Below are 122,383 nucleotides of genomic sequence, written 5' to 3' on the forward strand. Positions count from 1 at the left end.
AAATTACTAATCCTTCTCTCTTTCTCTTTATACAGGTATTCCACTAAGACGCCCGCATTCATCAGGATACACCTTGTAATTAAGTTGTTCAATTACCCCGTAACGTGGGTAGATCACCTTTTCGTGGTACGTTACGGGATGTAAGATCTACCACCGATTCCTAGTCCTAACTTCTTCAAACTAGGGGAACAGGATTTTTCAGTAATCAAAGGAACACATCTTAGTCCTTGTTACTTTTTATGCCTTGTTGATAGTGATAAGTCCTCGGGTTGCCTGGACCGAGGATGATCTTGAAACAAGGAAAAAATGAGTTAGTTAGTCTTCACCTATGTGATTCCTAATCTTCTAATCGTTGTTCCCTAGTTTGAAGTGGTTAAGACTAGGGTTCTGATGCATGGTCATTATCGGTGTCATAGCTTGTTTTTGTTGTTAAGGAATCCAATTTTGACTGACAAAGGGGCGCGCCTTTGGAGGGTGTTCCAACTCCGAAGGGTATAAATAGCGGAACCTTTCAGTTAGAATCGATTCCTTGCGATGAAGGCAAGAATGACAACTGTATCAAAACCGAATACTTCATCATTTCTCAATAGTGATGGAGTAATACGACATGCACTAAACTAAGGACACGGGATATACTACAATAGATCAAATTACTGGTCGCAGTGGTGTTATGTCCCGAACAGAGGAAAAAAAAAAAAAAAAGTTGTTCAAAACTAGCCAAGTCAGTCATACTTATTAATTAATTTCCTGATTTTCCAGGTGTTTCCAGGTAGTCGACACCCTGCGTATGTAATATTTTTAACACACAGAAGGGACAAAATTTCCCATCTATTTTGTTGATTCGAATAAAAACATCATTTTTTTTAGATAAAAGTAAGATTTATTTATTTTCCGTCAGCGTTCAAGTTGAAGTTTGACCGGACAATCGTAGAATATGCTGGTTACAGTTTAAATCTACTTTCCTCGCAAAAAAAAACAATAAGGTGACTAACCAATATGTTTTGCACTTCAATTTTCAAAACAGAAAAACTACCCCCATTTGGTTATAATTTCCATAATCTACACATTTTTTTTTAAATTTTAGTCATACAAATCCAAATCGGTTAGCAAAAGTATCACAGACAATTACAAACATGTGTGCATGCCTCAACGGTGCAGCAATAAAGTTAATATTACTTCTTTTTTTTTTTTGTAAAATGTTTGTTCACACGCACAATGTTGTTCTATTTTTTTTTGTATTACCTCTTTGAACTACTACTGCACTTTAACAATGAGGAGGTAAGGGGTGCTTAATAATCGAATTGATTGTATGTCTATTTTTAGTATATGTGTATGGGTGTGTTAATGAGATCCCAATAGACACTCGATCGTTTCACACGATGCATTCACTTTAGTTGGTTCTCCTACACAGAATATTATCCTAGTGGTTGTTGTTGGCAGGATAAGGGATCGGTAAATTTCAAACCATGATTTTGTAATTTTCTAAAAATTAGAAATGTTACACTTTAGTGGAAAATGTTTTAAAAAAATAAACTCTTTTCAAATAACTTAAGGAAAACATATTGCACAAAACAACAGAACTGATTTTTTGACGGGAATGAGCAAAAGTCGGTTTTTTTTCTTAACTAAACACATTCTTGGTAACGAAATGCAACATTTTACAACGCCCTGCTTATTGACTTTTTGAATCCGACTGTGGTTGTCCGATTTTCCACGTAACCTTGGCGTTTTCTCTCCTGCGAGCTTGACTGTAGTTATTGTTATTGTTGACCCTTTTGCGATTATTATTATTATTATTTTGGTGATGATGATGATGATGATGCACGGTGATAAAGTCGTCCTTATCAGCCTTTTCGTCTTCGTCGTCGCCGTTTGTCGGTGTGGTTGTACCGGTTTCAACAGTACCCATTTCTGTTGCAGTGACATTGCTGTTGTTAGCGGGAGCAGCCGAGTTGCCTCCCATCATCTGTTCCCGGGTAATGAAGCTCGTGTCGGCCGTTGAATATTTTCCGAAATTGTACATCCCTCGACGGTTGTTTTTCTGCGGGGTGGATGGAGTCGACGAATCGGGGTCTTGAATTGTGACCGACTTTCTCTTGGGACTATGAGTGGCTTTCATTTTCTGAGCTCCCTCGTAGTATCGGATCAGTTCGTAGTTTTCGTTGCCCTCCTCGTCGAAATAGACGGGTTTTCTGAACCGATAGTTCACTTCGTCGTTGTAGTACGAATGGAATATAGGCTCGTGGGAGTAGTCTGCTAAGGCATGATATGCATGCGACAGAAGGTTGGGGAATCGGTTGATCCAGTATTGTGTAAATTTGTGCGGAATGGCCCCGAGAGCTTGCTGCACTTCAGGGGTTAGTTCGTGGTAATGATGTTTCTTGTTCCGCAGCGCTCGCATAAGATCCCGCACGCTAAAGCCTTGATAGCCACGGTACTTTCGCAGGTCATTGGTGATTTCCTGATCCAAATGTAAGCTCCAATCGTCTCGTACAACGAATCGGGCGTTACGCTCCAACGTTCGTAAGGGATCCGAAAAGACATCCGACTTCTCAACCCGATCGCTTACGTCCTGCAAGAAGGATAGAATCCATTCGTTACTCCAGAACAGTGGATGATTCCGGACCGCCACTGCCGGCGGTCGTTTCGATTGATCAGCAGCGATCATATCGCTAATTAGTTCTTCAGCCAGCGACGACAAGTTGTTCGGTTTTCCTTCTTTGTGGAGAGTACGTAGATCGTACTCGCCGGATAGGATATTCGCTTGCCGTTTCAAATTGTCCCCGAACGGGTGGTAACCCTTGGAGATGACATAGTGGAATACACAACCAAGCGAGAAAATATCCACTGAAGTTGTGGTCCGATGACCACGTTGCATTTCCGGTGCAATCCAACCGTCGGTCCCCGTGACTCCGGATCTTCGTGAAAAGCTTGCCTTGCCGTAGTTCAGTTTCTTGCACAGCCCAAAGTCAGATAGCATCGCTCGCACCCGTTTCTTGTTATCCGGTAGTGAGAGTAGAATATTCTGCGGCTTAATATCTCTATGCACAATATTCAACGAGTGCAAATGTATCAGCCCATTCGTTGCCTGCTGGAGCACTTCCAATACAGATATCTGCTTCTGAAGCGTTTCGACAGATTTTACATCTACATAGTCCTGCAAAGTAGCGGCACACAACTCCACGGCAATGTACCGAAACTGTCGATCTTGCTCGGTACAAAAATACCTCACCACATTCTCGTGGGCATCACTTTCTCTGAGCAATGCCACCTCCCTGTCTGCCAGCGTAAAACACCCCGGCAAAATCCTCTTCACTGCCACCTCCCTCTTTTCGAACGTCCCCCTAAACACAAACGTTCCCTCGCACCCCTTCCCCAACACATTTTGCGTGTTAAAATTAATCTTCCCCACCCGTATTTCCCCATCACCGAAATCAATCGGTTCCACATAATTGCTACCACTGCTTCGGTTCGAATTGGTCTGTGACCCGTTCTGACTTTGCTCTTGCAGTGCCTTCATTTGTAGGTGGAAATACCAGAACCCAAACACGACCACCCCAAACAACGCAACGAACATCATTGTCGGTAACTTGTTCGGCTGTGCCTCCAACCACGCCTTCACATCTAGATAGAACCTCCCGATCAAGCCCTTCAAGCTAGTATCATCCCTTCTGATCGTCTCGTTCATCCGTGTTTCGTTATCATCCGTTTGAACTCCGATCGTTTTCATTTTGTCTTCCACCTTTGGCAATCCATTGAACTCCAGCAGCACCGTCGACAGCTGGCCATCCTTGTAAAACCGACCCGGCGAACCGGGAGAAATGTCCAATTTAAGACTTTCATCCGTCTTCGGTGGCTGGTAGTGGCCTAAAATGATGATGTTATTGTTCTGAATGCGTCCTGTGTCCGACGCTATCAGCTCATGTCCCGGTGGTTCGCCGTCAGCTTCGCTTTTTCTAGGACCACCCAGTAGATTAACCGTCGGTTCCGATGGCAGTGTGACTGTGTTCTTATCCACCAACGAAGGAATCGCGTAAATACTGTTGGATGTCTCGCCCACGTATACGGTGGAGCTGCAAAATGAAGTCGAAATGTTAGACATGCTGCAACCAAGCTACTGGATTTGCATCGCTTACCGTAGATTTAGATCGGCTAGACTGCCCTCTACCGCTGCTCGATCGTTGGCTTCCCGCAGCACTTCGTCCGAAACCGTCTGGAATGGTACGCTTAGGAGACCCTCGGGACCGAGGAGGAACACCGCGACCACCGGAGTGGAGAGGTCCTTCTGCCACAGCGGAGTGCCCTTCTTCTGTTCGAAGGTAGCCGTCAGTCCGGATGAACTGCTGGTGAGGTGCAGGAATTCTGTAAAATGTTGGAAAGAGTCGATTTAGTCAAATGAGCTATCGCTTTCTACTTTATTATGAACACCCAGTCCGGTATAAACCCATTCCTTATAATAACACCCTAATTGCGCGACTATTGTATTCTTTCGCTTTATTCATACAAATGGGGGATATAACGTCTTCGTCACTTTATATTCCTATAAAAGTCGTGCACAAGTTCTTTATTTCCCCCACTATGACGATAATAGAAGCAGAGAGTGACGAAGACGTAAACCACCCAAGGAAGGTATGTGCCACTTTCGGTTGAGTGAAATATTCAGAGATCGATATGACGATGAAACTTTAATCGTGGGGATGATAACAGTTGTTCCGTTTGCGTTGGTTGGCAAAACGTTTTCATTTCTCATCATCATAAAGCTTTAAAAATAAACGCAACTCGCATAGCAAATGACCATGAGGAGAGCTTTAGAAGCTCTTCAATCCGGTAATTATTTTTTTAATTAATTCGATAAATTTAGGCCATATATACAAACGTCTTTTGTTCTAATGCACTAAATTAATTTTTGTATCTCAAAATAATGGAAAACCTTCTGGGCGGGAAAGGATTAAAACCATCATTGTGGCCACATTGGCCCTATTAATGTTAATAAACAAATAATAATAACTTTAAATTTGAGAACAGGCCACTTCAAAATGGTGGAAAAGAAATCTCTTATCCGATGCTGAATTGTAATCCGACGGGTAACATACAATTCCGCAGATGGAACTTCAACAAAAATAAAACTATCGACTGTCATTTGACCTAGTCCCTGATCATGGCGAAAAGAAGCAAATACCCAGGATGGAAATGTTTCACTTTGGCCCTATACTACTCGAGTCTAGAGTGAATGGATGAGTGTTGCTGCAGCTAGCAATGCCCCATCCGGTAAAAACTAGATGCAATTGATATCAACGCTGAGATGAGTCTTAATTGTGTCATGAGAGAACAAAGTTAAAGTATCATATGTATCATACCGTAAAGAGTTCTAATTCTGCTCAGTTTATAAAAATTCCAAAAAACTATAAATTGAAGATAATTTTAAGTGATTGGAAAATGTAGATAGGTATAATTCACTAGCGGACTACACTCGAGAGTAGTACTGTGACGATATCGATAAGTCCGATATTATCGATAAATATCGGGTATAAATTATCGATATGATAACCGATATTTAAGAATGCGATATCAACGATAATCGAAATTCGATATCGGCTAGATGTTAATAATCATCAACATGGTTCTATCTCTAGTCGAAGGATCTGGTAACGAAGAATTTGTTCGTGGCGAGCCGTTGAGAAAGATCTCTACCGCTTATTTGACATAGAGTTATCACTAGGGAATGGTTCAACGCAATAATAACCGAAGTGGACAGCTCACTTCGTACATAAACGTAGTTACGCAAGGAGTGGTATCGAACTAATTACATATGTTATTTTACGGTACTCATCTTACGTAGGACAAGTAAGAAGAGTATATTTCCATATTTGTTCCTGGTGGCTCTGAAACTTCTGTCAAATATTACAACCTCGGTCCCTTGAGAGCGTTTGGTTTCGAAAACACGGCGAATACTGAGCGATGTAGGCTCGAAGAGTGGATAGAATATTTTTGTTTGTGTAATGTCGATGTTTTTGATATTCCAAATGCATTATGAAGTTGTAAGAGGATGAAATATGTTTAATGTATTTTCCATTGAATATTGGATATCGGATCCGATATCGATACTCAAAATCCGATATCGAAATTATATCGATATTTTCAGAGACCGATATCGATATTATCGATAAATACGACCTCATCACAGCACTACTCGAGAGCGCTCTCAAGTGTACCTTCAGTGAAAACACATAGTGTGGCTTTACGGTGCGAATATTTAGAATTTTGATAGGGAGAATAACAGCACTAAACTAAATGTTTTAAGATGGGAAAACTAAAAATTCAATTTGATTTAACGTAGGCATTCTATATTAAAAAGCGACGAAAAAGTCCCAACAGAGTGATCCATCCCTGCTTGCGGGAGAAATAAGAATTTAGAAAAAAATCACAATACACATTAGGTGCTGCGCAGTATTATGGTACTTCATGGTAATCAAATTTCAGTATTTAAGCTGTAGTAGAAGCACTGCAACTGTTGGACAGTGCTCCACGTGTAGTAAGCATAAAGCTGCTCCCGCTGCCGAAGCACCTATGCAAATAAAATCATTTGCACTGACTAAGGTTAAGACAGCGGTTCTCAAACTTTTTTCAATTGCGACCCACCGAGAGCAATTATGTAAGCTCCCGACCCACCAATATTGCATGTACACGGTCGATCAAACCGCCTCAATTTCGTCAAAAGACAAATTCTACCAGGATGTATCCACGTGTTTGCCTGATTTGCTGACAGTTTTGGGTACTGTAACTGGAACAAAATGAAAATAACCCTCAAATATTATTGCAGATTTGAAAAGTGTGATAAATTTTCAAATACAATTGACCAAGAGTTTATGATTTGAGCAGCAAAAAAAATATGTGGTCAGCGACTATGTTGCGTGACGATACAACGTTTTGCACTTCTCAACAACTACTCACTGAGCTACTCAACTCAGAGATATTGATCAATTTTTTTAGGAAAGTTAACGCACTTTCCAAATCTGCAATATTATTTGAGAGTTATTTAGTATTTTTCAGTTACAGCACTAAAACTGTCAAAAACAGGCAAACACCATTCACAGCAAAAAAATAATTTTAATATCACATCAAAGTGGATACACTTCAATCGTGCCGAAAATATGGCGTAATATCGCTTGCCAAAAAGGACAAAATTATCATTAATACAGTGCATGAACGGACATTACGTTGCTTTTACTACATTTGTTTATTAGTGTGGCCATAAAAAATACATGAGATCTTCGACATGATTGAAGTGCATCGTCTTGGATGTGATATTAAAATTTATTTTTTGCTGTGTTGTAACGTCTCGAAGAATGTGTCGAAAGTGGATTTACTCAAAAGTGAGTTTAATTTTTCGGGTTTTTTCAGGAAAAACTTCTCGAATATCATTTCACTTAGTCTATAAGTATACTGCCGGTGGAAGCATAACTGTCCCATGTGACATTTTGACTTTTTTGAGGTTATGATGCTTAACGTTATAAATCAATACACTTTTGTTTTTAAATATTATCTTGAAACATGCTGTTTATTCTAGAAAAATAAAAAAAATAATGTGAGGTCGTTTTGTCCCATTGCAAAAATGGACATATATCTGCCCCAGTACTCCAATTTTTAATATGTACAAGAAATTCTTTAAAAGTTATAGTCTGTTATCCAAATAATACATTGTAAACATATTTCAAGATCCAAACGATTACCCTAATGGTAAAATTAATCTTTGAATTATTTGGATGATAGGGGAAATGACGGCTTCGGCATGACAGACTATTTTCGGCAACCAAAATTGAAACACTATTTTCACTGGATTTTCTTACGAAAACACTTCGCTGAATGCATGTTTTTACCACTGAGAAAAAGCAATCTAGCAAGGTTTTCTTGAAATGCAACACACGCACTGCAAATTGTAGCTGATTTCGAGTTGCCGATAATAGAACAGCAGATTTACATGCAATTCAAATGGAACGGTTGCCGAAGAAAAACTGGTTGCCGACAATACTCGCTCTCACTAGAGAAGATTGGAGCTTTGTAAAAGCGTTTCAAAACAGTTTTTAACAATTCTTTCGACTGAAATTGTAGAGCAGCTGGCAGCAAAAGATTGTAAACAAACCAATACTGCATATGTGTGCGTTCCTTAGAGAAAAAGGCTATAGAAAGAAGGTTGCTGCTTAGGTTGCCGAGAATACGTAAATTCCCCTACCTCAATAACGTCGTAAACATATTAACACTTTTTTTTTGAAAATTTAAGCTATCATTCTCAGTTTTGTTGCTATTTACAAACAAAAAAATTATATAATGTACTAATGAACTTGCAGCGCCTTGCCCTTTTGTACCTTTTCGTGACACATATGATAATTTGGTACTGAAAAACTATAGAGTAAAATGATGATTTTTTTTAAATAAAAGAAATGCATACAACGGTTAACCTTAAATAACTATCATTCCGATGCATGTTGCTTGGACGGAAGACCAACTAAAAATGATGACCGGAGAACTTCGAGATTTGGGCGTTATTGCTATTGTAAACAAATATGTCAATCGCTGATTTCTTGCGAATAAAAGCTCAATCTAGCGAACAAACTATTCCAAATGACAGAGGAATCATTCATCTACATGAGTGTGTTGTTAGTTTTCTAGGCTGAGTTTTTATTCGCGAGAAATCGGTGATTGAAGTGTTTGTTTACAAAAGCAATTACGCCCAAATCTCAAATCACTCCGGATGTTTCGTCTTCTCCAATAACAGGTACGACAACTGCCAACAGAGAGGCCTTCCTATAGCTTCCTATCTACTTCAATTCAACGAGGAGACATTTACCAGAGTACGTTAGCTTCAGTAGAGAACGTATCGTTGGCGATCAGCTGGAGTTGTTTCTTGGAAAACAGTTTGCAATATTTAAGGTCCTCACTGTTGATGTTGCTTGCGTATCCTAGCTCATATCGTCCTTTTTGAGAAAAACAATTTTCTCATGATGTCCACGTACGGGCGAGGCTTGAATAAGTTCAACGTGTACTGTACGTGTAACGTGTACATGCAGACTCTGGAAATGATCGTGCGTATGCGCCAACAGGAGCAATTGTCTCGTTAAAAACTAATAGCTATCACTACCATTGGAACCACCGTACTGCTTTAAATTTTCTATGGCAGACGTTTCCGGCCTACATTCAAATCAGTGTCAACATTTCAAAGGGGCGTATTTGCTTTTGTAAACATTGGCTGCTGTAGCCGTCGATATCTCGCAAGTAAATGCTCACCCATCCAAATTAGCAATGCTAGCTGGTAGATGAAACATTCCTCTGCCTGTGTCTCTGTGGTGTCATTAACTTTCATGAGTAAGCTTTTTTCCATGAGAAATCGACGACTATATCCATTGTTTACAAATGTAATTACGCCCCTTTGAAATGTTGGCACTAAAATCAACAATTTTAAAGAAAAAACTCCAACCGTCACTCACGAAGTGTCAAACATAACAACAGTAGCAACTGAAAAGTTGTTCACAGTGGGACGTACATTTTTCAACTCGTCAGAGAAATTCGCAGCATAAGTGTCACAGAAGATTTTGTAATGGAAAAATTTCTCTTCTTTCCTTTATTTAACGTCGGTCTCTGTTCCGCAATCTAGTGCCAATCACCGACGGACATCGATTGCCATCCATTGACGACAATCGAATGTGCAGGAAGGCAGCTTCCACACCTGCGTAGGATATCGCACCCATTCACAACACATATGGGCCCGGACCAACGGCTTTACTTCCCTTCCGAAGGAAGACGAAGTACCAGAGATTTTTATGTCTCAGAAAAATCCCACCGACCTCGGCTGGGATTGAACCCAGACCTATTGGGGTGTTAGGAAGCAGTTACGCTTACCACTACACCACCGGCGCCGGCCTGGAAAAATTTTGACAAAATTTCTATAGTTGTATTACGTCAGTTTTTCGAAGCACAACCAAATTTGTCCGTGAAATTTTGCGATAGCAGCTAAAAGTCTGCTCAATCTTTAACTGCAGTTTTTCTCATTTTTGTGTTTTGTAACATGGGACAGTTATGCTTCCACCGGCAGTATACTCCTAGACTGAGAAAAATTTTCATAGATTTTCTCATATTCGAGAAGTTTTTCCTGGTTTTCCACGGCTTTTGCCAGGAAAATTCAATTCACTTTTGCGTGAATCCACTTTTGACGAAACTGTGATGAATTGGTGAGTCATTTGGTTTCCAATTGCACTAGTGCGTCATTTGGTTTAATTGTTAATTGTAACTTGATAGCTCGACTAGGTTGCTATCATTGGCAAAGTTGTTCAGATTGTTTAGATGGGCAAGTGGATAGTGGACAGTTCAATACATAATTTGCTCACTCATTTGCGCGGCTAGAGTGCCATTTGATTTCTAATTTGTTGATTTAATTTGACAGGTCTGTATCCACAATGATCCGGATACATAAAAACTTAAGTAAAACACAAATTTCGCATATATTTCAATTGTAGTTGATTGTTTCAGATTCATGGGATATGATTTAAAAATACAGGAAGTAAAAACATAGTTATTCGGTATACCGTGGTGGCCGTCTTTGATTCCTGGTTTTTTTTTCCAGAAAGCTTTCGCTTAATCAGAGCCCAGCATCTCTCGATTGGATGTAACTCTGGACAATTTGGGGGATTTACAGTTTTTTTTTTATTGGGTATCAAGCTGGAGCTGCGTAACAGCTTAGTTTTCAAGACTTGACCCATTTGAATAAATTTCGCTTCTATCTTTGACTATACAGCAGAAGGACTAGCCTTTGTTGGCCGCTTGAACACTGGATTCCGTGTGTATTATTTCAAGATAGTTATAGAAAAAATGCTGTGACGTGTGCGTGTAGATACATCCGCCACCAAAATAAATGTGATAGCCTATGTTGGCAAGTTGATTAATTTTGGTTTCCTCCCTAAATATTCTATTTTACTGTTGAGATTTGTTTCAATTTAGTTATTTTACCGCACGTATCATTTCAAGATTTCGCGACCGTACCGAACAAATTCTATACTACAGAAGCTCAAAAAAACTTTTGGTGAGCTCTACCGCATTGCGAATCACTTCTGCGTAAGCTCCGTAGACGTAGGCGCGTTGATTCCGACAGCCGCGAAAAGTTAAACATGCATCAATACCACATAAGAAAAGATCGATTTTAGGTAGGGTTTAGTTCATAGATTAACATTGACTGTTGTTTAAAAATGTAAGTACTTGAACACTAAGAAATAAGTTAACTCAAATGCTTTAACCGCATATATAAGAGATTTCGCGTATTGAGAGAATAATATAGTAATCGAGTACAACAAACTCAGGGGAATACAATACCTCCAAAAGTTTAAAAGTTATTAATTGTCACATACCTCTAGTTTCACTTATTTCCTAAACTATTTCTCTCCTTGTTAATCTGGTTAATACTATTGGTCTGCTTGCGTTTTCTTATTAAAGTTTCATTTTCATTTTCAAGCACAGAAGGGGGTCATAGGGCCAGGTCTCCAGTGAAAAACCACTGTCCATACAGCACAAGGGTAGAGGTAAAGATTTGGCACCACAGAATAATAATCACAGGGATCAAGTGAATCCTGCTTAAAATACCGGATAGGGAAGATTAGTGTTTCAAGTAGGGGATAGTCGGAGTAACAGGTAGTAATCGTTGTAGTAAAAGTTGAAAAGTAAACGTACAGAGGACCATGTTTTGCAATACCTTCTTAATCATGATCTTTTTGAAATGTTTGAGAATCAGTGTCAGTCAGTGCCATTGTCTTTGTCGATGTCTTTACGTTTGTCAGTTGCCATTGTCATTATAGGTGTTGTCTCAACGTATATGTTCTTGTCAATGACAGTGACAATGACAGTATCCGTGGAAGTATTTTTCACTGTGTGTGTTTATGTGTGTTTTCACCAAATGATAATATTTCTTCCTCATCTTCTAGTTTTAAGTGCGTTCAAGAATAATTAACTAAAAAAAACAAAAATGTAGCAAAAGTTCATACTATAACATCTCTAACTTACTATCTACTTTTGTTGACTAATACCTAAAAGTAATTTTAATCTTTAAATTTGTGGGACCTCTTAACGGAATTCCTTTATGAAGCGCTTTGAGTGTGTAATTTTTAATTTTATGGCTATGAGTTGCTCAATTCAAAGTCTTTTGTGTATTCGTAGAAGCAAAGTTGGGCTAAAAGCTAAATAGTTACCTAAAAATTCTACCTAAATCGTTTACAACCAGAGCCGAATCACTGATGAAAACCAAAACTACAACCCTGACAAATGTATCGAAATTTTCGAAGGCGAACACTCCGCAACCTATTCTTGCTACTGATTCTGTCCAATTGTTAGGTATCCAAATTATATTCATCCGTTAATATATTATTGAATATATGGATGAATTATCTATTATTGAATAACTATTATTTACGATAATTACATGAAAGAAATAAAATATAAACTACAAACAAAACGTGACTACTAAATTCTTAAAAAGATATTCTCACAAATGTAGTTCACGCAATCAGGCCTGCCTCCACTCACTCGCCACCCTGCACATGATAGACACAAGGAGAGGCCAAAAGGCAAGCGTCTGACACACAAAACCCGCCAAATCCACCTGCAGATAGTCACAATCAACGATTCTACGAATCGCGAGCGCTAACTCTGAGTGAACGCTCACGAATCATAAAAACGCTGACTGTGACACTCCGAAAGCGAAACTAACAGGTTCTATTCGTCAAATACCCGCCATCCAATCTCCTCCCGTATCCAACAAGTACAAATCTCCACTGCAACATCTAACGAATCCAAAACCCCGAAAATCACTCCTCTATAGCAAGTGAGTGGAAGCAACCCTGCACGCAACCTTTCTTCATGATACACTTTTTCTACCTATCTTTCTAGTAGGCCTGTGGACATGCGTTAGCTTCGAAACTTCTAACCAAACTGGGAAATCTATCAGATCACAAGAAAAAACACAAAAACTTAAAACGTTTCAAAACGAGCAAGTAATATTAAATCACTTGTATCGTATGCTAATACTAATTGGCTGTAACAAAAACAATATGCTAAAATAAAATAAAATTTTAATAAAATGATATGCAAAATTTACTAGAAGGTCATTACTTTATTGGTGAGAAGTTTCTAATAAGCCCTCCCAGTTCCTCTGTATGCAGAACAAATCTGATACTATAATCAGAATTGCTCAGTCTGCATGAAGCAGCCGATTTCATCAAGGAAGTTCTATTAACAACCAAGAATTAATCGTTTAAGGCATACTGAAGCATTATGAAGGTGATATGTGTCACTATGGAAAATCATCATCGTTGTTATTGTTATTGTTATTGCTCAGTTCACACCCTGGCAGGCTACTGCCTACCGATCTGCACTTAAGCCAGGCATGAACCTACGGAAATTTAGTCGTGGCCTATGCTAGACCGTATAGCATAACGACTTTCCTTTCGCTAGCAGGCTTTTTGGTCCCACTAGCGTCCGATTAGGGGATAGTAAGAGATTAAAAGAATAAAGAAGAGAGATAGAGGATGTTGTTGTTTTGCTGAAAAAAAACACGTTGGCTTGTTGTGCAACATCAAGTTTGTTAGCTTTCATTCCGTTCCAAGGGGCAACGTCCATCGTCGTCGTACTCAAATACCTGGGAACATCCAGAGGTGCACAGGCCCAACGTGAAAGACTTCCATTCTGGGCAGCTGCTTGACCTGGGCCCAAGTCGAATTCTTATCGGCTTGCTTAATTTACTTGTTGTCGCTCCGTCGCCTTAGTATTTGCCTTTGCTGCGATGTTCTGGCGAATTTAATTCATAATCAAATGCTTGCCTGCAGACTTCGTTTCTATTGCTATCGGCTTCTGATGACATTTACATCTGAGATCCATTTGTGAGGCCACCAGCCACAAGTTATATACCGCAGACAGCGGTTGATGAGACCTGCAACTTTTGAGTGTTCTCCACTGGTGCTGCACATTTGCTGATTTGATCTCCGCTTTTGTGTAAATGTCATATTATCACCGACCTTATTACCATCACCTTAGTGTGTGACATCAGGTGTACGCTCCTCTGTGTTTTCGTTACCAATGCAGTTAATTTGACACGTTTGTTGCATTCCCGTATGTCTCAATATTATTCTTGCTGAACCACCGTCAAACCCACTATCCAGAGGCAGCGAGCCACCTTAACACCTGAAATTATACAAAAACAAATCAAACATTAGCACCAACCCAACCACCCCACACCCCTTCATCGATTGCAATAGCTCCAAGCCATGCAACAGGATCATTTCGTGCCCCATGACAACTTGATCCAGTTGCTTAAAGGTTCATTGTTTTGGCACCAGCCGGGAGAGACTTGGTCCTGTACCAAAGGAAAGCTTGTCTCCATTCCGCTCAGCTACTCGCAATTGATTGTGATATAGTGGGCGGAATATTACAATGTGAGACAATTCAATGCAGACGTCTTCCAAATTTGGCCGATCGTCAGGTAATCAGTGGGTTACCACCTGGCACCTCTTAGCAAGCACTATGCTACGAAGCGGACCGGAAATTTCAATGAACAACCTCCCCCGTCACTATGGAAAATCATCATCGTTGCAAATATAAAGAGATTAAACATAACCCTTTGGGAGGGAATTTGGTGGATTTGCGGTTTTTGGTATAATATTCACTTGATTTGCTTCGTAGAACTCCATCACAGTTTTAGCATAATGGCATGATGCCAATTCGGCTCAGAACAACGGGTTTTCTTTGTGGCTTTTGATTAAGGGTAGCAATGTCAGACTCAACCACGAGTATAAGCGGTTAAGTCGTCTCTGTTTTTAACACTATCAAAGGAGGATTCAACGGCGACTAAAATCAAACCCGAAATCCTTCTGGAACTTCGTAAATGAGCAACGCAGGGAAGTCGGCTCACCCTCTTCCATGATTTTTAATGGTAAAACTGCTGGCAATCAACAAGACATTTGCAACCTGTTTTCAGCCAAATTTGCTAGTGTGTTCGAAGACGAGCAACTCTCCGCTTATCTCATTATTTCCGCGGCCAGTAATATTCCTTCGGTCAACCAAATGCTCAGCGTTGTCGACGCCACTACAGATACTATTTCTAGAGCGGCATCTAAACTTACGATTTCAGCTAAGGTTAGACCCGATGGTGTTCCGTCGATTATTCTTAAAAAGAACATCACTTGTCTTTTAGATCCACTGCACCGCATATTCTAGCTCTCTATGTCCAGCGGCATCTTTCCGTCTTGCTGGAAAACTGCGGATATGTTTCCTGTTCATAAAAAGGGAAGCAAGCGCGACGTAAACAACTACCGGGGAATCACGTCGCTGAGTGCTGAATCAAAACGTTTTGAATTGGTTGTCATAGAGTGCGCATTGCAAGCAATATCTAAGTATAGATCAACACGGAATCATAACTGGGCGTTCCACAACTACGAACCTGCTGTGTCTAACGTCTTACATCAAAGACAGTTTGATTGCTCGGAACCAAACGGACGTTAGCCTTCGATAAGCTGAACCACGAAATTGCGATCGCCAAGCTTGATAGGCTTGATCTTTTGAGATGGTTTTGTTCATACCTTACGGAGCGCCAACTGACAGTAACTTTGGGTACTTGTCGCTCAGCAAGCTTCTGCGCAAATTCCGGTATACCTCAGGGTAGCCATCTGGGACCATTGGTATTTCTCCTTTACTTCGACGACGTTCACCATGTTATCACAGCGCCACGATTATCGTTTGCAGACGATCGGAAAATTTTTTCCTGCGCATCCGCTCACTCGCCGACTACCGTTCTCTCCAAAATCAGATTGACATCTTTGCTGACTGGTGTAGTCTAAACCGACTGGTGGTCAACCCACCTAAGTGTACAATAATTACTTTCTCATAAAAGCATTTAATTTTGAACAATTTTACCTAGTGTTTCACTTTCCAAGGTGCTTCCAAAAATTTGATATTTTGTAATCGTAAAATTGAACATATTTGTAGTTCTGTGGCGAACGTTTCAGCTCAATTGATCACAAGTTAACAAATCGGTATGCGCTGCTATTATATTGAACACAACTGTAGGTGTTATCTTAGACTCAAAGCTTACTTTCACCGATCATTATAACACAATTATTAACAGAGCTAACAACATGCTTGGTTTCATAAAACATTTCTACTTTAAGTTTCACGATCCGTTTACGATAAAAACATTGTACATTGCTTATGTAAGGTCAATATTTGAATATTGCAGCATAGTTTGGTCTCCTTTTTCAATCAGACACGAAGAAAGAATATAGTCCATTCAAAAGCAGTAACGTGGATAAATCACCTTTTCGTGGTACGTTACGGGATGTAAGATCTACAACCGATTCCTAGTTTTGACTACTTCAAACTAGGGGAACAGGATTTTTCAATAATCAAAGGAACACATCTTAGGTCTTGTTACTTTTTATGCCTTGTTGATAGTGATAAGTCCTCGGGTTGCCTGGACCGAGGATGATCTTGAAACAAGGAAAAAATGAGTTAGTTAGTCTTCACCTATTTGATTCCTAATCTTCTATTCGTTGTGCCCTAGTTTGAAGTGGTTAAGACTAGGGTTCTGATGCATGGTAATTATCGGTGTCATTGCTTGTTTTTGTTGCTAAGGAATCCAATTTTGACTGACAAAGGGGCGTGCCTTTGGAGGGTCCTTCAACACTCCGAAGGGCATAAATAGCGGGACCTTTCAATTAGAATCGATTCCTTGCGATGAAGGCAAGAATGACAACTGTATCAAAACCGAATACTTCATCATTTCTTAATAGTGATGGAGTAATACGACATTCACTAAACTAAGGACACGGGATATACTACAATAGATCAAATTATTGGTCGCAGTGGTGTTATGTCCCGAACAAAGGTAAAAAGTTTCTATTGTATGCACTCCGCAAGTTAGGTTTAACTGTATTTCCTTTACCATCTTACACAGTTCTATGTATGCTCATAAATATTCGAACATTAAAAGAGCGTCGTGAATTTTCTACGATTTCATTAGTAAACGATATCATATCACATCGCATTCATTCAATAGAACTATCATCATCCTTAAATTTCTATACACCACCTAGGTATTTAAAAAATAGAAATATATTTGCTACAAAACGCCATCGTACGAATTATGCCAAATTGGAACTCTTGGACCAAATGATGAACGATAACATTGACTTTACAATGATAAAAACCAAATTAAACCAATATTTTAAAACCTCGCGTAACGTCAGCTAGTAGATTTTTTTTTCAATAATTTTTATAAAATTATTTAAAAAAATAGCACTTAAGGCAGCTATTGTAAAACGGTCTCCATTTATTAACGACAAATAAATAAATTAAAAAAATTAAATTCCATCCCTAGACATCAGAAATTATTTTCATTATATTAAGGTGAATTGCTGTGACATCCTTATTCTCGGAACCACTTCGAAACTTTAAGTGCACAAATATCAGCATTTACGACACGTGCAACATTCAAATTGTTACTACACGTTTGCTGCACTGCAGCATAGGGGAACTAGGGACAAGAAGGTCACCCTAACGATAGCTCGTTTTTATATGATTCCGTGAATATTTATAGGAGTTTGTTAATCGAATTGTAAGTTTATAACCTTGTCTCCATGTGTCATCATTGAAATTAAAATTAAACCCCATCAAAAAATGTTAATGATTTTTTCAAAATGTCATGTCAAACCTGCTCTAAAAAATGCTACGGGGCAAGAGGGCCACTCTTATGGGGCAAAAAGACCATATGTCTAAAATGAAGTGAAACTGATAAATGTTCATTTCTAAACAACAAATTACTATTCTTAGGTATAACAGCAACTGCTTTTATTGTTTATTCCACTAAAATATTGATTCAACGATATATTTTTTTTTATATCTAAAACATATAAACCATGTGCATCAAAGATTCAAATGGAAACTATTTTTGATACTATTTTATACAGTTTGTTTTCCAAAATTTCACGAAAACAATGTATATTGGAAACATAAATGCCCAATTGTGTTTTTTTTTTTTTTTTTTTTTTTTTTTTTAATTATAGTCACTTTAACGCTCTTGGGTTATTCGTGACTTATCCGGGGTTGAGATTAGAACTCGTGACTTTGGCGTGAGAGGTATGGATGCTAACCACTACGCCGGGGTCGCCCCCACCCAATTGTGTTAATTTCTCAACATTTTTGTACAATTCAATACATAAATGTAGGGGTGGCACTCTTGCCCCGTATAAAGTTTATTTTTAGGAATATAATTTTTGATTAATTACAAAATTAAACAGAATATTTAATAATTTATTGTTATTAATGTATCAAACAACCATCAATAGTGATGTCTCAATGAAGAAATTGTGAAAAAAAAAATTGGAAATTCCGAAAACCTTATTTTATGATGCCTTATTCTTATAAAAAAAACTAGCTTTTCAATGCATCAACACAAAATGATTTTTTGCATTTTTTTTACGACTTCGATTCGGACAGAACTTTTTAGAATGCTTTATAGGAATACCGTGCAAAGGTTCATCATGAGATAAAATTGAAATGATTTCACTTTCAAAATATATTGAGGGTGGCACTCTTGCCCCGGGTGACCTTCTTGCCCCTAGTTCCCCTACATGAAGTAGCAATTTCAGATGAAATGGGGCACTGATTTCCGAGATTTGTGTAATTGAAAATTCAAAGTGGAAGTGCATGTATACGTGGCGGCCATATGTGGACTCTATAAAGAATCACCTTAAGTACAACTAACTAACTCAGTTCATTAAACAATGAATCGCGGAATTTTTTTTTTGATCGTATCTAATCGATACATTAAAAATTATCTCCAAAACGCCTTAATGTACCTCCTTAGTGATCAATCGATAAATATCAAAATAGCTCAAAAAAGTATGCGTCAATCTATCATCTATGGTTACACACAGTGGCGTCCCATAACCTCACCTTTTACCTGTGCACCAACTTTCAAAACCAGATTTTATGGTGGTAAGCTCCAACTCGGATTAACTTTTAATACCGTCCCTGTTTGGATGATCTGCAAAATATTTGCTTAAAGTCGCGTTGATTCACTCTGATGTCGACATCAAAGCAGCCGGACATTCTTGATCGGGATTTAATCCGAGGATAATATCAGTTGGAGCTTACCACCATTAATGCCATAGTCATAGGGTAGAGCGCTAATTCGTCGTAATCGCCCATTTCCGTTCTATATTTCAGAGAAGATCTATAATTTCAATATCAATGATTTCACCGTGCACAAATCAATAATAGGTTTGTTCCGATGCGTTAGTTCATTAGCTACAACATAAATCCTAATTAGGATTAATAGATTTTTAGGATTTAGAATTAATTTTATTAGAAGATTTAGAATTAATAGAGCGCATTGTATGAGCATTCTGTGCCGACACGGATGAAGCAGCGACGACAACGACGACCGTGAGTAAAAAACACATGCGAATCTCCACACATACAAACACATGAGCTCGAAGAAAATTAGTAAGTTAGGCTAGCAATCGCTAGAAACAGATCAGGATACTGCACACACGTTTAGGGAAAGCTAGCAAACAAACGAACAAAAATGGGAAAGGAACAAGAGTCATGAATAAACCTAGGTTAGGAACACGAATAAATCCTAAATGATTTCCGGTATTTAGCCATGAAATAAATGTTATTTTCGTAAAGTAAAAGCTTTCCCCGTAATGTTAATTTTTGTTGGTTAGATTCTTCACGTTTTGGTCGTTCTATTTTGCGTTATCTTCTTGTAGTATTTTTGGTTGTAGTTGAATTTACTCCAGGTTGGACTGCCTGGGAAAACAGTCTCCGCACTCACGTGTCAGGATCGGGGGAGGAAATCTGAACGGGAAAGTTCCTCCAGTGATGATAAATGTGTGTGGGGTTTTTGTGTTACGGTAGAACGACGGTTAACTTCAACTTTCGCTTAAGACCGTTGGAAGCGGCCTCTGTTTGTGAGGATCTCAATCCCTCATGGAATTTCAGTCTGCTGAATCGCTCTTAAACTAAATTTCGGTCTCTTCCATTCATAAACCCGCCCTGAGGTTGGGTTTCTTGCCGGGCAAATTAAACTTGACGAGTGGTCCTCTTCGGAGGTGGCGCTTAAGCCACTCGTTTTAGAGACAGGAAGCGTATTCGGTGGTCGAGATCTCGCAGGCCGCGAGGCGTGCGTTACATTTGGCTTATTGTAGGAGAAGCTGGATTGTAGGAGAAGCTTATTGGCTGGATTGTAGGAGAAGTTTGTTTTGATAGTAACACTGCTCATTCGCAGCCGGTTTCTGTTTGTTTTAGTCCATTCAAAGTCACTTCACTGAAGTTATTCGTGTACCTCTGTAAACTCTAGTTTTGTGAATTTACGTGGAAAGTGGAAATCAGTTGATTCGTGTTGACTTTATTTAGTTTTACCGTATATTTGGTGTTGTGAAATTGCCAATTTTCTGTTTGTTGTGCTAGTGGTGTTGCAAAAACCACCTTTCGATCGTTCGTCTAACATTCGACGCGCCACCTACATCTGGATTTAGTAATCTGCTTATTGGGCATTTTACGCGTATAGGGCATTAATTCCGTTCAACGAAATGACCAGTACAAGTGCGTGCGACCGCTGTGCCAAAACAGTGAAACCGGACGAAGACCACATCGAATGTATGGGGTTCTGCGACCAAGTGTATCATGTGAGATGCATTAATTTGAACTTGCCGTTCGTCAGGATTCTTCGCGAGAAAATCAATTTGTTCTGGATGTGTGATGAATGTAGCAAGTTGATGAAGTACGCCCGATTCAGAAACACTGTTTCATCCCTCGGTAACGTTATTTCGACGGTGATAGGTAGTCAGCTGACCGGCTTATCCGAGCTGAAAACCGAAATGGCCAAAAACAACAATCAGGTCGCTCAACTCACTCACATAGTTAATGCTGCTACCCCAGGTACATCTGCTAGACCGAATCATGATCGCCCCTCAAAACGCCGTCGAGGTGATACGGAAACACCGACTAAACCGACTACTGGAACAAGAGTCATTGGAACTAGCGATACGCTCGCTGTCAATGCTCCATCAAGCCTGTTTTGGGTTTACCTTTCCCGGTTTCACCCCAGTGTTAAGAGAGATGTGGTTGAGAAACTTGTTCGTGATGGACTGCGAACGACTGAACCAGTTAAAGTCGTCTCTTTAGTGAAAAAAGGCACCGACCCACTATCGATGAACTTCATCTCCTACAAGGTCGGCATTCCAATGAAACTAAAAGAGAACGCTTTGAACCCTGAAACTTGGCCACAGGGGATTGTATACAGAGAATTCGAGGATACTCAGGCGAAAAACAATGTGTGGCTACCTCCTGATATCCAAGTACTCCCTGCTGTTCCAGAGACTATTCCGGGTGGCTCTCCAACGGGCACACCGTTTGGGACACCAGCACCTCTCGATATGCCAGCCCCTTTAGGTACACCCAGTATAACAGTCACCCCTTAATCCCCTCATCTGACGAATCAACAATGCCCCCGAGACGCACCGTAGAAAGTCTGATGGAAGCCCCCGATCGCCCCAACACAGTCCCGCCTACCGCCGCCTTCGTTCAACATAGTCGTCTCGGCCCTGTAGTTGGTGGTGGAAAGGGGGTCTTCCACCATGCTTGCATAGGCAAGTACCTCTGTGATTTAAGTTTATCGTTGCGTGATGAGTTCTCCCATACTCAGGTTATTCTGACCCCGGTCCAAAGCGAATTTTCGGTGATGCCCTCTGAAAATCTATTGAGGCAAATTACTTCTCAACCAGGACGCAACGTAGAAAGCATTTTGGGAGTCCCCAGTTCCTCTAAATCAGTCGCGCCTATTGCAGCCAGCGTTCATCCAAGTCGTCCTGGCCCTGAGTTTAGATGTGGATTGAGGGTCTCCCAGCTTGGTATATTAGGCAAGTACACACTTACTAGCGAACTTTCACTGCCTGATGATGATCATAATTCCAGTGCCTTCAACTCACCTCAAACATCTGCTAGTCGGCAACATGGAGCCACCACAGTCAACTGCACTCCGGGACGCATTCTTGCCGTCCGCCCTGAGGAAGCCCCTATTCCACTCATCGCAGTCGAGCCCCTCCTGCCAGCAACCAGCAGTCGTCCCGGCCCTGCGTTTGAGATGGGAGAAGGGGTCTTCCACATTCCTGTTATTGGCAAGTATGATCAACCGACGAATATATTATCGCCTGAAAATATCTTGGTTTCCAGCGACCCTACTCGAACATCCTTCCTCCGTCAAGTGACATCTACCAGCTCCCAAATGCAACTACACGCTGAACCTTCCGTTGTTCCCGAACAGCGGAGGTCGGACATAACGATTTACTATCAGAACGTTGGTGGTATGAACGGCCTCGTGGAAGATTATCATCTGGCCGTCATGGATCACTGCTACGACATTTTAGTTTTGACCGAAACATGGCTCAATTATCGAACCATTTCAAACTATGTCTTTGGTGCTGGCTACGAAATATTTCGCTGCGATCGAAACACGAATAATAGTAGGAAAACTACTGGGGGAGGCGTCCTTATCGCAGTTAATTCCAAGCTGAAAGCAGAAGTTATCGAGGACGATTCCTGGAACAGGGTTGAACAAATGTGGGTGGCTATTCAACTTGGTGATCGTCAATTGCTTCTCTGTGCAGTGTACATTCCTCCAGATCGAACCCGTGACTTGGAGCTTATTGACGCACATTGTCGATCCGTCTTGGCCGCTTCAGACAAAGCAGGCCCTTCCGACGAAGTTATTGTTCTTGGCGATTTTAACCTACCGGACATTGCATGGACTCCAACCCATAGTGGTTTCTTTTGTCCTGATCACGAGCGTTCATCTTTCCACGTAGGAACCATCCAGCTCCTGGACAGTTATAGTACCGCAATTCTGTCACAAATCAATGGCCTGTTGAATGAAAACAACCGCACCCTGGATCTCTGCTTTGTGAGTGCTCGTGATACAGCTCCTTTCCTCTCCACGGCACCCGAACCTTTAGTCAAGGTAGTGCATCATCACCCTGCTTTAGTTATCGTGATCGAAAATAATATTGTCCATGATTTCACCAGCACTCCAAACGCTGTGTCATATGACTTCCGTAGAGCTGACCATTGCAGTATCGTCCATGTGCTGTCTAATCTAGATTGGGAGCATATTCTAGATCCTGTAGACGTCAACATTGCTGCACAAACCTTTTCTCACGTCTTGGCATATGTCATTGACAGACACGTTTCCAAAAAGATCATCCATATCGACTCTCGCGTCCCGTGGATGACGAAAGATCTTCGCTCGTTGAAAAGAACTAAGAAGGCTGCTCTCAGAAGATTTACTAAACTCCGCACACTGCCACTGAAATGCTACTATGTCAGACTCAACCACGAGTATAAGCGGTTAAGTCGTCTCTGTTTTCAACGCTATCAAAGGAGGATTCAACGGCGGCTAAAATCACACCCGAAATCCTTCTGGAACTTCGTAAATGAGCAACGCAGGGAAGTCGGCTTACCCTCTTCCATGATTTTTAATGGTGAAACTGCTGGAAATCAACAAGACATTTGCAACCTGTTCTCAGCCAAATTTGCTAGTGTGTTTGTAGCCGAGCAACTCTCCGCTAATATCATTACTTCCGCGGCCAGTAATGTTCCTTTGATCAACCAAACGCTCAGCATGGTCGAAGCCACTACAGATACGATTTCTAGAGCAGCATCTAAACTTAAGACTTCAACTAAGGCTGGACCCGATGGTGTTCCGTCGATTATTCTTAAAAAGAACATCACTTGTCTTTTAGATCCACTGCGCCGCATATTCCAGCTCTCTCTTTCCAGCGGCATCTTTCCGTCTTGCTGGAAGACTGCGGATATGTTTCCTGTTCATAAAAAGGGAAGCAAACGCGACGTAAACAACTACCGAGGAATCACATCGCTGAGTGCTGTATCAAAACTTTTTGAATTGGTTGTCTGTAATTGAATTGAACTGTATCAAAACTTTTTGAATTGGTTGTCATAGAGTCCCTAAATGCGCATTGCAGGCAATATCTAAGTACAGATCAACACGGATTCATAACTGGGCGTTCCACAACTACGAACCTGCTGTGCCTAACGTCTTACATCACAGACAGTTTGATTGCTCGGACCCAAACGGACGTTATCTACACAGATCTTACGGCAGCCTTCGATAAGCTGAACCACGAAATTGCGATCGCTAAGCTTGATAGACTAGGGATCGGTGGAAATCTTTTGAGATGGTTTCGTTCATACCTTACGGAGCGCCAATTGACAGTAACTTTGGGTACTTGTCGCTCAGCAAGCTTCTGCGCAAAGTCCGGTATACCTCAGGGCAGCCATCTGGGACCATTGGTATTTCTCCTCTACTTCGACGACGTTCACCATGTTATCACAGAGCCACGATTATCGTTTGCAGACGATCTGAAAGTTTTTCTGCGCATCAGCTCACTCGCCGACTGCCGTTCTCTCCAAAATCAGATTGACATCTTTGCTGACTGGTGTAGTCTAAACCGACTGGTGGTCAACCCAGCTAAGTGTACAGTTATTACTTTCTCACGCAAGAAACAACCGATTATTTTCAACTACAAACTACTAGGCACGACTATCGAACGGGTGCACTGCGTGAAAGACTTAGGCGTTTTTCTAGACTCAAAGCTGACATACTCACACCATATATCGTATGTCGTCGACAAAGCGTCCAGAACGCTTGGCTTTGTCTTCAAGATTACTAAGAACTTCACGGACATTTACTGCTTGAAATCGCTCTATTGCTCTCTCGTACGATCTACGTTGGAATACTGCTCTGCTGTCTGGAGCCCGAACTACAATAATGGGGCCGAGCGAATTGAATCTGTTCAACGACGTTTTCTTCGCTTCGCGCTCCGTAAGCTGCCTTGGAGATACCCACTTCGTCTTCCAAGCTACGAGAATCGCTGCCAATTGATCAATATCGAGCCCTTACGTATCCGAAGAGATGTTTTCAGAGCCTTAACCGTCGCCGATACTCTGCAAGGAAGAATTGACTACGAAGCAATTCTGCAACAAGTGAACATTAATGTTCAACCTCGATCACTACGCAACAGTCTTATGCTGAGACTTCCACTTCTTCGAACTAATTATAGCATAGGGAGCGCTATTTACGGCTTGCAGCTAGTGTTAAACCGAGTAGCGTCGATGTTCGATTTCCACTTGACACGGAATATGCTTCGCCGAAGATTCTCTGCCTTTTTTGCTGACCGAAGGCGCTTGATACCCAACAGCTAAGTGTAAAATTTAAGACTTATAAATTTTTAGTAACTTGACAATGCTTTCCAAGTTATTTTCGTTTGTAACTGTAGTAACTGTAGTATATGTATGTCGTCTGTATAATCTGTATTTTTTACAACACATCATTGGGACTATTTCTAGTCTGTTGATGCAACCATAACAAATAAACAAATAAACAAGAGCAAAAAAGGCGATTATTTCCCATTTAATTCCACTTAAGGGGGTATTCCCAATCTTTTGCCTTTTTTCGGCCTGTTTTTCAATTAATTATTTTAAAGGAAAATGAATAGTAATGCGCCTAACTCTTTGGGATTCTTGTTTATTGAACATTAAAGTTTACAAATAAATTTTTTCCGACATAAAAAAAGACATTATTGACGTCACAAAATGGCGGCAAACAGACCCCTGTTCGCCGCAAACGCCTGGACGGGCGAAGACTTTTCTCTGGAACGGCTTCATCTGAAACAGATTTCGTGATGAAATTAATAATCTGCATAAGATTCTCTGGAGCTTCTCCCGTTGGCAGCAAAAAATCTTGCAAATTAACAAAATGGCGGCCATATGAAAAAACAGGCGATTTTTAGCCCGCTTTTTTGCAGCTTTAAGGTGCTTCAAACAATGTTAAATGTTAATATTTTTGGCTGAAAATGGGAGAAGCTCCAAAGAATTTAATAAGAAAGAAAATGCGCAAAGATTCAAGTCAATATCTCTTATAGTTTCTGAGAAAAATCTTCGCCCGATAAAAAAAATGTGGTTTCGAGAAAAACGCGTTTAAAGTTTTGACTTCAGTTAAAACCATTTGGGGGTTCTTACCATTAGTCAGCTATGCCTGGACACCGAATTCGCTGATCGGAAAACGGCTTGGGGGGATGAAAGTATATAGTCTAAAGTACAAAAAAACGTGAAAAAAAAAATTTGATATTTTGAAAAAAAAAAGATCGGGAATACCCCCTTAAGTATTTTGTATCCATGACAAATACGCATTTCGCTTCAATCAGTGTTTTTCCCCAGTGGTAATTGTAGCCGAAATACGTATCTATCATGGATACAAAATACTAAGTGGAAAATAATCACCTTTTTTGCTCATGTGAACATTCCACTAACAACCCAATTCATAACATTCATTTGATTACACAGCCAATCGTAGGAGGTGAGCTTATATGAGCCAACCATTCCTAACAGATTAAATTTGCCGGTGCCTGGATTTTTTATATCATACGCATTTATCGCCCGTAGTTATACGATTTATTCATATTTTGATTTTGCCTATTATTCGTTTATAATTTTTAATATTCGGATATTTGAACTAATTGAATGATTAACCGACATCCCTACTACGTCCGATCGCGTTCCTACGTCAACCTTCCTTTCGTGCCCCTAGGTCACAGACACTTCTAATGGTTTTGTTTGTGGTGATCGAGCTGCTATCGAAAGTATCTCAACTCGCTTTTGCAGGCCTTCGAACATCACCTTCTCAAGTTCGCTGAACGTTCTGGATTTCCCTCTTAAAATTGTCAAAATTGTACATGCTTGTATGAGAAAAATATTAAACTATCACTGAAAATGAATGTAATCCGTCACCAACAAAAGAAGCCGTTATGTCTACTAACATGATTGTGTTTCCGAACGAAACGTTTTCTTGGTCACTCTCACGAACTATTTGCAAAATATACCAAGGGTAAGACGCACATTAAACGGGCCTGTTTCTAATAGCCTATTTCAGTCGTCACAACTACCTTCACGACTGCACTCATAGCCATAACTCCGATAAACCGGATTACCAAGACTAATGCGACCTCACACAATTATTTAATCGAATTCTAGGCGCTGATAACCGAGAGCAAACAGAACATTATGTTAAAGAAATAAGGGGAAACCTCAACTGCACCAGTATTCATGATCTGACACTGGAAAAAGTGCACCACTTCAACGCCCCAAGCGGCAAGCGAGCACATGGAACCAGCGAGTTGCTAAAACATTTACAACACCCTACTGGTACGACGGAGAAGATGGCGTACATACAATCAATACGCCCTCTTATCGACTGTTTCCTAGAAATTTTTCAGCGTTCCGAAAAGGTTGGTTACCACTCACGTAAACGAAAAAACAGCAATTCTTATCTAGCATGCGTGCTACTCATGGAAAACATACCGTACTCCTGCGTCAGTTCCGGAGCCATGGTGTGCGAAGTGTAGTCGAAAAACGTCACATTCCACGGCTTTGAATTTCGATCGGAGGTCATGCTGTCGTACATCATGACGGTGTACTGGGTTCGCCCAAGGTAGACGGACCGCGAAGTGGCCCACCCAATAGATTCGGCTTTCTCCCGGTCTACAGGGGTTCCGAATCCAAGAACTTTTTCACGCCTTCCCGTTTTGGGATCGATCAGGAACCAGTCGTCGCTTTTCTTGCCCGAATAGAGAATACCATCGCTGGACCGACACGGTGCATTCGCCACCAACTGTGGAATGGTGTAGGGTAGCTTTTTTAGGCCTCCCTCGGGATTCCGATACGTGTAGAGACTGCCATCGCGTGGATCCGGCAAGTAATGTGGATTCATCTCCGACAGAGATGGCACCCGGATGGCCGGTTCATCTGCAATTGACCATCGAATCTCACCGGTGATAGGATCAATGGCAGTCAGCCCACCACCAAGGGTGGAGAAAACCAGCAAGGTTTCTTCGTCTTTTGCAACAGCAGTGCAATCCTGAAAATAAACAGTATTGAGAAGGTCAAAACAAAAATGTAGAAATACTTCGTATAGCATATTGGGTTTCCCAATCAATATTTGGATTTAAAAAGACTCAAATCTAAACAACGCAAAACTAGAAAAAAAAATCCCAAAAAAAAACCGGTCCATAAAGAAGACAGAGATGACGCACATTTTTACACCTATTCTCTTTCACGACTATTTCATCATCTTCTTGCCAACTAAAATTCTGCGCACAAGTAGGGTGGGTGATCCAGCAGTGAAAATTCATTTATTAAAAAATAAATAAACTATATGAATATAATTTGTATTCGTCAATCTATGTCTATTTTTCTTGAAAAATATTACATTGTATTTAAATTGCACTTTTATTTTCGAAAACTCGTCCTCCATTAATAGGAACACTGTTCCAATAGCTGTGGTACATGATTGCTAACTTCAGTTCCTATAATAGTGGAACGCAATGATTTCTAATGGATTCCACTATTAAAGGAACACTATTGCAACTATTATTGGTACAAAGGAGCCAAAACCTTAAGGAAATTAATTGTTTTCCTTTATTTTAAGGCTAAATTCAAGTTTTAAGTATGCAAACCTAATTTTATTTTAGAAGAGTTTCCTATGAAAAATAAATTTATCTGGTTTTCCGCCATTATTATGGCATAAACCCCATGCCGCATCTATAAGTACAGCACGATTACTGGAACACTTACCCTAAATAGCTTTTCCCTTGCTTATCTCCTCCAGTTCACAGTCTGCCAACAGAGCAATAATTACAATCATTCTTCATCAACATTCAAAAAGGGCAAAACGCTTTTGTAAACAATGGCTTTAGCCGTCGATTTCTCGCGAATAATAGCTCGCACATGCAAACAAACAACACCGTCAAATAGAGGAATGTTTCCTTTACCAGCTGGTATGGTTAATTAGCAGGAGTGAGCTTTTATTTGCGAGAAATCGGCGGTTGAAGTCAATGCTTACACAATCAGTTTAGCCCTAATGAAATGTTGGGAACGTCATGTAGTAGAGCATTCTGTGCAGCGTGGAAAAAAATCTTGATCTTCCAACTCACCTCATTTCGCTTTGACGCATTTTCACTGTGCGCCCCAAGGAGCAATAGCAGCATAAGCAACAAAGGTAACATTTTGTTAATCCTTTTCCACCGTAGAATCATTTTGTCCACTTTTAGCCTTAATTTCACAAACAACTACTAAAACCACCCACTACACATACAACACGCTGCAAACACAACAACAGCACTGGCTTAAACTTGAGGAACTTTTTCTTCCCCCTTTTTTTATTCCCACATGGATCTTTGATGACGATGATGGAAATGCAATAATTTTCCACAAATAATAACCGAAAACAACAACCTTTGTTGGTTTGCTCGAATACGATTCATTACACCGCACAACGACAGATTCCTTTTAGAAGTACCAAAATTGCAGATTAATGCTGCAGTTGATCACAAAACACTGTTTTTTTTCTATTGAATGTTTTTTTTTTCCTACTTCAAATGGAAAAATAAACACGCGAAACTCGATTTTAGGTCTGATTTGATTGAATGGCTGGAAAGAACTAAAATATGAATGGAAAAGTGTTCCCATCGATAATCTTTTAGCTGTCTAAGCACCGAAACGTCATTTGACGTTCGTACGTATTAAGGCTAAAGCCCTATAGTGCACTTTTGAGTAATGGATGCATTTGTCAAATTCAGAGTAACTTCTACTCAGTTCCGGTTTTCGGGAAATTAGCAAAACTGAGTGAATGTTACTCAATTCTTGTAAAATATATCGGTATTTAAAATGAGTAATTTGAATTGACATTTAGAGAATGTGAGAAAAGTAAACAACACATTTATTAAAAGATAAAATAATAACATTAAGGTTACATATCGTTACATTGCAAAGATACCATTAATTTTGAAGACTTCTCATATGGAGAACATTGGTACATCAGTCCTCTGAAAGTTGATTCGAACTTTCTACATATCATCGGTCACAAAATCAGTTTAAAGAAATCTACCTTCTGGCTTGTTGATATAAAGTCGAGTATGAAGTGCAAAGTAATGCTGGCGATTGAATTGCTCCAGACATTGAGATCATTCGAACGTCTCTCGATCCTACACAATAGTTGATTGGCATCTTGCCTAATGTTCCTCTTTCGCCAGGTCCAAAATTTCCTTCTGCTGCAAAATCCACACATCCTCTTTGTTCTGCAATGGTTCCTGTTTGGTTTCGAAATAGTTGGTTTCTGAAGATGCTGCAATGCTCGTCGATGTTGATTCTACAATTTTAAATTATTATATCTATAAGAATTTCATGATTGAAGAAAAAACGGGGACTACGAACATTTTGTAACTCTTTGACAAATGCACGATGAGTAATTTTTTGGATGGTTACTCTAAAGTGAGTAATCATTGATTTAAGATAAACAGAGTTAATGTTACTCAGTTTGCTAAATCAATGTTACTCAGTTTTTGACATTTTGAATAAAAATACCAAACTGAGTAGAAGTTACTCACTTTAGAGTAAAAATAAACGAGCGTGTACACACACGTGACTGTTTTCGCTCTTTATGCACTCACACTATTCTAAAACTACTCATAAATGAGTAAAAGTCCACCCAATGAAGAAGTGATTTTGACAGCTCAACAATTTTCGATCTGAAAATTTGCACTTTTAGAACTACAAGACAAAAACATAACATTTACTTTTAAATTGAAAACTACCTAGTTGTATTAAATGTTGTCATTGCTAGAATAACGAATTAGTGGATACTTTTAAATTGAAAGGTCAGTATTTTTAATGATACAATTTTTGTTTTTTGTGTGTAATAACACAAATTTGCACCGGTTCCCCTGAACTGGAACCCCCGGACACCCACCCCGACGGGTCCTCGCATCCCGGACCAGGACCCCAATTGGCGTTAACGGCACCGTCGAAAAATTTGCTCTTTCAGCAAATATAGACAGTTTCTTATGGGAATTTTCGGTGGAGTGAAAGGATAGTACAAAGTCCGCCATGTTTCACGCACAGTCTGACGTTTGCTTATGGATTTTCTCATAGGAGTAAAGAGCTACAGAGTCGCCGTCAACGCCAATACCCACAGGTCACCCTTAATCGCACCCGAAAAGAGCAGGAATTAAGATGCCCTGCCCGAAGGCCCGAAGATCTTTTTTTTTCATTTCTTTCCGTTTTATTTTGCTTTACCCTGCACTCAACTACTCAAATAATTCCAAAATATGTATGTTTATTTTAAACATGAGAAGCATGTTTAAAATAAACATATTTATTATTGTTCGCATAGCTACCCTAATAAAAAATAACCATAAACGAACGATAACCCAAATCATTGAACTATTTCACAAATGGTTTGGATGATACCCAGAACACGTCGTTAAGCAAATTACCCATACAATTTTTATTAGGGTATCAAACCAAACAAAAATAAATACGTTTATTTTCAACACGAATATTTTTGAAATAAACGTAACATTATTTTTATTTTAAACATTGATTTCACATGACTTCAAACATGGAATACGTTTGAAATCAACCTAATTTATGTTTGTGGCCAGAACAAACTGAGTTTACATTTAAATTTACCTCAAATATTTTTGTTACGACGATAGTTTTTTCTGCGTGATGACTTCGGTTTTGTTGCGGGCCGTTTTCAGTTGATTGGCAAAGCTGGGGCAATATTTTTCCGAATGTAAACAAGAAGGAAAAAAGGCAGGGCACGCTAAAAATCGTTTACCCAAATTCTATCTTGTTGAAATAAACATGCTTTTGACTTTAATTCAAACATATATATTTTTGTTGCAAACATGTTCTTAATTTATTTTGAATTATTCATATGTTTATAGAATGATTTAAATGAACAAAATTCGGTTCCGTGTTGAACGTCGATTTCTCTTGAATGACCACCATCCCACGGAATCTGACTACACCAGCTCATACACAGCAAAAAAAAATGTAATATCGATCAACGTAATTCAAGCTGATGTATGAAATAATGATGTAATAGCAAAAAGCAGATACAATATTACATCAATGGATGTAATTTTGTTCGCAAAATCGATGTACATCGTATAATGTGATATTACGCAGCAGTTTCGATGTAATATTCAACAACTTTTTTTGCTGTGTAGAACAAACATTAATTTCTCTGTCAGATGATTTAGTTAGTTTCAGTCGAGGTTTCAGTGGATGTGTTGTCATTCGTAAGAAACCGACGATCCAAGTCATTGTTTACGTTTCGAGTTAGACCCTTCTGACATGTCTCCCCTGATTTGATTACATTTGGCTAGTTTCGCCCTAATCATAATTTACTCCACAAATGTCATTTGACGGCATGCATACGAGATCGTTTTTGTTTTGTTTTGCTTTGGTTTGGTTGAGGTTGAACTGGTTGAATGGTTGTTCGTCAATCGGTTTTGTTTCCGATTAGGTATAACTAAATTTACTACATTTTTTTTTTTCATAATAAAACTGCGTGCATGATAGATTAAAAAATGTTCATTAGACGCTTGCATAGTTCTGCTCAGTCACTAGCAAAAGTGGTTCCCAGCAATTTAAAAGGTAAATCGAAAAGTTCTCAGCAATGGATCACCCGCCAGTTGAACGATCCCTTTGTGGAGAGAGCGAAGATGTTGAACTACCGGTAAGCGTTGATGCTGCTGGGTTTGGAGGAGCTGTCCGTACAGTAGTTATTACTGAAAACTACTATTTTTCAGATGTCGAAGTGCCTTTAAATTGTTGGAAATTGATCAGAAGTATAACATTATAAAACCTGGCTTCACGGTCATCGATTGTGGTGCTGCACCAGGTTCATGGTCTCAACTGGCAGTACGGCAATCTAATGCCGATGGTTCCAAACCAGATAAACCTAAGGGTGTGGTGGTAGGGATTGATCTGCTGCAGATATATCCCATTGCGGTAAATATTACAAATAAGCTTGTTTCAAAGCTCCTAATACCACTCTGTCTTTTAGCATGCCATAATGCTGGGTAACACGGATTTCACAAAGCAGGAAGCGCAAGACAAAATCCGTTCATTGCTGGGCGAAAGACAGGTGGACTGCGTTCTTTCCGATATGGCTCCTAATGCTACCGGTGTACGCTCCCTCGATCAGGAGAACATTATCACTCTCTGCTATTCGGTGCTACGGTTTGCGATTCTGATGTCCTCGCCGGATGCATCACTGCTAGTCAAAATCTGGGACAATGGAGAGGTTCCGACTTTGGAGAAAAATATGCAAAAGTACTACCAACAGGTCAAACGAATCAAACCCAGAGCGAGCAGAAGCGATTCAGCGGAGAATTTTATACTGGCACGAGGTTTTGTTGGTATGGAACGGTAGCGAGTACCTTATGCTTCTTTAGCAACAAGGCAAGTTATTGCTATAGTGAAGTAAATTAATCGAGGCTACCACAGCGAGATTAGAATTTGTCCGAAGCAGCCCTGCATCTGGTCTTTTCCTTTAGTTCACCTTTGAAATGTTCAACTTTTTTTAACGAGATTTTTAGCCAAAGGCTAGTTTAGCTCCATGAAATGAGTAATTGCTTTCAAATGTATGTTGTGAACCCTGCTGATGAATTTCGAGAAAGAAGATTGCTAATTGCGAGACATTAGGAGAGTAGCTTTCAGGATACGTTAGAAGTCTGGAACTAGGCTCAGGTAGGGATTGAAAAGGCTCAGCAATGCAAGTCGGTCTTCGGAGGTGATCCATCATCGATCTGGTCATTCCCGACAATCACGACACTCATATGTGCTCGTTTTGAAGCAGTTGCTGCTATGCTTGCTGATGTGAGTGAGTTGGTGAGTGAGCTCAACAGCTTGCGTTTATGGGGTGTTTACATCTGTACTCGCCAACTAGCACAAATTTCAGTTGCTTCTGAAATTTCATGCTGGTAGATGCTGATGCCCTGTTTACATTATGCTGGTGAGCGTTTTTGCTAGCAGCGAGCTCATTAGCGCTAGTGAACTAGCCTAAGTGTAAACACCACATTAATTTTGCCATCTTTCTTTGTAACTCACACAGTTGCACGTGATTTCTTTTGTCGTTTCTGCTTTTTCTCATCATCGTACTGCAGAAGTCTTCACTGTTTTTGTTGTGCTTTTTAACATCAGCAGTGAGTGTTACGTTTAGCCTGTGAGCAGCGACCATTACTGGTGATTGTTGTTTGCCATGGCTCTACCTCTCACTGCGTAACAAAATGTTCTGTTAGCGATAGTCGATTGATGCGTTGACGAGTGTCGAGTGAGTGTCATGATAATTTCCATCACTGCTCAATATGTTTGGAACCTTTGAATGGGATAGGAACAGTATTTTAAATTTTGAAAATTTAATCTTCAATTAACGACTTTGAATGTCGGCTTATTTCAAAACTTTTAATATTGTTTTGAACTTGGGAACAACCAACAGGTCTATGTACCTACCGTCCTTCCCGTTGCACTTGTCAACTTCTGGGATACTCTACACTCACATGGGTGGTCGCATCCGGGTCCTCCCCCTTTTTTTTATACAGGGGGGAATCTGCTCCCAGACACCTGAGAAGATAACTCAGGGTGTGGGGATGGGATAAGTAGCTCTCCCGACCCACTAAACCTTACCCTGTGCTCTAGGCCCTTGCCCTCCCCGGAACCGCCCGAAAGCATTGCGTCATGGGAGGGGGCCGGTTGCGCTATGGCGCATCACTAGGTGTTGTGTCCGACGTGACACTCGCTACTGCACAGTGAGCAGCTGTGCAGGGCCTTCCTCTAGTTGTTCGCTGTTCGTTGTTCGCCTGAGTTCTAGAGCAGACGTGATAGCCAGCCAACTGTCCTGGACCCATACAGGACAGATGTGACCGCTTACCAGCTGCGTGTGCTAAGCACTCTAAGAACCCGGCGTCACTCCTGCCTTTGCACAACGAGGGTTTGTGCTGGGCTTCTCAACCTCCTGGGACGAGCTGGATGGGGTTCCAGCGTCCCTACTCTGCGGTAGTTCGTTTAGCCGCAATATCTCTCACTTGGGTTCGATAATTAACGTTTCCAGGGCACACCACGAGGAGGCGAACTACTTCATGCCCCCCGGGTCCTCCCCTGAATAGGCTCAAGTGTCCGTCCATACATGGTTGAAGCTTGTAAGATAAGGCTTACCCTATAGGCTGCCTCGAGCAAGGGTACTTTCCACAAAGTCGTTTGGATCAGGGTGAAGCAACAAAACGACAAGAAGGAATCAATTTTAGACTATTAGCTACTTAGATATGTCCTCCTCCTCGGTGTTGCTGCTAGTGTTCGGTAGGCTGTTACAAACCACGGACTGTGCTGAACTGTTTTCTTCTTCGGCTGCTTAGCAGCTGTCCGTGACACTTAGCGGGGCTCGTCTGTCAGACCCCTCCGGCGACGTTGGTTACGAATCACCGGATTGCCTACTCGCCGTAGGCAACCCCGGCAGACACCGCGGTGTTTCTGCCCAGGAGAACTTACCTCTGGCTCTGCCTGCATCGTCCTTCCTTGGAGATTAGCTGAAGTGGCGAGACTGGCTCTATTGGTTAAGCCACTGCAGCGATAACGGCGCGTTTCAGATGGATCCTTAACGGTTAGCCGGGGAACCGAAAGTCTCCTGGACACTTAGCTTTTTTCAATGGCGGCGATCCACACCCTTAATACAATAATATGAGTTGCAGTTGTTTAAATAAAATATATTGTTTGATTCAAATTCAAATATCACAAATATATCTCTGAAGCATTTTGAGGATTTATAGTCTATGTGATGTACATTTTGAATAACACATGACAATTTTTGCTCACTTGCATATTTTTTAGAAAATTCATTCAGAAAATAATTTGTTTTTTTTTTTTTTTACGTAGGACTACGTCTGTGATTTCTATATGGGTGTACACTTTGTGCAAACCGAAAATGGAAAATGTAACAAAATATTGAAAGATTTTGAACATTAATAACTCAGCTGCCCCTGGTCCAATTTCAATAATTTTATCCCAATCAATCAGAAATATTTGAACGCATCAATAGCAATGCTTCCGACCAGTGATGGCATAATCCTCACTCAATTGATTTTGTTTCGCTCTCAAGGGCTCCCAATATCACGCATGATATTGGAATAAAATATCAAGCATGATATTATTTTTACAAGCTCCTTTGATATTGCGAGACTATTCAGAACATGTAAAATTGCAGCCACGAGTTGACTTACCACAAAAATGATTCCTTTGCACATCGTTTTCTTAGAAAGAGAAAGCATAGTTTGCTATCTTTCTTTATGCTTCACAGATGGCAGACACGAAGTTACTGCTGCCAGCAGTGATGGAAAGCTTCGTTTCGTGTTCGGATGTACAGCAAAAATCTTGAAGCTCAAACTCAACACAGTTTGGTGAGAATTGTAGCCGGGGAGTTTTGTTAGCATGATATTATAGCAACCGTATCACAGCTTGTAATATCATCGACTGTTGTTTGCGTGTTCAGTTTTTGGTTTACGATACTCAAATGAGATTATGCACATTGGTGAGATAAGATCTTTTGATATTTTCACAAAACTGCTTCCGACTGATAATTTTCAACAAGAATTTATTGAAAAAGTGATAATGTCGCATTGTCCAATGTACAAATAAAAAGTGATAATTTAATCACTGTTTTCATGAAATAAATGTTCTTGCCAAACCCACACTGATAAAATTTCAAAGATTATTTGTATGTGTCTCACACATGAATTTTTGCAATGTGATCAACAAATGATGTGTCGGACACATACTTATTATGTGTACACATAAAAGCCATGTGTAACCACACATACAATTCATTTGACTCATAAATTTCATGTGTGCTTCTGGGTGGATTCTGTTTATGTGTGGTCACATGAAATTCATATGGAATTTCACATGGAAATTAGTCAATAAAAAATGTGTGGAATATTATTAGTGCAGTCGTCATAATCGAGCACCACTTGGTTGCACATCATTCTGTTTTAACCTAAAAAGATATAAAAAGAGCGCTGCTGTCTAGGCTCAACACAACGATCTGCAGCAAGCCCACTACAACATTCTGTGTCCGGACACTCCCACCCGGTTGAGTCGATTCGGAGCTCATGCCACCATCGACATCTTCATCAACAACATTGGCGATAACATCTCCCAACCTATCGCCTATCAGGAACTGAGCTCGGACCACTATCCGGTGGTGGCCGAAGTAGGTTCCTCGGCCAATAGGTTTCAAGTTTCCCGGCGAAATTACCATCGTGTCAACTGGCAGCAGTATCAGCGCTGTGTGGACACAGCAATCAACTACGATGTCCTACCGGAGTCGTACGAAGAAGTCGATCAGTGTCTGCAAGCCATCGAAAAGGCGATATCTCGTGCCAGGGAGCAACACGTACCAGCATCCAGACAGGTGAGTCATACTCTGAACCTTGACAGCCCAACCAAAGATCTTATCAGGCTCCGTAACACAGCGTTCCAGTTCCAGCGTTCTGGGCTGCCCCACTTGAAGATCAATGTCAATAGGCTAACCAAAATTATCCAGGCCAGGATGCTCAGAAATAACGACTTTACCAATAAGATTCGCTCTCTCCCAGATTGTGCAAAACCATTTTGGAAGATGACCAAAATTTTGAAAAATAAGTCGAGACCGATCCCTCCGCTTTCCTTTGTTGACCAGAACTTAGACCCATCCCTACTCATAACCTAAATGCTCTTGGCCAACATTTTGTGATTTCACATAATCTTGGTTAAACCATGGTGAGCCCCCATGGGCCTGCAATGACTAGAGTCGCTGACACCCCCGCAGTAGTGCATGATCATAGTAGAATATCGGCTGATGAGGTGATAGCAGCTATTAGAAGTACTAAAAACATGAAGGCTGCGGGTATGGATGGTGTAGTCAACCTCGAGTTGAAAAACTTGAGTATTGACTTCTTCAACCATCTTACATCATCAACCATCAACCATCAACAAATGTTTGGAGCTTGGCTACTGCATGCTGGAAGTTAGCCAAAGTGATTCCAATACACAAGCCTGGCAAAGATCCTACCAGTGCCAAAAGCTATCGCCCCATCAGCCTCTTGTCCTCCATCTCGAAGCTATTCGAAAAGTTGATACTCAGCCGTCTGCTGGTGTTTTCAAATGATAATAACATCTTTCTCAAATAGCAATTCGGGTTTAGGAAAGGCCACTCTACCATCCACCAGCTCGCACGGGTTACTAACATCATCAAGCGGAACAAGTCCGTTTCCAATTGAGGTGTAGCACTTAGCACAACCACAAACGAAGTGACAGAGCGGCTCGAAAACTTTGGTGACTAACCTGCTATTTCAATTTTTCAGTGTTACCACATGGCAACACCACTACTACTAGATTGTACCACATGCCAACACTACTACTGGATTGTACTAGCATTTTCACCAAATGTATTAGAATGTTTTGGTTCTATCTCTTTCACTCTACTCAAAACTGAAATGCATAAAAAAATGACAAAATGATACACTCTTTGCACACTGTCAAAGATCATATTGCACACAAAACCAACTATGTTCAAATCAAAACAAAAATACTATCCCATCTGGTGGATGATGGCAAAAGCTTCTAAGAAAATTCTATTACAGCGAACCACATTATTTTAATTGATTTCTTCGCCAGATAGTCGTCTGTCACTTCGTTTGTGGCAATAGCATCAGTAGGAAGGTGGTGGCAGGTTAGGTAGTCCACTCTTCTACCTAACAAGCAACAATGACTGGTCGTGGTAAAGAAGGAAAAGGCGTTGGTAAAGAAGGCGTCAACCGTCATCACAAGGTTCTTCGTGATAACCGCCCTCCGTCGTCTGGTTCGCCGTGGCGGTGTCAATCGTATCTCCGGTCTGATCTACGAGGTGTGCTGAAGGTGTTCCTGGAAAATGAGATCAGTGATGCTGTCACCTACAATGAACACGCCAAGCGTAAGCGGCCATGGATGTGATCTACGCTTTGAAGCGACAGACGCACTCTGTACGGCTTCGGAGATTAAATCATCACCAACTTTGGCAACGAAACAGCCCTTTTCAGGGCCAACAAGCTTATTACAGTTAAGAGTTGGAATATAATTTATCTGTTTTTCCATATTCAGAACCACAAACGAGCAAACAAAATGCTGTCCAGAGTTGTAATCTTGTAACCAAACTTGGAAGCAGAGATGCAAGTGATTTTGATCGATTCTCTTCATCAATTTTTTCTTTGAAAAAAATTACTACAAATTTGGTACGCCAACAATTCAAAAACGGAAAGAGTTAAGATAATAGATGATCGATCAATTAAAAGAACTAACTGCTCTTCACATTTGTTCCGTCTACTAGTGGTTCTACGTCAAGCTTCCGTTCGCGCCCCTAGGCACAGACTCTTATACTTTTTCAAATTTCCTAATTGTGTTGATCTGGGAAAGATTGAATTCATTAGTGCCGATCAAGGAAATATCAGCCGGCGCCGGTGCTGTAGTGGTAAGCGTGACTGCTTTCTCACCCCAATGGGTCTGGGTTCAATCCCAGCCGAGGTCGGTGGGATTTTTCTGAGGCATAAAAATCTCTGGTCACGTCTTCCTTCGGAAGGAAAGTAAAGTCGTTGGTCCCGGCCCATATGTGTTTGAATGGGTGCGATATTCTACACAGGTGTGGAAGCTGCCTTCCTGCACATTCGTATGTCGTCTATGGATGGCAATCAATGTCCGTCGGTGATTGGCACTAGATTGCGGAACAGAGACCGACGTTAAATAAAGGAAGGAAGGAAGAAGAAGAAGAAGGAGAGGAAATATCATATTTTTTTATTAATGTTTAAAATTTCGTGCAAATTTTATAAAACTTCGTATATCTCAGTTTTTAGAAAATGTACAACTTTTATGTTTTTGGCAACTTTCTATAAAATATTACGTTCTACAACTTTGCAGAAGACTGCAGACCTCTATTTTGCGAAATAGAAAGGGCAGTTCGTTAACAACGTAGACAATTTAGGGGGGTTGGCAATTATTTACGGACCATACAAATTAATAAAAATAATAGTGTATGGACAATTGTCTACGCAGGGGGAGGGGTTCAAGAATCCCAAAAATCTGTCTGCGTATATTTGGCCGCAAAGATGGCGCAGCGATACAATTTTGGGGTTGTTTATTAATAGAGTTCTCCACCACCGTTAGTATTAGTGAGCAGTTTCACGAATACATGCGTTTTACTGGTTGATCAAACACTTCGACAGCTTTTTTTTTAATCTAGAGATTTTTAGTCGAACTTTGACAGCTGATTTCGTGGTTGAAAATAATAAACAAATCGATTTTACACGGCTACACTAGCTAGGTTGTATTAGTAAGATCTTGCGTCGAGAAGTCAATGAACAGCCCCAAAATTGTATCACTCGCCAGCTTTGCGTCCGAAACATGAATTATTTTTATTCACCAAATTGTAGTCCTAAATAATTTAAGAAACTTCACTGCAGATGTCCACTCAATTGGATGCAATCCCAGAGCGTTAGTATTTGTTTCCTGCTAGATTTCATTCCTGACCCACTGTGCACTGGAGGCACTTTATACCCCGTTCACACTACAGTATCTTGATAACAAACGAAATGTATAGTATGGATTCTGGCATCAAGATAGGCTATAATATGATATTATCACGTAATATAGGCTGTAGTGTTTATGAGGTACTACGTATGCATTGTATGTATTAAAGTGTTCGCACAGCATTATGTTCATGACAGCAAATACAAAATATCGTAACACTCGGTAACGTACACATTTCCAAAACAAATTCCAACACACTCAAACTGGAGGAGACGGGGGACACCGGCAACTGAGAGTGAGCCGAGCGTCCTACGGTACACATGAACGATCCATCATAGTACTGTTACTATATGGTGTTGTTGTGGTATGCATTCGTCGTACAACAGTAAATATAGGTACCAACCAGCCAGTGGAATCAAGCATAGGCACAGGAATTTCATTTACCAAGCAGACGTTTCCGTGGAAGAATCAGTGCCAGTTTTCTTGTCAGAATCACACCCTAATCTTCATTCATTCGTTCCCATTGCGTCTAACAGGTAGTTCCACAATAAACCAGTTTTCCAAGGGCTTTACCATTAGACCTTGACTGTTCTTGTGCTCCAAGTTCAATTATTGAGATTTTGTTTGCCCACACGAAAACCACGTGCACGTACCATAATAGTCATATTACGTTGTGCCGTATTTGTGCTGACAAAGGGATTAATTCTTGGCTCTTCTTCCAGAACCATGGACCAGACCAAGCTGAAAGAACTCGGCCTGCGCCTTTTCGAAATCAATGCTTTCAAATTCGGCGATTTCAAAATGAAAGTCGGCATCAATTCGCCGGTCTATTTCGATCTTCGGGTGATCGTGAGCTATCCAGATGTGATGGTAAGTGCGAATGGAATGATATCAAACAAGCTCACTGCATAGTTTCATATTTTAAGGAAACGGTGTCGGATCTGCTAACCGAATTCATCCAGCAAACCAAAGTCGACATGGGAGCACATCTGTGTGGGGTTCCTTATACGGCACTTCCGATTGCCACGTTGATTTCAATCAAGGCACAGAAACCGATGCTGATTCGGCGCAAGGAGGCTAAAAACTATGGCACCAAGAAGCTGGTCGAAGGAAAGTTCAATGCCGGAGACAAGTGTCTCATCATCGAAGATGTGGTGACATCTGGATCCAGCATTCTGGATACGGTGACTGATCTACAATCGGAAGGTAAGTGGGTTTTTCTGTGAAATAAATTATTTCTTTTCTACGTACGACCACGCTCCCACACCCCATACACAAAACGAGAGATAATTGAATTGTCCAATGTGTGGCTACCGGCCACTACAGATGGTTATCGTCAATTAGAGTAGTCTGTACGAATGTGTAGTGTTATTATCTTCTATTAATATGAATACGGGTCGTTGGTTCTGATAAAGGGTGCGCTCTAGCACCAACATGTGGCGCAACGTGTTGAGACTGGTGATAGTATAACGTAACGTACGTACGGTGAAGGCGATTTTGTGTATATTTAGACTATACCTAGTCTATGCTTTTTGATTCTGTTTCTGATAAGATGCAAGCTTAGGAATATGCATTTGACTGTTTGATACAGTGCTGCAGCGCACGAGGCGTAACATTTATTAACCTACAGTAAGTGTTGTGTTCAGCGGAAGACATCTCGAATCACACTAGAAAGCAGGGTTGGCATGCTCAATGTTTCACACAAATTGCTCATTTGTTAATAACTCTGCAGTCAATTGACAAAATATGGCTTGTTCTTGAAGCGATTGATAGACATAAGTTTGAGAGGTTGCTAATGGTACATAGGTAAAACACAGTAGATTTGTATTCAGGCGAAAAGTTGTTTCAATTCCGTCCAAACACATTGAAACGTCATATGGATTCACTTCGGCATGATGAAGGCAATTGATTTGCTTGGAGCGCTTCTTTTGCTGAGAAGAATGGATGTAAATATTCATATATTGCGTTCTTATAGATTTTGTTTTGTAGCTTTTGAACTAAACTGCCAAACGTATGATTGATTCGGTCACGTCGAAATCATTGATATAGTTGAGGTTTCTTCTTCTCGATATGACGGAAATGGGTGCTTATGCCAAAGTTGTAGTTTGCTACCATTGGAAAAGCATAACGAAAAAGATGCAAAACTAAATAAAGTCACCCAGGGCGTTTTGGCAAAACAGCCTTTGAAAACCAATATCCCTGAAGAGTCTCAATATACGCACATAGATATATAAATAAAGTAAAGTAAATAGTAGAAAGGAAATTTATTAAGTAATAAATAAACAATAGGATGCGGCTTTTTTTTTAATGTTCATGAAACCTAAAATTTGTTCGTTTTTCTAGTTCAAATTGACTTGGAAAGAGATGTCCTCGGGCATGAAGCAAACTAGTAATCCTGCAGAGGTTCGCGGAAATATTATCAGACTGTTTAACAACGTGATTTGTTTTGTTTACAAAAGCTGCCCAACTGCCGGGGAGCAAAATGTTCCAGCTTTGTGTATGACTTTATCGTTGTCGTTTCCGAAAAACGCTGAACTTCGAAGTTCGCTCTAACCGTATTTTCCATATAAAACAACAACAAAATTGTATGGAAAATACGGTTCGAACGAAGACAAGCATAAGGGTGAAAACCGTCCCTGATTGGAGGATCTGACAAATATTTGTTAAGGATAGTATTGATTACCATCGACGTCAACAGCAAAACAGCCTGTCAATCGTGGTCGGGAGTTAATCCGAAGATTATTCCGGTTGGAGCTGAATAATGAACATTCATGGTTGTAAGCTCCAACAGGTATTCTCCTCGGATTAAATACTTATCAAGAATATACAGCTGCATTGACGTCAACATCAGAGTTAATTAACATGACCCTAAGCAAACATTTCTCGATGAACATTTCAAATGGTCCTATCTGCTTTGATCGATTCTCTTCATCGACTTTCTCTTTTCATAACCACTCCCGCATAAACGCGAATCATAAATTGACCTTACCTAAAATGGTTAAAAATTGTTTATAATCCCTGCTAAACTTTAACTGAAATGGTTATAGAACTTTACATGAACGTTTAATGATAAAGTTTCAACCTTATGTATTATGGTTTTTTGGAACTGGACCTTACAAATAATGGGTTGTTAAGAACCATTACCATTCCAAATTCTTGTTTTCTCCATACATTTTCAGAAAGAGAACTATATAAGAACGTTTTTACTTATGATTTGAGAACATTAATGGTAATGGTTATGGTAGTCAGTAAGGTCCATTAATGGTTTTGTATTATCGCTCAACTTTACGTGGAATATATCGTGAATTGGTAATCAGTAAATTACAGGCAACCAATTCGCGATATATTCCACATAAAGTTGATCGATGTTACAAAACCATTCGTGGACCTTACTGACTACCATAACCATTACCATTAAAGTTCTCAAACCATAAGTTAAAAGGTTCTAATATAGTTCTCTTTCCGAAAATGTATGGAAAAAACAAGAATTTGGAACGGTAATGGTTCTTAACAACCCATTATTTGTAAGGTCCAGTTCCAAAAAACCATAATACATAAGGTTAAAACTTTATCATTAAACGTTCATGTAAAGTTCCATAACCATTTCAGTTAAAGTTTAGCAGGGATTATAAACAATTTTTAACCATTTTAGGTAAGGTCAATTTATGGTTCGCGTTTATGCGGGCTGCTATGCAAACAGATTTCGCGCTAATTCTACCACATAGTTTGATAAAGGAGGTTCTTATCTAGCGTCCAAAACGTCAAATACAACAGGGAAAGGTTTTGCAGCTGAGTTATTAACGAAAGAGAAAGTCGATGAAGAGAATCGATCAAAGCAGATAGGACCATTTGAAATGTTCATCGAGATTTGGCAAATCATCCAAACAGGGTCGGAATTAAAAGTTAATCCGAGGTGGAGCTTACCGCCATTAGTGTTCATGATTAGTAAACACTGCGGGCATGTGCCACTTTTTCTCGAGGGAGAAGGGAGTGAACTCAAATCTAGAGAGGGTTTAGTATAAGAGAGGAGCAGATTCAAAACAAACTGCCTTGGCAACCTATGCATAGGTGGTTTCTAGCAACACTACCAATGCAATCAAGATAGGCGCTGCTCGATTGGCTCTGACTTTGACAGTTAGTTTGGCTCAAAATCAGCCAGTTCGCTCTTCTCTTATACAAGACCCTCTCTACTTAAATCCATCCGTGCACCCGTCTATGCTCGTTTGGCTCACATTTTGACAGTTCTCGCTGCTCGACTGGCTCAAGATGGCCGCTTCCGCGAATCTCTGTAAGTATATAAGATTACCAAACCAAACGTACTTAGATTTAGAGGTGGCGCAAAGTTCGTTTTGACTCTTGAGAAATGATTTTTAGTAATATCACCGTAACTTCATCATTTTTCTACATATTTTGGATCTCTTAGACCTATTCTCTTTATAACTAAATTCCTGAAATGTATGTAGAATACAATATCTGTCTTATTCTGCACCTAGTAAGTTTGACGTGGCGTGACGTTGATTTGCGCGATGAAAAAAGAAGAGCTGCAGTATTTCTTGGTTACTCGGAAGTTTTCCACCGGTAAACCTGGTAATGGGCTGACCAATCAACCGCTTCTCCGTATCACTTCTCAACTCCATGGCACTATTGTATCCAGAGATGACAGCACAATATGTTTATAAACATTGAGGTAAAAAAATCTGGCAAAGCATACTATGAACTATGCCCTATCAGCATACTTGCTTTTCTGCTCAAATTAAGGTTTACCTGCAATCTGAGTTCCGAAAGCCAATTTCTGTTTTCTGAAGCATCAAATCGACTTGCAGTCTTCAACAAAGTTGTTCATTATAGTTTTAAGTATAAAATATTTTAATTTCATGCAAATCAGTTTATTAGGAAAAAAGTTTGAATGATTTTAGTTGGTCATCATTTTCTCCCATACTAATTTGACGAAAATCCCGAACAAAATTGAAATTGTTGGCGCGACCTCTTAACCACAAACGAAGTGACAGACGGAGCGGCTCGAAAACTTTGGTGACTAACCTGCTATTGCAATTTTTCAGTGTACCACATGGCAACACCACTACCACTGGATTGTACCACATGGCAACACTACTGCTGGATTGAACTAGCATTTTCACCAAATGTACTAGAATGTTTTCTCTTTCACTCTACTCAAAACTGGAATGCATAATAAAATGACAAAATTGTTGAGATGGCAACCACTGCACCTTTGGTGCCCCTCTTTTTCCTACACCACTGTACCCAACTAACAATTTTCACAATGTAAACGCTTTACTCATTTCATTTATACAGCCTCAAGCTGTATTCAAACGTTATACGATATGAGGAAACCTTTACTCAACCTCTATACAAGCAAATCTGGCGAACTTAGTCATCTACTTATGGCTGTTGGAACGGTCGGGGGAGAAGCTCTTATTGCATATCCATTAACGCTTCTATACAGCTGTTATCCTGCTGTTTTTAGTTGTGTGTGAACTTGAAAGGCGCTTATTCAAACTTTTCCCGGTTATCCAATAATCACTACACAGCTTTCTCTTGTAGCCGGGTTAAAAACTGTTTACGCTTTTTTATGAAGGAATTTATTGAGTTTATTTTGCTGTGAATCAAATTAATCGAAATTAGTTACAAATCATCACCAAATTATTTACCCTGCACCGGAACCTAGAATCGAACTCCAGACGACCTCATTGGCAAATGTTGACACTACCAACTGTGCTACGCCAACACTTTGAACTTATGTAAACAAATCAACATTCCCTTCTACAACAAAATCGCTGAGTAGAGGCCGAGGTAGAGGCTTTATAATAGTGCACACGAATCACTTTTCTCGACTAGTTATAAAAGAGCAGAGTAAAAGCTGTAAAACTGCACACGTCTAAAAATAAACCTAGTTGACTGTGAAAATGCTTCCGAAGTTGCTCTAACACAGTTTATAAGCTGAGTACAGGTTGTTTAGTTGTTGAAAAAGCACTTTTGATGTTTATGTTATTCAGCAAGAGTGGTTGGTTGTTTAGAAGCCATCAAATGAGTAATATATTCATTTTGTTAGCTTTGTTTTGCAGCTACAAGTTGAAAGTTGATTAGTGTGTGTATAGAAGTGACATTAGCGTTTATTGGCTGATGTAAAGAGCCTAAATTTATAAAGAGGCGACATGTCAAAATTGGAACAATCGATTGTCTGTCAAAGTCATATGAAAAGTCATTCCAATCGAGCAGAAGACCTGTCAAATGGATAAGATGTCGTCTCTTTATAAATTCAGGCTCTTTAGGCTGATGTTTTTCAGTGCGACTGACAAATTGAATAATGGTTGTGAGAAAGTTGAGTAAACGCTCTCCAAAACTATTTTGCTAGCTTTTGCTTGTAGCTGTATCTGCAGCTTCTTTTCAGCTACTTTACAGCACAACGCTGGAAAAATTGGCTTACAAAGCTGAAAATGTTAGTTGGGTAGTTTCTTTTGCTGGTGTTCATTATTCATTTTTCATCACTTGTAAACAAAACACGAGAGAATACACATTAACCTTTTTATCGCTTCTTGTAAATCGCGTTGTTAATCGTTTTATTCCTCCTGGTCCATCCGAAACCCTCTTTAGGTTGTGGGCCCAGGTCGCTTCGGAAGTGTCGGGAACCGAGTAAAGTGTAACGGTGTTACGATGGTGGAGGAAATACAGAACGATCGGTATCATCTGGCGTTGTTCGACGGAAGCAATTATTCGGCGTGGAAATTCCGCGTGACGGTGCTGCTTGAGGAGTACGACTTGCTCAACTGCGTCGAGCGGGAGTTGGCTGATATTGCTGAAATCAAAGAAGAAGCCGGTGATAATGCAGAAGTGAAGAAGCAGAAGGCGGCCGCCCGTGAGAAACGGGCCAAGCAGGAGAAGAAGTGTAAATCTCTCCTGATATCGAGGATCCACGACTCCCAGCTGGAGTATGTCCAGGACAAGCGTACCACCAAGGAGGTTTGGGACGCGCTTAAGAGAGTGTTCGAGCGGAAGAGCATTGCCAGCCGGATGCACATCAAACGGAAGATACTTGGTATGCGTTTCGAAGGTGGGCAACTCCAAGAGCATTTCTTGCGGTTCGATAGACTGGTTCGGGAGTACCGCGGCACAGGTGCTGTGATGGATGATTTGGACGTAGTGTGCCACTTGTTACTGACGCTTGGACCGAATTTCGCTACTGTTGTGACTGCTCTTGAGACGATGCCGGAGGACAATCTGACGATGGAGTTCGTCAAGTGCCGGCTGTTGGACGAAGAGACCAAGCAGAAGGGAGCAGATATGGAATTGTTTACCGCGAAAAGTGATACTGCGGCGTTTTCCGGTACGAAGTCGGGAGTGAAGCAACCGAAGAAACTGAAGTGCTTCTATTGTAAGAAGGAAGGCCACAAGATGGCCGAGTGTCCGGAAAAGAAGAAGAAGAGTTCCGGTCCGAGTGGTCACCAGAAAACGAAGGCGAACGTTGCGGAAAGCTCCGACCGAAATGGTGTCAGTTTTGTTGGCGTGAGTGGCGGGATGGAACCGCAGAAGACAAGGTGGTTCATTGATTCCGGTGCGTCTGACCACCTAGTGCGCGACCGGGAGTTATTTTCCGAGCTACGTCCGTTGAAGAAGCCGGTAGAGATCGCTGTGGCCAAGGACGGCGAATCGATCGTCGCGAAACAGTCCGGTACGGTGAAAGTGGTATCGGTGGTGGACGGGAAGTCGATCGATTGCACTGTCAACGATGTGCTGTACGTTCCGCAGCTACGGTGCAATTTGTTCTCGGTGTTGAAGGTGGAAAAAGCTGGCATGCGGGTAGTGTTCGAAGACGGCAAAGCTAAAATCTTCAACAACTCCGAACTGGTAGCTTGTGGTGCGCGCCGGGACAAGCTTTATGAACTGGATTTTTACTCGTTGGACCAAAGTGCGTGTGAGACATCGTTGCTTTCGTGCGGTCGAATCAGCAAAGACTTCAAGTTGTGGCACCGCCGGTTCGGCCACATCAGTGAGAAGAATCTCAAAGTTCTTGCTCGGAACGGATCGGTAGTGGGTTTAAAACTGAACCCGGATAAGTGACATGATCGTGTGTGGACCCTGTGTCGAAGGGAAGCAAACCCGGCAACCGTTTTCGTCGCGCGGTGAAAAGCGTTCGTCGCGAGTGCTCGAGCTGGTCCACTCGGACGTATGTGGACCGGTTACGCCAGCAGGGCTGTATGGATCGAAATACTTCGTGACCTTCATCGACGACTGGAGCCACTTTACCGCCGTGTACTTGATGGAGTCAAAGAATGAGGTGCTGGAGTGTTTCGTGGCGTATGAAGCCATGGTGACGGCCAAGTTCGAGAGGAGGATTTCCCGCTTGAGAAGCGACAACGGCGGTGAGTACTGCGGAAAGCGTTTCAAACAGTTCTGTAGGTCAAAAGGGATCCAGCAAGAGTTCACTGTGCCGTACACCCCGGAGCAAAATGGGGTTAGCGAGCGCATGAACAGGACCCTTGTCGAGAAAGCGAGAGCGATGCTGCAGGATTCGGGAATAAGCAAGGTTTTCTGGGGTCAGGCGGTCCAGACGGCTGCGTACCTGATCAACAGGAGCCCGACCAGTGCGCTTGATTCGAACCGAACTCCGTTCGAATTGTGGGAGTCGCGAAAGCCGGATATTTCGAAACTTCGAGTATTCGGATGTCGAGTGTTTACTCACATTCCGAAAGAGCTGCGGAGGAAATTGGATCCGAAATCGTGGCAAGGCATCTTCGTTGGCTACTCTCCGAATGGCTATCGGGTATGGGACCCGAAGAAGGAAGCAATCGTTGTGGCTCGAGACGTGGTGTTTGTGGAGACCGAAGCACCATCGAAGGTTGATGGCCGGACCGAGGGCCGGGCAAACCCCGAGGGCGAATTCTTGTTTTTGCCTCGCAGCCGGAACGAAGAACTGGATGAGGATCTGGAAAGTCGGAACGCTGAAACGGATGAAGAAGAATCGGATGAAGAAGGATCGGATGATGAATTCGGAAGCTTTTCGGAAGATCCAGCTGAGGAAGATGCGAATTCGAATGCAGAAGCAGAGCCGGTGGAGGAGTCTACGCCAGTTGATGGAAATCGGCCGGTACGTAACCGGCAACCACCGAAATGGCACGACGATTTCGATGTCGAGTACGCGGGATTCGCATTGAGTGCTTTGAACTATATCGATAATATTCCGAGCACGATTGCTGATCTGCGGAAGCGCGAAGACTGGGGTCGCTGGAAGGAGGCGATTGAAGATGAGATGGATTCGTTGAAGCGCAACAACACCTGGACGCTGACGCGACTTCCTGAAGGCCGAACTGCGATTACCTGCAAATGGGTCTTTCGAGTGAAGCATGGAAGCGGCGAAGCGGGCGACCGGTACAAGGCCAGACTCGTGGCTAGGGGCTTTAGCCAGAAGAGAGGGTTCGACTATTCCGAGACGTATTCTCCAGTGGCGAAGCTGGATACCCTTCGAGCTGTTTTGGTCTTGGCGAATAAGGAACGCATGCATCTACACCAAATGGATGTCAAGACTGCGTTCTTCAACGGAGAACTCAACGAGGAGATTTACATGGCTCAGCCAGATGGGTTTGAGCAGGGGAAAGGCCTCGTTTGCCGTCTTAATCGTTCCTTGTATGGCTTGAAGCAAGCGTCCCGCGCGTGGAATGAACGGTTCCACACATTCATAGTGAAGATGGGTTTCGTCCGCAGCGAGAACGACCAGTGTCTTTACGTACGAGGCGAAGGGAAAAACAAAGTCATTGTTGTGCTCTACGTGGACGACATTTTGATGGCCAGCTCGTCTCTGAAAGTCTTGGAAACTGTGAAGCGTGGATTTTCGGCGGAATTTGAGATGACGGATGCAGGAGAAGTAAAGCAGTTCTTGGGAATTTCCGTGGAACGAGATGCGCCGAACGGGATCATGCGGATTCATCAGCGCAACTATTTCGAAAACTTGCTGCAACGTTTCGAGATGAATGACAGCAAGCCGATATCCACGCCTTTGGAGAATCGGTTGAAGCTGACGCGAGGAATCGAAGAACAGAGGACGTCGAAGCCGTACCGCGAGCTCGTTGGCTGCTTAATGTACGCTTCGCTAACGACGAGACCGGATCTTTCAACAGCCGTGAACTACTTTAGTCAGTTCCAGTCTTGTCCGAACGAGAATCATTGGGTTCACCTCAAACGGATGTTAAGATACGTCAAGGAGACTCTGGATGTTGGACTGATCTTCCGGGATGATGAGTGTTCGCCAGTGTTGGAAGTATATTCGGATTCAGATTGGGCTAACGATTTGGTTGATCGTCGTTCCGTAACCGGTTGGATCTTCAAGTTGTTCGGTTGCACTATAAGCTGGATAACACGGAAGCAGCACACCGTGTCATTATCATCGACCGAGGCCGAGTTGTCGGCGTTGTGCACAGCAGCTTGTCACACGCTGTGGCTGATACGCTTGCTACGGGATCTGGGCCAGAAGATCGATGAGCCGATAGTGGTTCATGAAGACAATCAGTCTACCATTCGGATCGCCGAGGACTGTCGTGATCATGGCAGACTAAAACACGTTGACACCAAATATCATTTTTTGAAGGACTTGATACACCAGGGCGTACTGAAGATTAAATTCGTCGGAACATCGGAGCAACAGGCTGATATTATGACGAAGGGACTTGCGCCCTCACCATTCAAGCATCTACGATCGTTGCTAGGACTAGGACGATGCTGTGGTTGAGCAGGGGTGTTGAGATGGCAACCACTGCACCTTTGGTGCCCCTCTTTTTCCTACACCACTGTAGTTTCTTTTGCTGGTGTTCATTATTCATTTTTCATCACTTGTAAACAAAACACGAGAGAATACACATTAACCTTTTTATCGCTTCTTGTAAATCGCGTTGTTAATCGTTTTATTCCTCCTGGTCCATCCGAAACCCTCTTTAAAAATGATATACACTCTTTGCACACTGTCAAAGAATCATTGTACACAAAATCAACTTTGTGCAAAACCAAAACAAAAATACTGTCCCATCTAGTGGATGATGGCACAAGCGAGGGGCGATTCACTTGTGTATTTTCGGTTCAGGCCAACGTATTGATGAACGTATTGAAGTATTTTTTATCGAATAAACGTGTATTTTGTGTAATAATGCATTATTTTGCACTTTTTGAATATAAGTAATTTTCTGTGTATTAGAAAAATAAAAGTGTATTTTTATGCATTAATGTATTGAAAATCAGTTATAAGCGTATTCTGTCATTTCAGTGTTTATGTTTGCCACTCGAACCGAGGATCAAACTCACAATGTTGACGTTTTGTTTGACAAAAATGCAGAACACACGGTTACTTTAGAATACCCACTAATGACTAGAATCTAACCCATTTTAAAGAATAGAGACTTATCTTATAAACTCATTCTCGCTCATTACGCATTAATAAGCATCTGTTACCAAGGCTGTTACGCATTAATGAATAATCGTTACTTATTTGTGGGTCACAACTACTCATTTATGTTTTTTATTTAATAAATGATTTAAGCCACCTTTCTTAGAAATGGGTGAAATTCTACTCATTAATGCATTGTTTTGTGATTCGAGCTCGGATTAAAATACAAAATAATAGATTTACGCATTTTGTTCGAATTCAGCATTTTCATTGAACATATTTTCGAATTTTTCGTGCAAATGACGAATTATCGTGTATTTTTATTATTCGTCGAATAATTGTGTATTTTTTCCGAATTTTGTATTTTTTTGCATTTTTTTGAGTAATGACGAGTAATGATGAATTTTTGTGTATTTTTTTCATTTACGCATTTTCGATTCATTCTCGAGAGCAGTGAATTGCCCCTCGGGCACAAGCTTCTAAGAAAATTCTATTACAGCGAACCACATTATTTTAATTGATTTCTTCGCCAGTTAGTCGTCTGTCACTTCGTTTGTGTCTTAACGTTGACCAATTTATCTGATTTTTTGCACAGATGTTTGTTTTTGTTTTATGAACTGAACTATCAAAAATATCAATCTTTTTCCAGAATGAAATACCCTAATGCACACCTTCGCTGTGTATTTTTGCGATTGGTATTGATGAAATGGTTAATTCCGTCGAACCTTCATTTTGAGGACTTCGAATGTCTGGGCTTGACCTGCATTAGCTCAACTCTAGTTGGATTAATGTCAGTAAGAAGTCCCCCTCGCATATAGCTCTAACGAAAGTGAGCAATGGTCCTTTTTCCGTGAGTCTTTCTATAGATGTGCCACAGATTGAGGGGAAGTTTACCGGCCCGATAGTAAAAAAAAAAGATACACATTACCATTTATTACATAAGACCACGTAGTCCTACGTCACCATTGCGTACAGTCCCATAGGGCTGTCCCTTGTAGTTTTTAGATTAGGATTCACTGTGGTTAGTGATGCGATGGATTAAAGCAGAATTTGTTTTTTTTTTATTTAAATCTAGTGGGGATAGAATAAGGCAAAGTGAAAAATTGCAAGGAAGGAGACAGGCCTGGGATTGAACTCCCTACCTTCTGCTCAGTAAGCAGAAACGGTAACCACTGAACTACTAAACCTCGTCGCAATGCTACATCGACATGTTTCGTCTAGGAATGATTCTCTGATGACTGTGTTGGGGAAGCAGCATATGCATGTACGTAATTGGTGGATTTGTTAGTTAATTCGACGCTTTTGGACATTTACCACTTTTTCAATAGTTTCTTGTTGAAAATCAACATTCGGAAGCATTGTCGATGCGTAGCCATATTTCTGATCGATTGGTGATAAAATTATTGAAATTGGTCCAGGGGCAGCTGAGTTATTAACGTTCAAAATCTTTCTTAATTTGTTACATGTTCCATTTTCGGTTTTCACAAAGTGTACCCCCATATAGAAATCAAAGACGTAGTCCTACGTCAAAAAATATTTTCTGTACGTTTTTATTTTTCTAAAAATATTAGGAAAAATTATCAAAAATCCAAGGAAATCAGTTTCTTCCTAAGATTTTTGTCAAAAATTAAATGTAAACATATTGTTTTATATCTCATCATGAAAAACAATTGGACTCTCAGGAAAGCCGAAAAGTCGATATTTTGGGGTTTTTTGAGTCCAATTTTACGCCATAATCTATCTAAATAAGTATCTTCTATCTTCTGCTTCTATATATATAAAAAATAATTTCTGTCTGTCTGTCTGTCTGACCCTTATAGACTCGGAAACTACTGAACCGATCGGCGTGAAAATTTGTATGAAGGGGTTTTTAGGGCAGGGAAAGTTTCTTATGATGGTTCGAGACCTCTCCCACCTCTGTAAAAGAGGGCTCCCTTACAAATGAAACATAAATTAAAAGGCTCAAAAAATGACAGATAACTTAACACACATAGACATTTGAGGAGTAACTTGTTCAGTAGTGTTATCGCAAATCTGTCAGATATTGAAATTGCACAGTAAATAGTTTTTGAAAAAGGGTTTTTTGTGTATTAAACTTCATACGCTATGACATAATGGGTTAAGGTCCAATTTTAACTTAAAGATAATTATGTTTACTAAAAACGTTTAGAGCAAATGCGCCTTCGAAACAACATTTTGTCATTGTTATGTTTGACACATAGTATTTTGTATATGGAATTTTGATAAAAAAAAATCACGTTTGAGGCTGTAACTTAGTCATGTTTTGACCATGTATTTTTTTTAAACATAACCATGGTTATGTTTAAAAAAGTACATGTCGTGACATTTTTTTCCACCTAATATTTTGATGACATTTGCCTAAGATGAAGAGGAGACAACTGGTTTCTTTTTGTCTATAACGGGTTCTTCTCTCTTTATAACAGTACTAAACAATTTTAATTTGGTCCGAATGACAAAGTTCAGCCGAGGGAGACGACTCTATCTACGATGCAAAAAAGATTGTGTTTTGCTGTGGCTAGCTGCACGCACGCTGAGTAGATAGAAAGAAGATTGATGACTATTCTGAAGATTTCCTGCAAAAAGATGATGCACGATGCAAGTAGATGCGACAAATGAAAGAAGATTTTTCGTAGATTGATTCGCTTGACCAATTCCACGCCAAATCGGTCAGTCACCAAACTTGACTATCTTCGATCTGGATGATACTTGGCACATATTTTCAGTATGATAAACCAAGTATTTTTGGCAGGAGAAGAGACCCTTTTGACTCAAGGGTAATTTTTGAAAAGGGCCTATGTGTTTTTGCACACATACTTTAAAAAAAATCTAGTTCGAAAACAGTTGGTTTTTTGTAAACAAAAAAAAATACTAAGAAGGAGTTGTAGGAAACTAATAAAACTTTATAAAACAAATAAAAACGGAATTTTTTTTTTCATTTTTTTACAAAATAAATTTAAAATAAACAAATTCAAATAACAAAAAAAAAAAAAATTTGATTTTTTTTTTTTATATTTTTTTAATAAAAACTTGAATAGAAAGCAGAAGTTTTGAAAACAACTTCAGGATGGACAAACTTTTAATAAAAAAGTTTTTCTAAGAGCAACCCGAAAAAAAAAATTACAGTGAAATTTTCAGTGGAAACAATGCTCTAACATTAATATTTATTGTCGACAATAAAAATGATTGTTATAATGTTGTACCCTTCCGAAAACGGCAAAACTGTTACCTAGCTGTACAATGAATGTACATATTGAAATGTTGTTACAATGATTTTTATTGTATTTTTCATTTATTTTATTGTTAACATGATTCGATCACGAACAATAATGAACAATTCTATTACAATAAAAAATGTTGTTACATTAAATATTGGTGTGTTTTCATTGTGGGTTACTTCACGAACAATAAAAATAAATCTGATTGAAGCATGCAGACTATGAGAGGGTCAGCAACACTGCCAATGTAATCAAGATAGGTGCTGCTCGTATGGCTCTTGCTTTGACAGTTCGTTTGGCTGTATTCGTTGCCAAGTCAATTGAACGCCTACGACCAGATCGGTTTGAGTTGAACTCAACTCTCCTGCCTCATCTAAATCCCGCTTAATGCAGACCTTTTCCGTGCAGTCACTAATCATACAATAATAATAAAAAAATCCACCACTTGAAGATGTCAGGAAATCACTCTCAGGTGGAAGCATATTTTCATGGGCGATTCTCTCCAGTTGAATGCATTAACTTATCAACGACGTTCAACCACCAAGGAGACGTGACCTAGAGAGATCGAGTGCAGGGGAGTTGGCTTCCATTTCTCACAAGTTCCGGATCGAATCTCAATCCATAACCAGTAAAAAAAGGACTCACCCGTAACAGACATTACCACCCCCTTCCCTCCCCGGGGCGATGTTTTATTTTTTCGATTTATTTTTAAAGTCGATAAAGTAGATCTGTCAAGCCAACACATACACTCTAAAGTACACTGTTATTTTTTTTAATCAATAAATTCGCCAACCAACAGTAAAATAACAATAATATATAATGTTATTGAAAAAAAATTATATGGGGAAATCACGAAAATTTCATTGTTAAGATACTTAACAACCCCCCTTTTTTATTGTAAATTTTCCATTTACCATGAAATTTACTGTTTTGTACAACATAAATCAAGGTAAATTTATTGTAGACGTAACAATATAAATCATTGTTAAGACAATAATTTTCGTCTTATTGTTACATTGTTTTTTATTGTATTTTTGTTGTTATTTTTTTTCGGGAACTTTTAAGGCATTTTTGAAACTTTCATTATTTTCGGCAAAATGTTCAGTTTGATGTCAGTATATGATTATAAAAATCATTTCAAACGATAGTGCTCATATAGATAAACTTCCTAAATGTAACCGTTTTCGAGATATTTCAAATTTACTTTCATCAAAATCAATTTTTTGTAGAAAATATGCCCTTTTCGTAAGTTATACGTGATTGTCCATCAAATATGATAAGTTTTGCAAGATATGCATGTACTTACCTTCAGCTTACCCTTGCACGAATAGACTATTGAAAAATTGGGTTTGAACTTATAAGATAAATAAGATAAATAAATTAAATACCCATGCGTTTTTATTTGCATCTTGCATTTATTACTTTTGATCGTCTTTAATAATAATAATTTGTACATAAACCTTTTCGTTGGATATATTTTTATTTGATGAACTTTTGTTTGGCATGTTTTTATATGTTATGAATGGTGCGTTCTTCGTCATTCGAAAATAGTTTCGCTGATATTTTATTTTCGGAAATAGGAACAATACAGTGATATTTTCTTGTACCTGGGATCGTTTTGGCATTTTCAAAAATGCTTTTCCATTCTGCAGCCCCCTGTTCGTATTCCTTTTGTGACACAAAACAAAATGACATTTTTGTTAAATAATCATTACTCTTCTGGTTAGCCCATGCATATAACTCTGCTGCACTTGTGATTGGATGTTCGTGTTCTACAGCCACACTTGCGTTCCTTGCCATTCGTTTGAATGTGCCACCAATCGCGTCACATGGTCCCTTGCCATGCGAAGTTGCAAAAAAGTGCCATTCAACATCAATATTGTACTTCGTTTTAAATGTACAAAGACTTTCAAATTTTTTGCAATTTTTATATTGCGATGCAGCTCCATCAGACATAAGCATCGCTTTTTTTACTTGTATTTTTGTTTGCAAAAAGATCAGTAATTTTGAAATAAATACTTGCACCGCAATTGTATCGTGTTTTAAAACTTCAAATATTACGATCAAACTTAAATTTTTAATCATACCTGATTCTGAATAATAAATGCAAAAAGGATGAATAGTGTTTATTCCAGTAACTACTTTGGGCAGCATCTTGAAGAACAAATGAATAATTTTCGGAAAAACCATAAATTATGACAACTTCTCCATTTTTAAGAGTATTTTTTGTATTTCTCAAGAAACTAGACTGCTGAGTTTTAATATAATCATGGGTTACCAGTTTTTCCAACTTTTCGCAAAAATACAAAAATACATCTACTGGTTTTACAAGTTTCTCTAAACTACATCGATCAGTTGAAACCCATTGTTCAAAACATATTTCAGACATACCCTGTTCCTCGAATTTTTCTGAAAAACTTCTTTCAAAATCTGAGAGACCTGGATAACGTTCGCATTCGCGGAGATAACAATGTTTAGTTCTGGATGATGAGCTGCATAATATTTCTTCAAAATAATGGTTGAAATCTTTTTCGAATGAATATTTTCTAAGACAATGAAGCATTAAATTAATATTTTCATGGATGGTACAAACACAAATATTGTGAGAACCTGAGCTACCAAGTAATTTGCAATGCTTTGGTTTTGGTGCTGCAAATGAACTAAATCCAATGCTATTTTTTACTAACTTCTTGAAATTTAATAAAAGCTTCTCGCAATGTACAAACTAAAAGTCGCTTTTAATATGAATCTTCTTACCTTCCTTCTTCACTGAAACGTAACCGTTTAGTCCTGGCGTGGCTCTGCTTAACTGGTCGCTTTCGAAGAACTGCAATACCTCGTTTTTAATTTCGGGATCCAAGCCGTGTCCTAACCTTTCGTATAAATACATTGTATTGCAAGCATCGAGCTTGCAATACAATGTATTTATATGTTTCAAACGAGGTTTCAAACTCGTCCATTACCGTTTGCGTTGACCAAGATTTCGGCAAAATCGTCAGAATCCTTATTTGATCGTCTCTCGATGAACCTGGATCAGCAAATCTCTCCTTCAGTTGTCCGATCATCTCATTGTGTTCCGCAGCTTTCAATTTTAGTTGCACCAGGTCATCTTCTTCCGTTTGAAAACCGAAGATGCGTTTCTTAATGCCATTGGTAATGTCCATATACTCTCTCCGGGGATAGTTAACATTCTGGAATTTTTTTGTCGATATTGGCGATACGTTGATACCAGCTATGCCCTTGATGAATAGCTCAATATTATGCGTCCTGGAAGATTGTTGCTCTCCGCTATCCTGAGATGATGCTGTTGTTATTGACGTAGTTGATGGTATTTCTTCGAGGCTATGTCGAGATTTAGATGGCTGCGGCTCCGCGATGTCCATGACTGACGGTTGCACTTCTAGTTCCAGATTTTCAGCACATGGTTCGATTCTATTTAAATTCATTCGGATTAAATTCGGATAATTTACGAAGCTTTGACGAACACCGTTTATTAGGAAACGGCTTGCAACACTCGACCTTCTTGAATTCCATATTCAAATTATACTTGTTCACTCAAAAAGATTTTTTTAGTGATGTCTGTTTTCAAAAAGATGGTCATGCTTATATACAAACGTAGGTACCATTTGGATATTCAGGTATAAATATTGTTTTGATATTGAAGCTATTTTAACAGAGAAGCTCTTTTTTTCATGAAAATGACCACGGAAGACATTATAATGTACCTAAAATAATAAGATGGATAGGTACATCAATATTAACAACTTAAATAGGATGAAACTACGCTTGATAATGAAAATAAGTGCAACTTAACTTGTGTTGGTTTCTATATTTAAAATAATAGTGTTTTCATTTCCCCTCTAAATTCTAAACGGGTTGTCTGATCGTTAAATCGTCAAAAGACAAATTGAAGGTATGTGTGTATCTTGCTAAACTTATCAATGCTGATGGAGAATCACGATTAACTTATGAAAATGGCTTATTTTCTACAAAAATAAATGATTTTGATGAAAGTAAATTTGAAATATCTCGAAAACGGTAATATTTAGGAAGTTTATCGATATGAGCACTATCGTTTGAAATGATTTTTATAATCATATACTAACATCAAACTGAACATTTTGCCGTAAATAATGAAATTTTCAAAAATGCCTCAAAAGTTGCTCTTCGAAAAACTTTTTTATTGAAAGTTTGTCCATCCTAGAGTTGTTTTCAAAACTTCTGCTTTCTATTCAAGTTCTTATAAAAAAAAATATAAAAAAAAAAATTAAAAAAATGTTTTTTTTTTGTTATTTGAGTTTTGAGGTTTATTTTTAATTTTTTTTTTGTAAAAAAACGAAAAAAAAAATTCCGTGTATATTTTTTTTTATAAAGCCTTATTAGTTTCCTATAATTTTTTCTTAGGAAATTTTTTTCTACAACCAACTGTTTTCGAACTACATTTTTTTTTAAGTATGTGTGCAAAAACACATAGGCCCTTTTCAAAAATTACCCTTGAGTCAAAAGGGTTTCCTCTCCTGCGGAAAATACTTGGTCTATCATACTGAAAATATGGGCAAAGTATCATCCAAATCGAAGATGGTCGAGCACGATTTCAGGTTTTTCAGCTCATTCTGGATGGAATCCCTCTAGTGTGAGATTTGTTGAGCATCTAAATCTCAATTTTAAATGGTCGAAAAATCTTACACTAGCGAATCAATCTACGAAAAATCTTTTTTCATCTCTTGCATCTAAACCCATCTACTCGCATCGCTCTGCACCTTTTTGCAGGAAATCTTCAAAATCATCTATCTATCTATTAAGCGCAAGTGCATCTCACAACAGCAAAGCAAAAAAATTCCTGCATCTTACATAGAGTCGGTCCCCTCGATAAAACATGCTTTGTGAATTATTAGATAACGGCGCCGGTGGTGTAGTGGTAAGCGTGATTACCTCTCACCCCAGCAGGATTGGGTTCAATCCCAGTCGGCGCCGCCGGGATGTTCTGAGGCATAACATCTCTGATCACGCCTTCCTTCGGATGGGAAGTAAAGCCGTTGGTCCCCGGTTCATGAGTTGATGGGTCGATAGGTAGGGTCCAGGTGCGGGAGCTGTCTTCCTGGCACGTCGGTAGCATTGGTGCTCAGCACGGAAAACAAGATCGACGGAAAAAAACAAACCAAAGGGACCAAAGGGAATTATTAGATAGACATGAACAAAAATCTTGGTTTTCCCATAGTAATTCCCATACAAACTTTAAATGGTTTGTGCCATCTTAGTTTCTTACCAAATGGGTTCAAATTTTTAGAGGTTAGTCAAGATCCGATTTGGAATCGTTTAAGTATTGTGGAGCGAAAATTTCAGATTTTGCATCACTCTAATGACCATACCAAGTACCATAAAATTTCTGATCAAAGCACAAAACTGACATCTGCCGCCGTGTTCGCGAAAAATGTGTAACCTAGCCACCAACACGCATGAGTTGGTTCGTGTCTAATCTATTCCGGGCAAATTATGTTTATCTAGATAACAAGTTTTGATGGTTTTGACAAATTCCATCTGCACATTTGAATCCGCCGTTATGGATTCTCGATCAAGAGTTAAGTTTAAGTTTCATGTCGGTTTGTCGGTGTAGTTTCCATCAGCTATTCGTTTTTTTGTTGTTATCCAACAATATTATTGCAAGTTGAGTTTTCGTAATTTACATCATCCTCAAGGAATCAAAAATATCTCCAAATGACAAAATGACAAGCGATCAACGAACCGAATGATAACGCTATGTCAGAAGTGGAAAGCAATAATGATATAATCTTCTTCTTTCTTTTTGATGACAAGCAGCATGTGCGAAACAACTCACTCCTTAGGATTTCTTTAAGAATTTCTTTTTAAATTTCCTCCATTTTTTAAACTACGTCTCAGAATACGATTCCTCTGGTATTTTTCTCGGAATCCCATTGAATCTGTTTCCTTCTGTTCCCATCTAGTTATCTTGAATGCTCATAAGAATTCTCTTAGGCTTCTTATTAAAATTAACCTTCTGTTCTCCTCAAGATCCCCATACAATTCTCAGATTTTCCTTGAATTTCTCCTCACAACCCCCGTTGAATTATTCTTAGAATAACATAGAAATTCAATTCAGAACTTAACCTTTCTCCCTCCCTTGAATCCATTGAAATTAGTCCCATAATTTCTTAGGACTTCATATCAGAATTTTGTTGGAATTCTTGTCAGAACTCTTTACAATTTTTCTAAATGTGTATGTAGGAATCCTCCTTAGCATTTTTTAGAAAACAACACAACAGAATTCTATTGAATATTATTTAAATTATTTGAATCCCAAAAATTCCTCCAAGTCCCATAGTCTTTATATTGTCTATGGCCATTAATATAATGATTTTTGTATTTTTAAAATTTATGAGCATGGATTTTTTAAATCCCTCATTTTGAGTATGTTTCTCAATCCCAAATTGTTGAAAAAAGTACCATTACGTTTTTTTTTGTTTTTAAAAATGCAGGATCACGAAAATGTTTATAAGTCACAAATCTCGAAAACAAAATCAATTAACAAATGTCAATTCCTCAGAATCATAGAAAGTTTCTTGAAACCTTGCTTGAAACCCATTTTTTGATTTAGATGTGTTAGCACAAACCGACTCTCTCACCCCAGGCCTTCAATCCCAGTCGGCGTCACCGGGATGTTTTGAGGCATAACGTCTATGATCACGCCTTCCTTCGGAAGGGAAGTAAAGCCGTTGGTCCCCAGTTCATGAGTTGATGGGTCGATAGGTAGGGTCCAGGTGTGGGAGCTGCCTCCCTGGCGTCGGTACCATTGGTGCTCAGCACGGAAAACAAATTAGGGAGCATCCATAAATGACGTAGCATATTTTTGATCAATTTTAGACCCCTCCTCCCCCCCTCGTAGCGTATTTGGCTATATCCAATACATGGCCGGTCACAAATTCTGAAACCCCCACCTCTCCCCTCAAATGCTACGTCATTTATGCATGTTCCCTTAACGAAAAAAAAAACCGACAAACCGACATGGCACTTAATTCTGACTTCTGCCCGAAAATCGTAAACGGCCGATTTAAATGTGCAGTGATCCGAACTGTCAAAACCATAAAATTATTTTATCTAAATAAAAATCATTTGTCCAGAATAGATCAGAAACGAACTAGTTCATAAATTTTGCATGCGGGTTTATGGCTTAGCTAAACATTTCCCGCAAACACGGAGCCAGATGTGGCCAGATGTCCGTAGTGTGCTTTGGACAGAGATTTTATTGTTTTTGCTATGGTCATTCATGTCGATTTGTCGGCGGTGTTAGTACAGACTACGGAGTGCTTAAAAGTTTTCTTTAATTTTCCCTAGATCTCATTTATTTCATTTATTTCATCTCATCATCAAGATTTCATAAACAATTTCTTAATTTAATCTCTCACTCTTAATAATTCTACCTACTACATACGTAAAACCGTGTGAAAAAACCTACGAGATTTTGATTTTTCACATGCTTAAATATTTTTTAAAAAATCGGATTTTGATGCCATTTGTAATTATAGCATACTATGGTCCATATAGACATATTTTTAAAATTTCTGTATTTAAACCAAAAATTGTGATTTTTTTTTAAAGTATGCCATTCGATTACCTATAGCTTAAAGCGGTTTATGTGATAGGAATCAAGTCGATAGGTTGTATCGTTGTCGAGAAATCGTTAAAAACGTACCGTGTTAATCGCAAAAAACCGTGTAAAAAGACTTCAGTGTAATTTCCAATATCAAAATCATAGCTAAATAGACCATAAAATTATTGGGCTATGATATAAACTTTCTTAATTTTGTTTTTTTTTTATGTTCTGCAAGGTACCGAACCTGGTAAATGAGAGTTGACTGTCACTTCCAGTTGACTTCCATGCTTAACAGACTGATTTATAATTTATTATTATTAGCTGACTAATAATTGTGGGATGACTGTACAACGCGTATAATTAATCAAAACATTATCATAAAGACTTATGGATCGGTTTTGAATAAATCAAGCGACGCATTTAGTTAAATTAAAATTTCTGCTTTAAAGAAAATGATTCCAATAGTTTTGCTACGAAACATAATTTTCCCACAAACACCTTCGACTATTTGTATTTGCGTGATTTTAACAGGAAAACCGGGAATTTCTAAATAAATTTTAACTGGTTATTCTGCGTATACAAAATATTGTATGTCAAACATAACAATGCTAAAATGTTGTTTTAGAGGCATACTTTGTTATACATAGAAGTTTTCAGTACACATAATTTTTAATTAAGAAAAATAGAAAGTACACATAATTTATTTTTCTATTTTTTTTAATTAAGAAAAATAGAAATAATTCCACGTCAAACTCATACTTGGCGCTGTAGACCGATATTGTATTCTACAAAGAGGCCTCGCTAAGCTCAGTCAGTATAGACGCAGCTACAAAGCAAGACCATGCTGGAGGTAACTGGGTTCGATTCCCGGTCCGGTCTAGCCATTTTTCAGGTTGAAAAATTTCCCGACTTCCCTGGGCTCAGAGTATGGTTGTACTTGCCACACAATTGTACTAATGCAAAAATGGTACAGGCATCGAAAACTCTCAGTTTTAAGACTATAGTTTTAAGATATATTGTATAGTGACCAAGAATCCACGGCTCTGTAAAATTAATTCGATTGAGCCTTATCAAATCAATAAATAAACAACAAGTGCGACCAAGGACCAAGGAAGAAACGTAAGCCATCAGGTTGGTCATTGTCGAACGTTTCTTCGCAAATCCAGGCTGGCATTCGGGACCAAAATTCGTACTTCCAAGAAATGTATCGAAATCCGTACACCAAATACAAAATGCATGCTTCGGGCCTCCGTTTGTACAATTTCGGAATTTATCTTCACGTGACCGCATACTAAGGCAGCGCTTTTATTTCTATTGTTACTCTGGAGCACCATGCTTTTTTGGCATTGTGTTATATGACTTTCTGAAACTGCAACCTATGTTTGTAAAACTATTGCAAACTAGTCTGTACTAGCTCTTCTATTATCGGAAAGGAAATTCTAGGCCAATATCTCAAAACACTCCACAGATACTGGTTTTTAAAATGTATAATGCCAGAACACTGGGCGGGGAAGAGTTAAATTTGACGGTGTAGTATGAATGTTTTCAGATATGTATAACCGTAGGATATGTTATAGTTAATGTAGATGGCTGTGATATTGTCCCCTATTCTGCGAGTCGTGTAACTCTCTATCAGTAGATAGATGACAAAATTCACGTCGTGTGAGGTAACTTTCCATGGCATGACGTTACTTAGTGACACAGAGTCACACGACTCACAAAATAGCGGGGACAGGCAGGTTATACCGTAGATTCTTAGATGGCACACTTATCCTAACTATGTTCTATTCCAGGTCTCGTCGTCACGGACGCAATCGTGGTGGTTGATCGTGAACAGGGCGGTTCTCAGAACACAGAAGAAAACGGCGTCCGAATGCACTCGCTGTTCACGTTGTCATATCTGTTGAACGTGCTGCTCGAGGCTGGTCGCATTGAGGAGAAGACAGTGAAAGCTGTGGCAAAGTACATTGAGGGTGCTCAAATCAAAAGCGACGGTTCGTTCATTAAGAATGGCACCACGGTAATCAACGAGCTGAGCCGTACGGGAATGACATTCGAAGCACGTGCAGACTTGGCCAAGTGCCCGGTCGGCAAAGAGCTGATGAAACTGATGGCCAGTAAGAAAAGTACCCTTTGCTTAGCCGCAGACCTGACCAAGTCTGAGGAGATATTGAATCTGGTGGAGAAAACTGGACCATACATCTGTTTGTTGAAAACGCATGTAGACATTGTCGAGGACTACAACGAAAACTTTGTGAAATCGTTGCAATCACTGGCCAAGAAGCACAATTTCATGATTATGGAAGATCGTAAGTTCGCTGATATTGGAAATACTGTTGCTCTGCAGTATGACAGCGGTTTATTCAAAATATCCAACTGGGCTGATTTGGTAACTGTTCATTCACTTCCTGGCCAGGGTGTGCTGAAAGGGCTGAAATCGGTACTGCATGATCCCACCCAACAGAGGGGAGTGTTTCTACTGGCCGAAATGAGTTCCCAAGGCAATCTAGCCACTCCTCAGTACAGTGCCGCAACGATGAAAATAGCCACGGAGATGGACACGGACTTCGTCGCCGGCATCGTGTGTCAGAGCTCGGATTTAGTCGCTTCCCCTGGACTGCTTCAGTTGACTCCCGGCGTAAAGCTCGAGGAGGGTGCCGACGGGTTGGGCCAGAAATATGATAGTCCCGAGCACGTCGTCAAGGAGAAGGGTGCCGACATTTGCGTTGTTGGAAGAGGTATCTTGAATGCTAAGAATCAGGAAGATGCGGCCAAAACTTACCGGAAACGGCTTTGGGCGGCATACTGTGAACGTGTCGGAATGAGCGAATAAATCATTAATCAAGTGCATCTGTTGCAGCAATCACACCCAATTCCACAACGAGTATTACCTTGAGACACCTAATTAGAAAAGTAACAGCTACCTGATTGAACACCGTTAACCACTATTTAGTCATTCCCGAATCATTCCCTATTATAGTCCCAATATTGTCTAAATTGTGTTACCCAAGTGTGTAATAAAATATTTTAAAATAGAAATCCATTGCAAATGTTGTCATTTTATTTTTTTGGTCAAGCCTTCTTCCTGCCCGATTTTCCTATAAAGAATTTCCGAACCAAGTATATGATGTGATGTCGTTAAGATTTATTGGGTACATATTTCGAAATAATCAAAACTCACAAAGAAATGTTTAGAAACAAATATTTATTACAAACAAATGATTCAAAATGTATCGATGAAATTTAACAAAAATAAAACTGAAAATCAGCCAAAAACTATCGTTCTATGTAAACAAATTTTATATTTTTTCAAAAACTTAACTAATTCAATTTGAAAATCTCAGTTGCACACACTTTCGATTAGAAATATTATTTTTTTCTTGAAGCAACTGTTCTCAATTACTATATTTTAAGTTTACAAGCAATTCGTTCAAGGGTTTTGAAATATTTCCCAATATAGTTTGCAGAGGATTGCAGATTTTCAGTATGATCGCCGTACGGTTATCTGTTAAGCAGATGGGCCCTCATCTCCAAATCGCCGTTTCTTTGAAACAAACGGCGTAGTATTACAATAAAAATCTGCGATCTGCGAAAATTTATTGGTATTGGTTAGAGAAAATGTGGGCCAACCAACCTCAGAAATGACTGGATTCATGATACACACCGATGTGTTTAGTCCGTCTCCCAACAATTTAATTGTGTATGTAATGTCAGGTAGTAATTCGATTTTTGGAAAAAAGCAATGTGCTTTCCCATTATGTTCAAGCTCGTCAACATTGAACTCTTTATTGCAAAGAACTGCCGGAGATGAACTTTCGATGTAAACTTGAATAATACCTTTGCTTTTAGCAAACACTCTGATGCCATACAGGAATATGCTTTTGTATTCATTATTATATGAGGTGTATGACACCCTCAAACTTTGGTGACAAGAAGATGTGCTTCGGACTCCATAAACTCGTAATTCATGGCAATGATAACGGTCTGTATTGCGTGCAATACAAGCTTTCAATAAATCAACTTTTTCCGATGGATTAGCTTCCTGCCAATTTTTCAAAACTTTCAATAATTGAGCGCCGGTACAATTCAAATATGTTGATTCCATGATGGCTTGAAGCGATTTCGAATCAATTCCAACAAAGTCATCAGTACCGAAATAATGCAAAGGGTTGTCCCGGATAGGCTCGATGCTTTTATCGCCGACTGCTTGAAATTCATAGAATTGGTTTCGAGTTAGCATCTCCAACGCAGTTTCCGGTGTGACATTTTGCACCAAAAAATCGCATATTTCATTCAGTAGTTCCCACAGCATGTACATCTTCGAGTGAATGAAAATTTCGTGAACATTGTCCATGTTCAGATTGGTTTTTCCGCAATACATGTGACGTAAAATCTCCTTCAGGATGGGCCATTCAATATCTCCCAATGTTATTTCGTCAGCCTTTGCCTCTTTGAATTCTCCTTCGAACATGATGTAAAAATAGTCCGATGCAGTAACGAGCAGCTGTTTGTGTGCGTATATTTTCTGCTTGGTTTTGCCTACTAGGAATACCACATCCGACATAAGCTCGTTGTTCACCAGAAACTCTCGGCGACTGATGATCGTGGCGCGATGATCCGGCATAAGGCCTCCGCTAGATTTGGACTCCATTCCGACTTCTGCAGATTTGCTGTAATGAAAACCACAAACACACAACAAAACAAATTACGGTACACGAAAAACGTTTAAAATATAATTTATTCACCCAGGTATCAACGTTACCTGGTGATTGCAATGTTTGAAATAAGAAATACTCCCGCATTTTAAATAAAGAAGTAAATAAAACCGCATTCGATTGGTTAATACTAGGGTAAGTCAGTTCGACCCCGGTAATCCTCTAATCTTGAGAGTGCTGTTTGCAGGGTGCTTCATGAAAAAACAGACATAACACTTCATATTGTCGATCGTTCATTCATTTAACGGTTGATTTAAATTATTGTTAATTGGTAGTGTAGCCACTGGAGGCGCGTCAAGTCATCTGCCTGACGCCTGAACACTACCGCCATCTGTCGAGCGTAGTGCCCTTTACAGTGTGATCAACAGATGGCGATAGTGTTTTATGGACGATGCTTTATGCCTTGTTCAGACTGGAGAGTTATAACATGTTATAACGGTTGTCAAATAACACTAGTTTACAGCATTTTTGAACTCGGTAAGGTGATGATCATTTCCAATGCAAAATCCTACGCTGAATTCAATGCCGTGGTCAGAAAAAATTAAAGTAGACACATTTTTGAGATATACAAAAATTTTGATTTTTTGAATTTTGGACAAAAGTACGATTACTAAAATGTCAATATCTTTGGAACTAGTGCACCAATTTTAAATCTTTTTTTATGAAAATGAAGCTAAGCTGCACAAAGATCAGACGTTGAGGCACAGAGAACAGACGTTGAGGCTCGAACAAAATTTCTTTGAAAACTACCGAGGGGGTGGGGTACGTGCTGTCAAAGCAGCCTACTGATCATTCTGGTATGAAATTGGTTCCAAACGTAAACAAATACCTGTAGGTTTCTTATGGTTTGGAACGAGTTATGCGAGGTAGGCGACGATTGTTCGTATTTCAAGCTGAACATTGCATTAGGTCCTAAGTACAGGGCTGTTACAAGATTTTCTAAATTTGACCCACGAAATCCGCGATTTCTCAAAAGAAATCCGCGACTTCAATTACTAATTCGCGACAAAAAAAAAACTGTTTTCATCGACTAAAAATAGCATTTGTATACTACTACATGGCATTTCAAGCTTATTGCTTATAGCTTATTAGATTTTTGCCTGCTCTCAACTTAGTGTTCTTTGAAGTACTTTCACAATTTAATTGATATTCCTTTGGTTCTGCCCAATGGTGAGACATGTTCATGTTTTTTTTTTTTTTCTAATATGTACCTAGCACTATTGGTTGTCAAATCATAACCGAATCGTATATATGTGACTTTGTGGATCATACACGTCTTATTACTATGTATACCGGAAATTATAGGTTTTCCAAATCGTTCGGACATCAGTTGACTTGTTCTACTTGATCAACCAAGACTGCAATAATGTCTGTAGTATCGAAAAATGTCCAATCAGATTCAAAGTGCCTCTGTGATGATCTATTTCCGAGTAATCCAGATGTTCAAGGTTCTTCAAATCGTCCTGGAGTTCATATAATTTGATCTACTAGATCAGCCGAGATTGGGACAATGTCTTTAATATCGAAATATTTCCAGACAGATGCACAGAGTCTATGTGGATCATGCATGAACGCATGAACTATTGTCATGTATACAAGATGTTTTAGGTTCTCCAAATCGTTCTGGTTCAGATGATTTATGCTACTAGATCAACCATGACTGGGATAAAGTCTGTAGTATAGAAATGTGTCCAAACAGATTCATAGTATCTATATGGATAATGTTTAATTATTTCCACGTATACCAGATGATCTAGGTTCTCCAAATCGTCCTGCAGTTCAGATGATTTGTTTTACTAGATCAACAAAGACTTGGATAATATCTGTAGTAATGAAATATCGGTTTGGAAATCCTAGAACATTTGCCATACACGAAAATAGGTTGGCATGATCCACATAGACATTGCCTGGGGCATATTTCGATACCACAGATATTGCATTAGTTTTGGGTGATCTAGTAGAAAAATAATCTGATCTCCAGAATGATTTCAGAACCTATAACATCTTGTATACGTAGCAAAAGGTCGGGTGCAATCCACATAGACACTTTGAATCTGTTTGGACATATTTCGATATTACATACATTATTGGAGTCTTGGTTGGTATAGTAGAACAAATCAACTGAACTCCAGGGCGATTTGGAGAACCTAGAATATCCGGTATACATGGCAATTACTCGCATATATACGATTCGTTTATGATTTAACAACGAAAAATGCTATGTTCATATTGCAAAAAGGAAAATTTCTCACATTGGACAGACCTCAGGGAATTTCCATGTAAATCCGGTGTGACTTATGGGATTGAGATCATTTCTCGATTATTTGCAGGGTGTTTGGTTTGAACCGGTAAAAAATCAAGAGCCAAATGAACAATAAAATTGATGACAGCAAAATTATCCTTGACGGAAAGGTTACAATGAATTCCACAATTTTTGTGACAGCACATCAGTTCCTTCGCGATTTTCGCGACACCATTTAATGTTTCCGCGATTTTCGCGACTGAAAGTTCAAATCCGCGAAACTCGCGAAAACCGCGCCTCTTGTAACAGCCCTGTAAGTAACATTGATCGATTCTCTTCGTCGACTTTCGCTTTCGTTAATAACTTGATCACAGAACCGTTTCTTGATGTGTTTGTCGTATTAGATGCTAGATAAAAACTTCTTTTATCGATATGTGTACTGAAAATTCCTGGAAATGTATTTACATGGCCGTGGGGATGCAAAGAGAAAGTCGACAAAGAGAATCTGTCAATGTTACTTAGGACCTAATGCAATGTTCAGCTTGATTTGACAATCACCTCCCCCCCCCCCCCTTTTCCGACATTGTATGGAGAAAAAAAGAATTTAGAATGGCATTGGTTCTTTACAAACCATTATTTGTAAGGTTCACTTCCAAAAAAAACCATAGCACATAAGGTTAAAACCTGGTTAAAACTATTTGATTTACATGGAGAGTCACCTCACACGAGGTGACAATTGTCACCTCACCGGTGACAGAGAGTCACGTGACTCGCAGAATAAGGTATATCACACAAACGTTCATTTTCGATACCCGATTTTTTTCCGCATTTCCCGAATGGGTGGCCACTCATAACGTATTTATCAAGATTGAACACCATACAGTCGGGTATCCTTATTCCCGGATGGTTTTATACCCGTATTCCAATAGATGCTTCAGATTTGAGTTTAGTCAACTCATAAATCACTTTTCATCTTTTGGTACTACTCCTAGACTGAGTCAAGTTTTCGTCAATGTTCCGGCAGGTTTTTGAGGTTTTCCACATAAAACTATGAGGTAAATTTACTCATCTTTGAGCTCCTGCACTTAAAATTGGGTCGTTCTTATTCGCCATGTATGGATACTTTAACGGAAATGCTATCCTTTCCAGCGAACTAACGTTATCCAAGTATCCGCGAAAAATAATACGGACGAAAAAACCATCCGGGAATAAGGATTCCTTGCCCTATTTCCTATATTTCGTATCAGACATTCTTGACTTACCTTAATTTGGATGTTATGGTCGTTGGTTGGCTTAGCTAGCTGGAATATTAAAATTTTTCGTATCACCTTTGTGCAATAACACCGATACCGAAGCACAACTTTTCCGGTTGATAGCAAATTCAGAAATGACGATCGAGCGGGCGACGTCCAAGGTTCCGACCCGATGCGAAGTGTTCACTGATGGTTTCTGCACGTCGCAAAAAAACAGCAAGAGGAAATGGCGACCATGTATGGCTGCGTTCTGATTTCTTAGATCCCGTTCACCTCTTCCGCACCACGTGGCAGTTTCAAATAAAAAATCTACACTGGTGCAAAATATCACTGCTACCTCAAAATCAAAGAATATAATTTTGAATTATACCACCTACCTTAATGTAATCAGAACGAAATTGTGATAAAGTATTGACATAAGGAGAGGTACGGATCTCCGACCTATACTACGTGAAACAACCACGCCACGCTAAATCAAGTAAATGCTGTTGCAGTATGTGACCAGTGCTACATAGTGGGGGTCGATCCTAAACACATTGGTTGACAAACTGCAATGCAATCAGTTTTTGAAACAATGTTGTTGCGAACGCAGCATCACATAAAAATCAGAGTCAATGTTAAGGGAAAGCTAACGCTCCGAAATAAAAACGTTTTGATTATTCCTCGGATTATCCAGAAATATGAGAAAAGGACCCTAATAAAAAATAACCATAAACGAACGATAACCCAAATCATTGAACTATTCCACAAATGGTTTGGATGATACCCAGAACACGTCGTTAAGCAAATTAACCATACAATTTTATTAGGGGATATAAAAAACTTTAAAAATCCGGTTTTTGTTTACTTTAAGAAAATTTATTTACCTGTAAAACATTTTTTTTTTATTTCATCATGGTACAAAGTTGGACTAAAAAACTAAATTTACCCTTTGGATTTGTTTAGGGTCTAACTTTTTTTCATGATGAGATAGAAGATTTATTAAACCTATATTAAAATGCAATTTTGTTCAGGAATCTATAGAAAATACTGGTTTTCTTGGATTTTTTATATCTCTTCCTAATATTAAAAAAAAAATCAGACCTTGCAGGATTTGTTTTGGGTGGTGAGTTTTGCCTTAATAAAATCAGTTTGACAATCAAACCGTATCTAGGCATTGGCGTATCTAGGGTTATGTAGGGGGTTGAGCGAGGGGCTGTCAACTTGAGTATTTTCGATTCATCTACCCGACTTGAAATGGTGTATTTTGTATTTTTTCGTATTTATGTATTTTTAGGTTTTGTGTATTTTTGTATTAATGTGTATTAAATTCATTATGAAATGTATTTTTCGTATGCAAAGTATTTTCGAGGTATTTTTGAGTATTTTTATTAGGGTATATCTGAGTACTGCGAACTAACTCAAAATGCTTGTCATCTGGGAGCCGAGTCAAACTGTCAAACGGGAGCCAAACATTCAAAAGAGCTCAGAAGTCACGTAAATAGTTACTGTTTGAACCACAAGTAAAGGTGTTGCCACCTACTGAAAACAAATTAAGAATTCTAATTATGAAACTGTCGAAACATCAACCTTAGTAGGCGGATAATGTAAATCATCGAGCGTGATGCTCGAAAAAGTGTTTTTATTTGATATTAACAATGTCAAAACTGGGTTAGCTAAAACAAAAATTTAATCAAACTTTATAAGAGTCATGTGAGCTTTGTGGGCAGGTGCACTCCCATTACCATGTATACGTTATTTCTGGAGCAGAGGAGGAGGAGCCAAGAGTTCATTTGACAGCATGTATATACAATTTCGTGAACTGTTTCAGCAAAACAATTTGAAACTTCGGAAGATTTTCATGATGTTTTCTAGCTTACTTGAAAAATAAAATCGGCTGAGTTCGCAGTACTCAGGGGTATATTATTTTCAGCATGTACGCCTTTACGTATTTGTTGTGTATTTTCCGAAGTGTGTATTTACAATTCAGCTGATTTATGAAGTTGATCGCCCCTCGGTTCAATCCCAGTCGGTGCCGCCGGGATGTTCTGAGGCATAACATCTCTGATCAAGTAAAGCCGTTGGTCCCCGGTTCATGAATTGATGGGTCGATAGGTAGGGTCCAGGTGTGGGTAGCATCGGTGCTCAGCACGGAAAACAAGATCGGCGGAAAACAAATCCAAGGAAAAATAACGAAGAGCATTTTGTGTGGTCGTTGAGGGCGGTGGTTCTGAATTGGCATCAAAATAGTCCGCAATTGCATCCTCCCTATTCGTACACGCCCGAAGATCGGAGGCAAATGTCACTTCGACTTAAAAACTATTGGGCTATGATATAAACTTTCTTAATTTTGTTTTTTTTTTATGTTCTGCAAGGTACCGAACCCTGTACCGAACCTGGTAAATGAGAGTTGACTGTCACTTCCAGTTGACTTCCATGCTTAACAGACTGATTTATAATTATTATTAGCTGACTAATAATTGTGGGATGACTGTACAACGCGTATAATTAATCAAAACATTATCATAAAGACTTATGGATCGGTTTTGAATAAATCAAGCGACGCATTTAGTTGAATTAAAATTTCTGCTTTAAAGAAAATGATTCCAATAGTTTTGCTACGAAACATAATTTTCCCACAAACACCTTCGACTATTTGTATTTGCGTGATTTTAACAGGAAAACCGGGAATTTCTAAATAAATTTTAACTGGTTATTCTGCGTATACAAAATATTGTATGTCAAACATAACAATGCTAAAATGTTGTTTTAGAGGCATACTTTGTTATACATAGAAGTTTTCAGTACACATAATTTTTAATTAAGAAAAATAGAAAGTACACATAATTTTTTTTTCTATTTTTTTTTTAATTAAGAAAAATAGAAAGAATTCCACGTCAAACTCATACTTGGCGCTGTAGACCGATATTGTATTCTACAAAGAGGCCTCGCTAAGCTCAGTCAGTATAGACGCAGCTACAAAGCAAGACCATGCTGGAGGTAACTGGGTTCGATTCCCGGTCCGGTCTAGGCATTTTTCAGGTTGAAAAATTTCCCGACTTCCCTGGGCTCAGAGTATGGTTGTACTTGCCACACAATTGTACTAATGCAAAAATGGTACAGGCATCGAAAGCTCTCAGTTTTAAGACTATAGTTTTAAGATATATTGACCAAGAATCAACGGCTCTGTAAAATTAATTCGATTGAGCCTTATCAAATCAATAAATAAACAACAAGTGCGACCAAGGACCAAGGAAGAAACGTAAGCCATCAGGTTGGTCATTGTCGAACGTTTCTTCGCAAATCCAGGCTGGCATTCGGGACCAAAATTCGTACTTCCAAGAAATGTATCGAAATCCGTACACCAAATACAAAATGCATGCTTCGGGGCTCCGTTTGTACAATTTTGGAATTTATCTTCACGTGACCGCATACTAAGGCAGCGCTTTTATTTCTATTGTTAATCTGGAGCACCATGCTTTTTTGACATTGTGTTATAGGGGAATTTACGTATTCTCGTCAATCTAAGCAGCGTCCGATCTTCTATTAGCGATTTCTCAGCGTCACACACATACATGACAGGTTTGTTTGTTGACATTTATCTGCTGCTTGCTGTTCTACCAATTCCAATCGATAGAACTGATCAAAACGGGTTGAACATGTTTTTACAACGCTCCAAACTTCTCAGGTGAGTGTGACTATTGTCGGCAGTCTCTTTTTCTTCGGCACCCTTTCCATTTGAACTGCGTGTTAACCAGCTGTTCTATTATCGGCAACTCGAAATCAGCCGTATTTTGTAGTGTGTATATTTAATTTAAAGTAAAATATGGCATAACAGGATTGCACAGTCGTAAAAATGTAATCAGATTGAAGCTGAAAAGGTAAGGAATCGGCTTAATACATTCAGCGAAGAGTTTTGATGGGAAAATACAGTGAAATTCACGTTTCAATTTCGGTTGCCGAAAACAGTCAATGGGTGCCGAAGCCATAATTTACCCTATGACTTTCTGAAACTACAACCTATGTTTGTAAAACTATTGCAACCTAGTCTGTACTAGCTCTTCTATTATCGGAAAGGAAATTCTAGGCCAATATCTCAAAACACTCCACAGATACTGGTTTTTAAAATGTATAATGCCAGAACACTGGGCGGGGAAGAGTTAAATTTGACGGTGTAGTATGAATGTTTTCAGATATGTATAACCGTAGGATATGTTATAGTAGTTAATGTAGATGGCTGTGATACTGTCCCCTATTCTGCGAGTCGTGTAACTCTCTATCAGTAGATAGATGACAAAATTCACGTCGTGTGAGGTAACTTTCCATGGCATGACGTTACTTAGTGACACAGAGTCACACGACTCACAAAATAGCGGGGACAGGCAGGTTATACCGTAGATTCTTAGATGGCACACTTATCCTAACTATGTTCTATTCCAGGTCTCGTCGTCACGGACGCAATCGTGGTGGTTGATCGTGAACAGGGCGGTTCTCAGAACACAGAAGAAAACGGCGTCCGAATGCACTCGCTGTTCACGTTGTCATGCTGTGCTGCTCGAGGCTGGTCGCATTGAGGAGAAGACAGTGAAAGCTGTGGCAAAGTACATTGAGGGTGCTCAAATCAAAAGCGACGGTTCGTTCATTAAGAATGGCACCACGGTAATCAACGAGCTGAGCCGTACGGGAATGACATTCGAAGCACGTGCAGACTTGGCCAAGTGCGCGGTCGGCAAAGAGCTGATGAAACTGATGGCCAGTAAGAAAAGTACCCTTTGCTTAGCCGCAGACCTGACCAAGTCTGAGGAGATATTGAATCTGGTGGAGAAAACAGGACCATACATCTGTTTGTTGAAAACGCATGTGGACATTGTCGAGGACTACAACGAAAACTTTATGAAATCGTTACAATCACTGGCCAAGAAGCACAATTTCATGATTATGGAAGATCGTAAGTTCGCTGATATTGGAAATACTGTTGCTCTGCAGTATGACAGCGGTTTATTCAAAATATCCAACTGGGCTGATTTGGTAACTGTTCATTCACTTCCTGGCCAGGGTGTGCTGAAAGGGCTGAAATCGGTACTGCATGATCCCACCCAACAGAGGGGAGTGTTTCTACTGGCCGAAATGAGTTCCCAAGGCAATCTAGCCACTCCTCAGTACAGTGCCGCAACGATGAAAATAGCCACGGAGATGGACACGGACTTCGTCGCCGGCATCGTGTGTCAGAGCTCGGATTTAGTCGCTTCCCCTGGACTGCTTCAGTTGACCCCCGGCGTAAAGCTCGAGGAGGATGCCAACGGGTTGGGCCAGAAATATGATAGTCCCGAGCACGTCGTCAAGGAGAAGGGTGCCGACATTTGCGTTGTTGGAAGAGGTATCTTGAATGCTAAGAATCAGGAAGATGCGGCCAAAACGTACCGGAAACGGCTTTGGGCGGCATACTGTGAACGTGTCGGAATGAGCGAATAAATCACTAATCAAGTGCATCTGTTGCAGCAATCACACCCAATTCCACAACGAGTATTACCTTGAGACACCTAATTAGAAAAGTAACAGCTACCTGTTTGAACACCGTTAACCACTATTTAGCCATTCCCGAATCATTCCCTATTATAGTTCCAATATTGTCTAAATTGTGTTACCCAAGTGTGTAATAAAATATTTTAAACCAATAAAAAAAATACAAGAAATCTATTGCAAATGTCATTTTATTTTTTGGTCAAGTCTTCTTCCTGCCCGATTTTCCTATAAAGAATTTCCGAACCAAGTATATGATGTGATGTCGTTAAGATTTATTGGGTACATATTTCGAAGTAATCAAAATTCACAAAGAAATGTTTAGAAACAAATATTTATTACAAAAAAAAATGATTCAAAATGTATCGATGAACCCTAACAAATATAAAATTAAAAATCAGCCAAAAACTATCGTTCTATGCAAACAATTTATATCTCTTCTAAAAAAACTTAACTTATTCAATTTGAAAATCTCAGTTGCACACACTTTCGATTAGAAATATTAATTTTTTTCTTGAAGCAACTGTTCTCAATTACTTTATTTTATGTTAACAAGCAATTCGTTCAAGATTTTTGAAATATTTCCCAATATAGTTTGCAGAGGATTGCAGATTTTCAGTATGATCGCCGTACGGTTATCTGTTAAGCGGATGGGCCCTCATCTCCAAATCGCCGTTTCTTTGAAACAAACGGTGTAGTATTACAATAAAAATCTGTGATCTGCGAAAATGTCTCGTTGTTGTTGGAATTGGTTAGAGAAAATGTGGGCCAGCCATCCTCAGAAATGACTGGACTCTTGATACCAACCGATGTGTTTAGTCCGTCTCCCAACAATTTAATTGTGTATTTAATGTCAGGTAGTAATTCGATTTTTGGAAAAAAACAATGTGCTTTCCCATTATGTTCAAGCTCGTCACCATTGAACTCTTTATTGCAAAGAACTGCTGGAGATGAACTTTCGATGTAAACTTGAATAATACCTTTGCTTTTAGAAAACACTCTGATGCCATACAGGAATATGCTTTTGTATTCATTATTATATGAGGTGTATGACACGCTCAAACTTCGGTAACAATAAGATGAGTGTCGGACTCCATAAACTCGTAATTCATGGCAATGATAACGGTCTGTATTGCGTGCAATACAAGCTTTCAATAAATCAACTTTTTCCGATGGATTAGCTTCCTGCCAATTTTTCAAAACTTTCAATAATTGAGCGCCGGTACAATTCAAATATGTTGATTCCATGATGGCTTGAAGCGATTTCGAATCAATTCCAACAAAGTCATCAGTACCGAAATAATGCAAAGGGTTGTCCCGGATAGGCTCGATGCTTTTATCGCCGACTGCTTGAAATTCATAGAATTGGTTTCGAGTTAGCATCTCCAACGCAGTTTCCGGTGTGACATTTTGCACCAAAAAATCGCATATTTCATTCAGTAGTTCCCACAGCATGTACATCTTCGAGTGAATGAAAATTTCGTGAACATTGTCCATGTTCAGATTGGTTTTTCCGCAATACATGTGACGTAAAATCTCCTTCAGGATGGGCCATTCAATATCTCCCAATGTTATTTCGTCAGTCTTTGCCTCTTTGAATTCTCCTTCGAACATGATGTAAAAATAGTCCGATGCAGTAACGAGCAGCTGTTTGTGTGCGTATATTTTCTGCTTGGTTTTACCTACTAGGAATACCACATCCGACATAAGCTCGTTGTTCACCAGAAACTCTCGGCGACTGATGACCGTGGCGCGATGATCCGGCATAAGGCCTCCGCTAGATTTGGACTCCATTCCGACTTCTGCAGATTTGCTGTAATGAAAACCACAAACACACAACAAAACAAATTACGGTACACGAAAAACGTTTAAAATATAATTTATTCACCCAGGTATCAATGTTCGGCAACCTGGTGATTGCAATGTTTGAAATAAGAAATACTCCCGCATTTTAAATAAAGAAGTAAATAAAACCGCATTCGATTGGTTAATACTAGGGTAAGTCAGTTCGACCCCGGTAATCCTCTAATCTTGAGAGTGCTGTTTGCAGGGTGCTTCATGAAAAAACAGACATAACACTTCATATTGTCGATCGTTCATTCATTTAACGGTTGATTTAAATTATTGTTAATTGGTAGTGTAGCCACTGGAGGCGCGTCAAGTCATCTGCCTGACGCCTGAACACTACCGCCATCTGTCGAGCGTAGTGCCCTTTACAGTGTGATCAACAGATGGCGATAGTGTTTTATGGACGATGCTTTATGCCTTGTTCAGACTGGAGAGTTATAACAACAATCAATACGAAACTAATGATGTTAAATTGGCTCACTACTTGACTAGCTTATTGGTCCCAAGCAAAAGATTAACGTATCCCATTCTAGTCGAAATTCTAGTACTACACTATGTTTGTTTTGATTCGCTATGAAAGTTTGACAGGTAAAATGAGGGGTTATTGGTTTTTCCTATGTTTCGAGGGGTGAATCGATTAGCTTGGGACCGAAGAGAGTACCAGAGCGGAGCCAAAAAGTTGAGCACATTTCTTCGGGACCTTCTAGTCTTAAACGCTGGCCAGACTGAGCAGTTATAACATGTTATAACGGTTGTCAAATTATTGCAACGCAGAAACCGCCATCAAGAAAGCGCTATAACATGTCAAACGCTGCTGTTGATATAGGCCTTGTCACTGGCTTGTTTACAACCAATAATATTCACAGTGTTATGATTTGAATTTTGTATGGAGATGTCGGTGAATTAGGGGAAATGACGGCTTCGGCATGACAGACTATTTTCGGCAACTCAAATTGAAACACTATTTTCACTGGATTTTCTTACGAAAACACTTCGCTGAATGCATGCAAACGATTCTTTATGCTTTCAGCTTCAATTAAGACTATATTTTTACCACTGAGAAAAAGCAATCTAGCAGGGTTTTCTTGAAATGAAACACACGCACTACAAGTTGTAGCTGATTTCGAGTTGCCGATAATAGAACAGCAGATTTACATGCAGTTCAAATGGAACGGTCATAGAGGTAACTCTAAGACCACTGGGTCCCGAAGAAAATCATTATTATTTTTGGCTCACTCAGTACCAGAACAACGGTCCCAAGCAGTCCCAAGCTATTTCACTCACCCCTGCATGTTCTGCATGGATCCACACACCCCTGATGTTATCTGTCAAACTTTCATAGCGAATCAAAACAAACATAGTGTAGTAATAGAATTTCAACTAGAATAGGGTACGTTAATCGTTTGCTTGGGACCAATAGGCTACTAAAGTGGTGAGCCAATTAAAAATCGTTAGTTTCGTATTGATTGTTGGAACGGTTGCCGACAATACCCGCTCTCACTAGAGAAGATTGGAGCTTTGTAAAAGCGTTTCAAAACAGTTTTTGACAATTCTTTCGACTGAAATTGTAGAGCAGCTGGCAGCAAAAGATTGTAAACAAACCAATACTGCATATGTGTGCGTTCCATAGAAAAAAAAGGTTATAGAAAGAAGGTCGTTGCTTAGGTTGCCGATAATACGTAAATTCCCCTAGTAAGGGTTGCTCTAAATTTGGTTGTAATTGTCCAAACGTTTAAAAAAAATGTGGTTGTCATGACAATAATCAACAACCCTGAGTTGTTGTGATAAAATTGGCGTTGTTGTCTTGTCATTTGTCCATCTACCAATTTTTGCACACGTTCATATTTTGGGGTTATTTGTATTTGTATTTGTATTTGTATTTAAAATAATTCATCTGACAATTTAGTCTTAATGAATATATTAGAGCTAATTTAACACAGACCTAATCCGATTTGCAAAACGTTCGGTTGGTTCATTGAACTCGAAAAACTCTTCGACAGCCGTAAACGCACGAATACACGCTGAGATTGGTTCGTTGTTCCCAAACATGGTTCGGTGAAAATTTGGTTGCAGTAGCGTTGTATTCCGAAGAGATCTGCTCGGCACACGAAAGTTCAACATCACAAGCAGGTCGGGGGCATCAGTTTCACCATTCAACAGCTTAGCAATAAGCAACGATTGCTGTACTTTCCGTCGTTGTTCCAGTGTGTCTAAGCCCAACAGTCGGCATCTATCAGGATACGGCGGCAAATTGTCAGGATCACTCCACGGCAAGTTTCTCAGTGCCAGACGAATGAACCGTTTCTGAACCCGTTCGATCTTTAGGCACCACGTGACATGATGAGGATGCCAAAAGACGGACACATTTTCCAAAATTGGACGGACAAGTGCACAGTACAATGACTTCCAACAATGTGGATCCGAAAAATCCTTCGCAACTTTGGAAATAAAGCCCAACTGTCGCGTTGCTTTCGATATGAGCGCTGAACGGTGTAAATCAAAAGTCATTTTTGTGTCTAGTTGAACCCCTAGATCAGTCACACTGGTAACTCTGGTAAGAGTATCGCCATCAATATGATAGTCAAACAAAATTGGATGTACCATGCGGTGAAACGTGATTATCTGACATTTTTCCACACTACTAGTCAGTTTGTTTCTCTGGCACCAATCGGCAAACAAAGTCAGCGAGTTTTGCAGAAGCCAACAATCTTCTTGTGTGCGCACCACAATGTACAGCTTTAAATCATCTGCATAGACCAGTTTGAATCCTTCGCCCAAACCCAAAGCAGCATCGTTGAAGAACAGGATAAACAGCAACGGTCCGAGATTACTACCTTGTGGAACTCCAGACTTGTTTGAAAACGGCAAAGATACAAAACCCTCAACCTTCACTCGAAGTACACGCTCTGTAAGGTAGGATTCCAACCAAAAAACCAATTGCATAGAAACTCCAAGACGAGATAACTTGTGTAGCAGTATGTTATGATCAATTTTATCGAACGCCGCCTTCAGGTCGGTATAAATTACATCGACTTGCGCTTTTTCCTCCATACTTTTTATGCACTTCGACGTAAAATTCAACAAATTGGTGGTAACCGATCGTCCGGGCATGAATCCGTGTTGATCAGTGGATATGTAGCTTTTTGTGGCATCGAGAATAACTCCACCCACTATAATCTCAAACAATTTTGAGACAGCTGAGAGACTCGTGATTCCCCGATAGTTAACAACATTGTAACGATCACCACGATTGAAAATGGGTGTCATAAACGATTGCTTCCAAATGCGAGGGAATTTTGCTTGCTGAAGTGAGCGATTGAAGATATCACACAACGGTTGTGCTAAAGCGGCAATACAACGGCATATTATAACTGCAGGCAAACCATCAGGACCAGGGACAAACGAACGTTTCAGTTTATTTGCAGCCAATGAAACTATTTCTGGATTTACAGCAAATAGTCCAAACTCAACAAAATCAGCGGAACATCACTGGTGGCTTCATCGATTTCCAAGTTTGAGGCGCGATTCGTCGCGAATACGGATGCAAAATGCTTGGCGAACAACTGGCATGACTCTGTAGCTGACGCTGCAGTCGTTTCGTTCAGGTAGACATTCGTTGGGATCACTGCACTTTTCCGTTTGGAGTTAACAAAGCGCCAAAAACCACGTGGATTCATTCTCAGACCAATTTGCACACGCAGTACGTAAGATTTGTAGAGAGTGGCATTCAAAAACCGGTACGCATTGCTGGCTTGTTGAAAACTTCGTTTGTTGCCAGGCGTTCGTTGACGACGTAGTTTCCGTTGACAAGCATTGCGAGTGCGTTTTAAATCCCGTAAACGGAGAGTACTCCAGGCAGGCGAAACTGACGGCCGAATTCGTGGAACATTCGAAACAAGCCAATCGTTCAAAATGGAACAAAACATTTCCGCCATTTCATCGACATCTATGATAGTAGATATCGCATTCCAGTCAACGTTTAGCAAAAAGTTCGAAAGGGCCGCAAAATCAATCATTCGAAAGTTTAGAGGTCGCTCCTCATGTCTTTCAATAGGTTCGTCACACACCACAAGCGCTGGTAGAGAGATCTCAAGCGGGGGGTGGTGAGAGTCAACGGGTAGTAACGGAGCTGAGCAGCTATTCACATTAGCCTCACAATCAGGCAAACAAAAAACCAGATCGAGAATGTGATCGAGCGGATTGCGCACAAGATTCCTTTGGCCAAGGCACAAATAATCCATACCATCCAAAAGAGTGCTACTGGACAGCGGTAGTGGTGAAGCATCACATTGGATGACGTTGTCAATTGAACACCAGCGCATGCGTGGTTGATTATAATCACCACAAACCAGGAGAGCGTCACCAGTCGAATACTTTCCACAAAGCTCATTAAGGGAGGAAACGTGGTAATTGATTAGAATTACATCTTGGCTATTGTCCGGTGGAATATAGATTGCACACAGTAAAACCTTTCTGCCTTTGATCGTCGACAAAACACATATTTGTTCCAAACTTTTGCCACTCACGGTTTGTACAACACGGCTGTCATATCGCTGCGCAATAGCGATCAAAACACCACCGAATCGGGATTTCCTACTATTAGCAGGGCTCCGATCACAACGAAAAACATTAAAGCCTGAACCAAATAGTTGTAGCGTCGTGATGCAGTTGTCCAATCCAGTCTCGGTCATGATGATCACATCGAAGTTGCAATCGGTTGCCGCTAGAATTAGGTCATCTATTTTCGTTCTCCAGTAATATATCCAGATATCATCATTATCGCGACGGTCATTGCGCTGCAACGTACAATCAATGAGTGTAGGAAGTTCAAACTTGTCAAAATACTCGCCTCTGGCAGGATCCTGCGGGCTCCCACCGTCCACATAACACCGCATTACATTTGCATCGTCGTTGCTGGACTGTCCTGGGGGGTACGAAAGGGAACTCCCTGGATGTGGTGTACATTCGACGTGTCAGGTTTTTTGGAATATCCATAAACTCCCTAAACATCAAACCGTTGGGCCAATTTTCTGCATTGAGGGCTTGCGCTTTTAGAGTTGGGTCGAGACCAATTTTAAATGACCCGAAAGTCATGTTCGAAACATCTTTCCCTTTCGGCACGAGTCGAATGACATTCATTGATTCGTTTGAATCCAAACAACGGGAAACAATTTGTTTAACATCTTCATCGGTGATCTTAGGTTGAAATCCAGACAGATAAAGCCAGAATACTGGTGTCGGAGCGGCAGGTGTGATGAAAGGAACGGAAAGGTCCTCAAAATTCATCGCCTTTGTGCCTTTGTTCGCAGTTGGTCGAATGGTCAGTCCGCATCGTGCTCTCTTGCCGTGCGGATCTATTTGCTTTTTGCTGAAGGAAGTGTTACTACTACCTAAAGCTACAACAAATTTAAACAGCACTTTTCAGTGCTCAACCTGTAAAATTTCTACCTTGTTCAACTTTATTCCTCTTCGATCCTTGTTTGGACCCTACCCGAGGTAATCCTTCTTGGGTATCGATTTGGAAAATTCCTCTACGATCCTTCAGATTCTTATAGTAATCTGCTTGGAAGTCGATTTGGATAAAAATTTACTGCCGCCATGGCGCCTAAACGCAAAAGAAAGGGGCAAACTCTTGACCTCCCTTCTGAAGAAATTAATTTGAGTAATCAATTTGATTTGCTCACGGATGATGAGAATGATCCATCATCCAAGAAAAATTCTAGTAAACTTTCCCGGCTTAATGCCAAGAAGGAAAAGATTCCCCTTCTTCGCATGGAACTTTTGAACTTCGTGAAAGTTAAGTTTTCTCTACAAATTGGACGTCGCCGTGTATTGGCTGAAACCTTGGACGGATTTAAATGTCTTCTCAAGTATCTTACTGAGAAGAAGCACAATTTTTTTACTTACGACACCAAAACTGAACGTGTGTTCAAGGTTGTCATGAAAGGACTGCCCAGTGGTGAATCCCTGGATCAGATCAAAGATGAACTGGCAAAATTACTTGGAGTTGTGCCACTCCAAGTAATCAAAATGAAAATAAAATCCCGTCCTGGCGATTCGCGCAACGGGATTTCTAATGATTTAATTTAGTTCACTTCAAGTCTAGTGAACTAAACAACCTTAAGGCCTTAGAAAAAGCTAGCCTTATGCTCCATGTCCGAGTGAAGTGGGAACACTTCAGGAAGACTGGAGGAAATTTCCAAAACCTCACTCAGTGCCGGAAGTGCCAGGGATGGGGTCACGGAACTAAAAATTGCTACATGCCAGCTAAATGCATGAATTGTGGTGATTCCTCTCACGCAAAGGACGACTGTCCTGTGAAGGAAGATCCTAAGAAATTTAAATGTTCAAATTGTGGTGAAAACCACAAATCCAATTTTTGGGAATGTAAGACTCGCAAAGCGATCCTACAATCTCGTTCTAACCGACAGGTAAGAAACGCTCCACGTTTCCGACCAGGTACAAATTCCTCTGCTGTTAACAACGGTCAGTGAGGAACAAATTCTACATTCGTACCCGTAGGTACAAATATCACCCCTGCTTCAAATTTTTCATCTGTACCTACTCCCCTCGCTGCTAACAATGTTCAGCGAGTTAATGGAGCTACCTATGCTGCTATTGCAGCGGGTAGAAATCAAAATACTAACCAAAGTAATTCTAACGGAAATTTTGACAATTTTGACTTAGGAAGCATTACTGCCCCTAAAATGGAATTTTTACAGAAATCATTAATTGACATGATTTCTGATATGCTCTAACTCCATGTTTGATGCTATTCAAACTGGAGTAAAATTTGCAAATAATATTGTCATGACTTTAAAATTCAGTAATGGATTTTAAAGCATTAAATATTGTAAATTGGAATGCTCGATCTCTTAAAGATAATGAAGACGAGCTATTTAACTTTTTGCGAGTTCATAACGTGCATATTGCCGTTATAACTGAAACGTTCCTTAAACCTGACCATAAGGTTAAGAAGGACGCAAATTACTTGATTTATAGAAATGATCGTCTTGATGGACCCTGTGGTGGCGTTGCCATCATTATTCATAGACGAATCAAACATAAAATTCTTTCTTCATTTGAAACCAAAGTTTTTGAAACTTTGGGAGTTTCTGTTGAAACAAAATTTGGACAACTTACGTTTATAGCTGCCTATTTGCCATTCCAATGTGTAGGCCAGAAAAAGAATTTTCTCAAGGGTGACCTCTAGAAACTTACCCGTCATAGGTCTAAATTCTTCATTATTTGTGATTTTAATGCAAAACCCCGCTCATGGAATAATGCTCAAAGCAATTCCAATGGTAATATTCTGCTTGATGATTGTTCTGCAGGTTATTACACTATTCAATATCCAAACAGCCCAACATGCTTTTCTTCTGCAAGAAATCCCTCAACTATTGATTTGGTCTTAACTGATTCATGTCAACTTTGTAGCCAACTGGTTACCCATGCTGACTTCGGTTCTGATCACCTTCCAGTAACTTTTGAAATATCCCAAGAAATAATTTGTAATCCCAACAGCTCTACTTTCAATTACCATAGAGCTGATTGGGAGGAATATCGAACATTTAATGGAATATAACTTCGATCCAAACATTCCTTTGCAAACCAAAGATGAAATTAATTATGCTCTTGAATCTCTGACTACTTCTATAGTTGAAGCAAGAGCTGCCGCAGTACCAAAATGCGAGATTAAATTCGATTCAATTATAATAGACGATGATCTTCAGCTCTTGATCCGTCTTAAAAATGTCCGTAGTAGACAATATCAAAGAACACGCGATCCTGCCATGAAGGTTATCTGGCGGGATTTGCAAAAACAAATTAAAAAGCGATTCTCTGCCCTGAGGAACAAAACTTTTGAAAATAATATTTCTAAATTAGACCCGAGTTCCAAACCCTTTTGGAAACTCACAAAATTTTTGAAAAAAACTCAAAAGCCTATTCCAGCGCTTAAAGAAGGTGGTAAAATTTTGATCACAAATTTGGAAAAAGCTCAGAAACTTGCTAAGCAATTCGAGAGTTCCCATAATTTCAGTTTGGGTCTTACTAGTCCTATTTAGAAATCAGGTTGCTCGGGATTTTCTGAATATTTTCTCTCGGGAAAATATTTTTGATGATTCCTGGGGGACTGATTTGGACGAAGTAAGGTCTATAACTAAAAAGTTTCAAAATATGAAAGCTCCAGGTGATGATGGAATTTTCTATATCCTCATCAAAAAACTCCCAGAGAGTACATTGTCTTTCTTGGTAAAATTATTTAACAGATGTTTCCATTTGGCATACTTTCCTGATAAATGGAAAAATGCAAAAGTTGTTCCAATTTTGAAGCCGGATAAAAATCCAGCTGAAGCTTCTAGCTACCGCCCAATAAGTTTGCTTTCTTCAATAAGTAAACTTTTTGAAAAGATAATTTTGAATAGAATGATGCTTCACATCAATACGAACTCAATTTTTGCAGATGAGCAGTTTGGATTTCGCCATGGGCATTCAACTACTCATCAACTCTTAAGAGTTACCAATTTAATTCGTTCAAACAAATCGGAAGGCCACTCAACTGGAGTTGCTCTTCTAGACATAGAAAAAGCATTCGACAGTGTTTGGCATGAAGGTTTGATTGCTAAATTGAAAAAGTTTAATTTTCCACTTTATATTATGAAATTAGTTCAAAATTATTTAACTGACAGAACTCTGCAGGTAAATTATCAAAATTCCAAATCTAATCGACTACCTGTTAGTGCAGGAGTTCCTCAGGGTAGCATTCTTGGGCCTATATTGTATAACATTTTCACTTCGGACCTCCCTGATTTGCCTCAGGGTTGCCACAAATCTTTGTTCGCTGATGACACAGGCATTTCCGCTAAAGGAAGAAGTCTTCGTGTTATTTGCAGCAGACTGCAGAAAAGTTTAGATATTTTCTCTTCTTATTTACAAAAATGGAAGATTTCTCCCAACGCTTCCAAAACTCAACTTATAATATTTCCACACAAGCCTAGAGCTTCGTTTTTGAAACCTAATAGTAGTCACATAGTCACTATGAACGAAGTTCCAATTTCCTGGTCAAACCAAGTGAAATATCTTGGATTAATACTTGATCAAAAATTAACTTTTAAAGATCACATTGAGGGCATTCAAGCTAAATGTAACAAATATATTAAATGTTTGTATCCTCTTATAAACAGGAAATCCAAACTTTGCCTGACGAATAAACTTCTAATATTTAAACAAGTTTTTAGACCGGTCATGCTTTACGCTGTGCCAATATGGTCTAGTTGTTGCACTACCAGGAAAAAAGCACTTCAAAGGATTCAGAACAAAATTCTGAAGATGATTTTGAAGTTGCCTCCCTGGTACAGTACTACCGAAGTACATAGAATTTCGAATGTTGAGACTTTAGCACAAATGTCCAACAAAATAATTAATAATTTCCGGCAAAAATCGTTGCAATCCTCAATTGCAACGATTAATTCCCTTTATACTTAGATAAGATTTAGTTTTAGTTTTTAGTTTTAAGATATCAATTTTTATACTGACATGCAGGTTAAACAACCTGCTTAAAATACTTAATTGCCAAGACATGAACAATGTAAAAATACTTAGATATATATCATAACGTTACTGCAGTAACTGGAGCACCTAGGTTAAAAATGAAATGTAATTTATTTTGAATTTGGAACAAATAAAGAGTTAAAAAAAAAAAAAAAAAAGTTGGTCGAATGGTTTGATCACAGACAAACAGACATAACACTCGCAAGTTGTTCATCGAACAAGCATTTAACGGTCAATTTAAAAGTATCGTAGTTGGTAGCACCGCCACCTGTGGCGCGCATAGTCAATTCCCTTGCGTTTGACGTTTACACACTACCGCCATCTGTTCAGCGTACTACCCACCACAGTGTATTCAACAGATGGCGGTAATGATTTAGCGACGGTGTTTTACAGTGAGAAATACTCAATGTGTTATGTCTGTTTGTCTGTGGTTTGATCATAATCATCGCGACGACGCTTTGCACTTTTCTCGGCCAAACTGGTGTCCTGTTCTCATTTGATACAGTGAACATAGGCGAGGCAGCAGGACAATTGTTTTGTGTCGGTGCAGATGAAATGTTGTCAACTTTCTTGCTCAACACCTCTACCATGCCGGATAATTGCTGCAATTGTGAAGCTAGGCTGTTGGTGTTTGTCGATTTGGAAGAGTCCAGATCAGCTACATAGGCGCGGATACTTCTTCCGCTCAGTATCAGCGCTGCCATTTATACAGATTTATCTGTATTATACAGATTTTTTAATCTTAATACAGACCCGATACAGAATACAGATTTATCACAGATTTTTAAATTACAATACAGATTTATACAGATTTTTATAAAATGCTTGAGAAAAAAAAAATCAAGATTTATAAAAACAAAATAACTTGCTCGATTTTATCAGCGTACCCCCTTCTCTCCAAAATTAATTGTTGTGCTAAAAATCATATTTTTTGCAGTGGGATCTGCTCGAGGCGTTGCTGTTTCTTTTATGCTTCTCTCACTCCCTCCAACGGAAAACCAACCCGGGAGCTATTTGACAGCTCCAGTGTTATGTCAATGTACCCCGAAAATTCTGGTACTCTGGTTCTGTCAAATCGAATAATGGTGGAGTAAATTTACAATTGGTCTTATTTTTGATCAACTCTTTTTTAAACGTTCTTGAGTTTTTTTTTGTAAAAATATTGATATTTTTTCTAATAGTCTTCCTATCGACTCATCTTGACGGTATCTGGAAATGTCTGTCAGTGTATGTGTGTGTGAGAGCACGTAACACATTTTTCTTAAACGTATTTCTCGACAACCACTCTACCGAATTGAATGCAACAGCCATTCTATTAAAGGCTTAATAAACGGGTACCATACACTAACGACATCATAGATGGTACTACCATACCACATAAAGTAGCAGTGTTGGCAAAATCAGAAATCAATTGATATTTTTCCGCTCTCATGGGCTCGCAATATCACGCGTGATATTGGAACAAAATATCATGCTTGATATTGATTTTACAAGCTCCTTTGATATAGCGAGACTATTCACAACGTGCAAACATCAAGCTGAGAGTTTCCTCGACACAAAAATGATTCCATTGCACATCGTTTTCTTAGAAAGAGAAAGCATAGTTTGCTATATCTTTTTAATCTTCACCGATGGCAGACGCGAAGGGACTGCTGCAAGCCGTTATGGAAGTTTCGGTTGCGTTCGGGTGTAAAGCAACAATTATTAAACTCAATCTCACCACAGTTTGGTGAGATTTGCAGTTGGTGAGTTTTGTTAGCTTGATATTCCGAGCTGTGATATCACAGCTTGCAAAATCAACTGCAGTTGTTTGCTTGTTGATTTTTGTGTACGGAAATCAAGCGTGATCTTGGGCGTTGGTGAGATTTGATATTTTGATATTTTCCCAACACTATAAAGTAGGTATGATAACCCGAATTTATGGTTAGGCGCTTCGTATGGTTATTGTTTATGGTGGCGTTAATTAATTGATTTTCAATCGATCAACTGGTACCGGAGATATGGACGGAACAAGACCCAAAAATCGCGGAATTCGGGAACTAAGTGTTGTTTTTCAGCAACCACATAACCGAATAAACGGAACAACCAGCAAATAAAAGGTATTATGGTCACATTGAATGCTGTTGATCAAATTTAGAATCGGTCAACTATTTCCGGAGATATGGGCATCCGATAAACATGGATTTTTGGAACTAAGTCGTATTTATCGGTAATAACTAATGTGAATTGCACGCAACAACCACCAAATGAAAAGTATCATGCTCCCATAGCCTCGCCCATAGAACATTATTGAACAGATTCAGCAACGGTCAACTGGTGCAGGAATTGTGTCAAGAACATATTTCGGGGCCATGATACTAAATTTGACCGGTAAAGAGTAAAACCTATCATGTGACAAAACAAATTACTTCAAAATATGACAACCAAATCAATGTTGGCCATTTAGAGCGCCGCGGACCACATTGGTCGGTTCCGGGCATGTCCCAGATGCCTTCGGGGAATTAACCAGACCAGACTTGAATTAAAACCCATCATGCCAAATAATGAATTTTGATTTCATAAAATCGATTAAATTCCGAAAACAATGCAACATCAGTTATACGTCTCACTCAAAATTTATTCTTGGCTTGCTTTCGACGTCCACATGAAGTGAAACAAAAACATGTTTTCTGATGTGAAAAAAGTTGTGCCACCAACGATGGCTGACCCCATTGTTTACGTACGGTGGAGACATCTACAATTTGTAGGTGGGTACGTGAAACTAAGGTTTTCTGTCTAGATACTCGGGGGGTGCGGAAAACGCAGTCACGCCCGTCACGGTAGTTTCGTTGTATGAATCGGCTCGCGTATGGAAGCAGTTCGACGTGCTACAATTAGCTTTTCCGTTTCGTTTCCCGCGTTTCATTCAAATTTCTGTTGGGTCGCTCGAAAGTGCAAGTGCTGTGTAAATTAAATCGAAAGCTGTATTTTTTAGAATGCCGAGGAAAAAAATGCCAAACGTGGCCTTCAGTTCCAGTTCCAAGCCAATTTCTTCCTTTTTCGTACGGAAGACGGCAGCGCCGGAACAAGGTTAGTTTGTTGTACCTATTATAGCTGTCAAAAGTTAAATCAATCTGTTACCCCAATTTTCAACTACAACTACAGACTGTAAATTTCAATTGGTTCAAATAGATTTTCTTATTTTGCAGAATGCTCTCTTGATGTGATTAGCAGTGCTAATACGCCAAAACATGATCCGGTTGTTGCTAGCAATTCGGAGACGATGTCAGCAGATCAAGGTTAGCTTTATTTATATTATTGTGACTTTTTCTTAAACTTCCTAGCGTTTGCTTAGTACGTTCCATATGCAGTCTGAATATCAGATAGTATTAAAGCTCACAATTATTTTTCAGAAATTTCCAAATCGAAACAATGTGATCCGGATATTGCCACTTGCTCGATGACGTCGGAGGAAGGTTAGTTATATTAAATATTTCTTGAAAATAGGGCCGTTGATCAATACGTGATAAAGTCTGCGTTATCATCTGAAAAATGGTGACTGAAGACGCTATCGCATTGATTAATCACCCTGCTCATAAACTATTAGCGTTCACGGCATTAGATAAGCCTGGTCTCTGTACTCCACACTTCATTACATGAAACCTCAAACAAAATGATCATTGTCTTCAACTCAAATTCAATGTTAACATAATTTGTTGCGTTATTTATTTTATTTGAATCCATTGGCTTCGATTGACATGGCTTTTAACTTTAATTTTTTTCAGAAATTTCTCCCGATGCTGAATCAGGGTCAACATCAGAAGCAAGTGGCTCTGATTCTGATGATCGTTGTGAACCAAGTAAGTTTTTGACATTTATTTATACATAAAAAATATTTCAAAAGGATATTATCACCAGAGTATTCAGTAAGTGGCGAAGATAGCATTTTCCAGCAAAAAAAATCTGAGATTCGGAAAAATTAACAATTTTCATAAAGTGCCAAATCATTTTCATCTTCCAATTACCATAATCATGTTTATACAGTTCTTCACTAGGCTTTAAGAGAAATCTTGAGACTTCTTTACGAAATTTCTTTAACGACTAGGTTAAATTAAGATCCCAAATCTTTCAGTAAGATCCTGGAATTTCAATGTAGTATATTGAACTCCTTTAGTATTTATAATTAGCTACGAAATTCCCTGGAATTTAACAAAGCTTACTGAGCTTCTACAGTTTTGGCAGACTTCCAGAAAATTCTTGAAGTAAAAAAAAATCCAGCACTGTTTTTTTTAACTGTTGCACAATTTACATGACTGTTACATAATTTCATGAAGTTTTATGTAGTTTACATAATTTTTACGGACTTTTAATAAATCCAGTAAACTCTACCAAAACTCACGAAGCTGGAAGAACTTTTATTAATTTTCTTAAAACAAACATCCAGTCTTACATACTGTTTTGAATTGTATGAAGTTTTCCTGTTAATAAATTGTTTTTAAAATAAAATAGGTACCATGAATTTATGCAAAACCCTCTACAGCAACTCCATTTGTTGATTTTGTTCAAACCTTGTATATTTGTTCCTTATCGAAATTTTTTAGACAGGTATTTTTTTTATTTCGCTCTTAGGGTCACCTTCCTGAGTTAGAGTGGTCCAAAAATCGACTTGAGTTATCAGGAATAATGAAAACAACATAATTCTTGTTTTCATTTTGTTCTCACCCTCTGCTCGGGAACCTATCAAATTTCCATCGACAATTAATCATGTTATGGTGTTTTTGACAGCATTCACAACCAGAGGACCAACCGCTTTCGGATGCATATGGAGCTGGTAGTAAACGATTTGAGGTTGTATGGGAATTTACAGTATTAATTGAATATTTCCAATATAAGCATGTATGTGAAATACAAGAAAAGTGCCCGAGCACATTAAAATGGTACAAATACAAGTACTCGTAAACATTTTACTTGCATTGAAAATGTATTTCGTAAGAAATTGCGGATTTTCTGATATTCTCCATACTGCAAAAATGATTTTACCAGCACTGGCGGGGCGACATCTCTCGACTTTTCGGTGTAACTACCACACAAATGATGTAATTAATTGTATTCATCTATATTAAAAATATCAAATAGTAATGAACTCGTGCACTTTTTTGCATTTAAAACTGCTTATCAGGAAGATAATGAATCCAGCTTTCCATGCTCGGTAATGGCGGCCTGTTTTTATGAATAAATGTATCCTTCACTGTGCTTTTTGACACTATCTGGATGTTCGAATTTCAACCCCTTCCCTTTCCCTCTCCCAGGAACAGAAGAAAATTGAACAACATACGCCCTCCAGTTAGTGTCAAAAAGCACAGTGAAGGATACATTTATTCATACAACAGGCCGCCATTACCGAGCATGGAAAGCTGGATAAAAACTAAAATCTCCATACATTTTCAAACGGCTTCATATCACTCTTATAAATAAGTACGGACGATATCACAAATGGCGCAATTATATCCCGTATGGTAAGTACGATAGCCCGAATAGGTGGTTAAGCACTTTTTATGGTTATTTTGTATGCACTGTATTTGTAAAACAACAAAACATGATTAATTAAGAAAAAAATCGTCAATACAGAAAATACAGATTTTTTAATAGAGAGGATACAGATTTTTTATAAAACCACCTGGCAGCTCTGCTCAGTATGCTCCTGCATGGCAGACAGATGAATAACACCTTTCCTTGCACAAAGATGTCTTTACAAGCGCGCAAATTGATACCACAACATTGCTGGCTAATGTGGAAGAAAGCTTCACAGAAACCACAACGTACTGGCTCCAGATCATTGATATCCAATTCGCAGGTGCCGCATTGTTTTTTCTCCATTTCTGCTTTTGATTTCCTTCGTAGCTGCCGACACGATAAACTCTGAACTAAACAAACAATTGCACTTGGATGGTGCTAACGGTCACGATGGCGTCCACAAGTATAGCGCAGACTCCAGAATAAAACCGCAAAAATATCCGATTCAGATGCGAAAAACTAGTTGTTCTCCATTTTTCAAATGATACACGGTAAATAGACAAAGTTTTTATCGCCGAACCAAAAAGATCAGTGGGTTGTAACGCAACTTAAATACACTGGAGTCGCTTTTTACGCGGTTTTTTTTTACACGTTTTTTTTTTACGCGGTTTTTTTTTACGCGGATTTTGGAATTTACGCGGTTTTTTTTTACGCGGATTCCGGAATTTACGCGGTTTTTTTACGCGGATTTTGGTTTTTTTTTACGCGGATTTCAGAATTTACGCGGTATATCGCTTTTTACGCGGTTTTTTCTTACACGGTCTTTTTTTACGCGGTTTTTTTTACGCGGATTCCGGAATTTACGCGGTTTTTTTTTACGCGGTTTTTTTTTACGCGGGACGTATCACCCGCGTAAAAAGCGACTCCAGTGTACAGAAAGACTAAGTATCACGAACCAAAACAAACGTACACAACAGAGTATTGAAGGGACCATGAATCGAACTAAAGAGTGGCCTATTCGAAATTCATATTTTTTTTCAAATTGAGCACCCTGGTGAAAAATCGATCGACCGTTCGAATTTTGATCAGTCTCAGGCCCAGCGTGCGATAGTTTTAAAGAATTAGTTTTATTTTTGTTTTGTTCTCGAGTCAGTTTTTTGGTTCTGCTATAGTCGTAGACGCCACATTTTCACTACATAAAGCGCACCTCAATGATTTACCATTCATAACACAACCAACCATATAGCAATAAGTAAACAAAATAGCAACGCAGCTGCACAAAGATCAGACGTTGAGGCACAGAGAACAAACGTTGAGGCTCGAACAAAATTTCTCTGAAAACTACTGGGGGGGACGTGCTGTCAAAGCAGCCTACTGATCATTCTGATATGAAATTGGTTCCAAACGTAAACAAATACCTGTAGGTTTCTTATGGAACGAGTTATGCGAGGTAGGCGACGATTGTTCGTATTTCAAGCTGAACATTGCATTAGGTCCTAAGTACAGGGCTGTTATAAGATTTTCTAAATTTGACCCACGAAATCCGCGATTTCTCAAAAGAAATCCGCGACTTCAATTACTAATTCGCGACAAAAAAAAAACTGTTTTCATCGACTAAAAATAGCATTTGTATACTACTACATGGCATTTCAAGCTTATTGCTTATAGCTTATTAGATTTTTGCCTGCTCTCAACTTAGTGTTCTTTAAAGTACTTTCACAATTTAATTGATATTCCTTTGGTTCTGTCCAATGGTGAGACATGTCATTATTTTTTTTTTCTAATATGTACCTAGCACTATTCGTTGTCAAATCATAACCGAATCGTATATATGTGACTTTGTGGATCATACACGTCTTATTACTATGTATACCGGAAATTATAGGTTTTCCAAATCGTTCAGGACATCAGTTGACTTGTTCTACTTGATCAACCAAGACTGCAATAATGTCTGTAGTATCGAAAAATATCCAATCAGATTCAAAGTGCCTCTGTGATGATCTATTTCCGAGTAATCCAGATGTTCAAGGTTCTTCAAATCGTCCTGGAGTTCATATAATTTGATCTACTAGATCAGCCGAGATTGGGACAATGTCTTTAGTATCGAAATATTTCCAGACAGATGCACAGTGTCTATGTGGATCATGCATGAACTATTGTCATGTATACAAGATGTTTTAGGTTCTCCAAATCGTTCTGGTTCAGATGATTTATGCTACTAGATCAACCATGACTGGGATAAAGTCTGTAGTATAGAAATGTGTCCAAACAGATTCATAGTATCTATATGGATAATGTTTAATTATTTCCACGTATACCAGATGATCTAGGTTCTCCAAATCGTCCTGCAGTTCAGATGATTTGTTTTACTAGATCAACAAAGACTTGGATAATATCTGTAGTAATGAAATATCGGTTTGGAAATCCTAGAACATTTGCCATACACGAAAATAGGTTGGCATGATCCACATAGACATTGCCTGGGGCATATTTCGATACTACAGATATTGCATTAGTCTTGGGTGATCTACTAGAAAAATAATCTGATCTCCAGAATGATTTCAGAACCTATAACATCTTGTATACGTAGCAAAAGGTCGGGTGCAATCCACATAGACACTTTGAATCTGTTTGGACATATTTCGATATTAAATACATTATTGGAGTCTTGGTTGATATAGTAGAACAAATCAACTGAACTCCAGGGCGATTTGGAGAACCTAGAATATCCGGTATACATGGCAATTACTCGCATATATACGATTCGTTTATGATTTAACAACGAAAAATGCTATGTTCATATTGCAAAAAGGAAAATTTCTCACATTGGACAGACCTCAGGGAATTTCCATGTAAATCCGGTGTGACTTATGGGATTGAGATCATTTCTCGATTATTTGCAGGGTGTTTGGTTTGAACCGGTAAAAAATCAAGAGCCAAATGAACAATAAAATTGATGACAGCAAAATTATCCTTGACGGAAAGGTTACAATGAATTCCACAATTTTTGTGACAGCACATCAGTTCCTTCGCGATTTTCGCGACACCATTTAATGTTTCCGCGATTTTCGCGACTGAAAGTTCAAATCCGCGAAAATCGCGAAAACCGCGCCTCTTGTAACAGCCCTGTAAGTAACATTGATCGATTCTCTTCGTCGACTTTCGCTTTCGTTAATAATTTGATCACAGAACCGTTTCTTGATGTGTTTGTCGTATTAGATGCTAGATAAAAGCTTCTTTTATCGATATGTGTACTGAAAATTCCTGGAAATGTATTTACATGGCCGTGCGGATGCAAAGAGAAAGTCGACAAAGAGAATCTGTCAATGTTACTTAGGACCTAATGCAATGTTCAGCTTGATTTGACAATCACCTCCCCCCCCCCCTTTTCCGACATTGTATGGAGAAAAAAAAATTAGAATGGCATTGGTTCTTTACAAACCATTATTTGTAAGGTTCACTTCCAAAAAAAAAACCATAGCACATAAGGTTAAAACCTGGTTAAAACTATCCCCCCTATTCTGCGAGTCACGTGACTCTCTGTCACCGGTGAGGTGGCAATAGTCACCTCGTGTGAGATGACTCTCCATTTGATTTACATGGAGAGTCACCTCACACGAGGTGACAATTGTCACCTCACCGGTGACAGAGTCACGTGACTCGCAGAATAAGGTATATCACACAAACGTTCATTTTCGATACCCGATTTTTTTCCGCATTTCCCGAATGGGTGGCCACTCATAACGTATTTATCAAGATTGAACACCATACAGTCGGGTATCCTTATTCCCGGATGGTTTTATACCCGTATTCCAATAGATGCTTCAGATTTGAGTTTAGTCAACTCATAAATCACTTTTCATCTTTTGGTACTACTCCTAGACTGAGTCAAGTTTTCGTCAATTTTCCGGCAGGTTTTTGAGGTTTTCCACATAAAACTATGAGGTAAATTTACTCATCTTTGAGCTCCTGCACTTAAAATTGGGTCGTTCTTATTCGCCATGTATGGATACTTTAACGGAAATGCTATCCTTTCCAGCGAACTAACGTTATCCAAGTATCCGCGAAAAATAATACGGACGAAAAAACCATCCGGGAATAAGGATTCCTTGCCCTATTTCCTATATTTCGTATCAGACATTCTTGACTTACCTTAATTTGGATGTTATGGTCGTTGGTTGGCTTAGCTAGCTGGAATATTAAAATTTTTCGTATCACCTTTGTGCAATAACACCGATACCGAAGCACAACTTTTCCGGTTGATAGCAAATTCAGAAATGACGATCGAGCGGGCGACGTCCAAGATTCCGACCCGATGCGAAGTGTTCACTGATGGTTTCTGCACGTCGCAAAAAAACAGCAAGAGGAAATAGCGACCATGTATGGCTGCGTTCTGATTTCTTAGATCCCGTTCACCTCTTCCGCACCACGTGGCAGTTTCAAATAAAAAATCTACACTGGTGCAAAATATCACTGCTATTGGTTACCTCAAAATCAAAGAATATAATTTTGAATTATACCACCTACCCTAATGTAATCAGAACGAAATTGTGATAAAGTATTGACATAAGGAGAGGTACGGATCTCCGACCTATACTACTTGAAACAACCACGCCACGCTAAATCAAGTAAATGCTGTTGCTGATAATTATTAATTTACAGGCAACCAATTCGCGATATATTCCACATAAAGTTGATCGATGTTACAAAACCATTCATGGGCCTTACTGACTACCATAACCATAACCATTAATGTTCTCAAACCATAAGTAAAAACGTTCTAATATAGTTCTCTTTCCGAAAATGTATGGAGAAAACAAGAATTTGGAATGGTAGTGGTTTTTAACGACCCATTATTTGTAAGGTCCGCTTCCTAAAAACCATAATACATAAGGTTAAAACTTTACCACACAAACGTTCATGTAAGGTTCCAAAACCATTTCAGTTAAAGTTAAGGAGGGATTATAAACAATTTATAACCATTATCGGTAAGGTCAATTTATGGTTCGCGTTTATGCGGGGAGCCAAGAGTTCATTTGACAGCATGTATATACAATTTCGTGAACTGTTTCAGCAAAACAATTTGAAACTTCGGAAGATTTTCAAGATGTTTTCTAGCTCACTTGAAAAATAAAATCGGCTGAGTTCGCAGTACTCAGGGGTATATTATTTTCAGCATGTACGCCTTTACGTATTTTTGTGTATTTTCCGAAGTGTGTATTTACAATTCAGCTGATTTATGAAGTTGATCGCCCCTCGGTTCAATCCCAGTCGGTGCCGCCGGGATGTTCTGAGGCATAACATCTCTGATCAAGTAAAGCCGTTGGTCCCCGGTTCATGAATTGATGGGTCGATAGGTAGGGTCCAGGTGTGGGTAGCATCGGTGCTCAGCACGGAAAACAAGATCGGCGGAAAACAAATCCAAGGAAAAATAACGAAGAGCATTTTGTGTGGTCGTTGAGGGCGGTGGTTCTGAATTGGCATCAAAATAGTCCGCAATTGCATCCTCCCTATTCGTACACGCCCGAAGATCGGAGGCGAATGTCACTTCGACTTGTTTTATCTAGGAACCATTCTCTGATAACTGTGTTGGGGAAGCAGCATATGCATGTACGTTATTGGTGGATTTGTTAGTTATTTCGAAGCTTTTGGACAATGCTTGAAATTTACCACTTTTTCAATAGTTTCAATTTGAAAATCAACGGTCAAAAGCATTTTTACCGATGCGTAGAAATGTTTCTGATGGATTGGTGATTAAATTTTTGAAATTGGTCCAGAGGCAGCTAAGTTATTAACGTTCAAAATCTTTCGTAATTTAATTTTTCGGTTTTCTTAAAGTGTACCCCCATCTTCCTGAAAGACGTAGTCCAATACGACAAAAATACCCACATCAGGAAAGGGATTTGTGGCCTAAGTAATATTCAGCCAGGCAAAAAAAAGTTTTCTTGAATGGAAAATACGGTTCGAACGAAAACAAGAATATGGGTGATTAACTAAAAAGAATGTCGATGAAGAAAATATAGTAAGTATTTAAGTTGATCAGTATGTTGACCGAATTCTGCGAAATGTTTCCAATACAGTTATAAAAGTTTCAATTGGTGAGCAAATGAAGCAGCAAACGCACCGAGAATTGTTAATCCAGCCGAGCTATTTTGTAACAAATGAGAAATCCGATGAAGAAAATCGATCATTCCACCTAAGCTCTAGATTTGAAAAAGTTCACGTGATATCTAAGGGAAGTAATTAATTAAGTAAACCACATGAAATTTAGAGAAAATCACCCCCCCCCCCTCCTTCCTTTCATCACGTTTTTCCTATACTTTTTGCATTCCTTGACACACATTTTTAAACCCACCCTCCCCTTTAGAGCGTGACTTAATGACTAAGGCATGGTCCCGTATAAGGATCTGTGATTGGAATGCGATGCTATTTAAACGCTCGTCTATTCGCCAGCAAAGATTCAAAATTTAAAATAAATGTTGCTCAAATGTATAAAAGACCTTTATTGAAGCTTTAGTCCTACACGGTAAAGAATCGACTCAATTTCGTCAAAAGTGAGTTAAATTTTCCGAGAAAAAACAGTGGAAAACAGGAAAAACTTCTCGAATATGATAAAAAAAATTAGTCACTCTTAGTTGTACACTAACAGACTGAGTGAAACCTCTATCGATGTTCCTCACATTCAAGACGTTTTTCGTGAAAAGTCTGGAAAATTCAACTAATTTTTAATCCACTTTTGACGAAATTGACTCGACTCGACTCAATTTTGAGTTGGTCTGATCGATTGTGTACATCAAGATTTTGTACAAAATAAAGCATTCGACGTGAAACTTACTCTAAATACCTAAATTTAAGGCATAACCGACTAATGATCTAGACTACTTGCTCGCCGCATCCTTATCCATCTGTAGCTGCTTCAACTGTGCCTTGTTGATGACATTCAACACCTCCATCTGTGTCGAGTAGAATAGGTAATCGTCTTTGACGGCCGCGATTTGCGAGGCCACAAACTGTCCAAAGCTTTTCGACCGGTCTGGTTCGACGGTGATCTCGAACACTTCGGCCCTCTTTGCAGTACCACCCGGTGAAAAAGACGACGTTGATTGATCATGTATGCTATCTTTGCGCTGTTGCTTTGCACTCGGTTCTTCCGCACTGATCACCTCGATCTTTCGCTTGGGAACAATTGTGTTGGAATTGGTAATTTCGTAGATAATTTCCTCCTTGCCGGAACCATTGATCGGGGTCGAGTTGCCAAGATCTCGTTGTCTATAGATTTTTGCTTCCTCTTTGGACCCTGTGGAGTATTGAAAGCGTGGAATGAAATTTCAGTTGGAATCACTTCATATGCATCACTTCTCTTGCTTACCTTTTCCCGATGGAGAGCTCTGAATTTCATACACTATTTCAGAGCTTTCAAGTTCGTACGCTTCCTCAGTAGTGTAGTTCTCGTACTCCACATCGGTGTTCTGTGACATTGACATGTAATCATCGTCGGGTTCCTGAAGCTCATCCATTTCCTCTTTTATGGCTCTGGGTTTGATGTGCTTTCGAAGGAAGGACAAGTGCTGATACCACCATATCGTAGGAACGTATTCAGTACCCTTGGCTTGGGCTTTTCGTACCTTTCCGTATTCCTGGCCGAACTGAGTTCTCATTGTTTGAATTTTCTTCAGGATATCCCCCGTGGTAGTCCCAGGACGGTGATCTTCCAACAGATCGATAATGGTACTTAATGCTTTCTGGCGTTCCGCTTTGGCATAATATTTTGGGTGGCGCATATCGTACAGTATCGGATGTTCGTGGTACAGCTTCAGGAGAATCTCGAGCGCTGGTCGTTTCCAATCGATTGAAGTCATGCTTCCAGGCTTATCCTGCTGCTCGCAAGGCTCTATATCAAGTTGCAACAGAGAAACCATAAAACACTTGCACACGACTATTTATTGTGGACAAATTTTCCCAAACTGTTTACAACACGACTAATTTATGTTCAACCTGCACTAGCTTGCAAACAAAATGGAGCGAAACTCGTAGCTTGCATAAGGTACAGTGACTAGTGTTGACGATGAGATTACCTTAAATTATAAATCATACTAAATTAAAATAGAGCATTATACAGAGTATCATACTGCTTTCAATAAAAGAAGATTTGGAAATATAGTTTTGTTTCCATCTGTCATGGAAATACATTTTTTTTTCATTTTCATTTACCTAACAGCATTTTCACAATATGTTAGTTACCTTTCCTTCATTGACAGAACTATAGTTACTTATGCGTTACGAAGCGCTTTCACTATGATCCCACACCAACCCGAAGGAGAGATGAGAAACTGATGGCCAAGTTTACGATTACGACTACCAACTATACTTGTATGCAATGAGGTAGAGCGAGACTGTGAGACGGAGGCATTGTGAAGACTGTGGTATTAGTAAATTGCATTAAATATCGTGTCCACGATGTGTGTGATCAAAATAATTTTAATTTCACACACAATCGCATCATCGATTTCCAGCATCATCATTGAATTTTTTGTCAGCCATCATCATTCCAGTCCGAGATGGTTTTATCACAGGTTGGCAGGAGCTCACGGTCTCCTATAGTATTGGTGAGTTCTTTGTCGTTAATGTTCACGAAAAGTTCTCTATTTTGCCATACAGAAATTCAAAACAAAACAAAAACAAAAAACAGTTTTTGACCTGTTTCATACGACCGGAAGGTGTATGCTGGTCACAAATGCCGTGCCAAACTGATTTCCTACGCAATTAATCAACCTTTGATGTGAATTTCGCTAATAACACGAGGAGCATTTCTTGCCATAACAAAATTAGAAATACTCAGAGGGAGAGATGGGCGGAGAAAACAAAATGCAATTCGGCAGCAAGGATTTGTATCAAAATTATCTTGCAACCCTTGCTAAAACTTAGCATTTCACATGACTTTTACTTTTGATTCGATTTATGTGTAAATTAATAATTGATTGCATCGCAATATTTTGGTCACTTTTTGGTGCCATTAAATAATCAACTAAGATCAATTAATCAATAAAGCTAGAATATTGCTTTTGATTCCAAAAACTAGTTGAATTTGAGAAGCACACGAAACATAAAGTTGATTGAATTTCTGTTCGACTGCAATACTCTCAAATTTAATCTAGTAAGAATAAGAAATCCTCGGAAAAAAAACTAATAGGAATGTTCGTTTCGCTCAGATTTTGACAGTTCATTTGGCTCAAAACATTCTGTCCGCTCATCTCTCCTTCTAGTATTTCAAAACAAAATGGGCATAGTTCATTTTAGTAAACAAACTAACACTTCTTCCTTGTGTCACATTTGAAGTACCTATATTGACTTCTCGCCGCTAGATCTCACTAATACAACCTTGCTAGTGAAGCCGTGTAAAATCGATTTGTTTATTATTTTCAACCACGAAATCAGCTGTCAAAGTGTTCGACTTGACAGTGGTTTGTTTTTTATTTTCAACCAGTAAAATGCATGGATTAGTAAAACTGCTCACTAATACGTGCTAATACTAACGGTGGTAAAGACCTCTATAGACGAGTGCACGGATGGATTTGAGTTCACTCACTCGGCAAAAAGTGACAAAACAACGGGGCCCTGTTTACTAAAAATGAACACATGAATAATGCTCGCATAACATTTGAAAATGGATTATCATTTTTTCTAAACAACTTGCAAGGTCCTTTTCACGAGAACGGAAGTATGCTTCCGTAAACCAAGAGCACTATCGGGAAGGGGAGAATTTCTCCTACCCGATGGTGTTGTTAGTTTGCGTGGGCGTATTCGGTTCGCGCGAAAAGGGCTTAACAAGTTTTGTGTACAAAAGTTGATATACCCGTTTCAAATGTTACGCGAGTATTATTCATGTGTTCATTTTTAGTAAACAGGGCCCCGCTGTTGTGTCACTTTTTGTCGAGCGAGTGAACTCAAATCCATCCGTGCACTCGTCTATTAGGTTTTGCACCGTCGGGGTTAACCTCAATCTGATGACAGTTCAGTGGTACTGTTTACGTGGACTTAGTCGATTTTTTCTTGGGTGGATTTTCTCGATAATTTTTCAGAGTGCAGAGAGATGTAAACCACACTTCTGCATTGTCCACGAGCAACATCCTTTCACCGCGCTGTTCCTCGACAATTTTCAAGTTAAAATTCGGAAATTTTAGAATTTGTTTTTTCGAAAAAACGACTAAGTGCGGGTAAACAGTACCACTGAACTGTCAAAAAGGTTCAGCCTATTAACACTGAGTTCATTTGTGACGTCACGCTGCAGAACCTAATTAGGTTTTGCACCGTCGGGGTTAACCTCAATCTGATGACAGTTCAGTGGTACTGTTTACGTTTTCTATAATTTAAATTAACTATCGAGAAAATCCACCCAAGAAAAAATCGACTAAGTCCACGTAAACAGTACCACTGAACTGTCATCAGATTGAGGTTAACCCCGACGGTGCAAAACCTAATAGATTCCAAGATTCCATTTCATGTGTAGGGTACACGGCTAAACAAAACAACCCAACGGTTGAGTTAATTAAACTTATTATTGAGTTAATGGGCCGTATGAATAAAAAGAGTTTACTTTACTTTCCCGTGCTTTTCTTACGGGAAAAGTAAAGTAAACGCTTTTATTCATACGACCTAATGTCTTTTATTCGTTTGTTGCTAAAAACGGAAAGAACTAAACCACCTGACGGGGATCTTCCGTGCGCCAAGTTAACATTGAGTAAGTGGCTACAACATATAATATAGTCGCTATATTTATAGTCTATAGGAAAGAATTACGATCTATCAAAAAGCGGAACCAATTCATTATACACTGGAGTTGCTTTTTAAGCGGATTTTTTATGCGGGTTTCGGAATTTACACGGTTTTTTTACGCGGATTTCAGATTTTTTTTAACGCGGTTCGTTATACACTGCAGTCGCTTTTTACGCGGATTTCGGAATTTACGCGGATCCCGGAATTTACGCGGTTTATTTTACGCGTTTTTTTACACGGGATGTATCACCCGCGTAAAAAGCGACTCAAGTGTATTGTAGACCAACAATTGAAAAGGTACTATCAACTTTTATAAACAAAACGTTGATTATTCTTTCCTCGCCAATCGAACGCAAATTACCAGTATCAACGGATAGGGGAAACTCGAGAGGCACGCAATACAAAGAAACGGTGCGTTGAAGTTAAAATGCAATCAAAAGTACTTAAAGTAATAAATGTGCTTTGAAGTAGTACCACAAACCCACAAACTACCACTTCGTTTGTGGTTCTACCATAGAGGTAACTCTAAGACTAGAAGGTCCCGAAATAACGTGCTCAACTTTTTGGCTCAGCTCTGGTACTATCTGTGGTAGATAGTGTTTGGTATGAAATAATAATAATAATAATTATCATGATAACAATACATATTGAATGTATCAAAACTAGAAAGCTGAGCGTCGAGTAACGCCATTCTCAATTTGAGTAGAATTAAGTTAGCGTGGAGCATTAATACGATGATTTAAATAAACGCACACACATACGCACGCTTGAACGAGCCGAGGCTTATGTGTTTCGGCTTCTGCATGATTGAACCAGTCATTTGACCAATCTTCTTGCGCACGGTTGTGCATTTGCTTTCCGGATGGTCTTTGTTGCGACAAATGGCCGAGACTTGCAACCTCGGTCAGTTCACGACACTATCTTCGGTCCAAAGCTAATCGATTCACCCCTCGAAACATAGGAAAAACCATTAACCCCTCATTTTATCTGTCAAACTTTCATAGCGAATCAAAACAAACATTGCGTAGTACTAGAATTTCGACTAGAATGGGGTACGTTAATCGTTTGCTTGGGACCAATAGGCTATTCAAGTAGTGAGCCAATTTAAAATCGTTAGTTTCGTATTGATTGTTGGTTCTACCATAGAGGTAACTCTAAGACTAGAAAGTCCCGAAGAAACGTGCTCAACTTTTTGGCTCAGCTCTGGTACTCTCTTCGGTCCCAAGCTAATCGATTCACCCCTCGAAACATAGGAAAATCCACTAACCCCTCATTTTATCTGTCAAACTTTCATAGCGAATCAAAACAAACATTGTGTAGTACTAGAATTTCAACTAGAATGGGGTACGTTAATCGTTTGCTTGGAACCAATAGGCTAGTCAAGTAGTGAGATGGTGCCAAAGGTTCAAAATCGGTCAAAATTGGCCGCAGTAGCAAGTATTTCAATTTGTGGGTACCCGGGTACCCTTGTCGAGCTCCTAAAGGTGTTTTTTTGTCGATCACATAACGGTTAATCACGGCCTCTCCCTGTTCGGTATTTTTTACAGTTTTCGAACTGTAAATCACGAAAAATACCGAACATTCAGCTATTCTCAATAAAACTACTGATGTTCAGTAGCTTCCCGAACAGAAATTGTAATGTAGGAAACATCAGCAGACATCTTCAATACATTAAATTTTAACGTGTATTGCTGTACCCTTAATGTATTCAGACTTCAGTGTGACGTCCAAGTACATAAAAATACATTAACCTCAAACGTTACATCAGAATCAAACGTCTTGACGATGTAAAATTTGACATCAGAATACATCCAATGACAACATAACCTAACGTTACATTAGAATCAAAGTTCATCACGATGTAATTTGTTGCACGCATAAAACATCAGAATACATCAAATGACAACAGAACCTGACTTTTGACAGATCACAGTAGAACTGACAGTTCACTCTCATATGAATTTCTGCTTTGTTTATGTTTACATTCAGCACCATTAACACCAGATCACTCACACACTGTTAAATTCTAGCTGTCAGTTCCACTGAGAAACGTCTTTTGGATCACCTTATTGTCTGGTAGTTCACTCAAAAATGCTATAACAATCGCCAAGCTCGCTGTAATGTAAACAAGTGCCTCGTCACCCACGAATAGGCGCCTATGTCAGTGGTCTAACAACTCTTAGCGCGCTAATGGCATAGTTCCCCTGCCGCATAGAGAGTTGCCACAATGATATTAGGTTAGCTAAGGTCAGTTAACTGACTGGTGGGAAACGGGAGCTTAAGCAATGGCTATTAAGTTCTAACGTTTTTTACATCTGAAAACATCCAAAAACGTTTGTTTCTAACATCAGGAAACATCTACATTAGAAAACATCAGAAAACGTTTACATTTAAAAACATCCAAACTACGTTTAGTTCTAACGTTTTGTACATCCGAAAACATCCTTAAAACGTTTGGTTCTAATGTCAATAGATTGAAATCTTTGACGTCAGACCGACATTAGAATGGCAAAATTTTGTTCCAAAATTTCTGATGTATACACCATGTTACGTTGCTTAAATATAACTAAATCATAATGTTTTCTAATGTTTGACATCAGGCATACATTTGATTTCGATGCTGATGTAGACATCAAAATCAAACGTTGGGCTAATGTAAATTTCTATTCGGGTTTGTGACAAACTACTGAATACGGTGGGGCGACCGAGGGGGACGACTCTATCTACGATGCAGAAAAGATTGTGTTTTGCTGTGGCTAGCTGCACGCACGCTGAGTAGATAAAACAAAGATTTGTGTCGATTTTGAAGATTTCCTGCAAAAAGATGAAGCACGATGCAAGTAGATGCGAGAAATGAAAGATGATTTTCCAAGATTGATTCGCTAGTGTGAGATTTTTTGGGCATCTAGAATTGAGATTTAGATGTGTCGCCCCCCTCGGGGGCGACCCCGGCGTAGTGGTTAGCATCCATACCTCTCACGCCAAAGTCAAATCTCACCCCCGGACAAGTCACGAATCGTCACGAATGACCCAAGAGCGTTAAAGTGACTATAATAATAAAAAAAAAACTGAATACGGTAATAGCAACTGGTGGCAACTAACGATTTTAAATTGGCTCACTACTTGACTAGCCTATTGGTCCCAAGCAAATCGATTAACTTACCCCATTCCAGTTGAAATTCTAGTACTACACTATGTTTGTTTTGATTCGCTACACGCAATTTCAAAACAACCCAAATTTGGGTAAAACCCACCCAGATCGGTCAAAACTGAACCTACCCAAAAATGGGTAAACTGTGTTGGGAGTGACAAGGTGACAAATGAACAACATCAATCGGATTCATGTCAATGTTAAGGCCGGCGCACAAATGGATACGTTTTCAGGTTTTTTGACAGTTATCCCATGCATTATCTGTCAAAAAACCCGAAAACGTATGCATTCCCTAATAAAAATTGTATGGTTAATTTGCTTAACGACGTGTTCTGGGTATCATCCAAACCATTTGTGGAATAGTTCAATGATTTGGGTTATCGTTCGTTTATGGTTATTTTTTATTAGGGTTGTGCGCCGGCCTTTATTCATTTGTCAACTTGTCACTTCCAAACAGTTTACCCATTTTTGGGTAGGTTCAGTTTTGACCGATCTGGGTGGATTCTACTCAAATTTGGGTAGTTTTGAAATAACGTGTATGAAAGTTTGATGAATAAAATGAGGGGTTCGTCGATTTTTCTATTTTTCAAGGGGCGCATCGATTCGCTTGGAACCGAAGAGAGTACCAGCATAGAGGTAACTCTAAGACCACTGGGTCCCGAAGAAAATCATTATTATTTTTGGCTCACTCAGTACCAGAACAACGGTCCCAAGCAGTCCCAAGCTATTTCACTCACCCCTGCATGTTCTGCATGAATCCACACACCCCTTATGTTATCTGTCAAACTTTCATAGCGAATCAAAACAAACATAGTGTAGTAATAGAATTTCAACTAGAATAGGGTACGTTAATCGTTTGCTTGGGACCAATAGGCTACTAAAGTGGTGAGCCAATTTAAAATCGTTAGTTTCGTATTGATTGTTGGTACCAGAGCTGAGCCAAAAAGTTGAGTACGTTTCTTCGGGACCTTCTAGTCTTAGAATTGAGTTACCTCTATGGTAGTAGCACAGACAAACAGACATAACACATTGAATATTTCTCACTGTAAAACATCGTCGCTAAAACATTACCGCCATCTGTTGAGTACACTGTGGTAGGCACTACGCTGAACATGGCGGTAGTGTGTAAACATGGCGGTAGTGTGGAAACGTCAAACGCAAGGGAATTGACTATGCGCGCCACAGGTGGCGGTACTACCAACTACGATACCACAGACAAACAGACGTAACTCTTTGAAAAACTTGTTCTTGAAAACATAGTATCTCAAAACATATAACCTCAGTAACGACATCCCCGCATAAACGCGAACCATAAATTGACCTTACCTAAAATGGTTAAAAATTGTTTATAATCCCTGCTAAACTTTAACTGAAATGGTTATGGAACTTTACATGAACGTTTAATGATAAAGTTTCAACCTTATGAATTATGGTTTTTTGGAACTGGACCTTACAAATAATGGGTTGTTAAGAACCATTACCGTTCCAAATTCTTGTTTTCTCCATACATTTTCGGAAAGAGAACTATATTAGAACCTTTTAACTTATGGTTTGAGAACTTTAATGGTAATGGTTATGGTAGTCAGTAAGGTCCACGAATGGTTTTGTAACATCGATCAACTTTATGTGGAATATATCGCGAATGGATCATTTTAGATGGCTGAGTTTTGAACCCACCACAGTTTTCATTTGGCGCTACTGTATACGGACGAACCAATGTAAAATACTGTGGTAGCCACAGTACGGTGCTGTCAAAACCTCAGCATCTTCAATGATCCATTGGTTGCCTGTAATTTACTGATTACCAATTCACGATATATTCCACGTATAGTTGAGCGATAATACAAAACCATTAATGGACCTTACTGACTACCATAACCATTACCATTAATGTTCCCAAATCATAAGTAAAAACGTTCTTATATAGTTCTCTTTCTGAAAATGTATGGAGAAAACAAGAATTTGGAATGGTAATGGTTCTTAACAACCCATTATTTGTAAGGTCCAGTTCCAAAAAACCATAATACATAAGGTTGAAACTTTATCTTTAAACGTTCATGTAAAGTTCCATAACCATTTCAGTTAAAGTTTAGCAGGGATTATAAACAATTTTTAACCATTTTAGGTAAGGTCAATTTATGGTTCGCGTTTATGCGGGTCTCTCTGGCTTCTCGCGGAAAACAAGCTTCCTTGTTAACTCGTAAACAATATTGCATAAAAGTTCTATAGAATATATAGAAACGTCAAAGTTATCCGATGCCAGCGCTGCGGCGAGTAGTTCGCGGAACTGTTAATATTCAAATCAACCGTTAAATGCATGAACGAAGATACACAATGAAGAGTTACGTCTGTTTGTCTGTGACGATACTTTTAAATGGTCCGTTAAATGTTTGTCCGATGAACAACTTGCGAGAGTAATGTCTGTTTGTTACCTCTATGCTGTTACTCTCTTCGGCCCCAAGCTAATCGATGCACCCCACGAAACATAGGAAAATCCACGTTCCGCTTCCGTCAACATTGCGTTTGGGCCTTTATATTGATATTTGTCGTTAAGCATCTCCAACTATGTAAGTAATACAAACATAATTAGTTAAAGTATATGCATATTGTTTACTTATTTTTTAATGAATATGTTGTCTTAGTTCCTCCACTGCGAGCTCCACTGCTCATCTTGATGAGGCTCACCCACCCTATCGCATTCCAATAATGAATACATAACCTCGTACTTCTTGGATAGATACGGTGTTTACGTCCCTACTGAACTTGATGCCTGCCCTAAACTTAATGTTGTATATTTTCATTTATAATTATATATTGGCAGCCTTTCTAGACCACTATCGCATGAATTTGTATGAGTGGCAAGCATAATAATACTTCATGCTCAGGGCAGTCGAAACATGCTCCTGCCGAGTAACCTCTTCGACACTCCAGTGTGGTGTGCATTGTTGTACAGAGGTGGCGATCGGGAGGGCCCATGAATGTACAATAACGCCATTGAAAATATCATTGTGATCATTCCAGACCAAGCTCTGCCAATCCACGCTGAATATTCAACGCTTCACAGCCCCTGCGCGCGGTAAGGTGACGTCACTCTTATAAATAATGTATAGTACGATCGATGCACGAGCCACGACAACATCAGTTTCAGCGAATTTAAGATGAATAAGACCGGGCAAAGTCACCACCACTAAACGACCGGCAGGTGACTCAAACTGAGAGGAAATGAAAATGACTTGAGGGTATATACCAATGACATTGAGTTATCAAACGAATTGAAATGTTATTAACATTAAGAACAGGATACCAAAGCAACTGTTCGATAAAATTGAATGTCCATCTTTGTTCGAATTCACATCAATTCAATAACTTGCTATTTATTTTTATATAATAGTATTGTCTTTTAAGATAAATAAAGAAAAGCTTCGCTAGTACAAACTTCGGTTAGGGATTTAGGGGATAATTACCAACGAAGATATTGAAATATAGTTACCAAATAAAAGATCATTGGATTTTATTTGTTAAAACATAAATGTTGGTGATAAAAAAAAAAGTTTTGTTTTCTTCTCCGAGTATGTGTAATACCACCGGCATTTTAATACCAAAATAATCATCTGTATAGAGATGAGAAAAAGTGTGCCACGACTTGTGTTGCTGCCGTAGTTTAGTATAGCAACGTCATCAGTGCCGATGATGGTGCAGTAGAATTCACACTGTGGGCTAATCATACCTATCTAGATGATTTTATTCGATCTAGGATGGTTTTATTATTTCTATAAAATAAGAACAAATTTATGTAAAAAAATCTGTATTTTATCTGTCGCGAACAAAATTCAAAAGCAGTTTTCCGCTTTAAACCGATATTATGTTACGCTAATGCACCAAATACCGGACAGTCTTTTAAACCAGACCAAAGGTAGAACAAAAGATTTTCCATTCACCCTAACTTAGTCGGATTCTTACAAAAAGTTTTTATTTAAAATCAATAGTATTGTAATTGTTTTTCAATAGCTCAACGGTTGAAGAGTACATATTGAAGAATATAGTGAACACATAGGGAAGGATCAATTTTAATTTGAACTTCTAGTATTGTGCACCTTATTAAAAAAGCATATTATACGATTCTAACAAAAATGAACAAAGAACCACCGACGAACCGACAGGCCACTGGAACATTTCATTTGTCCACAATTCGATTTGTCAAATGAGCGATTCGATCTGTCAAACGGGTGATCAGATTTGTCAAACGAGACGAGACGCAAACCAAGTCAATGTAAATTTTACGTGTTTTCGTGTCCTTGCACACGATATGACGCGATCGGATGAGTAGATGGCGGTAGTGTTTAACGTAATCTAAATATGGCCGAGAATATGGCGTCTCGGACAATAATTTGAATGTAGCTTCTATGAGCTGGCACATCGGCTCGTCGGCAATAGAACCAACAATCAATACGAAACTAACGATTTTAAATTGGCTCACCACTTTAGTAGCCTATTGGTCCCAAGCAAACGATTAACGTACCCTATTCTAGTTGAAATTCTATTACTACACTATGTTTGTTTTGATTCGCTATGAAAGTTTGACAGATAACATCAGGGGTGTGTGGATTCATGCAGAACATGCAGGGGTGAGTGAAATAGCTTGGGACTGCTTGGGACCGTTGTTCTGGTACTGAGTGAGCCAAAAATAATAATGATTTTCTTCGGGACCCAGTGGTCTTAGACTTACCTCTATGATAGAACCATAGAGGTAACTCTAAGATCAGAAGGTCCCGAAGAAACGTGCTCAACTTTTTTAATCAGCTCTGGTACTATCTTCGGTCCCAACCTCATCGATGCACCCCTCGAAACATAGGAAAATCCACGAACCTCTCATTTTATCTGTCAAACTTTCATAGCGAACCAAAACAAACATAGTGTAGTACTAGAATTTTGTCTAGAATGGGGTATAGACAACAATCAATTCAAAACTAACGATTGTAAATTGGCTCGATTAATAATGGGATAACGATTGGCGATTAACGAACTCCATTCTTGTCAACATTCTAGTACTACACAATGTTTGTTTTGATTCGCTATGAAAGTTTGATGGATAAAATGAGGGGTTAGTGGATTTTCCTATGTTTCGAGGGGTGCATCGATTAGCTTGGGACCGAAGATAGTACCAGAGCTGAGCCAAAAAGTTGAGCTCGTTTCTTCGGGACCATCTTGTCTTAGAGTTACCTCTATGACTGCACATCGTTCTGCTTGAACGTGAAAGGTTATAAAAGAGCGCTGCTGTCGTGCCTCCTCTCATCGCGGTCTACTGCCCCAAGCAAACCAACATTAGGGACGGCTCGGCCGCAGACCTCCGAAGAGACATCATCAAGCTAACACGACGGTGGCAAAATTTCGTCATCGCTGGCGACCTGAACGCCAAGCATCAAGCCTGGGGCAATAGTCGGCGAAACCAGAACGGCACAATCTTATACAACGATCTGCAGGAAGCCCACTACAACATCCTGTGTCCGGACACTCCCACCCGGTTGAGTCGATCCGGAGCTCATGCCACCATCGACATCTTCATCAGCAACATTGGCGATAACATCTCTCAACCTATCGCCTATCAGGAACTGAGCTCAGACCACTATCCGGTATATAGGTTTCAATGAGCCCGGCGTAATTACCATCGTGTCAACTGGCAGCAAAATTATCCAGGCCAGGATGGTGGAACTCAGAAATAACGATTTTTCCAACAAGATTCGCTCTCCCCCAGATTGTGCAAAACCATTTTGGAAGATGACCAAAATTTTGAAAAATAAGTCGAAGCCGATCCCTCCGCTTTCCTCTGTTGACCAGAACTTGGACCCATCCCTGCTCATATCCCCAGTTGAAAAGGCCAATGCTCTTGGTCAACATTTTGTGATTTCACATAATCTTGGCCAAACCATGGTGAGCCCCCAAGGGCCTGCCGTACTGCAGGCAATGTCTAGAGTCGCTGACACCCCCGTAGTAGTGCATGATGATAGCAGAATATCGGCTGATGAGGTGATAGCAACATGAAGGCTGCGGGTATGGATGGTGTAGTCAACCTCGAGTTGAAAAACTTGAGGGTTGACTTCTTCAACCATCTTACATCATCAACCATCAACCATCAACCATCAACAAATGTTTGGAGCTTGGCCCTGCATGCTGGAAGTTAGCCAAAGTGATTCCAATACACAAGCCTAGCAAAGATCCTACCGATGCCAAAAGCTATCGCCCCATCAGCCTCTTGTCCTCCATCTCGAAGCTATTCGAAAAGTTGATACTCAGCCGTCTGCTGGTGTTTTCAAATGATAATAACATCTTTCTCAAATAGCAATTCGGGTTTAGGAAAGGCCACTCCACCAACTCGCACGGGTTACTAACATCATCAAGCGGAATAAGTCCGTTTCCAATACATCTACCATGGCATTGTTGGACGTCGAGAAGGCGTTCGACAATGTCTGGCATGATGGTCTAGTGTACAAGCTGCATCGATACAGATCATTCCAGGTCTACTTGAACCTCGACTTGAACAATGTCCCCTCTGATACGTTCAACGTTGATGCAGGGGTCCCTCAGGGTAGCCTGCTTGGGCCTATCCTATTCAACATTTTCACGTCAGACGTTCCTCTCCTGCCGGGTGGTGGTATCATGTCAATGTTCGCAGATGACACCTCCATCATCTAGAAGCGGCTGTTCATTAACTACGTAGACAATTTTTTTGAATTCTTGACCCCCCTCCCTCCCCCTGCGTAGAAAATTGTTCATACAAAATTTTTCAAATTTGTATGGGCCGTGGATAATTGCCAGCTCCCCCCCCCCTCGTTAACTGTCTACGTAGTTTATGGGCCGAGTGATCCGTGCTCTGGCGAGTGAACTACAATCAGACCTGGATGGACAGCTGGAAGATTTGTATCAATGCAGCTAAAACACAAACCTTTCATTCACCACCAATCATTCAAAAGCGCTCCATGCAGTTTTAAAGCTTCTAACCAAATGACAATACAACTACATTCTTGTTCAACTCTTGACGCTATTATTCGACGTTTGATCAACTTAGGTGTTTTATAAGTGGTTGGATTGGCTCTTGCCGTTCAGCATATGGAGCTGTATGGTACATGTACGGCAACCTTTTTTTCCCAATACTTTTTTAATTCTCTTTATTAATTTTCCATGAAGCTCATTTTTATCAAATTCGTATTGCGCGTTTCACACCAAATTGGACTAATAAGCGCCCGAATAGAAATTGTAATGTAGGAAACATCAGCAGACATCTTCAATACATTAAATTTTAATGTGTATTGCTGTACCCTTAATGTATTCAGACTTCAGTGTGACATCCAAGTACATAAAAATACATTAGCCTCAAAAGTTACATCAGAATCAAACGTCTTGACGATGTAAAATTTGACATCAGAATACATCCAGTGACAACTGAACCTAACGTTACATTAGAATCAAACTTCATCACGATGTAATTTGTTGCACGCATAAAACATCAGAATACATCCAATGACAACAGAACCTAACGTTACATTAGAATCAAACTTCATCACGATGTAATTTGTTGCATGCATAAAACATCAGAATACATCCAATGACAACAGAACCTAACGTTACATTAGAATCAAACTTCATCACGATGTAATTTGTTGCACGCATAAAACATCAGAATACATCCAATGACAACAGAACCTAACGTTACATTAGAATCAAAGTTCATCACGATGTAAATTGTTGTCCTTCGGTCCCTCGCCGCATACAAAGTTTGTTTTGTCCTGAGTCAGCACTACACGGCGAATGAGAACACCCAAATTTGAGTTTAGTTCACTCATAAATCGCAAAAAGTACAGGAACTCAGTTTTGAGTTAATTTCCCTCTGTTTTTCCAGGTTTTCCAGGTTTTTCCAGTAATTTTTTTCCGAATATAAGAAAAGTAAAGATTGGATTCTGTGGATTTTCGTCAATCCTAATTTTCCGGAAGATTTTTGAAGTTTTCCACCGGAAAACATGAGGCAAATCTCGAGGCAAATTTACTCATCGCTGCGTTCCTGCACTTTTTGCGATTTTGAGTACACTGTATTCAAATTTGGGTTGATCACATTGGCCGTGTACAGTTTTTTTTTCGCGGTGTGAAAAGATCGAAAAGATCGATTTTTTGGCGAATTAGTCCGGGAAAGTGCCGAAAATGTGTCCGTGTCCGTCGCGAGTTTTGGTGGCGATTCGGTGTCCGACGTTGCGGCAAATCCTTTGGTTTGTTTTTTCCGTCGATCTTGTTTTCCGTGCTGAGCACCAATGCTACCGACGTGCCAGGAAGGCAGCTCCCACACCTGGACCCCCGCCAGTTTCGGAGATTGCGTGTCCCGCGATCGCCCTTGGAAAAGGAAGGCTGTTTTTCAGGTAAGTAAATGTAAATTAATGTACTGTAATTATGTTTTTTTTTAGGAAAGTGCACCAGTGCGAAGCCGGATCCCGGTAGGGAGTCCGAAGCTGGATCCCGGCGGGGAATTTGAAGCCGGATCTCTTTGCAGGTTAGTGAATGTGTTTATTGTTTTTTATTTGATTGACGAATAAATAAATAAATAGGGGGAGGAGGGGCATAGTGAGCATCCCGCAGTTTGGCTTTGGATCTCCAGCTGCATGAAACAAATCAACTGGTGGTAGGTTCAATATCATTATGATATTGATCCTACCACCAACCATTTTTTTTTTTCGAACAGCCGGAAGTTCAAGCTGGATGCTCACTATGCCCCACCTGTTCACTGTGCCCCTCTTACCCCTACTAAAAGCTAAAATAAAGTGGAAGATGACGGGTTCCGTAGGCGGATCCCGATGACGGGTTCCGTAGACGGATCCCGATGACGGGTTCCATCGACAGATCCCGATGGGGAAACCGAATACGGATCCCGATGGGGAAACCGAATACGCATCCCGATGGGGATTCCGTAGACGGATCCCGATGGGGATTTCGTAGACGAATACGAATCCCGATGGGGAAACCGAATACGAATCCCGATGGGGAAACCGAATACGGATCCCGATGGGGAAACCGAATACGGATCCCGATGGGGAAACCGAATTCGCATCCCGATGGGGATTCCGTAGACGGATCCCGATGGGGATTTCGTAGACGGATCCCGATGGGGAAACCGAATACGAATCCCGATGGGGAAACCGAATACGAATCTCGATGGGGAAACCGAATACGGATCCCGATGGAGAAACCGAATACGGATCCTGATGGGGAAACCGAGTACGGGTCCCAATGGGGACCCGCATAAACGCGAACCATCACATGACCTTACCGATAATGGTTATAAATTGTTTATAATCCCTGCTAAACTTCAACTGAAATGGTTATGGAACTTTACATGAACGTTTGTGTGATAAAGTTTTAACCTTATGTATTATGGTTTTTTGGGAGCGGACCTTACAAATAATGGGTTGTTAAGAACCATTACCATTTCAAATTCTTGTTTTCTCCATACATTTTCGGAAAGAGAACTATATTAGAACGTTTTTACTTATGGTTTGAGAACATTAATGGTTATGGTTATGGTAGTCAGTAAGGTCCATGAATGGTTTTGTAACATCGCTCAACTTTACGTGAAATATATCGTGAATTGGTAATCAGTAATTTACAGGCAACCAATTCGCGATATATTCCACATAAAGTTGATCGATGTTACAAAACCATTCATGGACCTTACTGGTTACCATAACCATTACCATTAATGTTCTCAAACCATAAGTTAAAAGGTTTTAGTATAGTTTTCTTTCCGAAAATGTATGGAGAAAACAAGAATTTTGAATGGTAATGGTTCTTAACAACCCATTATTTGTAAGGTCCACTTCCAAAAAACTATAATACTTAAGGTTAAAACTTTATCATTAAACGTTCATGTAAAGTTCCATAACCATTTCAGTTGAAGTTTAGCAGGGATTATAAACAATTTATAACCATTTTAGGTAAGGTCAATTTATGGTTCGCGCTTATGCGGGGAAACCGAGTACGGATCCCGATGGGGAAACCGAATACGGATCCCGATGGGCAAACCGAATACGGATCCCGATGGGGATACCGAATACGGAGCCCGATGGGGAAACCGAATACGGGTCCCAATGGGGAAACCGAATACGGATCCCGATGGGGAAACCGAATACGGATCCCGATGGGGAAACCGAATACGCATCCCGATGGGGAAACCGAATACGGATCCCGATGGGGAAACCGAATTCGCATCCCGATGGGGATTCCGTAGACGGATCCCGATGGGGATTTCGTAGATGGATCCCGATGGGGAAACCGAATACGAATCCCGATGGGGAAACCGAATACGAATCTCGATGGGGAAACCGAATACGGATCCCGATGGAGAAACCGAATACGGATCCTGATGGGGAAACCGAGTACGGGTCCCAATGGGGAAACCGAGTACGGATCCCGATGGGGAAACCGAATACGGATCCCGATGGGCAAACCGAATACGGATCCCGATGGGGATACCGAATACGGAGCCCGATGGGGAAACCGAATACGGGTCCCAATGGGGAAACCGAATACGGATCCCGATGGGGAAACCGAATACGGATCCCGATGGGGAAACCGAATACGCATCCCGATGGGGATTCCGTAGACGGATCCCGATGGGGATTTCGTAGACGGATTCCGATGGGGAAACCGAATACGAATCCCGATGGGGAAACCGAATACGAATCTCGATGGGGAAACCGAATACGGATCCCGATGGGGAAACCGAATACGGATCCCGATGGGGAAACCGAGTACGGGTCCCAATGGGGAAACCGAGTACGGATCCCGATGGGCAAACCGAATACGGATCCCGATGGGGAAACCGAATACGCATCCCAATAGGGATTCCGTAGACGGATCCCGATGGGGAAACCGAATACGGATCCCGATGGGGAAACCGAATACGGATCCCGATGGGGAAACCGAATACGGATCCCGATGGGTAAACCGAATACGCATCCCGATGGGGATTCCGTAGACGGATCCCGATGGGGATTTCGTAGACGGATTCCGATGGGGAAACCGAATACGAATCCCGATGGGGAAACCGAATACGAATCTCGATGGGGAAACCGAATACGGATCCCGATGGGGAAACCGAATACGGATCCTGATGGGGAAACCGAGTACGGGTCCCAATGGGGAAACCGAATACGGATCCCGATGGGGAAACCGAATATGGATCCCGATGGGGAAATCGAGTACGGGTCCCAATGGGGAAACCGAATACGGATCCCGATGGGGAAACCGAATACGGATCCCGACGGGCAAACCGAATGCGGATCCCGATGGGGATACCGAATACGGAGCCCGATGGGGAAACCCAATACGGGTCCCAATGGGGAAACCGAATACGGATCCCGATGGGGATTTCGTAGACGGATCCCGATGGGGATTTCGTAGACGGATTCCGATGGGGAAACCGAATACGAATCCCGATGGGGAAACCGAATACGAATCCCGATGGGGAAAACGAATATGGATCCCGATGGGGAAACCGAGTACGGGTCCCAATGGGGAAACCGAATACGGATCCCGATGGGGAAACCGAATACGGGTCCCAATGGGGAAACCGAATACGGATGCCGATGGGGAAACCGAATACGGGTCCCGATAACTCAAATCTTCTAAATATTAATTTCTTTAAATTAAATCAAGAATTTTATTATTCTCTTCCGCAATCGTGGGGATGGGAGTGATAGGGCTGCAGATAGCAGTGGTGGGGGACTTGGTGACTAATCCGATGAAACTGTTACTTCTTGAAGCTAATCTTTTTCGTATTTCTTTCATTCTCTTTTCGCACTTTGCATATGACACCATCTATGTACATTGATATTTACATATCTACATTGATCCTACATTGATTCAATGATGTGTGGAGAGCTTATTCCGAATGATCAGTGGACCAGCCTCATCCCAGATGACCATGGCAATGCAAGAAAATTAGTTTTCATTGAAGGAAGTATCACAACACAGGTAACTGCTATTAAATATTTTTGCAGACAATGACAGATGGTGAACATGACGATCCAGTTATGCTGTTATATAGTACTATACGTACATTTAAAATTAACCATCAATCGCAGAAACTATACGAATTATCGCGTATCTCTGTTGTTCATTACATACCAAGTGAAAACCTAATCATATATTGTCGTGGAATGTTGGCAAACGTATAAGATACTTACTTTACTTTTGCTGGTCCGACGTCCCTCAAGATTTGACCTGTATAACAAAGTTGCGCCAACTAATTCGGTCCCTGACTGCTTGTCTCCAATTTCTCGAGCATCCCACACTTCCTACATCTTGCTCCACTTGGTCTAACCACCTAGCACGCTGTACTTTTATGCGTCTTGTACCGGCCGGATTTGAGGAAAACACCATTTTTGCGGGATTGTTGTCCGGCATTCCTAAGCACGCGTCGTTCGAAAACTCCCAGTGTTCCTCGAGCATTGTACATTGTCATATTTTTCATGCACAATAATTTTGTTTATTATATATTTGCAGTTCGTCAATTAGGTAGAAGACTGGTAGCCCAAAACTTTCCGCATTTGTGGATCATCCCGATCCACGTCCAAAGTGTCATGCATTATTGACAAATTGGCACAGCGGGTCGATTTAAAGGGAGATCTGGAGGCGCAGCGATCTTATTGTCATGATTGTCTGGTAGTTCACTCAAAAATGCTATAACAATCGCCAAGCTCGCTGTAATGTAAACAAGTGCCTCGTCACCCACGAATAGGCGCCTATGTCAGTGGTCTAACAACTCTTAGCGCGCTAATGGCATAGTTCCCCTGCCGCATAGAGAGTTGCCACAATGATATTAGGTTAGCTAAGGTCAGTTAACTGACTGGTGGGAAACGGGAGCTTAAGCAATGGCTATTCTGTATGCATTTAAGAGATAGTCTACCAGAATGGATGATTTTTTTTGTACTATTTTATGTTTTCTGATGGTTTCGGTTATGCAAAACATGAGAATTAACTTTTCCAATGCTTTCAATTGTACAAAGCATTAGTGCTAGAAACATGATCTTGTAAACACTACACACCTTAACTGTTAGTTTGCTAAAAAAAAATGCTGCAACAATCGTCAAGCTCGCTGTAATGTCACCAAGTGCCTCGTCACCTACAAATTGGCGCCTATGTCAGTGGTCTAATAACTCTTAGCGCGCTAATGGCATAGTTCCCCTGCCGCATAGAGAGTTGCCGCAATGATATTTGGTTAGCTAAGGTCAGTTATCTGACTGGTGGGAAACGGGAGCTTCAGCATTGACTATTATGTACGCATTTTTATGATGTTATCTAACAACAATGGTGTGTAGTGTTTACACGATCATGTTTCTAATTCTAATGTGTTGTAAATATAATTGAAAGCATTTGAAAAGTAAGATTCTAGTGTTTTGTATATCTAAAAACATTAGTAAACATCTACATTTGAAAACATTCAAACAACGTTTACTTTAAACGTTTTGTACATCTGAAAACATCAGAGAACAACAAACACGAAGTACAATTGAAAACATCCGAACAACGTTTAGTTCTAACGTTGTGTACATCCGAAAACATCCAAAAAACGTTTGGTTCTAGCATCGGGAAACATCTACGTTAGAAAATATCAGAATACATTTACATATAAAAACATCCGAACAACGTTTAGTTCTAACGTTTTTTACATCCGAAAACAACCGAAAAACGTTTGATTCTAACATCAGGAAACATCTACATTAGAAAACATCAGAATACATTTACATATAAAAACATCCGAACAACGTTTAGTTCTAACGTTTTTTACATCTGAAAACATCCAAAAACGTTTGGTTCTAACATCAGGAAACATCTACATTAGAAAACATCAGAAAACGTTTACATTTAAAAACATCCGAACAACGTTTAGTTCTAACGTTTTTTACATCTGAAAACATCCTTAAAACGTTTGGTTCTAATGTCAATAGATTGAAATTTTTGACGTCAGACCGACATTAGAATGGCAAAATTTTGTTCCAAAATTTCTGATGTATACACCATGTTACGTTGCTTAAATACAACTAAATCATAATGTTTTCTAATGTTTGACATCAGGCATACATTTGATTTCGATGCTGATGTAGACATCAAAATCAAACGTTGGGCTAATGTAAATTTCTATTCGGGCGCGTTTTCACTTATTAAAAAGTGTGATAAAACTGCAAGTTTACGTCTAATCGTCTTAGTGTCTTCGGTGCACTTATTCTCTATGATGTCATGTGCTCCGAAGACATCAAAACGATTTGACGGAAACGTGCACTTTTATCATTTTTTTCGCATTTTTGGGACAGTCCAGTTTCAGATGCAATCAGCAATATTTTCGAAAAGAATTTGCGCGTTCAAACGCTCGCGGCGCATGCTTGGCATGCACAGTTGTGCACACCAACAGCTCATTTGTTAATAACTTTTCACTCAATTGTTGAAATTTGTTTTTCTTTGAAGTAATTGATAGATTAAAATCATAGCTTACTATAGATATACAAAGAATAGATAAATCTTAACATTTGAATCAACACCAATGCATTTTTACAGTCCGAGATGTGCAGCGAGTATTTCTCACTTAATTTTTACAACGCAAAAACAAATACAGTTTATTACTAGAACTAAAATCTGCTTTTTTTTTACGTATCTATAACAAACTTAAAATCTGTTCTATCTACTGTTTAAAAAAGAACTATGTTTCGTCAACTGCGTGCAAAGTTATTCGCAAATGAGCAGTTCGTGTTCAAAACTGTGTATGCCAAGCATGCTCTCGCGTACCAAAATTTGTCCTAATGATCAATACAGTCCATTACCACCTATTTGGGGTAGTGGCTTAGGAAAAAAAAGATTCTAGAAGGGGCTGTCCATAAGCCACATAGAAAATCTAAGGAGACCAGGGTTTGGTGTGAAAATTCTTGCAAAATTGTTATTGAATCACTTTTCATGTAGGACTGTTTAAAGCCTGAAGTTATTTAAAAATGATTAAATTGATTGAATATCCTTCAAAATTAACTGGTCAGGGTATCGTCCAAACCATTGGTG

The 122,383-nt window shown here is 39.6% G+C and overlaps 5 protein-coding genes and 1 pseudogene across 5 annotated transcripts; 3 read left to right on the top strand and 3 right to left on the bottom strand.

Annotated features, from left to right (window-relative positions):
• Positions 1–901: 901 nt before the first annotated feature.
• On the bottom strand, positions 902–29,579 carry Ire1 (serine/threonine-protein kinase/endoribonuclease Ire1). Its single transcript, XM_065222098.1, has 4 exons — positions 29,097–29,579; positions 27,466–28,021; positions 4,137–4,362; positions 902–4,073 (listed from the first exon to the last, which is right to left on the bottom strand). The coding sequence occupies exons 1-4, from the start codon at positions 29,196–29,198 to the stop codon at positions 1,673–1,675; spliced, it is 3,285 nt and encodes a 1,094-aa protein (XP_065078170.1). The 5' UTR covers positions 29,199–29,579; the 3' UTR covers positions 902–1,672.
• Positions 29,580–32,434: 2,855 nt separating this feature from the next.
• Positions 32,435–33,456, top strand: Mrm2 (Mitochondrial rRNA methyltransferase 2). The gene is made up of 3 exons (XM_065222093.1): positions 32,435–32,689; positions 32,763–32,964; positions 33,020–33,456. The coding sequence occupies exons 1-3, from the start codon at positions 32,541–32,543 to the stop codon at positions 33,386–33,388; spliced, it is 720 nt and encodes a 239-aa protein (XP_065078165.1). The 5' UTR covers positions 32,435–32,540; the 3' UTR covers positions 33,389–33,456.
• A 7,466-nt stretch (positions 33,457–40,922) lies between these two features.
• r-l (rudimentary-like) lies at positions 40,923–65,686 on the top strand. The gene is made up of 4 exons (XM_065222104.1): positions 40,923–41,078; positions 41,265–41,412; positions 41,469–41,748; positions 64,567–65,686. The coding sequence occupies exons 2-4, from the start codon at positions 41,269–41,271 to the stop codon at positions 65,604–65,606; spliced, it is 1,464 nt and encodes a 487-aa protein (XP_065078176.1). The 5' UTR covers positions 40,923–41,078; positions 41,265–41,268; the 3' UTR covers positions 65,607–65,686.
• A 595-nt stretch (positions 65,687–66,281) lies between these two features.
• Positions 66,282–71,092, bottom strand: LOC135701347 (BTB/POZ domain-containing protein 2-like). Its single transcript, XM_065222121.1, has 2 exons — positions 70,993–71,092; positions 66,282–67,443 (listed from the first exon to the last, which is right to left on the bottom strand). Exon 2 carries the CDS (start codon positions 67,422–67,424, stop codon positions 66,282–66,284), a length of 1,143 nt encoding a protein of 380 aa, XP_065078193.1. The 5' UTR covers positions 67,425–67,443; positions 70,993–71,092.
• Positions 71,093–71,117: 25 nt separating this feature from the next.
• On the top strand, positions 71,118–76,514 carry LOC135701348 (uridine 5'-monophosphate synthase-like; annotated as a pseudogene).
• A 23,356-nt stretch (positions 76,515–99,870) lies between these two features.
• LOC135701329 (uncharacterized) lies at positions 99,871–101,438 on the bottom strand. Its single transcript, XM_065222094.1, has 2 exons — positions 100,745–101,438; positions 99,871–100,672 (listed from the first exon to the last, which is right to left on the bottom strand). Exons 1-2 carry the CDS (start codon positions 101,292–101,294, stop codon positions 100,254–100,256), a joined length of 969 nt encoding a protein of 322 aa, XP_065078166.1. The 5' UTR covers positions 101,295–101,438; the 3' UTR covers positions 99,871–100,253.
• Positions 101,439–122,383: the final 20,945 nt, after the last annotated feature.

This window comes from Ochlerotatus camptorhynchus, unplaced genomic scaffold (assembly GCF_037179485.1).
Source record: "Ochlerotatus camptorhynchus isolate MF236.1 unplaced genomic scaffold, CSIRO-AGI_Acam_v1.1 ptg000157l, whole genome shotgun sequence".
In the NCBI taxonomy this organism is placed as follows: Eukaryota; Metazoa; Arthropoda; class Insecta; order Diptera; family Culicidae; genus Ochlerotatus; species Ochlerotatus camptorhynchus.

What these genes read in the sequence shown, in the direction of transcription:
- Ire1 (XM_065222098.1), bottom strand. Translation starts at nt 29,198, where the DNA reads ATGATTCTACGGTGGAAAAGGATTAACAAAATGTTACCTTTGTTGCTT. An exon ending in ATGCGTCAAAGCGAAATGAG is followed by an intron (nt 28,022 to 29,096) that starts GTGAGTTGGAAG and finishes GTTTATTTTCAG; the next exon opens with GATTGCACTGCTGTTGCAAA. An exon ending in CTAGCCGATCTAAATCTACG is followed by an intron (nt 4,074 to 4,136) that starts GTAAGCGATGCA and finishes TTCATTTTGCAG; the next exon opens with CTCCACCGTATACGTGGGCG.
- LOC135701329 (XM_065222094.1), bottom strand. Translation starts at nt 101,294, where the DNA reads ATGGTTTCTCTGTTGCAACTTGATATAGAGCCTTGCGAGCAGCAGGAT. An exon ending in GAGCTCTCCATCGGGAAAAG is followed by an intron (nt 100,673 to 100,744) that starts GTAAGCAAGAGA and finishes AATACTCCACAG; the next exon opens with GGTCCAAAGAGGAAGCAAAA.
- LOC135701347 (XM_065222121.1), bottom strand. Translation starts at nt 67,424, where the DNA reads ATGGAGTCCAAATCTAGCGGAGGCCTTATGCCGGATCATCGCGCCACG.
- Mrm2 (XM_065222093.1), top strand. Translation starts at nt 32,541, where the DNA reads ATGTTCATTAGACGCTTGCATAGTTCTGCTCAGTCACTAGCAAAAGTG. An exon ending in GCGAAGATGTTGAACTACCG is followed by an intron (nt 32,690 to 32,762) that starts GTAAGCGTTGAT and finishes ACTATTTTTCAG; the next exon opens with ATGTCGAAGTGCCTTTAAAT. An exon ending in TGCAGATATATCCCATTGCG is followed by an intron (nt 32,965 to 33,019) that starts GTAAATATTACA and finishes TCTGTCTTTTAG; the next exon opens with CATGCCATAATGCTGGGTAA.
- r-l (XM_065222104.1), top strand. Translation starts at nt 41,269, where the DNA reads ATGGACCAGACCAAGCTGAAAGAACTCGGCCTGCGCCTTTTCGAAATC. An exon ending in TGAGCTATCCAGATGTGATG is followed by an intron (nt 41,413 to 41,468) that starts GTAAGTGCGAAT and finishes TCATATTTTAAG; the next exon opens with GAAACGGTGTCGGATCTGCT. An exon ending in GACTGATCTACAATCGGAAG is followed by an intron (nt 41,749 to 64,566) that starts GTAAGTGGGTTT and finishes GTTCTATTCCAG; the next exon opens with GTCTCGTCGTCACGGACGCA.